The sequence below is a fragment of the Melanostigma gelatinosum genome (assembly GCF_949748355.1).
Source record: "Melanostigma gelatinosum genome assembly, chromosome: 5".
Taxonomy (NCBI): Eukaryota; Metazoa; Chordata; class Actinopteri; order Perciformes; family Zoarcidae; genus Melanostigma; species Melanostigma gelatinosum.
Genome location: NC_136638.1, coordinates 16882943 through 17023375, shown reverse-complemented (window position 1 = coordinate 17023375; position 140433 = coordinate 16882943). Strand labels below are relative to the sequence as shown.

The following is a 140433-nucleotide window of genomic DNA, read 5'->3' as shown; positions in this document are numbered from 1 at the left end:
AACAGCCACAGAATGAAGACGTATCAAATGGTTTCTCTGTGTGTTTGTGTTCTTCAGAGTCCTGCAAAAGCAAAGAGCAGCTCATCATCGGTGAAACACCCACGGGACTCCCTGAGCACAAAGCAGTACCCAATCAGGAGTATGCTCACAGACGCACATGTCAGGGTGAGCGTTGACCTTTTTTTCTTTTTTTACAAGATCCAAGGCCCCATTTAGGTATACGTGTCTTCCAAACATCTGTTCTTCAATGAAAGAGGCACCGTGTTTTTGTGATCCTTTAACTTTTAACAGCGTCATCTTCAGACCAAATATCTGTAAAATGAATGATGTTCCATGCTGAACATGGTGAACAGTATACCTGCTTCACGTCAGCATGTTAGAATTGTCATTGTGACATGTTAGCATGATGACGTTAGCCTTTAGCTCAAAGCACCACCGAGTTCAGCCTTGCAGAGCTGCAAACATTGCTGTAGACTTTTGGTGTTTTTTTGTATTTGTCTGTGTATTTTAGTAAGGTTGTATGTTTTACAGGACAGTTTGCCCTTTCTTGAGGAGCCACTTCGGATTAAACGTCGTCCCGCGGAAGGCCGACCGAACTACAGTCGAGACGAGCCCAATAAAGAAGTACAACTTCTCAGTTTATCTAACGCTGAGAGTTCAACGCCACCAATCCAGCCGCAGCCTGTGGAGCCCCGGGGCTCAGACGAACAACGAGAGAAACATCAAGAGAGACACGAAGAAGAAGCAGAGGGAGCTACGAAGAGGGGAGCCGAGTCAGAGGAGGTGACAAGTGACGAATCCACTGCGGTCAAGAGGATTTGCTTTGCACTATCCAGGGTAAGAGATTGTTTAATATTAGAAGACCGAGGAAAGAAAACAATGTGGAGTGAACTCAGACGAGCTGAGGAGATGGAGGTAACCGAGGTGGACGGAGACCCTGAAGGGGACCGCTGCCAGAGCAGCAGAGCGTTGACTCTGTCACATTTTGTGACTTCTGTTTCACCCTCTTCACTCTCGGCAAAAGACTTCCATCTGCGGTCGACAGGGAGCTGGGAAGAGGACAAAGACGAGGACGTTGGTGTGATCTGCGGCTCCAGTCCCGCCCCCGAGCCGGTGATCCCCAGCTGGACTGAGTCTTCAGAAGATGAAGAGGAGGACAAAGACGAGGACGTTGATGTGATCGGCGGCTCCAGTCCCGCCCCCGAGCCGGTGATCATCAGCTGGACTGAGTCTTCAGAAGATGAAGAGGAGGACGAACACGAGGACATTGATGTTGTCGGACAAAAGACAGACTACGCTTTATCTGCGGTCTTCGCTACGGTGAGTAAAGGTGAGCTTGTGAACTTACATCAGCACCTGTGACATTTTCTACTCGTCGTCTTCAGTTCATGTTCTTTCTTCAGGAAACGTTCACTCAGCTGTGAGTTGAAGACAATGTGATATCAGCGTCGTGTTTTTATTGTATTCAAACACTGATTCCACCAAAGTTCAGGAAGAGAAGAGGTGCGAGCAACATGTTAGCTGTTTGTTTCGATTGATAAGACGTGCATCATAATGCAGAAAGAAGCTTTCATCAGCAACAAGCGAACATCACTGTGGTTATATGCAGCGTTTGAGTTTCAGCTCCTCAGTTCACAGACGGTCATTGGAAAACTGTCCGAGGTGACGGGTCACGGGGATCGTTCATTTCTTTGTACTTTAAAGATATTTAGCCGTTGATTTTATGTAAAAAGTTGTCACTGCTTGTTGTTGAGCAGATATTTTCAGCAAAGTTTGTTTTAACTGTCAAGTGTTGAAAACAACACGAACCGAACAGTTTAGAAAGAAGAAAAAGAAAAATCATCTTCATGCGACGTTAGTTGTAACAATGACTGTTTTAGTTGTAAATATGATTAATAACGTCGTCCTCTGTTCAGCCACAGTTTGTAAATGTTTTACTCTCAGGTTATGTTCGTTAATGTTCCTCGCAGCACTTTTGAGTCCAGGATTTCCTCAATAAACAAATCCTCTACTTCCTGCAGCAGCTCTGTTCTTTAAAATACCCACACACTGTTTAAGACAAACGATCCAAAAACACTGGGATCACACAGTCAGCGTCACAACGAAAATGCACATCGTCGGCGTATTTGTCAGTTTCACGAAACGGTCCGAGGCGTTGTGTTTGACTGGTTGACTGGTTGCTGGAGGCTTTCAGGAGATCATTGTAGTTGATAAATGTTGTGTCAGAGTGGAGAAGATACTTTCTTCATGTTCCATGTTCGGCCTGTTTTTACTGAAGTTGTACTTCATTCAGCTTTCAGCCACCGTGTCAGTGAACATACTGTATGTCTTTGATACCCCCTATTAGTCCTACCTTCCTTTACAATATGTCGCCTGCCTAATTTAGCACATTAAATCAGTTTTAAATACAGATAATAAAGTGGCTACATGTTCAGGCTTTAACACATTAGGACCACTTAACCCCTAAGTTGAAATGCGGCTGTAAGAAGTTTGTTTGACTGGGATTCATTATTGGACAAAATGTCAAAAACATCAATAGAAACTTATCAAACTTCACCTGCAGAAATGTCTTTAAACATTTTGATACTTTTTCCCCACTGTTAAAACTTTCCCAATTAAACCCATCGCAAGCACAACCGCTGCTCTCTGTGAAGAGACGGGCGCTTTTGAAGCCCACTTTATTCGTCATAATAAAACCAGAGAGCATGAAGTGAAAATGAGTTTATTAGTTTTCAACCTGTGGATCAACCTCCTACACAACATCCTCACACATCTGAGCTGCACCACAGCGGGTCTCCTGGGCGCCATGTTGGAGCTTCATCTCCCCTCTTGTTTGGTTCCAGCTCGCTGAGGAATCGCTCAGCTCAGGTGAGGAGTACAGCGCAGGTGTGTGTTTGTGTGCGAGTGTGCGGAAACCAAATAAAAAGACACCGTGTGTGTGAGTGTCGGGTTATGTCGGCGTGTGTGTGAGTGGAGCGTGCGTTTCCCTGTGCTTTAACAGTGCGATATTGTCTCTTATCGCAATCTGGCAGCGGCTGTGAATCAGTAGTGGTGTTGGGGCGGCTGTTGCGGCTCAAGTCGAGAGGAAGGACAGGATTGAAGAGAGGAAGAAGGAATTAGAGTAAGGGGTTATGGGTGAAGGGGGGTTCGAGGGGAGCGGCTGTCTCGGTCTCGGCCTGTGTCCCTCTCAGTGCTGGATGCGCCTGATGGACTGGATCTGGGGGGTCTGACAGTGGGACCCCCAGTTCCTCCAGTGCTGGTAGTCTCCGCTGTGTCTCTCACACTCCATGATGTACTGCTGGCCCCTGTAGCCGGGGTGCTGGTAGCACACGAAGCTGCGGGGTAAGGAAACGAAGGTCAGTGGGACTATTTCTTAAGCGTGAACCGGATTTGAAATTGAGATTCAAGCCTAAATCACCTGGAAAAGTGCCGGAGCATTTTCAGAAGATGCATCTTATTATCAGAGCTGTTCACGCATTTACAGTAACTTACGCGCCGCACTGCACGTGCATGGAGCCGACTTCAGGCATCATCCAGCCCATGGCCTGCAGAGAGGGGTAGTCGTCGCAGATCTCCGCACTGCGGCCCATGAAGTTCTCCTTCTCAAAGATGACCATGCGACTGCTCTGGTGGGACTGCAGGGAGGGGAAAGAAAGCAACAGTTCGATTTTGGACACTTGTCGATTTGCCTCCTGAACACAGAGAGACGGGATGTACTCACGGCGCAGTAGATGGGGCGCAGAGACATGAGGCGCTCCACGTGGTAGGAGAGGGAGCCGCTGTAAGCGTCCCAGTGGGGGTACTCGCCTCTCTCCAGGATGAACTGCTGGCCCTGGAAGTCATGGTGCTCAAAGCCCACCCAGCTTTTCAGAGAGACAGAGAGTACGTCACTTTACTGCATATCCGTCTGAGGACGTTTCTTTAACACTTATCAAAGGTCTTTGATATTTTGAAGACCGTAAATCGACAATCGGAAGAAATTCTTTTGTCTCCAAAATGGGTTTTGGAAAATGATCAAATCTCATTTTTCACCAGACTTAAGAGCAACAGTACAAAGACATGCAGAGTCAACAATTGACTTGTCTCAGTGCCTAAAGCTTCCCACATGAATCCTCGTTATCTCCTCTTCTTGTTTGGGATAAATGTATCAAGAGGAAACAACGGGGGTAATTGTTCTCCTTGATTCACCTCATCGCTGTAGATCATTAGCAGTCAGAGACTCATTTTTCTCTTGTTTTCACCAGAGGAAAGGTTTAAGACACTTACGCTCCGCTCTCCACCCTGATGGAGCGGATGTTGTCCAGTCCACAATCCTGAATGTTGCAACACTCAGAGGTGAACTCCAGGCACTTGCCCTGGAAATGCTCCTGCTCGAACACGGTCACCTGAGGGAGGAGCAGGGGAAGGAATTCAGTTTATCCTCCTTTACATTTCAGTGTTGAGCAGAATTTGTGCTCAAATGAGTGTGTTTACCTTGAAGAAAGGAGCCATGCCCATTCCTGAGTTGACCAGCGGCTGCATCATTGGGGATCTTGTAGTTCTGTACATCTTTACTCCTGATGTTCAAATGAGGACAAAGAAAAGTAAAGTCACCCAAAGGGCCCAACAGAAGGCAAGAAGATATGGGGGGAGCTGTTGGAGAAACCTAATTTAGAGCATAAACAATGTAAATAGATGTTGGCATGTTTTTCTTGGTGTAAAAACATGGTGGTGTTCAATTTCCACCACAAATCCCTTTGAAACGTTCAGGCAATGCAGCTACAACTCATCTCGTAACTAAAACATTTGGATGCCAAAAACAGTCATCTACTTTTTCAAAGAATTAAAAAAAATCAGAAGTATGAAATTCTGATGACAATAAAGATGTTGTGCGGGTGTTTCAGAAAGTGCTTTTGGTTTTCAGTGAGAAGCACCTGGTGTGCACCTGTCTGTCTGACCCTGAGCTGTGTTGAGAGCAGAGATGAGTCCTTACCTAGATTGGTACTTTATTGGAAGAGCTCGAAAAGTGGTACACGCCTACGGCCTGCCTCGCGTAAAGCTTTGACGGAACCTGGCGCTTCAGTTTTATACCGGCGGTCGAGGGGCGCGCGTTCCCGGTGCGCGTCCATGGCTCTGACTCGACCTATGCACACCGCCCATCATGATGGCACAGCGGCAGCGAGGCGCGCACCCGGATTGGCTGCGTTGCCGTTGGATGCTGTTGTCCCGCTTCGGGGGCCAGCTCAGCAGATCCCATCGTGCTGCTGGTGCTGCCAAACAAAGGCGCTCCGGTATGTTCGGACCCCGGTCAGCAGTCCAGCGCGTGCCCAGGCACAAAGGGCCGGGATCGGGGTGGAGAATGTGGGGATTAACGGCGGAGCAGAGGGGCACCGCTGGGGTGGGACACAGGAGAAGATAATTGGGTGGATCTGAATAGGTGTATTGAAAGGTTAGAGAACTATGAGTGTAATTTTAGTAATGTTCACACAACTACATCTCATTCTAGCCAAAGGACCCTTCAAGGGTGCAGGTACACTTGCATGCACACAGATGTGTTTTAGCTAAATCAATGGTTTCCAAAGGAACTCAGATTATATGTGTGTGCACGGAATGCAACAGTTGTGATGAAGGTTCCCCTATAGTCATCCTCATTTATCAATCAAACATCACCTCAGATTGTTTGGCTGCAAGCGTCCTATAAAACTCTTATTCCTCTTGGGTCTTCCAGATGAAACGTTTCCTTTCATTTCATTCTGATTTATGTATCTCACATGAATGTTACTCACTGACTTTATATGGAAACATGTAGCCTGGAATAATTCTATTGAATTAATTAGTTGCAAGTTGCAACCTTATGAATCGATCAATCAAATAACGCATGTCACTGTATGGAATCAAGCCTGTCAAAATCGACTGGTTTATGCTTTGAATAAGTGGATTGGTACGTTGAAAGGAGAATAAAGAAACTGAAATAAAAATCTAAACTATTCTGATTCAGGGTACATCATTTACCTGTAAGAGTTGATGGCAGAAACATCAACTTGTGTTTCATTAGGTCAGTTAGTAACTGGTCCTCAGTCTCCATGCTTCTGTCAGTCCTCTGCCTCCGCCCTTCCTCCCTGTCCGTCCCTCTCTGATGATGTGGGGTTTCTTTTGTCTGGTGTCTCTGACCTCAGCAGGTTTGTTTCTCTCCCCATAATCCCTCTCCTATGAGCGCCAGCGTATAAAATGGAAGGGCGCCCTTCGAGCCGCACACACTCAGAGTGAGGCTTGTCCTAGGCATCATACACACAGACAGGTAAGGTACACTCACACACACTGTATACCTACAGGTGTGTGTGGAGAAATAGGCATTAGACTAAAATATACAGGTTGTTCTGTGTCTGTCAGATTTTTTGCATTTCTACTCTTTCCTCTATCTTGACACTGTTACAGAGTGAAAACAGGATCGATTTGTTTCATCAACGTGTCCTTTCTCACTGTTTTTTTGTGTTTGTTTTACCTCCCTTTCCACACAGCAATCATGTCCAGTGGAGATAAATCCAAGACTTCTTCCCAGACCGACGGGAAGGCTGCTCAGGGCAAGAAGTCTGAGATAGGAATGATGGCCTACAAGGTGGGTGTCTCTCATATGAGATATTGAGATGTATTCAGTTTATCATATCACAGACCTTCACTGTGGTTGTACTGACTCATCTGTGTGCATCTGTCCCCTCCAGATGTACGTGTTCGACCAGGAGAACTTCCAGGGTCGCATGATCGAGATCAGCAACGAGTGCATGAATGTGTGCGAGATGGGCATGGACCGCGTGCGCTCCCTGCGTGTTGAGTGTGGACCGTAAGTCTCAAAATAAATACATGTATCTCTGAATTCAAAACACTCATCTTTGCATGGGCACTTCATAATACTGTCTCATCTGCAGCTTCGTGGGCTTCGAGCAGATGAACTTCTGCGGCGAGATGTACATCCTGGAGAAGGGAGAGTATCCTCGCTGGGACTCCTGGAGCAACTGCCAGAAGAACGACTACCTGCTGTCCTTCAGGCCCGTCAAAATGGTAAGAAGAGAAAAAGAAAAGACGTACTCTCAAGTTTCCCTTCCTCTTTTGCTTTTTGACTGCCTGCTGAACTGGTGTTTCTCCCTGGTTTTCTCTCCTCCAGGACCCCGAGAAGCACAAGATCTGCCTGTATGAGGTTGGAGAGTTCAAGGGCCGCAAGATGGAGATCATGGATGACGACGTTCCCAGCCTGTTCTCCTACGGCTTCACCGACAGAGTCGGCAGCATCATTGTCAGCTGTGGAACGTGAGTGTGCAGTGGTTGCAGGTGTCACTGATGGAGCTGAAAGACATCAAAAATCGACAAAAAGCAAATCCTGTACTGACATGTTTCCTTGATTTTTTTTCTCCAGCTGGGTGGGATACCAGTTCCCTGGATACCGTGGAAGCCAGTACCTGCTGGAGAAGGGCGAGTTCAGGCACTTCAACGAGTTCGGCGCCCGCCATCCTCAGTTCCAGTCCGTGAGGCGTATCCGTGACATGCAGTGGCACCAACAGGGCTGCTACACCATGGCCAGCAAGTGAGGCTTAGGGAAGGAGAGAAAGAGAAAGAGCGGGAGCGAGGGAGAGGGGCGGAGGAAGAGGGAAAGGGGGAGAGATGTCTGAGGCCTTACCTTAGTACCTTAAACGGTCTATGATCTAACACAGTGAGGGGAAGGGTGAGGATCTAGATCTGTCCCTGATTGGAGACATCCCCTCAGTGGAAACACCAGCTGGACCACCCTCCATTCCTCTCTGTCTCATATTTTCTCTTTCTCCCCTATGGGCTGAGCTTTGCTTTCCCCCCCTTTTCTCCCTTTTTTTAGTCCCTCACTTCAGTCCTCTCCACGGTCCTCTGAGACACCAAAGAGGGAACACGGCACCTCTTGCTGTTTTACACACTTGATTCTCGGCTCAGGGTATGATGCATCATGGGAAACTGAGTCCCTAGAGCCCCCCCCCCCCCCCCGTCTTCTTGCCCCTGTGCATTGCACACCCTCTCTGCTGTACAGAATCCTGGCCAAGTTTTCAATAAAAAGGAAAATCTTGATTTCAAAGATGATGTTGTTGTTTCTTATTGCTGAAAAGTCCCCTGACTGAAAATGTGTTTGAACAAAATATTAACAAATCTGATCACTTCTCTTCAGATACTTAAACTTTTCAGGACATATTGTACAACAGTATGTTACAATAGTATGTTCATGCTGACTGGTGTTTGGAAAGCTTTGCTTTGTCAGCTACAAAAGACAACACAAAAATAACACAATATTTGTAAGAAGAATAAAAAGTGCAGTGTTTAGAAAAAGAGTGAAAGTTATCTAACAGGTTTCAGACGGGTGCTGCTGACATATTGCTGTGGAGCCTGCTGTGTAACAGGCTTTGTAAAATAACAACAGGACATATCTCCATTTCTGCTGATACTCAGCCTCATTTCTACTTTCACATTAAAAAAAGAGACGCTCCTTAATCAAGTGGCATAGTACAGTAAAATAGCAGTTTAGCATAATCAATAGTTAATACATGTAATATGATAAATAATTGCGTCATTTTGGGATTTAAACTCAGCAATATTGTAGGCCTACCTTAATTGGCTCAGGTAAAAAGAATCGACCTTCATTTACTGCCCCACCTGACAAGCAGCCAAAATACCCGATTCAAACACTCCCACGTGCTGACGAGCAGGCGCATGGCATGCTGGGTGTAGTTAACCAGATGCTTAAAATGGTGACTTTTGCATCGCAAGCTTTAGCTTCAGTAAGCTGCGTAAGACCTTTTTGTTGTGTATCCCTGCAGAGCCTTGTTCATCTTAAAAATGTTTGAGGAGCGCAGTAGGACAGAGAGGCGGAACGGACTATTTATATTATGCACTAAGAATAAAAGAGCCGATGAATTGAACCTGGAGCAGATGGAGGAGTGGAGTGACGTTCTGACAGGTGAGCTCAAGAACTTATTCTGATTCTGCTGCATACCTTTTGATCCTCCTTTTTAACCGTCCGACAGTGTTCCAGCAGAGCAATGACAAGCATCTCCTTTATACCAATGCTACATATTATTTATGAATTGCACAAAGGAGAAGTTACTCAATATAAACATTCCAATGACGTACAACTGAAATTATATCACCTTCAGTTTTGTATATTGGTAAAATATGACATTTCTTGGTGCTTTCTGACTTTAATTTTACCTCCGCACAAACGGTGCACGTTCAGCTACGACGCCTCTCTTTTGCACGATTCAACAAACAATTTCACAGTCCATGTAATAGACGTAATCATTTGTCCATCCATCCAATTGTTGTACATTTCTTTTAATAAAATAAAAGAAGATTTTTTACAGTTCTACAAACAAGATTTTACACTCAAAGTTCAAAGAATGATATATAAAAATACATCTAAAAACACAAAGTCATAAATGTTATGGTTTACTGCTGTTGAAGATATTTGATACAAAAATACAATTTTAGACGTGTGCTCTTATGAGCAGGTGAAAGGTGTTCACTGCAATGTGCTTGTTCTCTAATCCAGAAGATGCATAATGTCTGTCTGTCCATCGCAATCCGACATGCCGGTCAGCGGGACATCATTCGCACAAACTCTGAAAAGACAAAACAATGGAGTGAGATGATGAAGAATGATGAGGATGAATGTAGTTGCCTACATTCACATTCAGTTCCCAATATGCAAATATCATTTATTTTACCCTCAAAGTCCACCAGACCGTCTCCGTTGAGGTCGACATCTCGGAGGATCTCGTTGAGCTCTTGGTTGGTCACTTGTTCTCCCATCAGCTTCTTCATGGCTTCACGGAGCTCAGTGAGACTGATCTGACCGTCACCGTTAGAGTCAAACTGGACACAGTGAGAGAGACACAAAGAATCACATCGAAATTTAATCACATTTCCTTTGAATAGTATCAAACCCAAAACACTCACAAAGTCATTTCTGTCCCAACTGTTGTACTATAATTATTTTTGAGCAATTAGTGATGTTATTAGTTACACCTGTTTGATGAGTCAAAATGTCTGCAGTGACAAATAACGGCTTTAATTAACAATGTATCTCCTGACCTCTTTGAATGCATCCCGTAGTTCTTTGACTCCAATCATGTCAGCTGTCTCTGCCAGCATCTTAGGTCCCATCAGCTCCACAAAGTCCTCAAAGTCAACTTTACCTCCACCTGAAACAAACGGGTTCCATGAAAAATGGCCCTACTTTCTAATCGAATCAACTCTCATTAAAATACAACAGTGAAAAGCATAACAAACTATTGTGAATCAACTGCTAAGCCCCGGCTACTCTGTCAGGCTGTCAGTTACCCTGGAGCCCACACTGTCACTAACTGCACTCCCTGGATTCATATTTTAGGACTTTTGGAAAAACAGAAGGGTCTTTTAAAATGCATTTCAAAGATGTATCCAAGGTGTCAAATCACCTGGCAATCGAGAGACAATGAAATTAAGGAACAAAATTGTTCCTGTAAAGCCGTCCAGGTCTTTATTAACCGTTACCGCTTGTATAGCATAGAAGTGCTAACGCTAGTGAATGGTGTGCTAACTTATTCCGCAAATTTTTCACTCCACAGGTTTTTATGTTGAATAGTTACATTTTAAAATTGTATATCTCCTTCCAACCTTTCCGATTGTCCGAAGAGGTGCTTTGTTGATGGATTTCTGTGCCATAACAAACATCATATTCAAGCATGTTTAGTGAGGGGGAACTGGGAACGTCTAGCTGAGATTCCTGTCCATGAGATCTTCAACTCCCACCTACGGTAGAATTTTTTGGGACATGGAATCCGAGTGGGCCATGTCTATTCTGTTCTGTTTCACTCCACTCTACTCTGTTCTCCCAGATGTTTCAGGCTGCTGTTCCACTCACAGATCTGCTGGCTCAGTTCGATGAGCTCCATCTCTGTCGGCATGTATCCCATGGTCCTCATACACTCCCCCAGGTCGTTGTGACTGATGTAGCCTTTTTTGTTCCTGTCAAACTCCACAAATGCCTCGCGGAGCTCTGATTTACAGAAACAAACATGTTGTTATTCGTCAGTCAGCTGTCACATGAACACGCTGTAGAGCAGAAACACACAGAGGAAATCACCTCACCGTCAAGCTCCTCTGGTCTCAGCTCTCTGTCCTGTTGAAAGAAAGCAGAGACGCACGTTAGCGTCTCCCTTCATGCTGCTCATGATGGGAATATTTAGAGAGCTGGTTTGGCACAGTAGAGATACAAACACAGTCAGATTTTAAGCAACGCCATTGTAGAAACACTCAGACAACAACTGAACTGTGAGGAAGGACACACAAACAGAAGATGAGAGAAATGATTATTGGAGTTTGGTTTTATGCGGTCAGGATGGTATGAAATGTAATAAACTGTCCACTGCGTCCAATCTGAGCCCATGGATGTGTGTATTATAGTCAGGCTTTTACACTAAAACATAATTTGCAAATGAAGGGAAGTGATTCAGTATTATGTGCTTTAGTTATTCAGTAAGCTGTATTAAATAGACAAAGCTAGTGCATCTCCAAATGAAAAGCAGAGTCTAAATATATGGATTAAATTGTACACTGCATTAATATATATATATATATATATATATATATATATATATATATATATATATATATATATATATGACAATTCATATAGCATCAATCACAAGGGGTGACCACATTATTTATAGGAGGTTGCCAGGCAATAAACATCTGGAGATTATGAGATTTGGGAGGTTTAGTTGGTACTTTGGTCAGTTAATTGTTCAGACATAAGGCATAAGTACACATACAGTATATCCATATACTGTCTTGTACATTGCACTCTAGGTTACATGCAAGCCCGGCTGTACAAAAAGCAAACAATGGAAATTGTGGTTCAGTGTAGAGGATGTTATAGGCTAAGAGCTTTAGAGAGAAAACAATAAGGCACAAATCCTCTGGCATCATATTTTATTTCTTTGGTTGCCCTCAAGCCTCACGCAACAAAGCCATCCTCCTTGGGAAACACTGACAAAGAGTTTCATATTGGTACAAACAGAAAAGATTTGAAAAACCCTGTCATGCTCAAGGTGTTGCTTTCCGACTTTAAAAGCTACGGCTTTTCTTACAAAAACAAATCGCACAAAAAATGTATTAAAACCGACTTCCAATTTCAGCAAATTTACGCCTGGGGAAAAATGTTTGACCAATGAAATCCTTTTTTTCCAAGTGATGTCATACGTCCAGGAATAGCTCCAGGTAACCTGCTGCCAAAATGAGGAAATGTCATATCGATTTGGTTTCTCAACACCCAATAGTGTACGAGAAACACGATGACGACGACCTCAACAACCACATCGGCTAAAGGACAATATATTATATATTGAGATGGTAATGTAGCTCATGTTATCTGTTGGTCACGGAACGGGGATAGTCACAACAGCTAACGTTAGCATTAGCATCAAATTTGGGGTCAGTTTAGTTTATGTATTGTGTAGTTAGCCCAGAAATTCTCTGGGGGCCTTAACTGTGGGTCCATAGTTGACGCCCCATTTCTCTCAACAGGTACTCGGGTACTTGCCAACGTTTGCTGTAATCAGTTGGTTTGTGCTGATTTAATTCAACATGTATTCATTTAGGAAACTGCACCGTGCCCATGCCCCATTTCAAGAGAAATGGTAAAGGTATAGATGGAAACTAGATGTTGACACAGAGCCCCTCGACAAGAGAGGACAAGAGCCACTTTATGATCCTTCTCATTTCAGTTTACGCTTCATTATTTACAAATTACAACAAGCTATTTGCAGACCATGGAGCATTCAGGGGCCTTTTCTGGAGCAGTCGCCCCCTTTGCCTGGTCGCAAATTCAGCCCGGACCTCACCATCATTCTGTGCCTCATCACATTTTAGAGGAAGCTCTTAAGTCGGTCAATATATTTCCATGGAATGAACGATTGACCCCTCTGAGTGCATGCGGTGCAGACACAGCTGGTGTGGTGGAGAGCAGGGGTGTTCAGCCACGATGAAGGGGTGAAAATGAATCGACACGAGTGGAAACAGTTGCACCGGGGGTTGTGTGAGGACCACAGTGTGCACACATTTTGTGTTCTGCTACATACGAGTTTCTTGGTAAAGCCCTGTTTAAGGAAGATGCAGGCCGGGCCCACGATGTTGTCGATCAGGATGTCGTCCTGATCCTCGTCTTCCTCGTGGCCCACTGCCCTCAGCCTACCCCTGAGGGGCCCATCCATTACCCCCTTTAGAGGCAGACCAGGCTGTTATTGCACCACTCAGTCATACACTGTCTGCATGAACGACTTCTTCACACATAAAACAAAATCATACATTTCAAGGAACAAGGATAAGACCCACTGTTTTCTAGTCACGCTTAGTTAGCCTGGATTACATAAACTTCTTATTATTTCAGGGCAATCCACTCTCATCAGTTATTATCTTTTCTGTGAAAAACCGTCTTGATCTCGACATTCTCTTGATGTATCAATGCTGCTGACACTTACTGAGCTAACTGTTGGGTCTAATTACTCACATCTTGTGTCAGCACATAACTCTGCTTCAGTGTGTACGTAATACAAATTATGAACAGTGTAGTGAGTATTCATGTTACTACCATCAAGGGAAACATTTTGTATTGGGCAGTTTCAAACAACCAGTGCTGCAATCCTCCTTTTAAAAAGTGCTTTACAATTATTAAAACTATTATCCACGGATTAAATGATTAAAGCAAGTTGTGAAGAAAGTTTCAGAAGCTAGTACAAGAATTAACTTCTTCGCTCAAAGTTGCTGAGATGTTTTATAATCAATCACATAACTTTCATAAATTTACACAGATACAAAAAAAGCATCAATTATCAAGTGCAGGAGACAAAGTGCTCTTACCTTTTTCATTTTGTCTTTCGGTTTGGTGCAGTTGCCCATTCACTCTCTCTCTCTCTCTCTCTCTCTCTCTCTCTCTCTCTCTCTCTCTCCCCTTTATGATCCTATTTGACTGTTTTCTCTTCTCTTTCTCTGCTCTCGCCTCTTTGGACTTCTCAGTGCTCCAGCTCCGGTTGAACCTCTGACTTTGGTGGAAACTTGTGTTCCAGGCTGGTTGTCACATCAGGCACCACAGACATAAAAACAAAAGAGATAATAAACAGCTCTAATCCATGCATGAGCGATGCTGAAGGACTCCACCCATCTTTATATGATCCAAAGTCAAAACGATGTCAACAAACAAAACAACCAAACCGAGCTCCCTCCTGGAAGCAGCTCACTCATGTGTCTCTTCGCAGCAGCATCGCTGTCTCTGTCTCTGCACACTGACCACTGCTTTTAATACCCCTCTCGCTCTATTTCCTTTTCCAGTTCTCCTACAGTAGATGCATTCATCTACAGCACGAGGAGTTTTAGAGGGAGAGTTGAGATGAAGTCAACAGAGGGAGATTAATCCATTTGAGATTAAAGAGTAAAATGGGGTGATGAAAAGAAAAAAAGAGATAGGGAGACGGCGACGAGATGGAGTACATTTAGATATATATAGAGTATATTTGGGTGTTAGTAAAATCTGAACCGAAACTGAATCTTCTTAATTTATTGAAATAAAGTACTTGCTGCAGCTTTAGCCTTCTAGTGAAAATATCAAAACCAGGATTTCCTGTTTATTTGCTGCAACCAAAATGATCAGATTTTTGTCTTTTTCTGTCCTAAACATGAGACTGGACATGAAATCTAAAACTCTCGGGGATTGATTTTCTTTGAATTATTTTAATTGGAGGCTCAACCTTCCAATCAGAGATTCAAATTCAAAAAACACAAGGTGTCAAAAAAACAAATAGCTCCATAATTCCTGAAAATATACGTTCCCCTCTGAGCTGTGACTCTCAAGTGTTTCCCATGAAGAATTAGAAAAGTTTCTCAGCTCGTAACATGCTAAACTTTTAAACGAATGAAAAACGACACGTGAGCTGTGACAGCTTATGAGAGCCACAGTATCTGTTTTACCGTGCGGGGAGTCACGACTCAAAGTCTGCGGTGCTTTGAGCTCTCTGAAAATGATGACAGCATTAAAATCACAAGTTGAGCTTATGAGTGCAATGCTAAGTGGTCAGCTGAGCTCGTATAAGCACCTGGCAACAAATCTCTCCAAAAGGAGATTTGGCATGCTGCTTACATCCATATGGAGAGCACAGCTTTGTGAGTGTGTGTGTGTGTGTGTGTGTGTGTGTGTGTGTGTGTGTGTGTGTGTGTGTGTGTGTGTGTGTGTGTGTGTGTGTGTGCGCGTGCGTGCGTTTCACCCATTAGATATCAATTTCTGGCTTTGAATATTCTTTCTCCAAAATTGTAACTCAATCTTGAACTAAATAGTTGTACAAATGTGCACAGTATCTTTTTTATGCTTTCTTCATGCTGAATGACTTATTTCCAATTTATGAACACCTCTCTGGAAAACACTTGATTTAAAGTGGTGATTTGTGTGATTCTTTGTGGAGAAGTTTAGTCTAATTTCATGACTCTTGTGTTTTCGTTAACAATCAATTATACAATAAACGCATCTATTTGTATTTGCATTGCACACAGGTGTTTTTCACTTATCTTGGCTTATTGGAGTTTGTTAAAACCTAAACGATGTCAATGAAGCACAGTCACTCAGTCCTGAGAAGAGCTCGAATCAGACGGGCGTAGCTTGTAGTTTGATTGACATGCTGTTGCAGCACCAGCAGACACAGCTAGAGGCCTCTTTAGGGCGGTGAGTTCTAACGGCTGCGTTTTATCTGACAGCTGCTGCAGTGAAGACTTGAGACTGTAATACAAGCTCTATTTATAGCAGAATCTCTTGGCGGATTGAGCCATCACTGGATGATGCGCAGCTTAAGAGTAATGCCCACTGTAAATGAAAACTTTACCCAGAAAAGGTTCTAAAGTAGAAACCGTTTGGTCTTAAAATCTCTAATTGTGGCATAACTGCAGATATGATCTGATCCACGTAATAATATGATCCTCATGTAAAAGATAAATGACATTTGCTCCCATCCTGCTACAATATGTTTTGCTGCCAGTGACACTGACGAAGATGTTTTTTCTTCTGACGATGAAGCAGCTCTACAAAGGCTTGCATAACTGTCTTTTAGATTTAGATTTCATGGACATATTTTACAAAGGAAAACAAAGGAAGCAGGAATAGAGTGGATAGTGGACTGATGCAAACAAACCCTGATCATGTTAAACTCCTCCAGAAAAGTCTGATTTTGAAACTGTGCATAAAAACGTCACATGTGCACTGGTGAACAGCAGCTGCATGAGCATGCATGTTTATTTATTGTGTGTGAAACCGAAATCCTGTGTTATGTAATGGAGGTCACCACATCTCAAATGTGACATCTGAAGTGTAAAGTAACACATGAGCCAGTACGTGAAAACCTACACTCCTGTTTATTGAAGTCCAATTAGTGTTTTCACCTGAGGCTCTTTGTTTGGGAGACGTTTCAAGTTGCCGTCTTTGTGCAACAATTAACTCATTTACATAAAATTCCTTTTTTTAAATCAGGATATACTTCCTGCATATTGCACGTGTGAATCTCATTACCACACATTACCGACACCTCAAAGTCCACAATCTTTTAACTTTTAGTCAGTAAATTTAAGCCTAACTACAGTAAAATACATCAATCATATCATCACAGAATACACCACCGATTAACCCCGCAACATTTCTGTCAGTATCAATACAATTAGCTAAATTCAAACTCTAAACAACAAAATACAACTTCAGCAACCAAATTAATTTGGACTTTCAGTGAGTTCCTGGAGTTCATGTTGGCGGCGCGAGCAGTCGCAGCGGCCCCTCGCGGTCCCGGAAAAACAGTGTTTTCGTCCTTTTCGTCTTTTTCGTCTAGTTTGTCTAGTCTGCCGCTGTGTTCGTCATGCCCGACGGACTTATATCGCAAAACACAACAATACAGCCGTGAGTTTCTTCTTGGAAAAAGTACAACTTTCTTCAACTTGGAAGCCAAACTCTCCGTGGATCTTAGCAGCCTGGGACTTCTCTGCTCCCCCCATTGTGTCAACCCCCACCCGGTAAGGAGACATCGCAAGCGGTGCGAGAGGAAGCAAAAGCGGGGAAAGCGTGGAGGTATCCGGGCTAGGCTAACGGCTAGCCCACACAAGCCGGCAATTCCAACATTACTCATGGCAAATGTCCGTTCACTGGACAACAAGATGGACAATATACGGCTACTCAGAACCAAGCGTGAGGTGAGGGACTGCTGTGTTTACGTGTTCACGGAAACATGGCTCCACCACAACATCCCGGACTCCGCTATTCAACTGGACAAGCTAACATGCTACCGAGCAGACAGAGACATAGTTAGCGTGGGAAAGTCCCGCGGCGGCGGTGTGTGTGTTTACATCAGTGATGCTTGGTGTCGAGACGCTATTGTTGTTAACCAACACTGTTCCCCGCTGGTGGAGTTTATGGTTTTAAAGTGCCGTCCTTTTTACCTGCCGAGGGAGTTTTCAGCCATTCTACTGGTGGCTGTTTATATACCTCCGAGCCCCAACAACAAGGACAGAGAGGAGGCACTCAGTGAACTTTACAGAGCCATCAGTGAGCAACAGACAGCACACCCAGACGGCATTCTCATCGTTGCTGGAGACTTCAACCATGCTAACCTAAAAACTGTTCTGCCTAAAATATACCAGCATGTTGATTTTCCAACCAGGGAAAACAACAAATTAGACCTAGTCTACACATCGATCAAGGGAGCGTACAAGGCGTCCCCCCTCCCCCACATTGGCCTCTCCGACCACCTCACTGTCTTGCTGAAACCGGCCTACAGAGCAAGGGTAAAGGTTACCAAACCGGTTTCAAAACAGGTACGGGTGTGGCCAGAGGACAGTACTGCTGCACTTCAGGACTGCTTTGGTACTACAGACTGGGACATGTTCAAGCAGGCAGCCACCTACAACCATCACATTAACATTCAAGAATACACAGAGACAGTCACAGGTTACATCACCAAGTGCATTGATGATGTAACTACCACCAGAGCCATCACCATCCGAGCCAACCAGAAGCCATGGCTGACAGGGGAGGTCCGCACACTGCTCAAGGCTCGCGACACCGCCTTCAGAGCTGGAGACCCAGCTGGGCTGGGAGCAGCCAGGGCTGACCTGTGCCGTGGCATCAGGAAAGCTAAACGACTGTACACCAGGAAAATCACAGGACATTTCAAAGACAGCAGGGACTCACGGAGCCTGTGGCAGGGCATTAGGACCATAACGGACTACAAACTACCGCCACAGACCTGTGACAGTCACACCTCCCTGCTTAACAACCTCAATGGCTTCTTTGCACGCTTCGAAGCACAGAACAACACACCTGCGCAGAAAACCACCCCCCCCACCGACGACCAGGCTCTGTGCCTGTCCCCAGCCAGTGTGAGGAGCACACTGCTGAGGATTAATACCCGCAAGGCTGCGGGACCTGACAACATTCCTGGTCGTGTGCTGAGGGACTGCGCAGAGGAGCTCACGGATGTCCTCACCGACATCTTTAACACCTCCCTGAGCCAGGCTGTTGTTCCCACGTGCTTCAAGGAAACCACCATCATTCCTGTGCCGAAGAAGTCATCTCCAGCCTGCTTCAACGACTACCGCCCCGTCGCATTGACTTCTACCATCATGAAGTGTTTCGAAAGGCTGGTCATGAAGCAGATCAAATCCACCCTTCCTCCCTCCCTGGACCCGTTTCAGTTTGCTTACCGAACTAAACGGTCCACAGAGGATGCAATCTCCTCCGCTCTACACCCAGCCCTCACACACCTGGACACTAAGAACTCCTACGTCAGAATGCTGTTCATAGATTTCAGCTCAGCATTCAATACAATCATCCCCCAGCAGCTTGTGTGTAAACTTACAGACCTGGGCCTCAGCCCCTCTCTCTGCAACTGGTTGTTGGACTTCCTCACAGAGAGACCACAAGCTGTTCGGGTCAACAACAACACTTCGAACACACTAACACTGAGTACGGGGGCCCCCCAAGGTTGTGTGCTCAGCCCCCTTCTCTTCACCCTGCTGACCCATGACTGTAAACCCAACTACAGCTCCAACCACATCGTGAAGTTCGCTGACGACACTACCGTGGTAGGTCTCATCAGCCACAACGATGAGACTAACTACAGGAAGGAAGTGAACCAGCTGGTCCGTTGGTGCCAAAATAACAATCTCTTCCTCAATGTGGGGAAAACAAAGGAGATTGTTGTTGACTTCAGGAGAACCCACTCCCAACCCCCCCTCCCTCTGACCATCAATGGTGCTGCTGTGGAACAGGTGAGCAGCACCAAATTCCTGGGTGTGACAATCACAGATGACCTCACCTGGAACAGCAACACCACTGCACTGGCAAAGAAGGCCCAGCAACGCCTGTACTTCATCAGGAAGCTCAAGCGAGCAGGAGCCCCCCCCCCCCATCATGCTCTCATTCTACCGAGGCGCCACTGAGAGCATCCTCAGCAGCTGCATCACGCTGTGGTTCGGAAGCTGCACCGCCTCCAACCGCAAGAGCCTGCAGCGCATTGTGAACTCTGCCCAGAGGATCATCGGAGTCTCACTCCCTACACTACAGGACATTTACAACACCCGCCTCACCCGCAAAGCACTCGGCATTGCGGGTGACCCCACCCACCCCTCCAACAGCCTCTTCAGCCTCCTGCCTTCAGGGAGAAGGTTCCGCAGTCTCCGTTCGAGCTCTACCCGGCTGAGGAACAGCTTCTTCCACCAGGCGGTCAGGATGCTGAACTCTCTCCCTCCCTCTCTCCTCTCGCTCCCCCTCTCTCCCCCCCTGCCATCTCTCCCCTGACCTCTCTACCCTCCCCCTCACCCACCTTTCCCCACTGCCTCAAATGGAACATACCAGGACATCTACTCCCCCTCACACCCCTTCCCTCATCCAGCACCAGTCACTTTTTCTATTTATTTATTTTAATTTTTTATTCTCTGCTGCTACGAACAAATACCCCCCTCACACACCCTTCCCTCATCCAGCACCAGTCACTTTTTATTCTCTGCTGCTACTTGTTAATCCTTTATCTAGGCCCTTATGTTCTTAACTTTATTCTATTTTATTCTATTATATGTTATATGTTCATGTCTATATTACACTGTGGGACTGCGAGAAACGGCATTTCGAATTTTCTGTATGCATAACACATGTGGAAACTTTGACAATAAAGTGAACTTTGAACTTGAACTTTCAACTTCCTTCATGATTGAATAAAACCGACACCAGCGGCAGCATTAATAACTCAAGACACAACCAATACCATCAGACGGATTAATTACCAGGCAAATCATGCCACTGAGATGCTGTTGACCCTGTGTGTGTGTGTGTGTGTGTGTGTGTGTGTGTGTGTGTGTGTGTGTGTGTGTGTGTGTGTGTGTGTGTGTGTGTGTGTGTGTGCGTGTGTGCGCGTGTGCGCGCGTGTGTTTGCACACACATTTATGCTCCTGGGTTTTGATTACTTTTCCATTGCTTATCTCCAATATCAGCTGTGGATGTTTGTCACAGCTGTGGGTTGATCGTAGCACCACACACAGTAACACTAACCATGCATTGTGTACGTGTGCTGTGTGTGTGTGTCTGTGTGCGACGGCCAGAGCGAGTCATGTGTCCTTTCTTTTGGATTTCTTTTTCTCTCCTGCCTTTGTCACGAGCTTGTGTGAGTGTGTGTGAGCAGGTAGACATATCGTGTACTGATCTGGTGTCAGATGTGCATCAGCTGGTGTCTAGTAACGAGAGCTGTAATCAGAGGACGACTAGAAGAGAACGAATAGACGGAGGAAGGAAGGAGGAGAAGTATTCCGATATTTTACTGAAGTAAAAGTAGAAACCAGGGACCCGGATGTGCCCGACAGAGAAACCAAGAAAAGATAAATCTTCTCTCCGGACTTTGCCAACATGCTCCTCTCTCCCACTCACGAAGCCGGTCTCTCTAATTTTGGCTCACTTGCATCACCGCTGACATCACAGATGCTTAATGGCATGTAGAGGTAGCGTGCCGTGTCATGTGTCATTGCTTACCATGTGAGTGATGGGATGTGATGCGATACGTGTTCATCAGAACTATGGCCGTATCTGTTACGGATTATATTTCGCTATGTGTTTCCCTAAGTGAAGGAGTTTAAATCCTCTCCAGCACGCTATCGCCATCCTTAGCTCTAGCCCTCGTGCTTTGCTGCTCCCGCCATTTCCAGGAGGCTTTAAATTTGAATTGGAGGTTTGAAGTTTTAACCAAGCTGGCGGCGAGACATTCAATCAGCAGAACTCGATGCAGCGCGTGAAACATACACAGGTATGAAGTAGTGAGTCACACCCTCACACTGCAGCTCCTACCTGTCCAAACACAGAGTCCACGATGGGCAGCAGGTCGACAGACTCCCCCTTCTCCTCTTTCTCCCTCTCTCCCCTCTGTGGTCTCTCCATCATCTCATCCAGCTCCTCCTCCGGCGACTCGCTGTCCTCAGCTGCCGCCGCCATCATCCGGGGGAACTGATTGGATTTCCGGTAGCGAGGAGGCTGAGGTGTCGCAGTTTGAGCGTCTCCATCACCTCCTCCCTGCCCGTTGCTTCGCATCTTCTGCTTTTCCAGCTTCCTCTTGATGGCGGCCTGCACCTGCAGGGTGGCAGAGGGTTGAGGAACTGAGTTCAGAACATGAAATCTGCGTTCAAGCTTTCACACACCATGGTTGCATCAAGACGGATGCTCACACCTTAGTTTTTGACGCATTTAGTGGTTTACAAAGATGCAAGATATGGTAAAGTGGAGACAAACTGTGTTTGCCCTCTTGTCTGATGTTGTGGAGCACTTTAACATCTGCTCTAAAGCACTATACATTCACGTAATCCACTTTATTTACCTTTTAACATGCAAATAATAACACCACACAGTGTTATTATCATCATGTTTCACCACATATACAAGTGTTGTTTTAACGTTTGCATAGTATTTATCTAATATTGAATAGGGTATGAGAGATAACACATCCGTTACATCAATTACACTATATATGATGATACAGATGATATTTTATTTTTACATACAATTGCAGATAAAAAAAAAGCATTAGAAGATGTTTGTAAAGAGAGCTTGACAGAAAATATTACTCACACAAATAACACACATACACACTGTACACACAGATATATATATATATATATACACATGTATGTATCCAGACGCATGTATTCACGCACCTGTTTTGCGCTCTTCTCCGATGGCGCACTCATCGCTGGACTGCCTCCTCCAGCGGACGGCTCTCGAATGAGCATGAACATCTCGGTGTCACTGGCTCACGTTCACTCTCCCTCACTCTGCCTTCGCTCGTCCTCCCCCTCCCTCACCCTGTCTCTTGCCTCTTCCCTGCTCTCCTCTTATAGTATATATATAGTATAGCTTTTTGTTTATTTTTATTCTTATTGGATAAAATTCGTCACAAAGTCAGCTCTAAAAGATTGAAAAATTCAGCAAAAGCCTCCGCTCTGTTGATGAGGTATTTTCTTTGTTCCGTGTAAAAAAAATAAAATGGAGAGAATGAGTGAAGGGATTCAAGGAAAAAGAATAACTCAAATGTTCATCGAGTTCCTCCTCTCTGTCCGAGTATTGACGCCGCGCTCCTGTCCATATATCTATCTCGGTGCGTTCAGGTGAGGAGGTTTTTATCTTCAGCTGTTGTCTTTGCGCATGATTGAGTTACTGCACCTCTGACCCCGCTCGCTATCTCTTGGTCCTTTTTAAGTGACACTCTATACCTCCTGTACTTTACCTCTCTCACATTATCCTGTAACACATCGACCTCTCTCTCTCTCTCTCTCCTCCTCCTCCCATCACAGGTAAACGCTCCTCTTGGGTGCTTTTGTCACAGCTACCCATCCTGTCATCAGTGTTTTTATAAATATTCATACATCCTTCACAAAATCCAGCTCTCAATACAAATCTTGTGTATTTTTCTGTCATGAATTTCTTTCACTCATATCTGTCTCTTTTTGTTTTCCTCCTCCCATCCTCGTCTCTTTTCCTCCGACAGTAATCCTCGTTGCTGTACATGCTTTCTCCTCTTCCCCGTCTCTCTCAATCTATTCGCCCTCAATCCCCTCTCATATTTGGAGCCTTTGTAGCACAAATTGGATTATTTTGGAGGTGCTAAGGTCAGCTATTCATTAAGTGACAGTGACAGAGAGAGAGAGAGAGAGAGAGAGAGAGAGGGAGGGAGAGAGAGAGAGAGGGAGGGAGGGATACAAGCTTCGTGATAATGATTTTGTTTAGTCTACAACACATCGCCTCGATGTAGTCCTGCATGTATAATCTCATCCAGCAAGCATGGCTGAGCACACACCCCCATGCGCACACACAGGTGAACTCTATTTTTAGACATGAATGTGCACACAAGCATGAAAGCACATAATTCTGGTGTTCAGCTCTCTCAAACAGCCGTCTAGCTTCGTAGCTTTTGTCCAAAGCAGCTGATTCCACTAAAAGCTTATTCTTTTGTATAAATAAAACCCATCAATGTGTTTTCCCTCCTTCAAATAAAAAAAACAGGGACGTTGGCAGGTGTTAAAGTGTCTCACTTTGCCCTTAACATCTCCTGTTATCCCGCAATAAACATCTCAGACTGAAACAAACCCTGATAGTGTATGTTCTGCAGACTGAGGGATATATAACTTGAATTCTCTCCAGTTTCTAATGAGGTTTCCATTTATCACTTTAACCCCGTCATTCAGTCTCTCCGTCTTCCTTCAGCCCCTCTCGCCGTCCCTCTCCTCATTGTTTATTGATGGAGGGAGGGAACAAATTCTTGAGCGGGAGTGCAGAAAACAGATCCATAACAGAGAAAGCTACTTGACATGACGCTGAGGGTTAAAAATAGGGGTTGTATTTTGGGACCAGATCAGTCATGTGAGGGATGAGAGGTGAAGGATGGATGAACAAGATGAAAAGAGAGGTGAGGGATGGAATAAAACACTGAATTTTCAAGGAGAACGTGTAAAAAAAGAGAAACTTTTCATCTCAGACTTCTCTTTCACTGAAACCGATCAAAGACGGGGATGAATGACAGAGGGAGCGGCAGAAGAGCAGTAATGTAGAAGCGACTGCTTGTGTTACTTGTTGATCGGCCTGCAATAATATCTAATTCCAGATGAGGACAGGTGAAGTCTTCAGACCAGCAGTCTATGGTTAATATATAGGCAGCTGACGCACAGAGATTAAGCTGACATGGATAACAGATACGTTTGATTTGGGTCAGACCAATTGTCATTATTTATTTGTTGGTAATAGTCGTCACAGATTACTGATCAATTGGCACGAACTCATTAACCTTGCTTAACTGGACATTGAAGAAAAAGACACTTTGTGCGTATCGGTGACCGGTAAACACAACACTCGAACACGGGTGACAGGTAATGAAATGATTATCTCGAGGATATCTATGGCCGTAACATGCAATCAGGTTTTTGTGTTGAGACCGCGTCAAACAGGATGCTTCAACTCTTTATGCCTGTAGTGCGTTGTGTCAAAAGGTATCCGAGACCTCACCAGCACTTTGCCGCTGTTCTTGTTCTTTGATTGATAAGTGTTCACTGGACCATCGGCCAACCTGGCTGTTGGTGCCTCGTTCCAGATGTTTTGGAGATTCAGCATCCTCTCTTGTTTCTCTCTCTCTGGTTTTCTCATCTATTCTTTCAGAAATGTCTGATGTCAAAGTTAAGAAATGGTATGGTCCACTTTAGGGGTGTCTGATACTTATATTAAAAGATTCTTTCAGGCATAAATATGGGAAATATATTGTAATATTTAATTGCGATTAAAAATAAATAAATGTGTTGACACCCCGACCAGGTTTTTTAACCTATTTTGGGGGATATATATATATATCTATATATATATATCTATATATATAGATATATATATCTATATATATATATATATATATATATAGATATATATATATATATATATATATATATATATATATATATATATATATAGTTTGTAATATTGGGCTATATCAATACAGATGTTGAGATGACCTCTTCCCTCAAAGCTTTGAGTGGGCTGCACTTGAGGAGACTGACTTCTAAGGTTCATTAAAAGCAGTGGCGGCTGGTCAATAGAGGGCCATGGGGCATGGCCCCACCATGAGCCACACAAAAAAGGAAAAAAATAAAATAAAATTATAATAATCACAAATTATACAAATTGTCAATATTTGTGTTTTTGAACTATGGAATGTACCCAGTAATGTGTGTAAAATATGATATCTGCGCAAAATATATGCTTTTCCTGCTCGTCCTCTCCGCCTGTGTGCTCTCTGCTCGTGCTCTCTGTCTGTGTGCACGACACTCTGAGAACGTGCAGCTTGGGGGGCCTGATCGTTTTGGCCCAAAAGAGGCGGGTCTATGAAGCAGTTTAGCCAATTGCTGATTCAAGATATAAATGAGTGACATACAATTTAGCCAATCAGCGCCCTCAAATAGATTCAGCTGTGGGCCAGAACGATCAGGCCCCCCTCGCTGCGCGTTCTCGTCAGGAGAAGTCTCTACAGGCGCCAGCGCCAGCACTCCTCCTCCAAGACCCGTTTGAGAGGAGAACTTTGCCGGAGATTCTGCAGCCAAAGAGCTAATATCAGATCAGCCTGACCTCACAATCAGACAGCAGACTCGCGGGAAAGGGAAGCAGTACATGCGAAGCTTCTGTACCAGCTGTACACCAGACAGGTTTGGCTAGCTGGATGACGTCATGCTAATCATTTATTTAGCTTTTTAAAACAACGGGGACGGATCCAGCACGGACAGTTATGGGAGTGAGGGATGAGGAGGTAAGGAAACATGAGAACACCAGGGTAGGGAGTGAGGGATGAGGAGGTAAGGAAAGATGAGAACACCAGGACACACATGAGAACTCTGTCAAGCTACATGTTAAGCAAAGTGAACATCCTTTCTTCTACATAGCTGTCCTCAGTCTCATCTGCTTAACTTGGTCATGGAGGCATCAACATGTAATAGAGATGTTAAATTAACAGTGAAAACTCATCATAACTTAATTTAACATCAGTATTCATAATTACACTTCATGTTTACTTCTCCTGATCTTTACCTCCTATAACAAGGTCCATAGGGGCATCTCAATAAATGAACATGTTATATTATATAAGTGTTATTTACTGATTGTTTTCGTGTTGGAATACATGTTAAATATTCAACTGCCAAGTAATAATGCGTGTTTGATACTTACATTTTTTTTGCATTAAATCATACTGGTTTGCTGAAATTGATAGGATGGCCCTACCGAGAACATGTTCCACCAGCGGCCACTGATTAAAAGTATCATTATAAAGACGCTGTGGAGCAGTTTGTTTGAGGCGCCCTCTGGTGGAATTAAATGGACAACAAAACAACCTCAGTAGGAAATTTAATCATATTATTAAAATCAAATGCCAAATGTCTGGACAGTGTTTTCTCTCGTCAAAACGTTCAAAGACAATGTATTTTAAAATAACATTTTGGCAGAGTTGTATTGTGGTGGGACATTTAGAGGTAAGTGTCCCTCGTAACATAAAGGCAAATAGAAGTCATTATTACTTCTGTTAACTCTACTGTACACATCATTTCCTAGGAAACATGTCATACGAATTACAAGATTGGCTACATAACAGCTATAAAATAGTAAAAAGCATGACATTTTTTTAGACATTATTTTAAAACACACAGTAAGATATTGCAACAAAATTAGTCAATAAAATGTAAAAATATTTTTTTGCAGAGATCAACATTCAGTGTTCGTCACCAAAATGCATTGTGTTTCCCCTTTAGCTCGAACAAATGTGTTGAATGCATTATCTTCATCAAAAAACATTTGCAACGCAGATAGTTTTTTTTAATCCTGCATTGGTTATGTTTCCGAGCTAGCAGTCACATGATCTTTAAGAGCTACTAGAGAATACTCACACAATGGTACATTTAAGTCTTTGGCTACATCAACAAGCAATATGCCGTAACTCGATTCTGATCAATTCACAACCAATACAAAGTCTTATAGCATGAGGCTATTCTCTGTTTGTCGTATTGTCAACAAGACCAAAACCAATAATGTAAATCTGTCTCTCAATACCTTTTTGGCTCTCAGGCACAAGCCGCAGCTACAACTCATGAATGAGTCCATCCAAGTTCAATAGCGGCTCAATCTTCTTCTGCAGTTATATTCTGAATCTGTCCTCTGATAAAGAGGACATCTATCCCCAGTGTGGCGTCACTATGGTGAGTGGCTCCCGGTTTTGTCCGTTGATTATCGGCCAGGGATTAAAGTACGGGTAAACAGGCTCTTTGAAATTTGCATTATAGAAGGTGAAGAGGTGGCTCATGTTTCCTGCGTCGTAAAACCCAACGTCACCACGACTATAGTCCAGATAGACCCCCACCCTGCTGGGGGGTTTGGAGGGATATATCAAGCTCTCCTCCGAGTCGGTGCATGCCTCATACTCGCTTGTGCCGTCAGTGTTGTCCCTCAGCACTAGGGTCCAGAACCCATCGTCCGGGCAGAGGCTGATCTCATCCTTCCTGTTGACGGAGGCTGTGGCCACGCCCAGACCCCATGCTGTCTTGGACTCCACTTCCACCTCCCAGTAGTGTCTCCCAGAGGAGAAGGCCTCAGAGCCCAGGACGATGTTGTAGAGAGTAAAGCGCTCTGGGTTGTTGGGCAGGTTGGGCTGGATTTTTCCCACGTGGACGCTGGTGCGACACGGGGACACAGACAGGCACGGGTAGGCTGTGTCTGGGTCCAGGGTCACCGCTTTGACAGCTAAGAAAAAAAAAAGAGTTAGAGATGGACCAATGCAACGACGACAACAAACGCGTGTCAACAGAGAACGACCCAAGAAAGACTCTTTGGCTGTGACCTTCAACAAGATACTGAATACCTTCCTGCTCAATCGGTGTAAGACGAGCTAGATAAGAGCATCGGCGACATGGATACGAATGAAATATAAATGATACTGCATCAAGATGTAACTCTATAGATCCAATAAATCCTTTACTGCAGTCCAGTGTTACGCAATCAATGTACGACATGCCGTTGGCACATGGCCCAAAATAAGGTTGCATTGACAGACTGAACCCAGAAAGCAGATGTCATGCTTGAAAACTTCTCTCGACAGAGCAGGTTGATGCAAGAAAATGAAAAGCACAAAAATGTCTTTTGTTACAGCAAACTATTTTATTCTTTTGGAGCACTCAATCGAATTTACATGTCAAAGTCAATGTACTAGTCATGGGGAGGAAGACTACTCAGCCTTTGGAAATAGTTGTAGAAAGTTTTCTGTGGCTCTGAAGGAGCTTTAAAGTCTGAAAAGGACTCAAGTGTCTCCCAAGTGGGATCTATACTTGAGCTTGGAGACTGCAAATGTTTGACAGACACATTGTTGCAGTAGGATCCAGGTTTTTTGGAGTTTGACGAGTATAAGTCAGCCTCTGCTGCATTAATAATGCACGATAATAATGGTTTGCGTTTAAACCCTATGGGAGGAATATAACAGGTGATTAAACAGTTATCGCATCCTATCAAGTAAAAATGATGACAGCCATTATCACCGTCAACAAACACTCACACACCTTCTCTCTCACTTGCTCATGCCAATATGAGTTCAGTAAAGCAAACACAAACATAAAAAGGTACAGCAGTATATTCGTGTCAGATTGTTATTAAACAGTGTACACATACACTTTTAAAGATTTATGAGGCAAATCTTATGTAAGACTGCTTCGGGAATCATACCCAACCCTGCCCAAAAACAGACAAGTGTCTGCTTAATATATATATATATATATATATATATATATATATACATATATATATATATATATATATATATATATATATACATATATATATATATATATATATATATATATATATATATGTATATATATATATATATATATACATATATATATATATATACATATATATATATATATGTATATATATATATATATATATATATACATATATACATATATATATATATATACATATATACATATATATATATATATATATATATGTATATATATATATATATATATATATATATATGTATATATATATATATATATATATATATATATATATATATATATATATATATTAAGCAGACACTTGTCTGTTTTTGGGCAGGGTTGGGTATGACACACACATACCTGGCTGAAAGATTGAGCTCATTTTCCTCCAGGTCCTGTACTGCAGAGGTCCCAGAAACTCTCCTGACTGCAGATCCTCACCCACCTCTGGGGGGCGCTCAAACAAGCTCTCAGCCCTGACGGAGAGAAAGAGAGAGATCAAATAAATTGAAGCAAAAGGTTTCTCCATGCCACATCTGTGCTGCTCACACGGGAGGTGTGGCCCGGGCCTTATAAAATGTCAACATCTTGTTGGAAAAAACATTATAGCATTCTTCTTTTGTTTTACTTTGAAACGGTGACTATTTAAGACTTGAGCAGCACATCGTGGCCTTTAAGTCATGTCTTTATGTCATATCTGCATTCAGGCCACCTCTTTAAGAAGCAATGTAAATGAGACACTGACGATTCCTTTGTCCTTTAAGTCTGAAGTCGTCTTGGACTTTCTGCTTCCAGTAGACATGACAATGTGCGGCAAAGATGAAGCGCTATACCACAATCACGCCCCCACATCCTGTTTCAGCAACACGTCCTTACAAAACAGTGAATCATTTACTTTTGACTTTAGACCTTTGATTTAGGTCACATAGAGCTATAGGGGGAGCAGACCGAGAAAAGGATGAGTTGAAGGATTCTGATGATGCTCACCCTCCGATGAAATCTTTGATTCCCTGAAATAGAGCAGATCAAAACAAGCCAATGTTTACGAAATACATGCAGATAATATCTCTGACACTGCACTTGAAACAATTTTCTTAATGCAACTGATATGGCTCTTTTTTCCCAGCATATCTGGGTATTATCATCTCTTATACCTTGAGTTGCTCTGGGTTTTCTTCTTCTGTCAGTTTGAGGCGAAGCTGGTCAGCCGTGCTTTCCATTTGGCTGATTTGCTCCGTGGTCTCAGTGAGCGCCTCCTCCAGCTGGTTGAGCTTCTCCTCCTTCTGCTTCTGCAGTTTCTCCTTTATGCGCTCTTCCTCCTCCAGTAGGAACTCCCTCAGACGGCCAAACTCTGCAGTGACCATCTCCTCCAGATCTCCTGCTCGATCCTGAAACACAGGGAGGACTCCCATCAGCAACAACATGGGAACGATTTTGTGATATTTCAACTCCAGGCCAAAGTAATCTCACTTAAACATGCAAATTAAACGATGCACTACATGCATCCACGACTCTTATTTCATCCAACACTTGACTGAATCACCGGTGGATAAAAACTGCTGCTTTGTTGCACTTTTGGAAGCCAGATGAAAGGAGAAAGTTAAATATGTAGGAAGAGGCCTTGTTGTTGACTGTGAGGGCCTGACACCAAACCTGCAGGTACTTTTTGGGATTTATATTCGGTTAGTTTTTTTTGAAAACACATTTCGACAGGTTCATTTGCACTTTGTATATATTGGATATAGCTCGTGGCAGAATGTGAATAAGTACATGCACTCCAGTATTTTACAGAAGCATTTCAATTTCATGAGACTTTCACCAGCCTACATTTCATATGATAACATTGTACTTTTTACTGCACGACGTTTATCTAAACTAAAAGCACTGATTACAGTAAGTTTTACATAGAAAACAATGTTGTGATTGTTGCCTCGAAAGTAAAAAAACAAAACAGCATCAAAGTAAAAAAGTACACAATATTACAACATTATGAACATACTAAATATGATGGATTGTTACATGTTAAAATACCAAAAACATGATATGAATGACTTTAAATGATCTCCACCTCAACTAACTACAAGAGTAAAATGCTACTTACACATGAATGCATTAACATTAATAACATGATAATATAAAGCCTAATATACAATCCACTGCACTTTTATATTACTTTTGATATTTTTTGTTTAACACTCATGTACTTTTACTTTGAAGAGCACTCAACTGATTTAGCATCCTGTAACATTGTCGGACAAAAAGATCCTCAAAAAAGAGGTTAAAAATTGAAGCAGCATAACCAGAGATATCGTCCTTTTTTATTCAACACATTCCACGCTTGCATTACCCACAATGCAACTTGACCACCAACGGTTCGATAAGAGATGCAGGTGTGTTGTGCTAGTGGCTAATGTAGCCTCGAGTGGCTAGTCTCAGGCTGAGGTGAGGGGCGGACTGCAGAGGTCTGGTAAGCTCACTTTGTTTCACTTTGAAACTTGAGGACATTTATCAGACTAAACTGAGCTCCTTCTGGAGCCACAAAAAGCTTGTTTCACATATGCTGCAGTAATCCCCAAGACCTGTGGAGTTCCCCTTTAAGTAACAGAATGAATGTGAGGCTTTTACTTGCAACAGGGTTTGTTTGACTCTGTTGTATTGGTGCTTTAATTTAAGTAAAGGATAAAAATACTTAATCAAATCCTAAGACGGGTCAATAGACAGGCAGCCAGGAAAAATAATAAGCCCTTACACACACACACACACACACACACAGATTGCCAAACTTCCTCTCACACTTGTTAACCCACATCCTGTCACACCGACAGAGAAGCAAAGAAGTGAAAATCTATGAATGTGCACATAAACTGGGCCAGACAGACACACACAGGAAAATATACATACTGAGACGTCCAGACAGACAGAGAGGATAAAGAAAGACCGCTTAAAGTAGCCTGAAGCACAGATAAGTGTAGTTATCTGCTGCAGCAGAAACGCTCCAGCAACGCAAACATGCTACACTCACATATCTGTGTAACACACACAGGAACGCACAAAGAGACCTCTATTTGAGGAGAGTGCTGCTCCCAGCCAAAACTCAACCAGCTGTTATCTTTCTGCGAGGGCGTGTGGCATAGTTATTGTACACTCTGTTTGTATGCGTGTGTGTGTGTGAGTCTGTGAAAAAAAGAGATTGCGAGAAAGACAAACAGGACTTGACGTGCATGGATGTTGATTAATCGCGTGTTCCATTTCAGGAAGGATCTCTGCATTTGCAAAACATGAGAACCATCACGTTGAAACAAACAGCGCTGACTAACAACCTGTTGCGTCACCGCCAGTCACAACTGGGACGAGTCACCCGTCCGCCACGTCTGTCAGACGGGTAAAGGTGAAGGAATGCAGGTGAATGTTGCTTAGCGACCAGAAATTCTGGTTCTATTCTCAGACACACACACAAACACACACGTACACACTTCGCTAGGATTATGTCCAGTATATATTTCCGGTCTTTCACAATCTTTTCACATTGGCTTCACCAAAGAATGACTGACATCTCGATACCTTGATGAGGAGGATCTTTTCGTTGGTCTGCCTTTGGAAGAGCGTGGCCTCCTCGGCCTGTAGCTCAACCCTCTCGAGAGCGACAGACAGCTTATCCTGCAGCAGAAACAGACAATCACATGCTGAACATCGCTGAGAGGTGGTGCCGCTTAACCAGATTCAAGTTCATCAGCCTCTGCTCTGAACAACAACAACAACAATAACATCATCTTTGATGGGAGTCATATGATGCCCACCCTTTCCTCAACTGACTGCTCTCACCCACTAATTCACACAAAACTGGGAACTTCAGTGTCAGTGAAACACGAGAGGCCTCTCAGAGCGACTCTTCAAACAAGCTGATGCTGGTCAGCAGCAGCGGTGTTGAAGTGTAGGGGAGTTATAGGAATTCACACTATTCTGCTGAATTCCTGTAAGGACACAATGTACCAAAAGGCTCCCGAGGGAGAGCGGGTAGTCTTAAGAATGACTGACATTTCACAGCATCTGCTCTGTGGCGTGTTTATTCATTAAACTCAATCTTAATAAACTAGATTTCATTTGACATTTATGAATGTTTGTCGAACTTGAGGATACATTTCTTCTGGAGAACAAGGAGAGCGTGGCACTCCCTAAAACTTCAGACTTAAAGTTACGGTGATAAATAATGACATTGATTACTGGATAGCCATCACCAATTATCTAAGAGTTTGGTCCGTGTAAACTCTATCAGATGAGATGTTGCCATACCTTGGGCCTAAGAAGACGGAGCCCTATCTAAACTCAGCCAATGAGAAAGTACCTTGTAGTTTTCAAAGGCCTCGATAATGGGGATGACATTGTGGGTCTTGTGGTCCCTCGACATGCCGCACACCAGACAGATGGGCAGCTGGTCGTCCTCACAGTACAGCTTCAACTTCTCCTCATGCTCCTCGCACATATCCATATCCATACCCAGGCGCGGCCAGTGCCCGGTGGACGAGGCCACGCTGTTCATGCTGGACCCGGGCTCCCGTTCCTCCGGCTCCTCCAGCGCGCCTTCGCAGAACCAGCCGGTCGTCCCCGCGGCTGTGTCCATGGCCCGGGCTCTGCGCACGCTGTCCACGACGTTGCACAGAAGCGAGTTGGGTCGCAGCTTACGGCCGCTCGACTTTCTACACTTGGGGCAACTCGACAACTCGTCCGCCTTGGCTTCCCAGCACTGGATGATGCACAGCTGGCAGAAGTGGTGCCCGCACTCGAGGATCACCGGATCACGGAAGAGCTCCAAACACACCGGGCAGGTGAGCTCCGACTGTAGTTCCTCAATCGCGTTGGCGTCCGTCATCCTCGGCGCACATAGTCCTTAAAGAAAGAAAGAAAAACACGTCTGATGGCAACACAGTGAAAGAAAAGAGCGCTCTTCTTCCGTTCACACTGAGGGAGGGAGGGAGGGAGGGAGGGGTCTGAAGCTGACAGCACAGCAAATGTTTTCACGGAAGAGACGGAAGGCGTGCAGCAACAGGCTCGATGAGGCCGACGGAGCTGCTGCGTAACCGGGAACTCAAATGTTACCTAATTCAGTTAATGTTGTGATCTCATTTTTCATTATTGAGGAAATATAGTCACTGCTTTCTCATGAATCACCCCTTACAAAGACAACGTGTCTTACTAATGCCGTAGAGAACAATCGAAGGCATTAATACCAAGTTAGGCTCAAAGTAATGAATAAAGGGAAATAAATATCAAGATGATAATGTTAAGGAATCATCAATCAGTGCGTCAAGAGTTCTCCCTTTCTATGAAGCCAACAGCGAAAGTTAGTAAATCATCTCTAATTCTAAATGTTAAAACGCATTGGGTTAATATCGTTTTCTTGCAATAATTCAGTTTTGCAGTTGTACATTTTAAGAAGTTGTTGATGAATAAAGTTTGGTCCAAATGCTCATCTGGCGCTGAGGTCAGAGGTCAAACATCCTTGTTTGTATTCAGTGTTTCTCAACAGTGTTGCAGATTGCAACCGACTAAATACTCTGCAACCCTCCCTGTCCACTCATGTCGCAGGAGTCCGGCCTTCAGGTACGGATGGTTAGCTTTAGGACTGTAGGAGCTACTCTTATTTATACTCTGTTCTTCTACATGTCTTAACATTTGCCTTTAAACAACTATATCGAATTTTAAAAACAAATAAATTCAGAACATGAATATAATTCATATTTCAAATATATCTGAACAATGTGTACAGAGCAGCAACCGTTTTGTTTACAACAACAAAGTCACTATATCAAATAATTAATATCTCACTGGAAACAAATGCAAAATGTGATTAAAATAAATAACCTTTCCTGCCTGCTGGCTGCTTTTTCTCAGCTAGCAGAGAAGTTTACGAGAACAAACTAAGATAAACACGTAAAACCTCAGACAGACAGGACAGGCGCAACACAGCGGACTCCGAGGAAGAAGAATCTACTCCTAAGTAAGGAATCTACTCCTAAGTAGAATCCTAAGGAATCTCCTAAGGAATCTCCTCCTAAGTAGATATAAATGCCTTTTTCTAAGCTCACAAAAACACTCCTGTTCTTAGTTTCCGATGATTATACACTGATTAAAACATAGTTATGAATCATTTATTTAATCTCCCTATAAACGTTACACTTAAATGTAGGCTAACACTATTCCCTTATATTTTTGCAAACGTTTTGTCTGTCTGCATATAGGCTCACACACTCACTTTGTATTCAAGTTGCTATTTGCTACTTGTGTACACTTGCTGTGTTTGTTACAATAACTCTCATGTAGCATTAGAGGAGCACAACGGTTCGCTGTAATGAAGGCTCATTAATTGTGCTTCAGAGTGAAGCTGCAGAGTACAATCTTACTTCAACAGGTAAGTTGCCAGGTGTTTAGTTTAGGTTCCCAAACACACCCTACAGCCTCTGAGTCAGACACACAAAACAAAGAAGAAGAAGGGAAACTAGCTGACAGAGTAAAAACCAGGAAGGGAACGAGCGAAGCTATTCACATTTTTGTCTTCGCTGCTTTTGGGTGAGCAGGGGAGTGTCTTTTATCTTCATTTTTTTTCTACATAAGTCTATTTTTTTATAGTCTTCTCTTGAAAGATTATATAAAAAAAACAGGTGCATTTAAAAGACGTCTCTCATGCGCACCAGGACTCATTAAGGTGTGTTTTTACATGCAGAGGATCAATGCTGTCTCTGTATGAGGGCTTCATTTGTCATGGTGTATTTATCCTCATCACTAACAGGTAGCTGATGTCTGTTTATAACAGACAGACAAACATCTAAGGCTACAACATGAAATGTAGGATTCAACCCCCCCCCCCAAATATTTCATCACTGTTACTAAGTAGCAGCTCTACTCTGTGTGGAAACAGAAACTGTGGTAGTTCCAGGTCGTCCACAGGTTACGGATCGTCACCAGTGACCGTAAACACGGCATTATTACTCACAGTCCAACCAGCTTCACTGAGCTGACCACGAACATCTTCTGTGTCCTGGACAGTCAGGCTGCTTCCAAGTGTCATGTCTCTGAGTGCTCACTAGATGGCCATAACAAGCAGTAGCGCCCACAACTCAAAGATAAAATTAAAGATGCATACAGTCTGTACTCCTTTCATCCTTGATCATATCCTGTCATTTCTCCTCAGGCAACATATGTATAACTAAATGTTACAACTGTTATGCTAAGAATTTCTAAATGTGTCCAGAAAATCGCTCGTATTGATACTCAAAGACTTGGTATCAGTGATATCAGTACTTTAGGTCTCGATCCACCCACCCCTGTGAACATCATGGTCTCAAATCTACCTCTTGGCCTTCATTTGTAGTGTGCATCACTCTGGTTTCCTCCATATTTACATCCTCTCTACCTTCTAACGATTGCTGAATACTGTTAATAATATCATTTTGATGACAAATTGGACCAGATGGACAGAAACTGAGGATTTCCCCACTTAACTTAACAGTTGAGTAACAATGGAAGTACTGTATGAAGCGTGTGTATATCTTCCGGAAAACATTTGTGGTTCCCACAATGAGAGAAAAAACGACACAGAAACTGGAGAGACAGAAAATGAAACTTGCTGACTTGCCCAGAGGATTGTGCTTGTGTCATGATATCAAATAATAAGAAACAACTTTTAAGGACAATGCCACATGAATGCAAGAATCAAAATGACTTTTTGCACCTCACAAACATCTCTTTTTAGACGGTGTGAGAAAGCTGGGGACGGCAGCTTGGCTGAAAAATGCTGAAATATTCAGCAATAAAAACCTGGTCCTGGAGGGAACACAGACAGCATCAACCAGAAACTGCACCAGTGCGTCAGCTTTTTACAATTTTATTTCTAGCATTTGATGTGGAAGATGTCTATTTAAGAAGCTTATGTATTCTCGTCAAGAACATACAAGGTCAGTCTTGATGCTCAGTTAACATTTTGGAGTTCCCCCTCAATCTACTTGAAACAAAATGATTAACACCTCAGCTGACTAATGAAAAAAAAGAATATGCAGTGCAATTGCTTCCCAGAAGGCCGCCTGACTGCTTGTTGGCAGGGGAAGTTTGGTAGGGGTATGGGGGTGGGTTACTCTCACCCAAAGGACTGCTGCTTTCAGTATATATATAAGAGGAACCCTCAAACGCCGATACTCCAGACGCTGAAAGGACACAAAGGAGATATCGGTTTTATTAAACTCTGGAGCTTTGTCTGGCAGGAAGTCCGTCAACAGAGTGTGTGTCCGCGAGCATCTCTTCCCAGACCTGCTGCTCTGCTGTGAAGGATGTCACAAAAGAAGATGCTGCAATGCTCCACGGGAGCTCTGCTTCTTCTCCTACCCTGGTTCGGTGGCCTGGTCCTTGGAGAGATCAGCAACGACTTCTCCCAGTGCCTTGATTTCTTCTACAATAAAACTCCACCAAAGGGCATCAGTGCAGCAGGGTACCAGCCAATATGCCAGCGCCACAAAAACCAGTACCGCTTCGCCAGCCTGTATCACCGGCAGCGTCGTTCACCACTCTACTCCGCGTACGTACTCGGTCCTGCAGATGGCAAGCGGCCCAAATCTACTTGGATGTTTGAACCTCAGGTGAGTAAAACAGTGTTCAAGAGCAGACACTTTGTTTATGACTAACTGTAATCTGTTACTTTGTTCAGTGTTTACACATGCTTTGATTATACACCCAGTTTAGTACATTTATATGCATTAAATAATGTGTATTATTATTTTGTCCACTCCATTTAAATCAATGAGGGTGGACAAAATAACAGAAACTGCATCAAAAACTACATCTTTAAAAGTTGAATCAAAACCTCTCTAAAATCTTTATTATTACAGCCTTCATGGTAGAATTTGTTGAAGGACTGTTGTGTTGTGCTGCATTACTTTAAGATGGCTGTACTTAATAAAGTGGAAACAGAGTTTTCACTTTGATTCAATAGATTAGCAGGAAAAATAGTACAAAAAATACAAAAAAATATCGGCATTCCGCTGTAGATCTATTTAGAATTCATGTTTATGTTTTAAGGCTACTATATGACGGAGAACACTCATAGTTTCTCTTTAATTTAAGTATTGTGGTCAATGTGTGATTGGTGCAATTAAGTTTGAACCTTCAAGCAATAACTGCGAAATACAAAAATGCTTCCACACACACACACCATCTTTTCTTTGGAGAAGTAAGAAAGGAAAGTGGGAATCGCAAGTTCTGTTTTCATTTTTCTTTTTCAAACTACATGAGTGCATCAGTCACACACACAACTATTACATATAACTATTATTATCCTAAAAAAGTGATATATCCTTCTCTCTTTTGCTGTCATTCAGTTGGCGTTTTCCTGTGCCAGCTCAGAGATGCAACCCTTCCATACCCCCGTGGACCAGAATGTGATTGAGAGCCAGGCGGTGTTTGAGGACTACAGGAACTCCAACTTCACCAAGGGCCATCTCAATCCCAGCATGCACCAGAAGACAAAACAAGACCGGGAGGCCACCTTCACGCTGACAAACGTTGTCCCTCAGCGAGCGGGCTCCAACTCTGGAAAGTGGAATGGTCTGGAGAATGAGGTTTTAAGAAAATTCAAGGCCTTCTGCAACGGGTCGATGCATGTGATCACCGGAGCCATGCCTTATGAGTCTGAAGCGCGCTCGATCAACAACAGGGTGTCTGTTCCTGAGTACATGTGGTCCGCCTACTGCTGCCCATCCTACAGATCCGACCTTCCTGAGTCTGTCGAGCCCTTTTTCCCCACATATGCTGCAGTGGGAAGGAATGACCGCAACAGTGGAGAGGAGATCGTGCCGGTTAATGTCAAGGCGAGAGCCTCGGTGAGGGGCTACGATGTGAGGAGCATGTCTTTAGAGACTCTGGAGGGCATCTTGAAACAGAGGCTGGCCATGACCATCACTCTGTTTCACGGACAGTGTCAGGAGCAATGATTAAACGCTTGAGTTCCTTGCTTAAGTCAAACATTCACTGTTATTGGTGTGCACTGCAGTATTCACCACATCTTGTCATCTTTAATTACTGAATGAGCGTTTGATTAATCAGGACATGAAATGAATGTTTCCAATGAGTCAGATTTTAAACACATATATTGTCATCCTGTAACAACTAACCAAATGATTTTACTAATGAAACAAGAAACAAATGGGTGAAGAGCCTTCTGATTAATATTGATTTTCTTTTGAATACTTGTTCTGTGTACTTGGTTCATACAAATAAAATGGTTGCACATTTCACATTTTGTACTCTGCGTATGCCAACAGGATGTATGAAGTACAAATTACTGTCTGACATGCTCGATCAGTAATTACCTTTTTGGAAAAACTGTGTTGAATGTGATTTTGCCAGATCATTTTTTTTTTTAGATTAGTTGTCACCTTAGAACTCCAGGGACATACTTCCCTGTATGTGTGGATAAACCATTTATCCCACTATCTGTGCTAGATGCACAGTTTGCCTGCGTTGGAAGACTACATGGCTCCAGGCTGGCTGTGTGGTAGTTTAAATAAATGTATTCAGGGCTATGTTACATTTATGCACAAAACTGAAAGAAATAAGGTCTTGAAACTCAATTCTCACACAGGAACCTTTTTCTGGACTGGCGGGGCGTCATGCAGGACCAAGTCTAAGTCCCTTATTATGTCAGCTGATTGTTTTAGTGGTGCATCTTCCACAAACTAATTTAAATCATTTACATTTTGGAGCTTTGGGGCGACTGGAATTCTGGTGCTCACTTTGCATGATTAGTAATCCAGCTTTGCTTCATGGGGTCGATATAAAAATGCAGTATAGTTCATAAATGTTTACTCTTACACGATGTATAATAAATATAATGGCACCATTGTAGCCAAAACTATTGAAAAACAATGAATAAACTACCACAACTGAGCATGAAAACAAATCGTTTGGACATCGAAACTGAAAAGAAGGATAAGAATACTTTTGTTGACCGGGTTTTCAGCCCTTTTCCCTTTCCATAGCCCAGTACGGTAAACCTGGCTCTGTCCAGTGATAAAGTCTAAAGCGAATTAATTAGCATGTTAGCCTATATTTAGCTTGACCAATCTGTACAAAGACTCCACAAAGTCAGTGTGCCAGGCCAGAAAATGGAGCTTAATAACACACAGAGGCTAAAGTGGTATTGTGTTTTCTGTATCGCTTCTTTATTGTGTTTAGAATCCCAAAATCCCAAATCCAGTCTCTTCGGCTGTGAGGAAAAGCAGGCAGTGTGTCAGGACGATCCCAGCATGCACCAGGAGACAATTGAAGACAGTGAGGCCAACTTTACAAAGACAAACATTGTCCCTCAGTGGAAAGGCTCAAATGGAGGCACCTGGGTGTGGATGTGTGAAAAAAATCAGTCTGTTTAAAGAGCGCTGTGAGTAATAAAGGGTGACGCGCTCCAGTTAACTTACCTGCACACAGTTCATCTTTCATAGCCAGGGTTCTTATGGGTCACTAAGTACAGTCCTAGTGTCAGACTCAGCCTTAAACCGACTCCTTCACGATTTAATTATTAAATAAACGTTAAATGTTGTCTTGTCTCATGCTGGTTGGAAATGATTATGATCTTGCATGTTCACTAACTCCATGATTTTCCAATAAAACACTGCAATGGATGAAAGGCCTTCTGATAAATTGAAATATTTATTTCTTATTGATATGGCCAAAACACAAACATACAAAATACCAAGCTGTCAATTATATTGTCTGGCAAATAACAAGGGCACCGGTTGCAACATGAGTGACTTATTGATAAAAAAGACAAAGATGTACAACTCGATCATAATAAATAAGTACAAGCTTTGTACACACAAATGAGACCACCTCAACATAAAATGGCTGAAGAATTAAATATAGAGAAACACCAGGTACAACTGACTTCCTGTCAACTTTGGACATTTGCCTTCTTTATTTACTCTCCAAAAAACGTCCACAGTACGTCTTTATTTTAAAAGTTGTTTTGACTGTCAGAGCGTGTACGAAAGGCAACTCCAGATCGCTGAGAATATAATTAGCATCCACCATCGGTTGGCGTTAATCACCTGAATTCTACCACATTCAATTATAAAACCCGCTTTTTCTTTCCAGTTCTGTCGGACATTTGAAGGAGGGTCTCTTAAAAACACTGGTGGTTTTTCAGTTGCTCCACATCACTGAAGCCGCTTCCACAGTTGGAGCACTGGAGTGCCGCCTTCTCGCTGCTGTGTATGAGTTGGTGTCTCTTTAGGTACTCCACGCGACTGAACCGCTTCCCGCACGCCTCACACCCGTACGGACGCTCCCCGGTGTGAATCCGCTGGTGTCGTTCCAAATTGCCCAGACGACTGAAGGTGCGTCCACACTGAGGGCACCGGTGCGGCCTCTCGCCCGTGTGCACCAGCTGATGGCGCTCCAGCGAGCGCGAGTGCGTGAAGCGCTTGCCGCAGATCTCGCAGCAGTGCGGCCTCTCGGCGGCACACGCGCACTCGTGGTTCTTCAGGGCCCAGGCGTGGCTGAACGTGTTGCCACAGTGGGCGCACGGGTAAAGAATGTCCTCTCCACTGTCCTGTAAATCAGAGGCTCCCAGTGGACAAGGGTGCTCCTCCAGCTCGGCCTGTGAGGTGAAGCCTCCGCCGCACTGTGGGCAGAAGTGGAGCAAGTCTGCGCCGCCCTCCTCTTCCCCTCCGCTCTCCCCGACACTCCCTGGAGCACACAGGTGGGGCAGGTGCGCCGACTCTCCCTGCTCCGACACATCGTCTCCGGTCACCACCTCGGCCGAGTCGTCCTCTTGTAGCTCTCGTGACCTCGGCTCCTCTCCGGCCCTCGCGGCGTCTTTCGCCCGTCCTTGCCCTATCTGCTCCTCTCTCTGCAGGGTGGGTGGCTCCAGCTCTTCGTCCTGCTCCATTCCATCGAGACCGATGTACTTGGGGGCCAGGCTGCTCTCGCTGCCTTGCTCTACCTCCGAGTCGGGGCTGACCGGCTCGGAGGCCGTCAGGGCGGCCTGTTCGCGGCCTCTCTCGGCCTTCAGTGCAGACTCCAGACCCCTCAGCTCATCCACGGTCATGCCCCCCTCCGACGGCTCTGCTGAGTCCGACTCCCAGTCCTCATCCTCTCCCTCTCCTGAGTGAAGGCTCGAGGGACGATCCGACAGGTCTCCTGAGTAGAGACAAAGGGGGGAGGGGGAGGAGAGAGAGCTGGCGTGAGCAATCATTTCCACCATCTTTCAAACTATTCGCCCTCTGAACATTTCACTAACTTCCCCTCCCTCAATCAGTGTGTACTGGGCTCCTTACCTTTGCTTTGGGCTCTGGAGCAAGTGTGGAGGTTCGGGCTGGGCGGGTCCATCTTCAAAGCCTCCTTGATTAGCTGGAGAGAGGCGGGTTGATAACACTCAGTTTGTGGAAACTGCATTGAGAAGCACAGAGAGTTCAGTTACCAGGTAGTAGAAGACACGCAGTTACATTTGTAAGTGCTTTTTCCAAAATGGCTCCTAAACTTTCATGCAACACTCATCATAGCTAAACCTTCTGACAAGTCATATGTTTACAATGCTATACGATTGGTTTTATTTATGTACGGGCATCAAAAACACCTTGTAATGACTTCACAGGGAGGCTAATAACACATTCTGCATGCTTTTGAATATTCAAGTACAGGAGACAAGTGACGAGTGGATCTGTGCCCTGCCACTTGGTCACGTGGTGGAATAGCAAACAGCTTTTCACCTCTACAGTAGTATTTCTACCTAAAAGCTTGCCGCACTTGAGATGTGGAGAGCCCTCCTCAACGGGCTCCTCTGGAGGCTAAATATCAAATCAATAGCCTTCATCCACATCTCTGCAGTGATTGAAAGACTGAAAAACACAACTCTCTCTCTGTGTGTGTTAGCTTTCTATTTCATAATATAAGAAGCAGCTGAGCAGTGCAGAGATGCTGTGCCACTTTCTCCTCCTCCTCCTCCTCCTGTGAGTAAGCCTGTCTCCCTCACCTCCTCTTTGATGTTGGCAGTCTCCTCCCCCTCACCGCTGAGGCTGCCCTCCCCTTCCTCGTCCTCCATCATCCCTCCCTCGTCCTCTTCATCCCCGGGGAACTGGATGAGGTACATCTCCCTGGCCTCCTTTCCCCCTCTTCCTTTTCCTCTTCCTCCTGCCACCATCCCCACAGCTCCTGCCCTTCCTCCTCCTCCACCTCCTCCTTCCTCCCACACACCTCCAGGCCAGCCTTTGCCATAGACTGCTGCTGGGCCCTTCTTTGACTTGCCTCCTGTGGAGAAGAGAGGAAGATGAGCGAATGGTGGGAGGTAGGTGAGCGAGTAAGGAGAACGTGAGGAGGAGGGCAGGAGAGAGGGAGGGCACGGGGGAGACAGGAAGGAGAGAGAATGAAATATGAGGGAGTGAGAGAGAAGTGGGAGGTGATGATTGGAAGGCCAGGAGAGAGTTGGAGGAGAGAAGAGGGCGGAGAAGTGGGAGATGAGAAGGAGGAGGGGGTTGGAGAAGCAGAGGGGAACAGGAGCGGAGAAGAGCTTGGGGGGAAGGGAGAGAGGAATAGGAGCAAGGGGAGGAGGAGTGAGCATGATGAATGAGTGGGGAGAGAGGGGGCGTAGCAGGACAGACAAGAGAGCGGGAAGGAGAGAAAAACACATGAAAGGGAGGAGGAGAGCAAGAGACAGAGACGAGAGGGAGAAGTGGAGTTGGCGGGGGCAACGGGGGAGAGGAGGAGGAAGAGGAAAGGGAGGACGTGTTGAAGGAAAAAGAGCAGGGGTGAGGAGGAAAATAGGAGAGAGAGACAGAGCAGAGAGAGAGGAGAAGTGGAGTGGAGAGGGAGTATGTAATTATGGTGGTGGTGGAGAGGAACGGGAGTGTATGCGTGTGCAACGTGATGAAGGAGAGAACAGAGCAGGAGGAGGTGGGGGCAGGGAGAGAGGAAGGAGGCGAAGGTGGGGAGGAGAGAGGAGCGGTAAGGGGAGAGAGACGGAGAGAAGTGAAGGAGGTGGGGGGAGGGAGGAGCAACGCAGGAAGGGAGGGAGGGAGAGAGTGAGCAAAAGCACAGAGGAGTGGGAGGGACAGAATGCAGCGGAGAGAGAGAGGAGAGGGGGAGGTGAAGGACAGAGGGAGGCACATGAAGAGGAGGCGGAGGAGGAAGGGAGGGAGAGAGGAGGGAGGGAGAGATCAGCTCTTGCCAGATGGTTTCCAACAAAACAAGTGCGTCTTCACATAAGCCCTGACTGCATAGCAAGAACCCTGTTTCTCACATCACACAATCCTACTGAAATGTGTCAGCTCTTTCAGAAAGGTAATGTAAAGCAGAAAACTATCCTCAAGCTATACTTACGGGCCCCCTCAACTTTTCGTTTCTGCCGCCCTCCAGCTCCTTCTTCCGCCGCCGTCTGTCCGGCGTTGCGGCGGGTGGCCGCCCAGCCCATCCCGTACTTGCGCTCGGTCCTCAGCTTGGTCTCGGTGAGCCTCAGCCGCTGCTTGAGCGCGTCGTTCTCCTTCCTGTTGAGCGACAGCTCCACCAGGTAGTCGTTCACCATGTCCTGGAAGAGCTTGGTGATCTCGCAGACCGAGGCTCGGATCAGACTGTCCATGACGGCCGTCAGATGCGTCTCAAACGTGGACACCGATTCCTCCATCATCGTGGCTCCCCCCACGGGATCGGAACCTGGTGACGGGTTCAATAACATGTCGTGAGTTTGCCCACTAACTTTCCCACTGTCGATTCTAATACATGACGTAAGTTATAGCCAATCGCATCCTTATCGCCAATGTCAGTTAATGTTACAAATATTAACTTAGTTAGCAGCTACACACTCTACATACCATCGTCAGTTAAGTGTGACAGTTAATCACACACAGTAGCATTACGGTGAACGTTATAACACCTCTGTTATCATTTAATTAAAGACTGTACTGCCACTTTATTCAAGCAGTTGAATACCAAATACACGACCTGTGCCCGGTTAGCTTGTTGGTAAACTTGCACAGCGTTAATGTAAGTCGACACACAGTAATGCTCGATAAGGAGAGGAGCAGCTCCGCATGGAAAGTGATCGTGCTAGCAGCTAATTTAGCTTCGTATACGAACCGTTCCTTGGATGAAATCCGGAGGAGTTAACCTAGACGTGAAACGGCGACAGGCTGTGTGATATCACGGATCGCGGATAATCTTGGTCGACGTTCACAAGCACGGAGACACGGTGACAAAGGAAGGCGCCATCTAACTTCTGCCCACTCTCCCTCTCTCTCTCTCACCGCCTCTGCTCCTTCTCGTCTCCTTCAGCACTGCTCAATGATGCTTGAGAACACTGCGCGTGCGCATTACCGTAATTATCCTACACTCTAGAAGTACCGCACCCCAAAAAAAAAAAATGTTTACATTATTTTGTACTTAATGTGTGATGTCAACAGTGGTGGTGATCTCTATTTTTTTAAAGTAAATAATAATCCTAGAAAAATACTTCCTCTTGGTTGACGTTTTGTTTAGCGTGTCAACATACTTGTCATCCAGGACGCATGGGGGCGCTGTGGTCAGGTCACGAGACGTTTTTACGCTCTACACGCGAGGAAGAGGCGTGTTTTCTTCCGTCTGTAGGAGGCAGAGAGCAGATCCGCAGCATCCGCAGTAAATTAAGTAAAGGAAGACTGAAACAGGAGTAATCATGCCGATGTTCGTGGTGAACACAAACGTGGCCAAAAGTGAGGTATCCGCGGCTCTGCTGTCCGAGGCGACCGAGGAGCTGGCCAAAGCTTTGGGCAAACCTGCACGGGTAACTGGCACGCTGATTCCTGCAGGATCTAGATTCTGTGTTCAGTGAACACTGTTCACTGTTCACTTTGAAACTAAAGGGGCATCTGCCTTCATTCTGTCCTCTATGGGTCAGATCGATAGATTAACTTCTCTGCTGAGGGCTTAAACGACCAACACCTGCAACCTGATTTCCATTTAACTGCAGCTAAAAGTAGAAATTGTACGTTACGTGAGTAAAGGTGTGTTCACACCTTAAGGCTAGCTTCTTATGCAACTACCGGAGTTGTACCGATGATCTCTATGTCAGTTTATCACATTGTTAGGCCCAGGTTTATAGATATCCAACATTAGACGAAATGGACTGCGTATAAAGAACACATTTAAAATATAGGTTTCAATTGTAGTCAGGCGTAGCTACCACTGACTGTATTGTTTCGGTGGATTTGGGGATTTTAGCAAGCAGTTCTGTAACATGGCGGTTTTGAGGGCTGATTCCATTTGTAGGGAAGTTATAATGTAGGTTAAACAGTCAAATTAAAATAATTTGAAATTTCACCATATATTTTTGGAATCTTCAGGTCGGGGTTGCAGTGGGCGGGATTTTGGGATTTGAATTCATGACTTAACTCTTTCCAAAATGCTGAGCTCAGTTTCGTGTCTCTGTCACCAGTACATTGCTGTGCGTATCAACCCTGACCAAATGATGATGTTTGGAGGAACGGGAGACCCCTGCGCAGTCTGCTCCCTCCACAGTATTGGCAAGATCAGCGGCTCGCACAACAAGCAATACTCTAAGCTGCTGTGTGGACTGCTCAACAAACACCTGGGCGTCTCTCCTGACAGGTATAGCAAACACACACAGCAACCAGTATGTACTGCACATCATGTGATAAATAAAGTACAACATGGTGACGGAAGCACACCGACTCAAATACCCCTGTGCCTCGCATAACTTTCTTTTTGTGTCTATTTCAGGATTTACATTACATTCGTTGACGTGGATGCAGCCAATGTGGCCTGGAACAACTCTACCTTTGGCTGAGCTGGAGGTTAACCCACTGAAATAGAAGATAATTACAGTACTTTACTGTATATATGAGCACAGTTAAAACAGACAGGGAAGTCAAGATGCAAAGACACCTGGTAATTGCAAGGTCAATATGCCGTATATGGCAATCTTATAAGCACTTAGTTGGGCCTGTTAGCTTTGCAATGATCCTTTTTTTCCATTAAAATGCAATAAAGAAAACTCTGCAGAAAATAAATTTGTCTCTGTTGTCCTTGATTGTGTGTCTGAGAAAGACAAACTACAAGGAAAGTATTTTTTATTAGATTCAACTCTGGAAAACACCCAAAAGTATTTTATTATTAGCACAGTTTCTTTCACAGTTTGTATCATTATTTTGTTGTCAATTTGATGTCATTTCATGACGAAATCACACAAAAAAAACCCCGTATCTTCCACATGGTTGGCGTTTCGTTTGCGTGTCAACAGAAGGGTCTTCCAGGATGGATGGAGGCGCTGTGGTCCGTTTTTCACATGTTGGCACGCTCTACAAGGGAGGAAGAAAAGTATTTTCTTCCGTCTGTAGGCAGCAGAGAACTGGGAGAGACGACACTTTTACGGAGCAATCATGCCGATGTTCGTGGTGAACACCAACGTGGCCAAAGGCGAGGTACCGACGGCTCTGCTGTCTGAGGTGACCGAGGAGCTGGCCAAAGCTATGGGCAAACCTGCAGAGGTAACGTTGGGCCAGGGCCGCGCTGATCCCTGCAGGATCTATGTGTTCACTAAGAAACTAAAGGGGCATCTGCCTTCACTATGTCCAATATAAATCAGCTCGATAGGTTAACCTTTTCTGATGACGGATATAAGACCAACTCCTGAAGTCTGATGTCCATTTAACTGCAGCTAAAAGTAGAGATGATACATTGCATGAGTCTATGTCTGAAGCTAGCTTATTATGCAAACTTCGTCGTGACTGTTATTTGTAGAGATAGCATGAATAGATGATTGATCAGCAGCGTCAGTAACAATATAAACCCTCGGATTAAATGCATGTCTTCTATCATGGCATACAAACTGCTGCTGATTACGTTTATTAAAAATACGACTCAATGCAAAATCATTTTAGAAAGTTAAACGTGTATTTTTTTTGCCACCAAAACTTAGTTTGTATCATTGATAGGCACATGTTTCCTGACATATACAACATAAAAGGGAATAGACTGCCCATAAAGTAAATATTTCAAATATAGGTTTGAAGTCAGGCGTAGCTGCCACTGCCTGTTTCTGGTAATTGGGAGATTTTAGCAAGCAGTTCTCTAACATGGTGAGTTTTGAAGGTGTTGAAGAAATCATTCAAGTCCAGTTCAGAAGTTGCTGTGGTGTTGTGAGTTTATTATAGCATGCCGGCAAACTGGTGACCTCACCGACACAGAGCAGATCTGAGCCGGTAGGTTGACTCCGAACAAATGACGATATGACATTTAAGACAGGGAGCGAGAGCGGTGTTCAGACTGTATGTAAATACTAGGAAACAGAGGTTATGGCAGATTATGACAAAGGAAGAGGGGCATTCACATGCAGACCTGCAGGAAGGACACACAGTGGCACAGTAGGGGGGCTGAAGTAACACCCAGGTGTCATTCGGTTAGTATGTCTGGACTGGCCACAATGTGTATTCTTCATCAAAGGCTAATTCTAAAAGTTGTATGTTTGATGAATGTTAAATTTGGCTCTTTTTAGGCAAGACATGTCAAGATAATTTCAGCATCTCTCCACCAGAATCATATTAATCAGCATTTAGACCATTTTGTAGGGAAATACTATTGTAGAGTTAAAGTAAATACATCTTCAGGTTGGGTTTGCAGTGGGACTTCACTATTTCAGAAGTCCTGACCTCCGTTTTCTGGCTTGCATATTCCAGAAAGTTGCTGTGCATGTCATCCCTGACCAAATGATGATGTTTGGAGGAAAGGGAGACCCCTGCGCAGTCTGCTCCCTCCACAGTATTGGCAAGATAGACGGTGATTACAACAAGCAATACTCTAAGCTGCTGTGTGGACTGCTCAACAAACACCTGGGCGTCTCTCCTGACAGGTATAGCAAACACACACAGCAACCAGTATGTACTGCACATCATGTGATAAATAAAGTACAACATGGTGATGGAAACACATCGACTCAAATACCCCTGTGCCTCACATAACTTGCTCTTCATTAATGTTCATTAACCTATTTCTCTTTGTGTCTGTTTCAGGATTTACATTAACTTCTTTGATGTGGATGCAGTCAATGTGGCCCGGAACAGCACTACCATTGGCTGAGAAGGAGGTTAACCCACTGAAAAAGAAGATAATTCCAGTATTTTCCTGTTTGTATGAGCATAGTTAAAACTGACCGTGAAGTGAAGATGCAAAGATTCCTGGTAATTGCAAGGCCAGTGTGCCGTATGGCAATTTTATAAGCACTTAGCTGGACCACTTAGTCTAGCACTGATAGTTTTTTCCAGAAATTGCAATAAATAAAACTATGCAGACCATAAATGAATCTCTGTTGTCTGTGATTGTCTGTCTGCCAAAGACGCACTAAAATATATATATTTTTTTATTAAATTCAACTCCAGAAAAACACCCAGTGAAAAATAATAGACCTTTTTCAATGCCTACAAGCACGATACCAGGCTTCACCATTGCCACCTCTCTGAGCCTCTGAACTATTTAAAATAAGATAAAGGAATGAAATAGAGAAACCTACCTACAGAAAAGCCTACTTTTGGCCCAAAGGAGTGAAAAAGAGCTGTCAATTATGCCGCTTACTTGAAACTATCTGACCCAACTGATGACCTATCGACCTTTGCTTGTCCACATTGAACCAAGTGTGTGCCGATGTTGTGAAACTATTGTTTGCCTGGTGTTCGTGTGGGAATGTTAATTTTAATACTCAAATTTATTTGCATAACTGATTTCTTGCTATTGGAGGGGAAGCCAGAATTGTGTTCTTTTCATTGACATTGCACAATTACAGTAAAAACATCAAACACATATGCATTAGCATGCCTATGATAAGGGGGACATTTCACCATGTCTTTTTTGTGTTATATTTGTATTCTCATATTGTACAGGTTACTTTTACACAGTGGGGTTTATCAGTCAAAACAAAAGCCATAACTTTTTTAATCTTATTGCTTCAATCAAACAACAGAGCGGATGAATCATGTTATTGTGTGACATAAAGTAGTTCTAGCAGCAGAGCACGCAATATGATCAGCAAGCTGTTGGACGCATTAGTCATGCAAACCTTTTGTAATCCTGTCTGAACAACACAGATTGCATAGTACCATGTCATTGTAGTTTTGTGTCCACCTTGTCACCATGAACATGTGATTTAAAAAGTCACAAACAGAGCAATGTATTCTTAATTGAAAAATATATACAAGTATTGTTATCAGTTATTTCAATGGAACAGTTTCCTTAAACTTGACAGTAATCTATTACAACTTGTTTGTATCACTTAAATGACCGTCATTTTAATAACAACAATCTTCTTTGACTCGTCTCGTGTACAACAAGTATAACGTTACGCCAACCGGTGCAGCAGCCGTGACGTAGTACTGACGTAACCTTTCCCTCCCTCTTGGGGATGTCGGGTGAAAATGGCGTATGGACAGTTTTAACGTTTGCTACACGTTGACTAACGAACGGCACACAGACGCGGCGGACTAACGCGTTGCGGTGCCAGATGTGGACGGACTCGTTGAACTGTTCGTGTAGTTTCTGTGGTTCGGACGAAGTTAATCGTCGTAGAAGGACGGCAGCTCTCCTCGTGCCGAGCGGTCAGTATACATGTCGCATAGATGGTCAGTGTCCCGCCATGTAGACTCCATACAACGTATATTCTCAGCTTGCAACCCACGTTTGCAGTTTTTGTCATCGCAATGTCTCCTGGTGTTAAATATGGTCATCGCGTGTGCGTAACGTTAGCAGGAAGCGCTGTCGTCGAAAGCGAAATATATTAAACGTTTGTTATTAAATGCACGTCAACCGTGATGTGATTCAGAAAGACGAGTATAGGTTATTCATCTAGGTTTCGTTATTTAGCTGTGAAGCCAGCATTACCGGGGTTTTGTTCATTGTGACGTTGTTCTGTACACATTTAATGGCTGGCACGTCTTGGCGCTAAATCCCGATGCTCATGCCTAATGCCACTTTGGGATTGTTGACGTCCAAACAGTCTTACCGTCTGTGTTGTTGCTGGTGAATGACCCACTTTGTCCTCAAGTCAAAACATCAGAGGTCCATCGTCATATGCTTGAAACGATGTGAAGGCTATGAGGCAGTTAGGTGGGTTGATGGGAAAGGAGAGCATCCCTCTTCCTGGGTTAGGGTTAGGGTTAGGCACACAAAACACCTAAACTGATCTCTAACCTCTTTCTTTAGGGTCACGTGGTGGTGGGAAGGGACCAGTACTCCTTGGTCTAAAACATCTGTAAGCTCCTCCCACCCATCTTCAAAGATGTCTGACTTTCTGACCAGAGCGTTCCGGGCCCAGCTGACCACGAGCATGGACTCGGTCCTGAGGAGAGCCGTGTTTGAAGTAATGATGCTCTTCGAGAACAGTCTCCGTGACCATCAAATGGAGCTGGGGCAGAAAGGAGAGGAGGTCGCCCAACTTAAAATAAAGTTGCAGAGAGCCGAGGTCAAGCTGACCGAGATTGAGCGCGGCGGCGGCAGAGGAACGGAGACCAGGAAACGAGAGCCTGAAGACGTCCCGAGCGGCCCCGAACTAACTTCTGACGTTCCTGAGATTGATTTTGAAGGTATAGCGTTCAAATGAGGTGAATCACTTTGACACAATATGCTGCGTGGAAGACATCTCAAGAGAACATATATGTAGGAGCTACATTATACAGAGAAATACGGTAACTGTCCGGTAGCACAGAGAAAGCCTTTTTAACTGCACGCATGTCTAAACATTCAGTCAAATGAATCCCAACATTCCATGTCTTACAGCGTGACCATGTTTGTGTGTCTGTGCAGTACCTGATGACTGGTGTGCTCCCCTGGGCTGCGAGACCGTGACCAAGCAAGAAGAAGTCTTTTGTCCCAGTGTGAGACTGCGCCGGCTGTCCATTGCTCTCTGGCCCATTCCGATCATCAAGCAAGAGGTGTGTAGCCCAGCGGGAAACCTGGAACACTGCCATTCAGTTAGGCAACACACCCCATCTGTGACACTCAAATGTTTTTATTTTATTCTTAGGGAGCTGTATTTAACATTCAGAGCGTTAGCAGCAAACAATGATTTGCTATGTAAAGATATAGAAGAGTCATGTCTACCTGAGCTTCTCCTCAGCTGCGCTGAGTTATAAAGAGCTACAATATCCACTTCACATTTCGGCAACATGGTTGAAAGTCTCAGAACATCCAAAGTTCATGTCATTTCTCATTGCAGATGCAGCTCTGCATGGAGCTTTTTTTCTTCATACTTTGCATCACTGAAGATAACCAACTTTGGGTTGTTTGTTTCAGGTTGTTAACTGTGACATTGGCACCCACCAGCAAACAAAGGTTCTCAGGAGATCCAGGAGAGGTGATCTTATTCTTTCATTCTTTATTTTGTGCTGCAAATTCTATTTATTATTGTCAAGAATGAGTTCTGTCATTGCGTTGTACATTCATTCATTTACGCATATTCAAAGAAAGCAGTTTTATTTTTTTCCAAGGCTCCCATTGTAAATAAGAATAGTGTCTTTGGCAACTTCTCAGGTAAAATCCAAAGCTGAATGTACTGTAATCCAGAATGTAAAGGGTCGGTTCAAACAGACAGTTTGGTTCTTAAATTCATGTCGCATCTGCTTTTTACTGGGTCACAGTTTAATTGTTTTTCATTCACAGGTGCTTCATTAAACGCGAGGGACACACACGAGGAACAAATGACTCGACGACCACCGGTGAGAAGCGACATGACGAAATTGCTCCAAGACATCAAACGGGAATATACTGACGGTGCAGGTCCTAGAAGAAGAAAGCGACGCGTAACGGCAAAAGAGCAAGACAGTACGATGAAGAGCAGAAGAGGGGGGAAAAAGATCGCAGCAGCTGAGTCTCAAGAAAATGAAACGGTGAAAAGTCACAGTGAAAAAAGCTACTCGTGCAAGTTCTGTAAGAAGGAATTTGATACAATGTTTGGCCGAAGTGTGCATGTACGATCACACAAGAAGTGCAAAGGTTGCAAAAAGGAGTTCCCCTTTCCAAGTGCTCTTCGGTATCATAAACCATTTTGCAGTAAACTCAAGAAATTGTTGGAGAAAAAAGCTCAGTCCACAAACCCTCTGAAACCTGAGTCCTGTGATGAAGAAACCCCGACGGCCTCGAGCAAAAAACAGGTGATTGATGAGAAGGAAAGCAGACCTTCCTCTAAGGACCACAGCGCGTCGGCTCTCCAGAAAGATGAGTCTCCCAAAAAGCACTGCTGTGTGCATTGCAACAAGATGTTTCGTAGCAGTGGGAGGCTGAAAGAGCACGTGCGTGTTCACACTGGAGAGAGGCCATACGTTTGCAGCGAGTGCCCAAAGAAATTCCGCGTCAACCAGTCCCTCAAAAATCACATGTTGAGAATGCACAAAGACCAAATGAATATCAGTGAGACAAATGAAAACCAGGCCTGGACCCAGACTTTCGAGGAGCCCGACGGTACCGGTGAGGATGTGATGCCACCGAGGAAAGCCGCAAGTCGAGCGATCAACCATCAAAAAAGAAGGAGAGCTCGCAATCCAGACACAGAGGAGACTTCAGAATGGCAAACCATGGGGACCCGCTGCCCCGATGGTTTCATCTGCGAGCTGTGCCAGAAGCTCTCGAAAAACAAATACCTGTTGATCGAACACTTTCGCACGCACACGGGTGAGAAGCCCCTCAAATGTGACCGGTGTCCTGCCACGTTTCGTTCTCGTGGGCAGCTAAGCATGCACAGGAAGAGGTGCCCCAGTCCCCTCGCGGTGACCCAGTGTGCCAAGTGTGAGAGGAAATTCTCCTCGCAAACAAAGTACATTAAGCACGTGTCGAACTGTCACAGAGATCGGCCTAATTTCTGCAAGATTTGCGGAAAGGGCTTCTTCACAAAAGGACGCCTCAGGAACCACATGGTCCGTTGCCATAAGTAAGCCAGTATACAGTTAGGATCACTTGTCTGTGGACATTGAAACACTGGATGTTGTCATTTATGCTCTTACTGGTTGATGAAGGTTTTTTTTTTTATATATATATATATATATATATATAATAAGCTGTTGAAACCACATCAGTATTCCCTATCTCTGTAAAACTAGTATTAAAAAAATAAATCTGGTGTCGTCCAAGTTTAACATGATTTATTGTGTCACTTCAATCTAAAGTAAGAGCACCGATATTAAAACATCAGTGTCTCTGTCCATCGATACTGTAGAGGGGTCCAGTCCATCACCAAGTACCTTTGTTTTATTTTTTTAAGATTTAGCCCAATATTTTGTAACATTCTGGATATTTTATCTAAACACGTGAAAATAGGAGATCTGATTAAGAAACCATTTATGGAAAAAAAAAAGTGTTTCTGGGTACCGTAATTCAGTGAATACCCGACTGAACGAGGTCATTGAATGCAACACTGCCTTAAAGTAGACCTGCTCTTTGACGACAGTGTTGTAGCTGAAAGAACGGCCTCGGTAGACGCTGTTGTAATCTGTTGTCTCACATTACACGGTATATCCTTCAATCCATCAAACTTATTTTTTTGTATAAACTGAAAGTAAATGTTTTGTCATCTGTACATATTTTTCTACCGTTTGCCTTAATTACGGATAGTGCTGTTTGGTGTCAAGTCTACAGGTTTTTACAGAATTCAAAACAATCTTTTAGATCACCCGTGTGTTGTGTGCTTGGTTGTGGAGTCAAACTGTTCGGACTCATCTTTGCAATTTTGACTATTTTCTGGTCATTTGTCATCCTGTAGAATCTCTTCTGTTACTTTTTCAAATACCTGAAAACATTAAATTGTTGAGGACTTCTTTCATTCAAAATTGTTTTGTTTCATCTGATGCTTGAGTCCTTAAATATGCCAGAACAAAAGTGCCCATGTTTTACGGTTTCAACTGTTCCAAAGGTTGTTTTATTTTGTATTGGTTGTTTTCATGAATCCACATGGGATGATCTTACAACCCTACCACTCTTTATTTTCTTTAAAAGTACAATAGTGTTGCTAGACTTAAACATAGTTGACATTTTCCCCAAATAAAATCCCAATTTTGTACTTTGTCTTGCATGATTTTTGAGGAATACGAATGAGGTCCATCTTTTCAACACCACACATTTATTCTGACTCCACTGATGTCTGCAGTACCCGAACCCCTCAGCTATCTTATCGCGAGACTTGCAAACAATCGTCACATCAACAGACATCAACCTGCTAGCTGGACGACGGGTCGCCACATCTTTTGAACGTGACTACAGCGCTTTCATGAATCAAATGTCAGCCAGTGACTGTATTTGACCACCGGCCCGCCAAGAGGCTTAGTCGACCTGCGTGTTGGCTCGTCTCCATTGCATGTAGCTTACACGGTTAGCTTCAGTGCTAGGCCTAGCTATGGCCTAGCTCCTTAACATGGCAACAACTCATGGCAGCACGCAGATGTAAGGGTCAGCCAGTCGTCGTCGACTTTAAAACATCCTCGCTGACGCACAAGACGATGGAGACCGCGAGGAGCGCTTTCCACGCGCAGCTGGCCACCGTCATGGACTCGCTGCTGGCCGCCGCCGTGTGCGAGATCGCCAAGATCTTCGAGAGCAGCCTGTGTGAGCAGCAGGCGGAGCTAGCGCAGAAAACGGAGCAGATCTCCAGCCTCAGAGGCAAGCTGGAGAAAGTGGAGAGGAGGCAGAAGGCAAAGGGTGCAGGAGGAGGAGGAGGGAGCGAGGAAGGGGAGATGTCACCCGGAGACAGAGAGGGAAGCTTGAGGCAGCAGACCGTGGCAGGAGCAGGTAGTACAGCTCACCTGTTAATTCACTCACTCAGGTCAGAAGAGTACTAAGATGGACATATAGTACAGTGATGTAGTCCAGGTCAATTCTATGTTATCTGTACCTGCTTATCAACGTTTTTTGTCATTACTAGGCTGCTGAACTCGCACCAGAGGCTTCACCGATACACTGACCTACTTTTTTGTGTCTTGCACAGGACTGCATGTGGGAAAGGATACGTCTCCTCATTCAACCCCAGTAGAAGGACTCAGGCAGAGCCTCAGTGGGCTGAAAGAAGAGGTCACAGGCCAGAATGGTCCTTCAGTAAAACACGAGGTCAGACCCTGTCCAGTAACCACTGAAGTAATAAAGCCTTTATTATTCCAGTACAAAGTGACATTGAGCCATGCTTCGGGGTATGCTTTCGTACGTCTTGCAGACCTGTTTTATTTATTCTCCACAGCGTGCTGGATCTCGACCTTCCTTTGGGTCCGTCGCAGTCCAAGTCCCAGACGGAAGCCTCGCTGCCGGGGACCAGAGGCAGACAGAGACCATGTCTGGCACACAAGCCAAGGCCAAATGTAAGAACCCATAATATTCTGCTCCCACTATTGACTATTCAGCCGTTTCAATGCTAGAGCAAGATGGCCTTGGCACTCTTTTGAGTGCAACGGTATTCATTGTTTCCCACAGGATGTTGGGTGGACCTCAGACCCTCTAGTGGGGTGAAGAACGTTGTGCTCTTGTTGACAATCTAGGCTAGTCAAGTACTGCACTTAAGTATATGTTTGAGATACTTGTATTTAACTTTTTGTATTTCCACTTTATATAACTTAATACTTCTAGTTCACTACATCTCAGAGGGTAACCAGTACATTTATTTGACCATACTAGTTGCTAATTACTAGTTAGGCTACTTTGCAGATTCCGATTCGTAATACAAAATATAAGTCAACTAATAAACAATGATGTGTTGTTGAAATGAGTTTTACTATAGATGGCGAGATGAAGGTGCCTCAGTTGTCCTTTTCACACTGATTTCTCTGCAGTGTCTCACTGGGATCAGGACGGTGCAGACCACAGATCTCTCCAGGATCAAGCCTCCACCCCTTTCCTCTCAATCTCCCAGAGCGGACGTTGCTCCCCTAGGCCCGACCCAAGCCTAGCTCAACCAGGGGAGTGGTTACCGGGGTTAACCGCCACACGAGGTGGGGCGTCCGGTCTGGAGAACCTGCAGACGGACGGCACCAGCTGCTCCGGTCCAGCTAGCAGCAGCAGCGGCGCAGACACGCCCTGCTTCCGACCGGGTTTTGTCTCCGACGAGGCCGGCAACAAAGATGACGACAGCTCCTTCCCTTTCCTGGACCAGGAGCCTGAAAACCACAACTCCAACCAGAACTCTGTGCAGGGCCAGGGCGGGGGGCAGAGGGGGGCCCGGCAGGTTCAGCCCCAAGCCCCCTCTGGAGAATCCCAGTGGAGACCCAGAGACGACAGGGGTGGGAGAGGCCCCATCAATCACACACGGCGGCTCACTACCTTTGGCAGCAGAGACCCTCTCCGACCGCAGGCCAATTCACAGTCGCTCCCGCTGCGACACACCAACGCTCTGAGCCACGCTGCGGCTCCCGGCGGAGGGAGCGGACGGCCTTACACCTGCCCATACTGCACCAAGTGTTTCACCTACCCCTCCCACCAGCGCAGACACCTTCTACGCCACACAGGAGTCAGACTGCATCCCTGTCAGTTTTGTGACAAGAGCTTCCTCACTCCCTCTGAGCTCACCGTGCACACTCGCACACACACAGGGGAGCGGCCTTTCGGCTGCGCTCAGTGTGGGAAACGTTTCGCCCGCAGCGGGAACCTGAGAGCCCACCAACGGGACGTTCACATGGGGAAGAGGCCCTTTGCCTGCGCAGAGTGCGGGAAGAGATTCGCCCACAGGGGAAACCTGAGGGTGCACAATCACAGAGTCCATCAAGGAGATCCCTACTACATGGATGAACAGCCGGAGCCTGACATCGGCCCCAATCCCATTTGAAAAGTCCTAAAAAAAAAAAAGAATGGCTTTGCACTTTAATTTTATTTGCAAAATAAAGTTTAGGAAACTTATTTCACTTAACACTTAAAACAGTTTGAACGTATTTAAGGTTTTTGTTTTGTTTATTTGTTTTTCATACGGGGAAACCATCAGACTTCATAATATGTAATTAATAGATAGTCAAAGCTACATTTTACTGAAGTGTCAGAATTATGGGTTACACTTGAGGGGAAAGCTTTGTATTTAATTTACTGTAAATGAATGATATGATATTATCATCCATGAATGAGAAATATTATCTGCTGTTGTAGAGAAAATAACTTTTCTCTCGGGTGATGTTATCCTCCATTAATGTTCTTCCCTGTCTGTCACTGAACATACCTGAGCACCTTTTCACTGCTTGAACTGAAAGAACTACAAAATGATGTTTTTCTCAAAGCTAATAAAGAAACTAGTATTATATGTGGACGTGGCATGCGGAGGTAGGATAGCACAGGTGTACTGCCCATCTCCTCAAACTTTTATTTTGACGGTGTTGTAAAATGGAAACGTGTTATTGCAACTTGTACATAACCGTGTTGTTGAAGAGGAACTGTGCTTTTATTTTCCATTCTGCTTTTGCAAGGTAAAATTAAATATCATACGACAGAAGATTAGTTTTTCTCAGTCGGAGTCATTGATGCTTTGTTCAGTGCGATCTAACATTGGTGCACCGTTCTCTGCCAGACACCAGGGGGCAGTGTCAACATGCAAAAGACTGATTTGGATTTGGACATCATTGCAAATATATTTGTGATACAAGTGTGGCAGTCAGCATGTTTATCCATGTGCCCTATATTTGCAGATCTTTTTCCCTGATGCATGCACTGCCACGCCACATCTGTCATGGTGATGGTCTACAAGCACGTGCTTATAAAGCAAAATCTAAATGTGAGTGTTTGAGTCCTTTTGGTTACTGGGTTAACTTGTGCAAAATCTGATTTCTCTCCCTGCAGTTTGGCCTATATGTAAGTGTGTGTGTGTAAAAACATGAGCAGTTTTGTGCCTTTATAGTAATCACCCTTGACATTACCAAGACATTTTGACCCGAGTCCCTTGTTACAGGATAGCTTCACTATATCATGCCCTTATGTCCCTGTAATTGTTCCTCCTCCACGTCAGCCCTGAAAACAATCCATCCTCGTGATTTAATTAAAATGATGGGCTACAAAATCCACATTCAGCTAATATGTTATGCCCACTTGATTAATTGTCTCAGGACGCTGAAGCCTCGTAGAGCTTCAACTGCACGCTGGTTTTGTGCCCGATCTCTTACACAAAGGCCTACATGAAGAAGCCTTGAGGATGTGGGATGTGTTGGAGGTTGATGAGACATTTGTCCCCGTCTCTCACTCTCCCTTTTCACACGCACACTCGGCTGCTGAGAGAGGCTTGGCTGAGCTGTGGCCATGTATTCCCCAGGCTGCTGAGCCCTTGGTTTGCTCATTGAAAGATTGCCTTCAGTGACCCCCCCCCCTCCCCCAAAGGTCACCTGTGTTTGTCTCTCCCTCTGGGTCTTTATACGCACGAAGTTGTAAAACTGTTTTGAAGGAACGCACAACCAAAGGCCAACCCTTGGTTGTTCTGGGAATGGGTACATGAGTTTTATGTTTATGGATTTATGGGTCAGATCAGAGCAAAGTGTGTATGTGAGTGTTATTAATGTGGAATCCCCACCAAGCAAAGCTGCATGCTCTTACAGACCATTAAGTGAATGTAAGCACTGTATTTATGTCCAGATGAAAGCGCCGGGTCAGATAGAAACCCAAATCTATAACATAGGTGTGTGTGTGTGTGTATTCATAGGCAGAGGTCACATAGGCTTTGCAGTGTTTTCTGTTTGTATGTGTGGTTATGCGTAATCTCATTTCTGCTCTAAGCGGCTTTTCCCCGGGGGGGGGGGGGGGCAACAAATGAACAGCTGACCAATGCTGGAAGGACTGCACACTATGGCTGCTTTACATTTATGTGATACAAGGGACGTTGTATGGAGATATTTTATAAATTCACCCATTCAAAACAATGTTTCTGGTGATTTACTCACATTTTCCCTGCATGTACTGGGCAAAACTTGATGAAATAATTTGACCCCAGTAAATCCACTGTGATTTATTGGGGTATATATTCAACCTTTCTGTTTGTTGCCACAGTTGGCATGTAATGATGTCTATATCCCCAGATAACCATGTCCTGGTCAGTGTTTATCACTAGGCCACAGTGTTTTCCAGCAGGGATCAGGCTATAATCTGCTCTTTACCTTTTATGTCACCATGTTTCAGTTTATTTCTCCAGCCCCTGAGGCTGCTGCTTTAATTTGCCAGAAGTAAAAAACAAAAACACACACACTTATAAACCTCCTTCCATCGTCTTGCCCTCGGCCCAACGAGTGATTCCATCACCATCCCGTAATCCTCCAGGAGCTAAATTGCCCCCCTGACAACCCAGTTACTGCACCCCTCCCCCCAAACATGTCATACAGACGTATTAAAGAGAGGAAGTATTTCCCCAACTCAGCAGGAGATGCGTGTGTATGTGAAGAATCAGTCAAATCAGTTTATTTCTACATGCGTAAACCTCTCTGTCTTTATCTTTTCCATTTCCCATCATGCTTAAGTGTGTTTTCATGCATGTTATGGTTGTATTTATGTACACTTACCTGCTACTTTCTGTGTGTGTGTGTCGGGGCTATAAGGGGTTTTGCATCGCCCAGAGGCTGCTCATAATCTACCCAGTCCCACCGCTCCCCAGGGGCTGTGGTTTCATACGGGTTGCCATTACTGGAGTGAAACCCCCCTTTAGGGGATTACAGTGCTGTCTCCCTCTCAGGGCTCCGCGTTGATCCATCGTCTGCTGATTTTATTTAAGCACTCGCTTAATGCGCTAATAGTGTTAGACTGCGGAGACGCTGCTGAGCTTTTAACTTTCATCTTCCAAAAGCTCTTTGTCTGTTGGAAATGCTGATTTCATGGCTGCCGGCTTAAATCCACTGGTCGTCAGTCACAATCACAAAATATGAAGTGAGGTTCTGGGTGTAGTTATGATATGATAGCAAGGGATTTTTGTCAAAGACGCTGATGAGATTGTTTCACTATTATGAATGTATGTGCAGTGTGTTATGCACGGGACAACTTCCTACTCGGACAGTGGACTTCATGTGTGTCGAATCTCCCACAGACAGAAGGGTCGGCTGTTTCTCTTCACATTGTGGGGGTCACAGAGCATGATGGAGGGGTGGGAGTACATTGTCTTTCTCCTTCAGAGTTCCTGGGTTTTCCAAGTGTGTGTGTGTGTGTGTGTCTGCACGGATGAGAGTGTCTTCTCCACAGGCCGCTCTTGGGTTGCTAAGCAACCCTGTGTCTGCACATTGGAGTGTGTGTGTGTGGGGGGGGGGGGGGGGGGGAGGAAGCACCAGGTCAACAGAGACAGACACTCACAAGCATTCATCGTCGGTGCTCCTGATGAATGATGATGATCACTATCATGTTGACCGGCTGTAGGCCTTAATTGTGTTGGGGTCTACATCCCCACCCACACACACACACACACACACACACACACTGTAACAGAGTCTACTTGTTATCCGCTAACAGAGAGTTGGGGGAATTTGTAAGTGTCCAATGTTAGATTTATCCAATTGATATAAAATAATCACAATATACTCCCTTATTACTTATCAGCTGTGATGAAGGGAGCCGTATTTGCCAAAAAGATATTTACAACTAATTATACAGATGAGCTGTATATCTGTATTTTTCATGTTGCTTATATTATTTTGTATAATTTTCTTTCTTACTTTCTTTTTGTATTCTCTCTTCACATTTTCATTTGAAAATCAAGACTGCAGCAACCGGACAGCACTTCCTTTCCTCTACTAGCAGTGTTGTGTCTTGTGTCTAATAATGTGTACAAACCTGGTTTAAATGGACCAAATGACGACTGACACCTGTGTCTCCACCATCTGCAGGAGATGATGTGAGGGCACAGTACACCTCAGATTCACCCAAGGGCAACGGGTCCAAGCCTTCACGGCTGAAGGGCAGACAGAAATGAGTCCTCACAGACCCAGGGTCAGGCTCGGCAGGTTAACAAGGACAAGCTGAAGTGGATTTACTGTCCACCTGAAAAAACCTGCCACATGCGAGGGTGATGATGGTCATTCCTGTATGAAAGTTATATGTTGATGAGGATTCTACAGTGTGAGGGAGTCTGGTGTGCTTGTGAACTTTTATTTCTACCTCCTGTGCCTCTTCTCATTAAAGATCTAATCTTTTCTACCATACAAATTGGATTTTAGCCCTCCATTGGAATATGGATGGATTTAAAAAGTTGTGCAATCACTTGACCGCTGTTGATCACTTAATCTACTCAATACATTTTCTCTGTTGATGGGCAAACTCTTCGGGGAGCATTTTTATCTGACATAAATTGAAAAAAAAACAACAGCAATGGGCCATTTTTTTAATGCTGTGACGTAACAGGTGACCTGCCAGCAACCAAACGCACCGAGATGTCGTTACCTGGTTTTTCAAAATAAAGCAGACATTTCCTCGTGGGTTGGTGCAGGGCAAGCCAGAGGTGAATGGTCAGTGAATTATTGAACGTAACGTATCCGTAATTCGGCCAGAGGTGCTGTGGCTGAACGTTTAACGTTAGCCAAGTTACCACTGTTTGTGTCAAGACTGTTTTGGAGCGAGTCTGTCTGCCCCAAAATCGACCAAACCTATGAGTTATTCTACTGACGTGAGTTTATGCACCACAGACCGCTGTACAGCTCTTTGTGGGGGGAATGTGTCCAACAGGTCACACCTCTGGACAGTTTAAATGCTAAATTAACATTAATTACTGACGTCACCGCAGGCGGATCGGGATACTATTAATGATTATATATTGTGTATTTATGTCTACTTTTTCATACTATGTTACGATACTTTATGTATATTTTTATTTCATATTTAAGTGATATTTAGTGAGTATTGTTATTGATGAATCTATGTTGTTTGTTCAATGTCTTCAAACTGCTTGCATTGTCTTAACAATAGCACAAAATGCGAATACATTGACTTCAATATGAAGTGATGGAACAGAAAAACGCAAATCATCATATTTTAGAAGGTACAGCTAATGTCTGGTATTTGCCCTTGCTTCATTGTTTTTGACAATCGACGAACCTCTTCACCATTACAAATTTCCATTTTTAATTGAGTGAACAACAAATTAAACTGGGAAATTGCAAAATAATCAACTCCATGCAGCACTAGCAGGCCTTGATGATTGTATGCAATATCTACATTTGTCTTTACAGCTTTAGCCAATCTCATACCAATATGGAAGCACGTCAAAGAACACTGAAAACAATAAAACATGAGCATTGTCTCTCACCTCTCCCTCTCTGCTTTGGGTTTGGCAAATGGGTCAAATCTCACACTAATGAGACCTTCAGAAAGAGCTAAACACCAAACCTTATGGGTTTATAGATTTAACCAGAGGGGGGTGTTGGTGGCATATGGTTGGGGTGAATAGGTAGAGACTTGCCGGTAGAACAGTAGCTATATGTGGGAAACAGCAGGTGGGCTTATGGGGAGCTTTGTGGTGGATGTTAAGCTGGCAGGGGGCAGTTAGAAGGGCAGAGATGGCAGTGGAGCATTGCCCATCATTGGTTAGTGGGTGGGGGAGGGCGACACTGGCAGTCTTGGACTCAGTCTGATAAACAGCTCTTCTTGTTCCCTACTGTGGGGGGGTTTAAAGCCTGGTGGCAGACAGCCAGCACCAGTGATGGCACCAACTGTCACTGGCAGCCACTCACTCTGCCGCCACGCTGACTGAAGCCTGCGTGTGTTGGTGTGTGAATTTAAGTATTGCTCTTACAGTAGTTATTTCTGGTCCCTTCTTGTGATAGGCAATATGGCTTATCCTGCTCTTAATAAGAATATGTTTCTAATGTTGTATATACTCCTTATGTTGCACTGTATATTGCAATATGCCAACTGATGTGCAAATTAGGAGTGGGTGAATCATACCGTAAGTCTTTATTCTGCTGGTAATAAGCCTTATTTTAGTAGCCTACCTACGAACAAGAACAGAATTGATTGATTGACAGAAAATGTATTCGCAATTTTTTTTAAAAAGTACATTTTACAGATTTGAACTTCTGAAATATGAACGCTTGCTAGTTGTCTTAGTCTTCTAAGTTAATATCCTTATTAACTATTATCCCTTCAACTTGGGCACTGTAAAATTGTGACCGACATCTTTCAGACTGAGTGATAAATCAATAAATCAACAGGATTGATAATGAAAACATGAGTTACAGTCCTATCAATAACATTGATACAAAACAAACGGATCTGTTTTCACGTTGTTTAGTGCCAAGTCATTTGTTGGTGACATATTATAAGTTACCCATTTATGATGCGTTTTCCTCATGAATCATGACACATGGCTCTTCCCTTGTACGCAATACATTTGCTGCTTTTCATAGTAAAAAGCATCAGTATGTCAATATTGGAGATTCTCGCACTGGTACTAACTTTTTCCGGTATTGCCCACCCCTAATTCAAAGCGATAACATGTGCACAGCTGTTATATTCCATTTGACCAAACTTTCACTCTCTTTACACTAAAAACACCAAATGAAATGCATTGAATCTTTTTTTAGCTTTTAATTATAGTTTGTTCGGAATCACTAAAGGAATGGTTTGGCATTTTAATGAAGAGATACACCTTTCCATTCTTATCGAGAGTTAGGTGAGAAGATTACAACTTTCATGTTGGTCTGTAGTAAGATGGAGCCAGACGACTGTTAACTTATCTTAGAATGGAAACAGCGGGAAACAGCTAGCCTAGCCATGTTTTATGCTAATCTAAGCTAACAGACTGTTGGCAGTATTGTCGTATTTTAATGGACAGAAATGAGAATGGTGCTGATCCTCTAACTCTCAACAAGAAAGCGAAAAGGCCTATTTTCCAAATTTCCACAAAATTTGAACAAAAACTCCACAAAACCACAAAACCACAACTCGATGAGATCATATCATGAAATGATGCTCTTAAGTTGATGTGACTGATTTCTAACTCCATACACACTTGCATGAAAGATATTCTGCTGTGATTTGAAATGTGTGTGTGTGTGTTTGTGTGTGTGTGTGTGTGTTTGTGTCAGTGGTGTGCTAATTGAATTATGTCTCCAGGTGAATCCTCTAGTAACTGTACCACGGTTCATATTCAGCACTCAGTCAAGTGAAACGGTGCTAATTTCCTCCTCTCTCCGGCACTCTCTCCTTAAGACACTGGCAGTTCCGCTCTGTTACCCACTCCATCCCTCCATCCTTTTTAAATCAAATTTCTTAACAACACAAAAACCACTTCAGAGAACACAACAACACAATCCCTGAACAACTAAAGACAGAAAAAAATAAAAATAAAATAAGATGTACTCATCTTTCCCTGTTTCTTTATCATGGTTAATCACCTGCAGTCAGTGGTCAGGCAGATCTCAGCTCTGTGGTGATTGGCTGCGCCGGGGAGAGGGCGGGGCCTGCTCTGATGCGTCACACACGTACCAGCGCAGCAGGACAGATCCTCTCTCTCTCTCTCTCCCCCTTTCTCGACCTCTCGGTCTGCCTTTCATACATACGCCAGAGCGGAAACTGCAGCAGAACGCAGGGCCGGCAGGATTTTCCTCCTCATACTGGAACAGCTGAGAAACCAGAGAGACAGTCAGCCGCTGAGGAGGAGAGGGATGTTATACATGGAGGATCCACTGAGGAGTACCTGACCCACAAGCTGCCGATTGTGTAGGTGAGTGGGTGTTTGCCCCGCTGTATGTGTGTGTGTATATGTGTGTCCATGAGTGTGAGTTCACTGCAGAAGCAGCAGCACTGCAGATACACCGACCAGGGGCTCTGCTCATCCCTCTCTCCCCTCCCCCCACTATCCTCCTTCTCCTCCTCCTCCATCTCCTCTCCTCTCCTGAAACATTAACAAGTAGGGACTTTGCCCATTTCGGAGAGCACAGGACTGTGTATTCGGTGTGTGTTTGCAAGAGTAGCATTGGTCTGGCCACACCTGGGCTCAGCAGCTGCAGAGTGGACACAGGGTGCGCTGGATTTTTTCTTGCCTCACAAGTGATGTGTGCTCTTGCGAGACACAACTCAAGCTCACCCCTGGTGGATTTTGAACTGTTTTCAAATAATCCTCCTCCTGCAGGTTTGCATCTGGCTCCCAGAAACAGCTGTGTGGACTCCTTCACGCACCCATCCCTCCTTCGGGACCGGCCCACTCCCTCCTCACTTAAGGATAGGATGGCCGGCTCTGCGCCCTTGTGCTGAGGAGGTGTCTGCGGGCAACAGTATGGGCGCTGTGCTGTCCGGCATCCCCACCACCCCCTCCACCACCGATCTGCCACCACCACACTGCCCCACCGAGACGGGCACTTCCCCCGGCCCCGCTGATGGGCGAAGACACTGACGCCACCCCGACGCTCAACCACCGCGGCTTCCTCCCCGACCACAACTATGTGACTGAAGGTAAGAGCGTGATAGAGGAAGCTGTATGTGTTACAAAGTGTTTGTTTAAGTGTGCCACCATGTGAGTGTGTTTCTATGTATTGGACTTCTGGAACGTGTGTGTGTGTGTGACAAAGTGTGTGAATGCAAAAACAAGCTCAGGACGGCTTTCTAATCCTCTGTAAGCTCTGTGTTGATCAGACAGAGTTGTAGACAGAGCAACAAGAACTAGGCAGCAAAACACTTTCATGCAAGCGTTCCTCTCCTTCTTCCCTTCTGTGTTTTTGTTTATTCATGCTTTTGTAACCTTCTTACCTTGTGTAACAGCTATTTTGTCAAACTGCAGGGAATACTTGATCTGGCCTGTGTCAGAATGTGTGTATGTCTCTGTTTGTGTGGGAGAATCATTGCACTGCTTGTCATCTTTCACATCACGAGAGAGAGTCACACACATGCATGGTGTCAAATTTAATATATAGAGTATCACCTCTCAGGGAATGTTTCAAAAGTCCAGCAGAACACGAGCTGTGCAGATGAATGTGTTGTTTTGGTATGTTTCATGAAGCAGATGGATTAAAACCTTGGATAACAACCCTTCCGCTAATCTCAATTACACCACTAATCTCACCTGCACTCGAGCTTCGCCTTCCTGCCTGTCTGTCTGTCCCCAATCTGTTTCTTACACTCGGCTCATGTTCGCCACGCCTCTTAGACCACAACAGCGGATTATCATTTGGGGGTCACTCGTAACACTGCAGAAAGGGAATTATGCTTCCTGTGTCTGTGCTGTAACACAATATCCTTCACACAGAAGCAGCTACTGTAGTCGGGGGAGACCTGCCGTGCTGCCTGTTGATTGTGTAAATGTGTGTGTGTGTGTGTGTGTGTGTGTGCATACAGCATATTATACTGCTGAGAAGACAGAAGAACATCTATGAACGCCTTTCTTTGTCTGTGCGCGTGCGCTTCTTTTCAGTATATGAGAGATATGTGTCTTTGTCCTTTTCAGAGAAGGGTTTGGATGAGTTAGTGGCAGAAAATCATTCTTAACATCCATCACCAACCATAAAGTGTTGCCACAGCAACAGTCCGCGATGATAAACATGCCACCTTTCATGCTTGGCCAATATGATTGACAGGTCGTCTCCACCCACCAATAATGGCAGTATTAATTATTCCACACATCTCAGGCAGACACAGAAATTATTCAGGGTGAATTGTTGATGAGCTCACAGCAAGGTGAACACACCACTGAACGCTGTTGGTCTGACAGGAATGTGCAACACATGGACAGTTTGAAAATAGATAGTTGTGCTGAAAAAATCAATCTCACAGCAATTCCCCCAATGACCAAAAAAAAGATAATTTTCCATCACAAATAAAGAAAATGAGTCATTACCTGCCTCCTCTTCTACATCCACTCCAACCCCCTCCACCTTTCCTCAATGTTCACCCCATCCCCCGTCCTCCCCATTTCCATCCCCCACTGCCTCCCCCCCCTCTCTCTCTCCCCCCCCCCCTCTCTCTCTCGCTCTCTCTTTCCCCATCGGTCCTCTATGCAACTCGCAGCATTGCCCCGTGCTGAAGTGGTGCGTCTGCCAAACAATTATCCAACAGTGCTCTGAAGGCTGCTCAAACACAATGTGCCGCTGTATGTGTGTGTGTGTGTGTGTGTGTGTGTGTGTGTGTGTGTGTGTGTGTGTGAAAGAAAAAGACAAAGTGAGGTGGTGCCTGTGATTTTACGCTTGGATGTACTTCGTTAGCTGCTGTGTGTCTCCATCTTTCTTTATTTTCTGTCCGTGTTGCATTCATATTCATGTCTGCGTCCTTGAGTGCATACTGTGTTTCTTTTCGTTTGCTCGGGTCTGCGTATGTATGTGAGTCTGACTGCGAGGGTTTTGTGTGTGTTTATATGTGTGTGTGCGCATACAAAACAGTGTGTCTGCAGATCTTCCCGTGGGGATTCCCCTGCCCTTTAACTCCGATACAAAGGAGGGATGCTTAACCTCCCTCTACCACAACCTCCCTTCCTGCTCCCCTCCATCTCTTTATCCCTTCCTCTCACTTATTTTGCCCTCCTCAATGTCTCCCTTTGCTACACCCTCACCTCCGACTGGAGCAGCATCGGGTTCAAGGATGGATGAGGAAATAATAACAAGAATTTGATGTTGCATCAAAATTCTGAAGTTTGACATTTTTTGACAGTTTGTCAATTAATTATTTATGACTGATCCCACATACAAAAGTATCAATGCTGTTCAGTAAAAACCTTTAAATGGCAGATTTGACCCTGTAAAAACAACATATATGTATAAATTAAATAAATTGTACCTGTAACTGTACACATTTTAGTTGTTGGCAGCGTCTCCGAACATTGATATTGACTTGCAAGTCTTCATTCATATAATTTCAAACTTTCCGATGGTTGCTCACGCAAACCTGACAGTTCATGAATTGCTTTGGGCTTTAGAAACCTGTGATGATGTCATTATGTTCAGCATTTCAGCTGACGGGTTCATCAATAATGAAAGTCATTATTAGTCATCATGCCCTTATGTAAGTAAGTGAGGTTTCACCAGCTCTCACGGCTCTTTTCGAATTGTCAGTCACCTCTGGGGAAATGTGAGCGCTGTCTACACTTCTTGTCACGTTGCCCTGCAAAACGTCATCAGAGAAAAGACGCCTATAAAGCACATTAGGACTCACAAGCTGTGTATCTCTGACCATCCTGCATGTTTTGCAATGCCTTCCTGCCAAACCCAACATCTGAATACATGTTCTATAGATTCAGACTGATCATAGATACACCATCAGTATTTTTTTTTTCTCTGGTGGGTACTCATGGCCAGATGTGGTGATGCAGTAACTCAGTCCCCTTGCCCCTATCCACCCTCCCCGGTCCTTCCCTCCTTACCCTCTGCTCCTCCCTGTTGCCCTCCTCCCCCCTTCCCTCCATCCTTGCTCCTCTTGCAGGGCTGCTCCTGGCTATAGCCTGAAGAGCTCCGCCCATCCTGTCCACCCCACTCCACCCTGGAGTCTTCCCCCAGGATGTTGAGCCCCATCCAGGTCCTGTGCTCCGACATCACTACCCTTTCTCTGGAGCCCGAGCCGTTTGCCTCTTACACTGAAGGTGTGTGCTCTATCCTCTTCTATCCCAAAGGTCACATCTGTGTCGCACAGGTGTGACACATGACCCCAGTGCGACTGTAAGTGGGGGGGTTGAGCGTGACGGAGAGTGTGTGTGTGTGCGTGTGTGTGTGTAGTTTGAGTCAGGTGTATTCTCACGTGAGTCTGAGAGTTTTAAATATCTTCACCATCGCTTTGTCTCTGTCTGTCTCCCTCATCCTGTCTCTATTTTTATCCCTTCCTCTTCCTCAGTCTGCCTGCTTCACTGTGGATTGTCTGTGTGAGTGTGTGATTTGATTTCTTTAAATAGTTTGACCAGACGACACCCCAGCTCCTTCAAAGCATCTATCTCACTTCTACCTCTATTTAAGAGGAAGACACACACACAGACACTCACATCTATGCACACGAACATGTACAGACACACTCTTCTGGACCTCTTGACACAAATGCACTATCCATGTACTGCGCAGACATAGATAGGCAAACACACATAGGGCTACAGCTCACAATGTTTTCATTATCAGTTCATCTACCGGTTGTTTGATCAATTTATGATTAATTATGTGGTCTATAAAGTGTCAGAAAATATGGGAAACTGCTTGTTTTGTCTTACAATCAGTCCAAAGGTATTTAGTCTGCTATCATAAAAGCCAAAAAAACCCCCAGAATTGATCAAATAATTGCGGTATCATTTTCTTTCTGACAACTAATCGTTTCTGCACTCAGAAAGATAAGCATGGCAGCATAACAAAAAGGGCTTCAGAGTTCTGAATATGGGATTACGTTTCAGTATTTATGAGGCGTCGACGCGTAATCTCAGTTTTCAGTGTCGTCTGGATTATATCGGGTGTAAACCAGCTGAACTCATCATCTTTTCTTATGTTGAAGGCTCACAAATCTGCGGGAAAAACAAATTGATTTTGGTCAAAAATGAATCACAGATTGCAGCTTTGAGCATTCATGCAGCTAGAAGATGTCTTTTGCAGCGAGGCGAAGCAGGATTACAGGTGTATTTCACACACGCTGAAGCCGGCTTGGTTTGTGATTCTAATTGTTTGGGTCTATAACCGTTCGGCTCACACCAGCTCTGCCCCATTGTGTCGATGTGTGTTTGGGGAAATGGCAGAATCCCTACTGTGCTGAGTTTAAATCAGTCCTCTCCACACACCTCCAACACAAACACATGCCCCAGTTTCTTTCTTTCAGATAACTCCAAAACTGCAGGACAGGGTTCAATTTAACGTCTCCCTCCGGCAGTCTCTCCCCCCTTGTCCTCCCTCCTCTCCCTCCAACCAATTTATTTCTCTGCTGGGTAATTGAGTACACACACTTGTGCACACGTACACAGGAAATGCTGGGTGCACACAAACATACACACATCTCCTGCTGAGCGGTGGCTGAGCAGTCCTCAGATATCTATAATTGGGACTGTGGGACGTCTGCGGCCCTCTCTGTCCCTGTAGTATCCTTAGCAAAAATAAATAAGGAAATCCACCTCCCTCCACCGACGCCACCACCCTCATCTATCCCTCTTCTCCTCTCTGCATTGTCTAATGTTGTAGCCACTAATCTTAACGTGTATACTACAGGATGTCTGAAAATAACAATTATTTTCATGATCAATTAATCCACCTATTATTTTATCGATTCATTTTTGCTTTATGAAATATCACAAAAGAGTCAAAAATGCGATTCACTATTTCCTGAATGTTCAAATTCCTTGTTTTGTCCAATAAATGATCCAAAAACCATGAAATATTCAGTTTACTGTCACTGAAGACAAAGAAAAGCAGCAAATCCACACAATGGAGAAGCTTAAATGTTTGCCATTTCTTAAATGTCTATTGTCAAAGTTATCAATATTGTGGCAGATACGTTTTCTGTAGATCAACCGAGATATTAATCGACTAATCACTCCTACTCTATCCGTCAGTCCCCACACCTTTAAAGATGTTCAATTTCCAGTGATATAAATCAGATCAGATGAAAACTGCAAATTGTCAAATTTGACAGCTGGAACCAGCAACAGTTTGGCATTTTTGCCTCATAAAAGAATTACCGAAATGTTTTTTCTATTGATCAACTAGTCAGCTTTCCCTAGAACATGCTTTGATCATTGAGGAGCCAATGTTCTAAACGCCTATCAGTGCATTCGTGTGTTTATTCTTTTTTATATTTGTATGCTCTGTTTTGTGTCATTGGGTTGATTCATGTGTGTGTGTGTGTGTGTTGTATTGTGTTGCTGTATACTGTATGTGTGGGCGCATGCACTTTCAGTCACAGTGTTCCCCAGCTTCTGCAGTGTGGCGACGAGTCAGACAGGCCTGCTGATGCTAATGGACTGTCTGTGTAGAGACAGACACTGCTAGCTTGCTGTACTGTAGCACACATCCACACGATATTGACTTACAGCTTGACAGCCTAACAGACTCAGTCACACACACACACACACACACACACTCACACACCTACACACACACACGCGCACTTACACAGAAACATACATATTACATCGCCTCTTGGAGGAGAGCCACAGCGCTCATGCTACTTCTTGTTTCTGCTGTGTTTGTTTGTGTTCTTAGAGGTTTATTTTTCTGTAGTACTCTTCCAATAAAGAGCATCAAAGAGACAGATGGGTGTGGAGTGTGTGTGTGTGCGTGTGTGTGTGTGTGTGTATGAGAGTGAAAGAGAGAAACACAGCGAGAGGGTTATGGTTGAGAACAGAGGATGAGAGACAAGAGCGTGTGCTCCATATTTGATTCAACTATATTGTGTGCCGCTCCTGTGGGTTTTGCTGAGCGTTGCTCTTTCTCTGTGCTGTGGGGAGACACAGTTATCTGTAAATGTGTTGGGTGTGCACACACACACACACACACACACAGTCTCAACCACAAACATTTGCTGTGCATCATTATGTGACCGTGTGCATTGAAAGCTGCCTGGTGTATGTGTATGTGTGTTTGTGTATTTCACTGCATGTGTAGGGGTCATCATGTGTGTATCTGCATTAATTATCTGCTTTTCCTCAATGTGGACCTTCCCCTTGGTATTCATTTAGCAATGCTTGTCAGTGGACAAAACTGCAGTGCCATAATCAGTTTACCGCGCTCCTTCTTCCTGCGAGGATTGGCTTGATGAATCTCACTTCCTCCTTCACCAGTGTGCCATATACGGCTAACCGTTACGAGTACTCATGCTACTGGTTGGCTCAGCCTGTTACCATGGCAACCCCATGCTCACCAAAAGCCCCCTTCACCGCCTCCACCTCCCTCTCCATCCTTTCCATCCATTCTTCCACCACCAGCAGCAGCAGCACCACCACCACCACGTAGATGTAACATACAGCCAGGCAGCAGAGTGCCGTGGGGGAGGAGAGGGAGGGGGGAGGGGGGGGAGGAGAGAGAGAGAGAGAGAGAGACAACCAGCAACAAAATTAGAGAGTGAAAAGAGGCAAAAAAAAGAGAAACTGGGGAACAAGAGATGAGAGATGACAAAAGAACGTGTGGGGGGAGAGGGATTGAGAGAAAGCCAGAAATAGAAGAAAGGAATTGAAACTGAAGAATAAAGAAGGTACTCAAGTGAGATCAAGGTGCAGTGCAATGACTCGTAGATCAATTATAATAACCAGCAATACATGAGGTGTGTGAGGCACAGAGTGAATCAGGTAGTGTGAGGAGCAGTCCCTGCCTCCCCTCATCATAAAATCTCTGTCTCTCTCTGTCTCTGTCTCTGTCTCTCTCTCTGTCTCTGTCTCTCTCTCTGTCTCTGTCTCTCTCTCTCTGTCTCTCTCTCGCTCTCTCTCTCTGTCTCTGTCTCTCTCTCTGTCGCTCTCTCTCTCTCTCTCTCTCTCTCTCTCTCTCTCGGCCACCACGAATTTGACGAGGCTGCAGCCTGGAATCATTTCTACTCTCAATAAATAAACTCTCCACGCTCTGTTTTTTATTGCAGTCAAGGACCATGTTCTTTTCATCAAAACAGAGCTCAGTGGACTCCTTTGTTGAAGTCTTAGTGGGATACAACATCTGACATTTCGTTATTTTAAAATCTAATCTCACATTTCTCATGATGGTATTTGATTATTCTGTGGTGCAGTAGCAGATTTAAGCTTTTGCTGTGTTAAAAGAAACTTGTGTGGCATTGCTTTGGAGGCCAATAACTCATAATGCACCTTGTTTACAGTATAAGCCTTTAGGTTCTGCAGCCCGTCAGAATATTTTGAAAACAACTGTAGGTTTTGTTTTTAAGTGGCATAGCTTTTTAGATTTTATGGTCACCAACGAGCAGTATTCAGTCAAAAAATGACATTGTCTGGTTTTTATGTTCCATCAGACACAAATATATGCATTAACACTTTAATCTTCTTTATGCTAGGTTAGCAACACAGTCAACTGCACAAGTTACATGGAAGCAATTGTACTTTCATTGTAGCAACCGCAAGACACATCAGGTGTGAAATGAAACAGATCCATACACAATGACATGCTGTAGTTTTGAGTGAGGTTACAGACTGGAACCATTTCTTGTGACTTTGCGGAGTCTCTGCTGGTTGTTGCTGCCCTCCGGGTGATGACAAGACTCCAGCAGGCCAAGAACTTTAACATCGTTTCAGGAGTAGTTAACTGATTTGGTCCGGCTGAAAGAATCTGCACCACTATTGTATCATGATGCAGTATGTTGGTGGGGGTCACGTGAGGACAACAACAACATTAGCTACATCTCCTCATACTATGCACCTATTTTTCATTGAACCTCAGCTTATAATTACTTTGAAAGAGGTTTATCCACCATTATGTTTTCTCCCTCCAGATCAGCTCTGTCTGCAAATAGATATTTATTGATAATACTTCTGTAATCTGCTGTACAAATGGAAAGAGAAAGGAGGATTAGAAGGCAGAAAGGCAGGGAGGAGATTACATGCAACATGAAACCAAATTCAAGCTTCAGATATCACACTGGCGTGCTCTTCATAGTGTTGTGTGAAAGCATGTGAAAGCATCAAGCCAGTAAATGCTGAGTGCTTAATAACGTGGATACTCCTCATATCAGTGTTGTCACTGAGTCGGGCTGTGTTGGTGTTCCGGGACACTGAGCTAGTGAGGGGGACATTGTTGCAACGATGCAAATGAATGGCCTGAACAATGATCTTTGAATATGATTTCGTCACACAAGATGAACTCCAGTGACACTGTAATCTTGTGTACTGGTGTCATCGTGTGAGTCATCGTGAATGTGTCGCCCTGGAACACATAACACCTGTGCGTAATGTGAATCAGCTATGTGTGTGTGTGTGTGTGTGTGTGTGTGTGTGTCTTTGGTTTTCTGTATGTTTTGATGGCCAAATATGTACTGTATAATCTGACTTCTCTGAACGTTTACACACAGTTGCAGAATATTTGTGTCATTAGTGATCACATGTTGTTTTAATCTCAACATTGATTTGCATATTTTAATCCACTTACATATGAATGCATTGATTGTTGCCAGATAAACAGATTACATAGACGAATGATGATGTGTGGTCAATTAGCTAATGGCTACTCCTTCTCCCTCTTTCCCTGCCGTTCTTTCCTCTCATGCCTCTCATCTTTCTTTCTCTTCCTCCATCTATGCCTCCTATGCCCGTCTCTCCCTCAGCTGATATCATCTCCACCGTTGAGTTCAACCACACCGGAGAGCTCCTGGCCACGGGGGACAAGGGAGGCCGAGTGGTCATCTTTCAGAGGGAACCTGAGGTAGACACACACACACACACACACACACACACACACACACACACACACACACACAGACACAGAGACACACACACACACACACACACACACACTCTCACAAATATACCATTTTTCATTCCAGCTGTGAGAACAGTGATGAACACGCACTGTTCCCCTCCAGCTACAGTCTAGATTGAATGATAAATAGTTGATACTGCTGATGTGTCACAGAGTGTATCGTTATAGCTGAGCAGGATTCGTGCCATGCTGTTTCTTTACGTCATCAAGGTGTTACATTGCACCACCGTGATTTTATATGTGAGGAGATGCAGATCTTTGCACGGACCTCCTTTTCTTTCCACAGAGCAAGATTGAGCCTTTCTCCCAGGGAGAGTACAACGTCTACAGCACCTTCCAGAGCCATGAGCCCGAGTTCGACTACCTTAAGAGTCTGGAGATCGAGGAGAAGATCAATAAGATCCGATGGCTGCCTCAGCAGAACGCCGCTCACTTCCTCCTCTCCACCAATGGTCAGAGACCTCACACACACAGGCATCTCATAGGGACCAGGAAGACTCAGAAGCAGTCATGTGCTTGGGTTGATAGTTTGTGGGAAAACCTTTCCTTCACGTAAAGGGAGAAGAGTTGCCGCTTGTGTTGCATCATATTTCTGGAGTGCATTAGGAGTTTGTCTGCCTTGGATAAGAGTTCCTATCATCAGCTTACATTCTGAGTTCATGGCTGTATTGGAAGATCTTCAGATTTTCCCTGAGCGCCCTGTTATTGATTTATTTAAGTCCTATATTATTTATGATTGAGGTTTTGAAAAATGTAAGACCTGTCTCAGCAGTCGGGTAATGCTGCTGGAAAGCTTGCTGTCATCTTTTCAATATAATACAGAGTCCAAGCCGTCTTTCAGAGCTGACAGTTTGGAGTGCGCTGGATTATCTTGTCTATCAATTCATTTATTTTGGGTTCAAGTGCCTGAAATGATGTGGGTCTTTATGCTTAAATCTTAAAACAGCTCTTTTTTGAGAATGTATCAATTTGAGATTTAGCCTGCCCTGATTTGTTTAATCACATCTAATCTAAGATCTCCAGATAGCGTCCTAACCTTAAAGCACATCAACAAAATCCTTTAATTCATGTGTTACTCTTTCAGATTGAATCTGTTGGTATCTGATTGCTGAACAGCCCTTTTTGATTCGCAGATAAGACCATTAAGTTGTGGAAGGTGAGTGAAAGAGACAAACGGCCGGAGGGGTACAACCTGAAGGATGAGGAGGGTCGCATTAAGGACGTCTCCACCGTCACCTCCCTACAGGTAACATCCATCTATCGAAGATCTGTCTCTTTTAGACACTAAAACATTCATACATGCTGATTGGTTGTGCAACATAACTGGGTCAGTGGGTACAGATGTGTTTGCATGTGCAGAAATGGGTCACTGGCACAGTGGTACATGACATGAGTGTATGAAGTAGTGAGGGCGGAGAAACACTCGTTTTCCAGCTGTACAGGAGAGAAGCGCGACATCTGTACGACTACTATGCTGTGAATTTCTGGTAATGTGTGCGCTGAGTGTGTATAGTATGAGTACATGTTTTTGTATGGTGACGGTGCCCTCACTGCGCTGGATGCAAATAAGGACACACATTTAAGCCGTGTATAAATATGTAAATCATGTTTTGACAAAGAAATTGTGTTTTAATGCAAATGCAAAGATATGAAAATGCCAAATGAGCTCATGACCTACGATGGACCTCTTGATATTGCTAAGCACGTTAGGGTTCCAGCAATAATGTATTATTGATGTCAGAGGAAGTCATTCATTAAATATTAATTCACGATCGAATGGAATTTTTTAAATAGAATCTAATCTGTCTGTATCTTCACCATCTGTCTTCTCCTAATCAGTGACATGGGGTGTGAAACGTCTCTCTCTCTCTTTCTGCCTTTTAAGGTGCCGGTGTTGATGCCAATGGACCTGATGGTGGAGGTGAGCCCGCGGCGAGTGTTTGCCAACGCCCACACCTACCACGTCAACTCCATCTCCGTCAACTCCGACTATGAGACCTACATGTCAGCCGATGATCTGAGGATCAACCTCTGGCATCTGGACATCACCGACCGCAGCTTCAGTATCTTTTTCTAGGTTGTAGAGTTCCTTCTTTGTGAGGAGGAGAGAAGACAAACATACATCATCACACATGCGCAAACTCTTATAAAAGCAGGAACAGATGTATTAAAGCACAAGGGCACAGATAATGAATGCATACACCAACACATAGACGCCTACACATGCTCAATAATCAATCCCTTCCCACACACACACACACACACACACACACACACACACACACACACACACACACACACACACAACAAACTCCCACATCGCAAATCCCACTGTTGTAAAAGAAATGCACAAAGACACACAGTGTTGGGGGAGGGGAATATTATTCTTGAGGAGTGTAAATGTAGCTGAATGAATAATTCAAAGGGTGCATAAATATTTCAGAGTTCTAATCCAGCGCAATAGGACACAGTACAGTCACAGCCATGACCCAGGCAGGATTTATGATGTTACAATTCATCTGAATACGGAATTACTTTTCTCCCAACAATCCCCCCCGAGATACATTTAAATTGGTTTGCTTTACTTCCTCTGTAAATTATTGACATTGTGATGGTTATTTATACATTTACATACACTTGTGTTTTTATTGAGTGTGTAGATTATGGACGTGTGTAGATTATGGACAATCTAATTATTTTCTCATTGAGACAGTTGTTGAATGGAATTGATGAATGAATGAATGAATGCATGAATGAATGGATATGTGCATACAGCATGGTTGACTTTAGCAGGTAAAAAGAGTTCAGGCTGCATGGCCTTGGGAAGTACACTGTCTTTGTTGTTTCCCTGAGCGACACTTCCTCTCAGACATCGTGGACATCAAACCGACCAACATGGAGGATCTGACAGAAGTGATCACAGCGGCTGAGTTTCACCCTCACCACTGTAACCTGTTTGTCTACAGCAGCAGCAAAGGCACCCTGCGCCTCTGTGACATGAGAGAAGCAGCGCTGTGCGACAAACACTCCAAACGTGAGTTAAGCTGCTGCGAGACCTACGCGTGATATTTACTGTATCTCCTGAAGCATCCTCATCAGGTAGAATTAACTGGTACTGATAGTTTTGCATGTTTTAGCCGCTGAACTGGTTTAGTCTGTGGTTTTAGATATGCTAGCGGCTCCAGGATAGCAATGTTGGTCAGTCGATTCGTCCACCGCTTTTGCAAAGACTGACATATTGAACGGATGTCCATGTAATTTGGTACAGACATTTGTGGTTTCCAGATGATGAATCCTAAATACTTTGATGATCCCCTGCTTTTTCGTCTTGTGCCACCATGAGGTTCACATTTTTGTTGTGAGTGAAATGTCTCACAACTGTTGGATGAATAAACATGACATTTGCTCCACTCATTCATGGCCGCTGCCGGACGAACTGTAATCACTCGGGGATCCCCTGACTTTTCATTTAGCTTATGAAAATCAACTGGCAGAGACTTTCTTAAGATCCCGAATCCATCATTGTGGATTGCATGATTAGTTTGCTTTATTTAGTGTATGGTTATGTAGTTAAGAGCGGGGACTTCTGTGGTCGTGATTTGACACTGAACACTGTGTATTCAATTCGGAATGTTAAACTGAAACTGATGTTATTGGAAATTAAATTCTCTAAAATCAAACGCTATTTCCCCATTTAATAATATTTCTTTCCAATGCGGTACTATTAATGTAGAATACGGTTCGTGTACCCAAAAATCAGCTGTTCTGTTCTCTCATTGATCTCTTGTGATGTGTGCTGATGTTTATACACAGAAGCATTCAGACGAAAGCACCGCAAACATACAGGAGTCACCTGTATGGCCTATCTGCCTCAGACTCATCTGTGAGGTTTCTTTGTCTGTGTGCATGAGATAAAGACACACAATACGATCATCATGTGACACACGTTGCTTCGGCCTGGCTTGACAGCACTCCCCCTCCTCTTCCTCTCTCCCCCTTATTCTCTCCTGCCCTCTCTCCAGTGTTCGAGGAGCCCGAGGACCCCAGCGCCCGCTCCTTCTTCTCTGAGATCATCTCCTCTGTGTCGGACGTTAAGTTCAGCCACAGCGGCCGCTACCTGCTCACCAGAGACTACCTGACTGCCAAAGTCTGGGACCTCAACATGGAGAGCAAGCCCCTGGAGACGTACCAGGTGTGTGACCGGGGACCACATGTGAAAATACGAAAACATGAGGATGAATATTTACTCTCAGGCTCAGCTGCTATGATGAGATTCTTTCTGGCAAATTGACTCCGGGCAAGTTGAACTGATCAGTAGTCGAGGAAGCACACACACATTTTCTTTTTGGATCCACTCAGCTGATAACATTCAGTCAGAGCCAATAGCCTTTGTAACCTGAGATTATTACTCATTCCAACACCACATGCAATTCATTTGTCCACTTCTGTTGTGTTGTTTATTTAATCCAAAGGCCAACACAAACATAATCTATTTAGATGTATAGATTGGTTAAAATACATTTGTCTTAATGTGGAACAGAAAGTTTTAATCACATTTTATATGATTAATAAATGAATCATACCTAAATTATGGCACATTTGGACTCTTCCCTTTTGGACCAGCCCTTTGACATTGACAATGTTATTTTTGTCTGTATTTGATTCAGTCAGGTACATTAGAGAAATCCCACATCAACTTAACTTAGGTCCCTTTGTTTGGAATACAAACTTTTTCTTGCATATAGTTTAGAAATTTGTCCCATAAAGGTTTATCCCACTGAGCAGGAAGGAGAATGTTCTCTCCAGTAGTGTTCACGACACCTTACTAAAACACTGTGCTCTATTCTTTTTCCTTAAATTGTATGTTGAGTCGTTTGTATTAAATGTTCACTTCTGTGTCGTGTTTGTGACTGAAACACGACACAGAAGGTGACTCACTGTCCCTTTGCTGAAAGAGGCCATTATCATCCTGGAAATATGAACAACTGGAGGCAGAAATAAATGATGGGAAGACTCACAGAATCACAGTGCTTCCTGATTATTCGATTTTTCCAAAACCTTTTAAGGATAATTGGATTGATTACGAGGCAGAGAATGCACTTCCTCTTCTCTTAATCACCAGAAACCTTCATGTTGGCCTAAGTTTTTAACTTATGTTTGATAGATTAACACGTGTGTGAGAACAGTCAATGATCAGTATGCCGTGTATGTGGGATAGAGATGAAGTGGGCTTGACAAGCTGTTGAATAGTATCCAGACAAAACGAAGTACTAAGCTGATAAAAAGAGCTTTTTTTTGCAGGCTATTGTCATATCCACACTCAATTTATCTCACATGTCACTTGTGGGTTTTTTTTTTGTGCCACACCAGCTTCTCTTCATGTATTCACGTACAGTAGAAGTACAACTCCTTTTTTCAGCGTGTGTTTAGTATTCCTGCCACGGGCGTGTGGGTGAACATGTGTGTGTGTGTGTGTGTGTGTGTGTGTGTGTGTGTGTGTGTGTGTGTGTGTGTGTGTGTGTGTGTCTGCCTGACATGTGAGGGCCTATGAGGCAGCCAGGAGTGGGAGGCCAAGACACACTGGAGCTATTTATAGTCCGAGCCTCCACTCATAAAGTGAAATGGGAAGAAGGGATACCTTACACAGGGCCCGACACCTAGATCTGCAATGCAGCACAGAGAGGGCGGAAGAGCGGGGAGGGAGGGAGAAGAGGGGTAAGGGTTTGGGAGGGAGTGTGATGAGAGGAGGAGAGAAGAATGAGGGGAGGATGAGAAAGAGGGATGGCAGAGGGTGAAAGGAGTAAACTGAGAGGAGAAAATAGATATTAGGGCTAAGCTGCTCTTATTTTGGTAAATTTACATTCTCATTCCTCCTGGAACTTGAAAAATATGCAGAAATCCATGAGAGATGAAGCACTGTGCTCTAAATCAGAGTTTGTGCAGACTGGGAAAAAAAACATATATATTTAACTTCTGACACTGTATCATTCCACCCTCAGCAGAAAGACCCACGGGAGAAAACAAAAATGTCACCTGGTGTACAACCATGAGCTGACCTCAGCATGACTACGTATTGATCGCGGGGCGACTATTGACTGCTGACTTTATGCAGAATGTGAAAATAGGGGGCTTAATGCAGAGCACGGCGACTGGAGGAAGGTGCAGATTTCAACCCCTTGCATCACAGTGCTGACACAGGCGGGTGCAATGAAAGCACAAGGGAAACGCGTTATTAGTCAGTGTGTGTGTGTGTGTGTGTGTGTGTGTGTGTGTTCACATGTGTGTCTCTATTATCATGCCCTTGGTGGGTTTGGATGTTAATGGGTTTACTGATATGGAAAAGGAGTTTAGATGAAAATGTACTCCTGGCCCTCATATTGCTCAGGGCTGCTGTTGTGTCTCATTAGAGTTGCCTTCGGGGAGGTTTGTGTTACAACTTGCCCACATTTAATGTGTTTTGTCTGTGCTGAGTTTCTCGCGTGTGTATGTGTGTGTGTGCAGCTTCTGCTCACTCTATTTATAGTTTCATAGCGAGCCAATACCTGGTAGTGAAGCAGCTGTTAACAGGACTCCTTTTGATCGTTTCTGTGTGTGTGTGTGTGTGTGTCTGTGTGTGTTTTCCTCCAGGTTCACGATTACCTCCGCAGCAAGTTGTGTTCCCTTTATGAAAACGACTGCATCTTTGACAAGTTTGAGTGTGCCTGGAACGGCTCGGACAGGTACCTGAAGTGTCCGGATGTGCTTTTGTGTTTTTATACTTATGACAACTAAATGTACCAAGAGGAGAACTTGTGCTCTTATATGTGTTTGGAATGGTTTATAAGTAGATTCAAATGATAAAAAAAGGCATTTTTTCTTTTTACCCATAAAGGTGCAGTTACTGTTTGATCTGCTGGTGTGTTGAGATATCCCTCTATGAATAATATTAAATTTAAATGACTTTGCCAATACTGTGAGTCAGTGGCTGAATGTAACTAAGTACATTTACTCAAATACCTTAAGCACAATTTTGAGGTACTATTTCTTTATTTGTATGCTACTTTATACTGCTACTCTACCACAATTCACCAGTTGTAATGCAGTGCATTTATTTAACAGCCATACTGGTAATTTTAACTTTACCTTATAAAATATGATGCATTATTACAGATTCAATTACTTCACAGTACACAAAGCAGTTGGGGGACATTCTGCATCAGTCGTACTTTTATTTGATATGCTTTTAGTTCTGTTTCCTGATAATACTTTTGTAATTTTACTTTAAATGTTGAATGCAATACTGGACATTGTTATAGTCCAGGATTGATACTTTTAATCAAGTAAAGGATCTGAATGCTTCCTCCACCATTGATGACCTAAATTCATCTTAAAGTATCTTAAAACCTATCCAAAAATTATAGAATAATATAACTATTATAATCTCCTTTTCCTGATATGCAATAACTCAGTGTTGTTTTTGTAGTTTGGAGGAAGTGACCCTTTACTTTTATGCATGCAGTGGAGGGGATAAGGTGAGTTTCGGATGTTAAAGACCGTAACTCATCCTTTCTCTCCTCCTCTTCCTCTCAGCGTGATCATGACTGGAGCCTACAACAACTTCTTCCGCATGTTCGACCGCAACACAAAACGCGACGTGACCCTGGAGGCGTCGCGGGAGAGCAGCAAACCCCGAGCTGTCCTGAAGCCGCGGAGGGTCTGTGCCGCCGGGGGAAAGCGCCGGAAGGACGACATCAGCGTGGACAGCCTGGACTTCACCAAGAAGATCCTCCACACAGCCTGGCACCCGACTGAGAACATCATCGCCATCGCCGCCACCAACAACCTGTACATCTTCCAGGACAAACTCAACTCTGAGATGCATTAATGACGGGATTACAGCGCTGGATGCAAACCAGTTTACACCTGAACACACAGCTATGCCAGAATGTACACAGTTACGGACATACACGCACAGGAATATGCCTAACACGCACACACACCATCAGAAAACACACACACACACATCTAGGTCTACTGTTCAACACACTCCCTCCCCTCCTCCCCAGCCTCCCAGAACTGAAAGGACCTAGAAAGGGAACATGCTGGATTATGGATTATGGATTGCAAAATTGTCCGAACTGTGGATTTCTTGATTGTTAACCTCTGGATTGTGCTTGATGGTGTGTTCATTGCTACAGCTCAGCTTCTGAGGGGAATACACCCCCTCAGGTTGGAGAGACGTTTACATATTTGTCTTTTTTGTTTGTTCTTCAGGCTCTTTCGCTTTCTCCACCTCCTCCTCGTCCTCTCCTTTCTGTATTTCTTCTATTCTTATCCCTTGCCCACTGTTTTGTGTAAAGAAACCCCTTCGTGGTTGTCAACCAGTGGCACTGATGAAAATTAGGGCATTTATGTAACTGGCTGTTTGTTTGATCCAAATCAGCCACCCCTCTTCTGTTTTTGTAACTTCTTGTCAAATGATGTTTCTGATGGTAATTACAATGACAATTTAAGATGGTACAGGTGATGTGCAAGGATGAATTCAGGACCCTCCCCTTAACCCAAGTGCACCCAGACGCCTCTGAGCTCAACATTTGCGCTCCTGCAGACAGAAGCAAAAGTTACACCATGGCCTAATATGAGGACACACACACACTCATATCTGCTCCACACTGTGTGTTTCAGTCATCAATGTCGTCTTTGGCCTTTCAACTTCTCTGATTGTGGATTCTGCTTCTGCTCTGGGGTGCGTCGTGTGCTACAACTCAAATCAAGCAAAAACAAAAAAAAGCAATTGAAAAATGAACTAAATAATTTCAACAATCAAGCAAAACAGATGCTGCATGTAAAACCAATTTAGCCTAGGTGTTTATAAATTGACTGACTGACTTGGCTGCCTTCCTAACCATTTAGACCAAGCTGTACAAAGGCTTCAGGGGCCCCGGGGCCCCATGCAGGATGAGTAACCATAGATGACTGAGCTCTCCGACCTTTATTTGTGTCTTGGGACATTGAAGCATGTTTACCAGTGTTCGGTTCATACACTTACATGTACATTTCGAATGAAGCCGTCCAAGAATCAGTTTCTACTCAACTGAAACTGAGAACCAAGAAGAATGGGGAATGTTTCCATTAATGTTGTTCTCTAAAAGAAAAAAATGACAAAAAAACAAAGGGCCTATATGGTGTCTGTATATATCAACTCTGTTTTTGACATGTATGAGTTTTTTTTACATCCTTAAACTGACTGCGTTTTCGATCACCTGTATCGATGATTGCCTCAAAATACACAGCAGAGCGATGGTACTTAAATCTACTCGGCCTTCCTCACCGATTACTTTGCTGATTTTATTTTTAGGGAACAGTTTATTCTATTATTTTTCGTTGTCAATTTGACTCCACCACATCCTGACCAAACTAATGTTGATTCACACATTTTTGTGTTATTGTTTGTTGATGACAAAATTGTCAAATGGACAGTTATAAATAATGTTAATATGTTTTTTTCTGAATAAAGATTTCAAAGAAATTGCATCCAATGAGCGCACATCTGTGATTTTTATTGCTATGTAATGATACAAGACTGATAGCAATTGCCAGTGTCATTATGGAAATGTGCACGCTTCAATTGAAATGGGCCTGTTACAGTCATACAGTCATGTGGTCTGATGCACCACCTGGTGCTTATTGCACACATTGCAGATTTGAGTTTCTACACACAAGACATTTCTCTCCTGCTCTACAGACAGTGAACCAGATACTCTAATATGTTGGACTTCCCCAATGTCTTTGAGCATCAGTTCTTTCCATGGTCAAAGTCAGTCTGTCTTGCACTTTACATGCCATACTGCTTTCTGAATACATCTTTATTCATGAATATGATCTTAATATGATAATATAACCCTTGTTGCTCCCAAATGAATCCCATTCACAGACTTCTTTTCCCCCCCGAGCAGACATTTTGTCTTGTTGTAGCAGGAAAAGCACAAGTGGAACTTATCACATTAAACCTGCACTTGATTTTGTGGCCATGTGGGGGCAGCAGAAACAAGCCGAACACAGCACCAACATATCATCACCTCGGACGTCGTGAATGACGAACTTGCATCGCAGAGTGCAAAGTATTGTTCTTTTGGAGTTGTGTTTCTGGCCATTTTATGAATGCAAGTCCAGTTTTAACTCTTTCAACTCTGTTTTTGGTTGTATGTAAAAAACATATAACGCAGTTAATGTTGAACAAAAACAGCAATAAGCAAATGTTTTCATTATGTTTATGGGTCACAGTAAAGAAAACAGTAGTAGTTACCTTCGGAGCACATCATCACTCAGGGACTGCAAATGTTCAATATTTTAAATCTCTGCACAGCAGAGACCAAGGAAGGAGGACAGAGCAACGTCAACGCTTTTTAAAGGTCAAGGATTAAAGCTGTGGTTTAGTGTATTTTCTTCGAAATTATCTTTCAACTGAGGCTGTGTTTTATAAGGCACTTCAAAATAATCTCCCACTACAATTACACACTGCACGTACAGCACACCGTCTAATGCAAAATGATTAAAGCTCGACAGCAAAGGAAACCCTTTCAAGTTATCATCAGCATGACAACCGGTTGTAAAGAAGAAACCTAATCTTCCACAACTCGTCGTCCACAGACAGCAACGACGGTTCAGTTCAACAAGGACACTGTAAAATGTAAATACTGATGATTTTGGGTACAAATATTTGATACGTACATAGAAATTGGTTCAGCACACCCAGTGTTTGTACAACAAAATCAAAGTTATTTCATTAATAGACTTAAATCAAATGACCATATCTGAGGTGGTTTTAATTGTGTTTTTCTATCGTTAGTGTTCGGCAGTAAATTACTTATTCTAAAAAACTATTTTTTCTTTGTCTGTGGTGTACTAGTACTTGCTGTGCTTATATTTTGAGTTCTGACACAGTTTGGCTCAAAAACTATTCGATTACAAACGACCAGATCTACAACCGGACTGATGCCACAAATTCCGAGTACGTGTTCACCCTCTTACAGTGTCGAGAACAGTAATTTACAGTCATTAATGTTCTTCAACTAGTAACAATGTTATCATACAACTTATTTCTCCCAGAGGTGTGTGTGCCAGGTCTCTACCCCTCCCCCTGAGGCAGTGTCTCTAAATCAGTCTCCGAGTGTTGCTGTAGCCGAGCGGTCAGCAAGGGGTTGAAGAAGAAGTCAAACCCAAACTGCAGGGCACTCTGAGCCGTGCGCCTCCAGTCGTGTTCAATCTTGTACTGCCTGCGGCTGGGCAAGCGGGCGTCGCCGCACGACATGCAGTGAATGGCTTTCAGTTCAAACACGGGCCATTTGGAGCCTAAGCGGCCCTCCAGTATGGTGCTGAACTCCACCAGGCTTCCTGTGTTTAAGTATAAAAGCATGGACTTGAACTCATTGCTGGCCCGCAGTACTATGTCCTTCGTCGCATCTTCGTCCTCTACGATCGTGCCGTTCCTGGTCTTCCTCTCCAGCGGCATGCCCATTGTCACTTCAAATTTGTATCGATCGAAGCGCTTGATGTGACAGTCGTGCTTGGCCAGCTTCTTGAGTTTACAGAGGGGATCTCCTGGAGGAGGAGCCGGGGCAGGCAGAGGCTGGGGCTCGGCTGTGACGTTTTTCACCTCCTCACACAAAGGATACGGCTCGCCGTACAGGCACCGCATCCAGTCCCCCACAAACACAGGCAGCAGGTTGATAACCGACTGTGGCCCATTCTCAATGTCGGTCACACGGACGTACCGGAAGTGTCCGGTCCACGTGACGCGATGTCCTTCTAGATGAGAGCAGAGAATCTGTGTCTGGGCCATGTTGGCCTCTTTCCAGGCCATCGGGCCGCAGAGGCTGCTGTACTCGGGCCACGTCAGGGTGGAGTTGTAAACCTTCATGCCTTCGGACCTGTAGACGTACATCCAGCAGAAGAGCACCACCGCGCTGAGCCACACCAGGATGAGCTTCACAACGCTGCTCCGTGACAAGGAGCGAAAAACCCCGATGGGGTTGAGGCTGAAGCGAGTCCAAAGCCTCAGGACTACTGGCACGAAGCAAATGATCAAGGTGACCACCATCTTGGTCACCTCCAGAGCGAGGAACCACTGCAGTAACTGGATGATGAGCATTGCAGCCAGGCCGAGTGAGAAGATGGGCAGGGCGAACAAGAAGAGGAAGTAGCCGACGGAGGTGCGGATGAGTCCTATTGTAGTGGCGTTATTAAGGAACACCAAGCTGAGCTCACACCAGGTGAAGCACACCATGTAGGGCACCAGGCACAGGTAGGTGCCTTTGAAGCCTTTGAGCTGGGCCATGCGGAAGAGCAGATAGAAAAGGTGTCCATACAGCATACATGGCACCCCCAGGTTCAACACCACGTTGTCCCCTAGAGGCACGGTGATGAACGTCATCCCAAAGACCCTGAGGAGCCAGGGGAGGGAGTACGGCAGGAGGTGGGTGAGGGAGCACACTCCGGAGAGGACCTCTGTAAGGAGGGCCCTACGAGCGAATAGCTGAGCAGAGGCATGAAGGCTGAGGAAGGCGGTGACGGTGAAGAAGAGAGCGACAGCAGCCAACTCCGAGCAGGGGATCCAGGATTTATCAGCAACAGGGAAAGAGAAAACCACAAAGATCACAGAGAGCAGGAAGTACCTGGAACACAAAGAGACAGGACGTATTCATTTAGAAGCATTTCTAGTTATTTGCTAAATAATTGTATTCGTCATCATCTTGATTTTAGTCATTTGACGGTTACATTCGAGTACATTACTTCACCTTTACATCTGTTCTACTTCATTGTGTGTTCTTACTATTTGTTTTATTCATAGTCAGGTTCAAGAAGTAACATGAAAACTTAGTTTGCTTCTTAGAAAACAATTTAAAAAATAAATCAGCCTAAACTGAAACTGCATGACTACATCTACAAGAAAATGCTAAACAGACATTTTGTAGTCAAACTAGTAGAACCTGAACAAAAACAAACTTAACATTTGCAAACAAACCAGAAAAAAGGAAAAGGAATAAATGTGGACTGAATATGTTGTCCACATGGAGTCATGTAAATAGAGATGTTCTTACAGATAAGGCTCTAAGTGCGTCCATCCAAAGTTGGTCTCAGCCTGCTCCAGATCAAGACCGGGTTCAAAGTGCGTCAGCAGGTCAGTCAGGGCCCGAAAGTTTTCCCAAGCTTTTGAATTCTGTCGAAAAATACGCTAATTTATTTCAGTTACACAGGTTCAATAAGAAAACAATACAACTGAGCTCAATACTACGTGCCTCGAAAAGGAGCAATCACCAACCTGAAACACCCGCAGTGTGCAGATGATCATGGAGAAGAACGAGAGGTAGAAAACCAGCAGAGGGATGAGAAAGATGAAGAACTCGATTGTGAGGTTGGAGATGATAAAGAAGAAGATGAGTGCGTTGACGTGGTGCGTGGGGATCAGGGCGCTGAGCCACTGCATGCCGGCCCGTGACGCCCAGTCGATGAGGTGCTCCTTGATCTCCAGCAAAGCGAACAGAGGGAACTTCAGCAACTGGAGGAACCACAAGGAAAAGGTGGGGTCAACAAGGTCCCAAAATCTGATTAGTACTCCTAGGAAAGACTCATTTAGAGAGATGCAATAAAAATCAATCAGACACCAGTTTGCCGATTGTCAATATCAAACGAAATACTGAACATTCACCAGTTGCAATGTGAGAATTTGATGCTTCTCTTTGTCCTTTATGTTCGTAAAGTAACACACAAACACATTTCTGAGTGGAGTGTGATTTAAAAAGAGGACAGCATGGAGTCTCATGGAGTGCAGTCACATCCTTCCAGAGTCTGGGAGCTTCCTACCTTTTGGTGTAAGGGCAATTTATCTGGATTCTTCACCACCACATCATCATCATCGTCGTCGTCGTCGTCGTCACCTCCTGCTGTAGCCATGACTGGTGAAGGGGCAACACCCTGAGCATACTTCTTAGTCATCTCAACAAAGTCGTCAAGACCCACTTGGCATCTGGCTACAAAGACATACAGACGACACACGTCTGTTAACTTACAAGCTAATTTTAATGTGAAAGTTTGTTTTTTCGAGTTGTTTCAAACCACACGTACCGTCACTGGAGACCATAGTCTCCAGGACTCTCCTCTGTTTCTTGGCAGAGCTGTTTAGTGGGCCTGGCGACATTGGTTTGCCTAAAAATCAAGGAGAAATAATACAAACAAAATGATTCTAAACATGCAACTCGTCTGTATTTCTTTGCCTCTTTAGAACAATCTGCAGCATGTTGAGTATCCTACTATTAAGTAACAAAAGAACTTTACACTGCCCGTGTGTTTAAAGACACTATTTCCCCTCCCGTACCTGGCTCTGTGTGGACGTGTTCGACGTTCTCCAGCATCTCAGAAACAGCCACCGACTTCTTCCTCTCCGGGTTCAGCTTCCAGTACATCAGCAGAGCTGCTTTCCTGACTCCTCTCTCAAAGCGCGTCTCTGTACACAACTTCTTCACCTCCTCAATGTTCTCCAGAGTGATGCCTGACAAACAACACAAAAGGTGTAACTGGACAACTGAGAGCATCAAACCAATGATGCTACTTTGCTAATAGTCAAAGGTCAAGGGTAGGAGTGGGACATTTTTGGTACCTTTCCTGGAGGCTAAGCACCGCTGCAGCTGTTTGACGGCATCCTTGCGTCCTTGTTTAGCAGCCTGGACGAGCCAAGTGACCGCTGTGCAGTTGTTCAGCTCTTCATCTCGTTCTTCTGCCAGCGCCAGGAAGTAACGTCCCATCTGGACACACAAGCACACAAAGACTTTCACATTTGCGAGGCAAGCATCACCGTGACTTTGTTGACTCATGACCTGTCCTTCCCATTAATATGTCGCTCTTAAAATAACATTCATCATTACTTGGCGGCTCTGGTCTGTGCCCACCATATGGTCATTAAAGTCAATAGTATTTGCAATATGTTCACTGACACTGACCTTGCTCTGTGCTCGAGCATCGCCTGACTTTGCTCTCTCCTCCAAATCCTCAAGACTGACCTCCTCCTCTGGCTCTTCTGAAGGAAACAAAACACAGTAGGTTTCATAGAAGGTACACAATACACAACAGATTCATAGTACAACTGTCAATTAAAATGCCTTATTGTGTAAGAAAAGTGAGTTTGTAAAGTGGATAACACACAGATAAAAACAAGAAACACCAGAGACACACACACACACACACACACGCACACACACACACACACACAGTGAAAAGCACAGTGAAAGCAGAGCATCCATGTTACTGAAACTGCTGACCAAGCTGTTTCCATTTTAAGTTCATGTCTACAAATGACACACATGATATGAATATGGAAATGCTTCAAGTTAAACTTAACCATTATATTTAAGTCCTCTTCAGGTGACTACGGTATAATCAGTTTTGTTTTACTCTTCTTTGGTTTTAAAATACTGTAGTTTACAAACGGTCCGGTTCTATATGCCAGTCAATGGGAGGAGAGATCCCAGAGCGTCAGCATGAGTCGGATCCTTCCAGGAACGTCCCTCTGAACCCTGTTGCTTTAATCATCATCTTCTGTTGCTGATGAGTTCTGCTAATTTCAAATCCCAGTGCCTCACTTGAACTGGAGCTCACGTGGAAAAATGAGTCTACTTCCTGTAAAGTAAGGTGTCACATTTGTTGTGTCATGGATATTAGGAAAAATATGGAGGGGGGGGGGACGCGAATGCAATGGGATCCGGTAACTTCCATCAGATGCCCGTCAATACTGCTGGCCCTAAAATACCAGCAGCTGCTAGCTTCTCTGATGAAACACAGCTGGTCACATGGTACAGGGCACGTATTTTTCAGGGGTCAGGACTGAGTACGAGTTCAAACTGGTAGAAATTGAATGACTGAGGTGTTGGATATCACACTTTCCAATAATACTCCATATTTACATGTCTAGTCAGGTTCCCCTCCTCAAGTCAGCAGAGTGCGACAGGCTGCTTTACATGTTGTGGTGAATGTCAATGATTGTCATGGAGACACTACAGTACACACAGCAAACTGGGAGTGTTGTCTGCACTGATTAGTGGAGAAGAGAAAAGTGAGACAGTAGAGTAACGATTTGTGATTATACGTGTAAAAGGTCAAAGCTCAGAGTTTGAGTCTCACCTGATTCAGGTGTGGGAGGAGGCTGCTGAGCCACAGCGGCCGCTCCAGCAACTGTGAATGCAGTCGAGGGAATCCCCGTGGAGGCGGCGTTAAGCTGAGATCTGCCCACCTGCGAGGGGCTCCTGATGGGCTGGCGTAGAGGAGAGGCAGGCGGTGTGGACAGGGAGGACGAACGGGAGGAAAGACACGGAGAGGTTCGAGGGGAGGCAGTGGAGGGAGAAGACGAGGGTGTGGTCTGAGGTGTTGGTAGGGTGAGTTTAGGCTGAAGGCGGTCTGAGGTTGGTGCGGTTGTTGTAGAAGATGAGTCGGCAGAGAAAGGGCCCGGCCTCAGGGTGGAAGGAGATGAGGGGCTGGGTTTCGGGATGGCTGGGTTGCCGGTCAGAGATGGTTCCATGGCTGAAAAACATACCAGACAACTAATCAGTCAACAATAAAAATCTAGGGTTTAAAGAGTGTGTAAGGAAGCACGTGTTCACGGCTAAATGGCTGACAGGAAGAAGGTACAAAAATACTCTAATTTGTGAATTTGATCAATGTTTTACTGCAATTTTGCAGCAAAAAAAGAATGAAGACGTAAACTAGACTTTAGAATATTTAATATAAGCTGCAATGATTTACTGTATAGACAATAATCTTACAGCTTCAGCTTTAATGCAACAGACACCTGTGGCTCTCCAATATGTGCCAACAACTGACAGCAGATGAGTCATCAGACTGGACTATCGACGTATCTGTCTCTACGTCACATGTAAATATCGAGCTGAGCCCAGTTCCTTTTAATTAACTGGAACTTTTTGTATCTGCTGTCTATTTTAGACATTATCAAGTGAGCTCTGAGCAGCTAACGTTCTATTGAGAAGGTGACATCCTTAAAGTGTCCTGACTGGAAACGTCCTGTTGTATTTTAATACTGGTCAGCAAGAAGGGGGCTCCAGTCAACCAGTGGAGAGGGCATGCAGAAATCCACATTTAGCTTACCGCAGCCAATGCAATGCAATGTATTTACAGCGCCACACTTTTTATGTACCCGACATATAACGTTAGCTGACAGTGAAAGATGTGCCAGATAACTGAAATAACAACCGTTCGTGTTTTTGTTGCTAATGCTAACTTCACTACTGTCCGCTCACCTTTACCGCGGTAAAGTAAATCCTCCAGGTGACAAGGACGCGAGTGATAACTCAGTTCCTTTGCTATTCTGTGTCCCAAATCATTCCTCCCTTTCGTTTTTATAAAGATCAGCCTGCCCCCGGTGAGTCCGCTGGCTCTCCGTGGTCAAACTAAAACAAATACACAATGTACAGCTTAGTCTGTCAGCTGATCCGCTGGGCGTCCACGCCCACTTTGAATTCTGCGTGTTGTGATTGGACAAAATTGACGACTAAATGCGATTTGATTGGTTGTAAAGGTAGGAAGTCGAAATAATGTCTTTCAGTCGAGAGCAATCAAACACCGAAATATATCAGGGATCCTTATTATAGTTGATTAAGCATATAACACCCGTTTGAATGGTTTACATTTTAAAATATGTTTCTATATTTCAGCTTTGCTTTTTTGTTTGTTATAAATCATTATTTGTTGTTATTTATTATTTCAGTTTGAAACAACGTAATACAGGTTTTCTACCAGGAGATGGCAGTACACGACATGCTATCATTAATTGAATTTACAAATGTGACGCGAGCTGTGATCGTGTATTCTTATTGTTATGATAAATAGAAAATATAACGGTATTTTAGTCAATGAGGTTTGCATTCAAAAAGACACCATGGCATTTTAAATGGGGAATAAATTGCAAGCACATTTATGAGCCATACATTATCTAAGGAATAAGGTGCTGAGACCTTCACCATCCATGTAATTTCGTTTTCTTTAGAATTCCCTATATTTACTATATAACTATATTTAATCACATAATCCAAACTCCATAGTAGAGTATGCTCTGCTGTACAGGCAAATGCCTTTTGAGTGATTTATTCATCAAAACAAGCTGTGATTAGCATGTTTTACTCTGTAACAACAAAATATTGATTGTGCCCAAACAAGAGTTTGTAACAATGCTTGGTAGTATATGGAATTTTGCTCACATACATGTGCAATGCAAACTGCTATAAGGAGAACCGGAAAAAAGACAAGAAAAGAAACATTCAAGTTTATAACCGGGTGACCAATAGGAAAAAGGAAGGAGAGCAGACAAATAAAGGATTTAAAGAGAGAATAATCAACAGGACTCGGGGGGAGTGAGATTAAAGTTCCAGTCTGGGAATGAGAGTAGTAGATACCACATTGTGGGAAAAGGGAAATGGCGGCAGTAATTTCTTAACTGCAGCTGCATTGAAGCAGTTATGTAAATGGCTCTTGATTAGTAGATTAACTAGTAGATTAATTACAGTAAAAGGGGGCTACATGACACAACAGAATAGAGACCATTCGTCTAAAATGCACTCACCCCCCTCTTCGTCTCCTATAGCGTCTAGGTAACAGGGCCCTGTATTTACAGTTCAGGCCTCACCCACGGCCTCCCCCAGCATGACCAATGACTCTCAGGAAGAGAGACCTGAGGAGGAGGAGAGGACGTGTAGTCAGTAACGATAGCAGAAGGGTTACGTGAGAACGGACACTGACTGCGGTGAGGATGAGTATTTCCATCACAACTGCAGCCCAGTAGCTATTCTGACCTTTGAAGTTTGTCTCTGCAGGGGAATGGGATGTGATAGATGTTAGCCAGCTGATACATTGGGTAAATTCCTTCTAATTACACACCATGCACTCTCTAATTATCAGCTTGTTTATGTTGTGATACTAATATAAGAACAGACAATGTGTTATCATACAATCAGCTACAGATTCCACTTTGGGGAGATTTTCAGACAAGGAGTTAATCTCTTGTCCTAGATCATGAACCATCTTTTATATCAGCCTGTGATTAAATCATTGGCACTTCTTGCACTTTTTAAGTGGGGTAAACTCTGCCAGCCCTCTATGAATTGATCTGAAGCTATTGTGAGGCCTGTGTGGAGAACTAGTATTATGATTCGGGGTGTGGCCAGTTTGGTGCATTTGGAGAGCAAAATACTGGACTGTTTAATGGAACATTTAACAACAGCATTTCCATTAAACGCCTCATATTTTACCCAGAAGGTCAGGAACAGAGAAACAACCCTGTTACTGTGTTTGAAGAGCTTTTTACAAATCAAAGAAAATTCACTTTGCACACAAGTTTGTCATCTTCTTATGTTCGTGCTATGAATTACATTTTTTGGGGTATACTATGGAACATCAGGCTCAGATTGTTTTGTGACTAACAGTGGTGACTCACTAATTACCTTCATGTGAAAGTTTTACGTCACCACAAGCACTCCAGACTGGGGGTTAGGGGGCTACATTGTGGAAAATAGGTCAGTTTGGTGCCTGGCTTCACACATGGATGCAAAAGTGTCTGATGTTTTCTATCTACGTGCTGAAGATAAATGCTGTATAAGACGGAAGGTTAGCCAGATAAAGTCCTCATATGATTCTCTCTGAATACCAATGGCCGTCTAATAAAGCTAATACGTTTAATCTGCCAGCAGTCATGAATATGTTAAGCCTATTATGGACAGCTCTCGTTGATATGCTAATGCTAATTGATATCCTAAGATGACAATGTTAACTTAATAAAAACAGTGACTCCTCATATTACTCATAGCTGGGCATAAGGGATGGAAATAGGCTGACTGACTAGAGGTTGTTTCTTTCTCCTCATGAAGAAATCTGTGATTAAAACGCTCGTACTTGACCATCCAGCTTAATCACTACACCTTCTGTTAGAAGCATGTACCTAAACCATCACTTTTACACTTTAATACCACCAAAGTGATACCCTGAATGAATCTAATAACACCTGGGGTTGTTCTATTATCTGCAGAAGAGTTTTATCGCATTGCTTAATCACAAGGTTACTGTGACGTAAAAGAGAATACATTTTCCTTTATCCGTTTTCTGTGAAATCTCCGGTTCAGAGGGAGAGGGAGAGGGAGAGGGAGAGAGAGGGGTACACAAACTGCAGCCCCACAAATTACCATGCTGCGGTAAACAGTAAAAATACCTCAGGCAAAACAATTAAAAGAAACAGTCATTACTGCTCTCTGACATACATTCACTCTTTGAGTCAATCCCTCACCAAAACAAAGCAGGATACACATCCCTCCCTCTCCCCGTCTCTCTCTGCCTGCAACCACAATGTTTTTTCACTTTATCTCTCCATCTGGATGTCTGTTTGCTGGCCTCAGCAGGAACCTGAATGGAGTGCAGCTTAATACTCCAAACTCACCCCCGTTAGTTTGTCTGTTTTACTACTCAAATAATGTTCCATACATATAAAGTGATTATAGATATAGAGTGATACATATAAAGCACATACAACCTGGAAAAATGCCCGCTGGTACAGCAATACTGGATGAGTGAATGCCCACTGCAGGAGAGGACATTATGTTTAGACAATTACAACTCATCACTGACTGTTTGCTCTTCTCCCTCCACTTCCTTTGACCTATGTTGCCCTGCAGCAATGGGCATATGCTGCAGCCACAGAGAGCCGTCATGGTGCGCTGTGAATGGCAGACAGACAGGCACAGTGTGGAGAGGCAGCGACAGGCGGCTGTGCGTAAGTAATGCATCCTGCAGAATCTGGGTCACACACACCGCTTTCATGTTGTCAGATTTTTTTTCCACTGGATTCTATAATTTGACGAGTCATATTGTCCTCAATAAATATACAGAATTAGGAGGCCTAGGGTACCTTTATGTGACGCTTTATAGTTTCAAGGCATTACTGTTATAGATTAAAATACAGTGAGTGTACAATAATGATTATGGTTGACCTTTAATACCTTTTAAAAAAACAAGTTATTTTTACAACGATCCCTAGCAAGAATAATAGTGGCCCTTATATTATGATATATAATGGCTATCATCATCTCATGTACAGCAGGTTACATCAGGTAAAAAACAAGGAGCCAAGATACAAGAGTGCTAATCACATTTTAAACAGGTATATACACAATAAGATAAAAATATTAAAGAATATGAATTCATGAAATGAAAGACGTTTAAATATTACCAATAAGTAAAAAAAACCTTGCAGATAGAAAGGAAAGATATACAAATAAGCTGTTATTGGCAACTTTAGCCGTATAAGGTAATACTTTGTTTCAGCGGGTATCTCAAGAATATAATGTTAAGTTTCTTTTTTTAACAGCAAAACATTGTATTGACAAATCCTTTTTTTTCCATCCTTTGTTCATTCTGTATCTTCACTATGCCTTTCAAATACTGTTTTCTTGTGTTGGTGTGTTTGTACCATGTATAGTAACATATATGGTCCGTATGCTCTGTACCACTGTGACGCCCTGACGGCGCACGTTTCTCCCGCACTGGCTGCGTGTCCACGCATTAACCGCGCGCAGTGTCATTCTTGAACACGCAGTCAGGTGTCGCGCTTCTATCACGCTGCCGGCGACGCCCGCCCGGCGGTTTTTTTTTTGTTCCCACCCCTCCCCATGTTCACGTCGACACACGGGGCAACGAAACTGTTTTATTTATTTATTTATTTTTCTACTCGTGTCTTTGAAATGTATAGGAACGGATGACGTCGCGCGTGCACGCAACTGTGTGTGTGTGTGTGTGTGGGCGTGGAGGGAAATGTCAACGTGCGGCGCGAGAGAGGAGAAGCCTGAAGCTTGAATCCAGTTTGCAGCTAGAGGATACATCAGTGGTGGAAATACAACTTCAGTCCACTGTTCACTGCTGGAAAATGTGTAATATCCGAGGAATAAAGTTGTAACCGGTCGCTGTTAGCAGTTAGCCGAGCCCGGCATCTTTTTACGAGCTGGAGGCGAGTTAATTCATCCAGCCTCTCTTCCTGGATGTAAAGCGAATTAACGTCAGGCAGCGACGCTTCAACATCGGGCCACTTGTGAACCACCAGACCTCCATTTCAGGTAAGTTTTGCTCGGTCTGTAATCGCAGATAACTTCACGTAGACTCTGACAGGGTGTTAGCTGCTGTGACATGTATCCGACATCCGCGTTGCATCTGCTAACGGAGACCCACCGACATCATGTCTGAGAGCTGCGGGTCTACCGACAGTAACGTTGACTGCCAAGCCTCATATAGCGACCCACATTTTTGTCTGCATCGTGAACCTGTGGGGCATCTCTACCAGCTAGCCCCCCCGGTGGATCACATTATAGTCTGTCGTCACACCGGGAGCAGCACGGTGGAAATGCTACACATGACAGTCGGTTCACACACACGGAAACATCAACACGTCACAGAGTTGCTGAGTCCACGGACATCCGACCTCGGACTCTGGAGGATGCTGCTGCAGCTGCAGCCCCCATGCATGTCTCCGTGGGGTGTGGTTGGCAAGCCGGACAAGGCGGGCTGTCAGCATTGTAGACTCTGTGTAGACTCTACCCTGCTAATCACCCATTTGACAGCTCATTAGAGAGCGGGCCACTTCTCCACCATGTCCCCTGATACCACACCAGTCCTCTGCCGTGCATGGACTCTACCTGTCTGTCATAACAGCTCTGCTCCAGAGGCTCGTAAATCCGCCCCAGTGGACAGACAACATGTGTTGCACACTCACTTCTGTTTGATCAGCCTGTTAAAACCCAGATGCATGCATACTGTGCTAATTATGTGTCTCTTTTTTTTAAGTAAGGGGTATAGCTCTCATGCAGGCACTGGAACACATCTATGCTTATTATTGTGACAGGACGATAGGCTAACTGTCTATTTATGATGGTTTCATATACTTCCTCATTCATAATCTTACCTTCCACACATGCTTTCCTGAGTGTGGTGCTGTGAGTAAGGGGCTGCTACCAGGTTAATCCCTGTCAGCTATGCCCACATCTTACTGCTTCATGTCTTAAAGACATATGAGGGTATTCGTTATGCAAAGAGTGATACAGAGGGGTAAATGTCTGTGCTGTGTATTAATGTTTGTGTAAACCAGGGATTAGTCACCAGCCAGTACTGATTAATGTGCTCGCTGTGCAGAGAGAGAGAGAGAGAGAGAGAGCGAGAGAGAGAGAGAGAGAGAGAGAGAGAGAGAGAGAGAGAGAGAGAGAGAGAGAGAGAGAGAGAGAGAGAGAGAGAGAGAGAGAGAGAGAGAGAGAGAGAGAGAGAGAGAGAGAGAGAGAGAGAGAGAGAGAGAGAGAGAGAGAGAGAGAGAGTACATTACTGACTGCACTATCATGTGTTCCTGAGGGGAGAGAGGCTATTACTGGTAACCTACACATAGATGCATGCAAACGCATACGTGCACATATATAGATGCACGGACCATAATGACACACCTCCAGCAATGAATGACATGTTAGTGTGCTATAGATCTAAACCCTGAGCAATGAGACGAACGATAGCATAACTGAGTCGGTGGCATGCATGTATGTATGAGAGAGAGAGAGAGACTTCTTCGTGTTGATATGTCTGGGTTGACTAGGGGTCAATAACTTGTAGTCATTCTGCTGGCATAGTCTAGTTTGTATCATATGCTCCACTAGTGCTGCACTTGGCTGCTCAGCCTCTCAGTGGGATCTTTACAGTGTCTTTGGAGTATCACTAGACTGCTGTGTGTGTGTGTGTGTGTGTCTGGAGTGTGATGAGATGACAATGAGAATGTATGTGTGTATATATATGTACGTATGAGACATTGTAAACAATGTGCCGTATAAACAGGAGTATATATATCTCGGTCTGTCCACACCCTCACTGTTGATTTTGTTACCCAGATTGAGAAGCAATGAGTCTTTGTTTCACCTCCCATTTGCAGCTCTTTTATCTATTTATTGTGCCTCTATGTCTCACTGAAGTCTAGTTAATGTTTGACGCTATGGGAGTGTGTGTGTGTGGTCTGTCTAGCTTCGAGGAGGTCCATCTGTGTGTAATAAACTTGTGTTCATTGCAAAGACGTCTGTGTACCCAACAGCTTTTACTTCATATGAAACAACTTGTATATACAATACTTCTATAAATACCCTATTAATAACCTCTGCTAAAGAACAAAGCCTTAAAGTGCATTATTACATGTTCATTTTACAACACAGACGTGTAATACAATCACTCATTTAATTCTACATTAAATGTGTTTACGAAAAATAATTGTAGTAATAATTGTAATTATTTTTTTGTAGCCAGTTAGGGACAAATATCTCCTACATCATGCCTTTTATGGAAGTTTAAATCTAATCCCAATATGCATGTTTATTCATCATGGTGACATCCTTCAGCCATCACTCATTTATTACAATTGCACATCTCTCTGCAATTTCTTCCTAAATCTAAATCTTCCCGTGTACTGCCGTAACCCTGTTACACCACAGTCGTGTCGTTTTACAGCGAGAACGGGTATTTCCTGAAACTACAGTGTATGTTTGTCACTCTTTGTTCAGCAGTTGTCAAGGGATCAAGATTCCAACGTCCTAGCCGGGTACCAGGATAAAAGCTTGATCATGCAGAGCTTCAACTAATATTCTTACGCTGCTGTATTGATGCTGATCGACGCTTTTTTTTGGAGTCTCATTCTCAAGCTGCAATTTGCTTGATTGTGAAACTCCTCCTCAGCTGCAGAGTTTCTTTATCACTTGTTTCTTGCACTCACCATCGACTGATGTAGCTCCATTGTTTGAGCTGATTGTCTCAGTGCTCCATTCACTGCATTTAGCTGCACTTTTGTTTCAGTTTTACTCTTTGCACAAAATCACTTGTGATTGAACTGATGAGGCATAATCATTTTCTGCAGTTATGCACATTGGATCACATCAGCTATATGTGGCTGATAGCAGGGTCGATGGTGACTCTTTGATCTGGGCCATCAGTCTTATCCGTTGAGAGGTTTTTGTGAAACATTTGCGTTTTATAGTGCGATATACGCCGGTTAACTGTTTATGCGTTGGCGTATATGAGGTAGTTTAAGGTACGTGAGCTGTGCTGGCTTTGGTGAACTAACATTAAAGGTGTTTGTATCTATAAAATGTCCCAGTTTCCCCTATAAACTCTCAGAGTTTGGTTCTGGCTGCCAGCTTTGGAACATGTGGCTCCAGAGCACTTTGTGGGAACTGTGTGTGGTTGATGGCATCTACGAATCTGGACTCGTATCAAGTGAAAAATGTTCTATAAGTTGTTGATAAAGAGTTGACGATGAAGAAAAACCAGTGGAACCATCCACTATGCCATCTTAGTGTGGGTACACTTGGTCTCTGATGGTGGCACAGGCATGCTTCAACATGCTTCAACATGCTGCAAGCAGTATCAGGGTGGAAAGTGGACGGACAACAATTCTTTGTCCTTGTAAATTACGTGTGCAAATTCCACTACACTTGTGAGTCAAGTCTATAGATGTCCTGTAAATAAAGACATGTTTGTTAGTGATGAGAATACGCGTAGAGAGCTTTTGTGTGCATAGACGTAAAGCTGTATCCATCTCTAGTTGTTCTGTGTGAGAGAGCGTGTGCTTGTGTCAGTGCTTTCTGTGTGTGAATGGTCTCTCTCTGTCTCTGTCTCTTTCTGTCTCTGTGAATGAGAGCGAGATCACTGATTGCCTCGGCTCAGTAACCATCACTATTCCAGTATTTGGGGGTGGAGGGATGTAAGAGGAGAGGGGGGGAGATGGTGGAAGGTTGGTTCCCCTCTCTGGTAGAGGTTTCACTTTGCTCTCTTTCCTCTACTATAGGCTTAATCCTCCTCCATCCTGTCGCTCACCCCCCCCACCCATCCATCCCCATGGGTTTCCAATGTCTGACTGAGTGTGCTCTGTAAGAATCCATGTGGAAGAAAGCTTCCTCGCCCTCAAGCATCACTGCATTTCTGTCTCTCAGTGAACCTCAGAGATTGAACCAGATAACAAAATCGTGTGTGTGTGTGTGTGTGTGTGTGTGTACATGTGTTTTTTCAGCCTCTATACGACGCCGTTGTTTGTACCTCTGTTTGTTTCAAATCCACCGTGACACTCCTCCTTCTTCCCGTCATCCTTTGAGCGGAGTGGAGTTTTTGAGAGCAAGAGTTGCCTTGGTAACTATTGCTGCCATCTGTGTCTGTTGTATGAATGTTTGGTAACGTGTGTGTGTGTGTGGTTAAAGATGGAGGCGCATTCGGTCTTAATGCTTTAGCTGCCTTATCGCTGCATTATTCATTTGATAGTCAGCAGAAAGAACTGGAAGGTTACTGGGTCACAATTCATTCCAGGGAGAGATTAAAGGAGTCTACGTTTACCTCAGGCAATGTGTGTCATTCATAACGAAATACGCCCAAAATACACCGGATTACACAACAGTAGTCAGTGGGGAAAAGGACGAGGAGTAGAGGGAAAACTAGTCTTCATAAATCCTTATGTATTTGCCTTGTTTCGTCAGTGATAACCTTATTGGTTGCAACTCTTTTCATAATCAAATAATTGTGAACATTCTCTCGTTGAACTGTAATTTGAGAGGCTCTAACGAGATAAATAATGCTCTCTGCAGTAAATCCTGTATGATTAGAAAAGGAAAGGTGGAGACAAATCTTGCAATTATATTGCACTGATGGATGAAGTGGAAGGATCAAATGAGAGTAATCGAGGCAACTGCGCTCCACATTCACCTGGTCCAAAGATTCAAGAGAAAATCAATCGCTTATCCATTTGAAACAGTAATTTATTTCTAAGTGGACTACAGTCACACGACGTCTCTTTATTCTGTATAATATGTGAGCAGGTACAGAACAGACTGCAGGGTCTCTAGAAAAGGAATCATCAAGGTTAATTATTTCATTTATTAGTCTACTGAAAGAGAGTGTTAGGGAGATGTGACAGGCCAGAGACCATCAGACACATTTTCATGCACTATGAGGCTCTTAAGAACAGTCCCGGGACTGGGATGAGGTGATAATAAATGGCCCACGCCACATGTGTATATTAGAGAGGAGAGTGACCGAGTTGTGGTGCGTCATGTGGCTTGTGTCCAGTGCATTGTGCAGAGTAGTTTGGTGTAACCCAGTTTTTAACACTGACTCTCTCTCTCTCTGTCTCTCACTCACTCACTCACTCACACACAGAAACTCTCAGCAACCTCCAGCAATGATGTAGAGCTGACAACGATATGATGATGCAGGGCCTCGCACGGAGGTGGAGCAGCGATTGACTCTCTCCTCCTATTTTTCGCCACACCTTGGATTCTATGTCCGTCCTGATTGGGCGGCCGTACTGCGATGTCCTCAACCACGCCCTCTGCGGCTCCGCCCCTTAAGAAGGGCAGGAAGCCGGACAAATCGGAGGCGATGACCGACTCGGTGCAGGCCACCAACGAGGAACTGAGGAGCAAAGTCCTGGACACCCAGATTGAGCTGCAGCAGGAGCGAGGCAAGGTGAGGAGGAGCGTACGCCACATGGCCAACCAGCATGATATTCATTCGGTGGCTGTTAGGCCTGACTATGTGCAGTCTAACACTGTACATAGTCTTGGAAAAGCTGTCTGGGCGTCATCTGATTGACACACAAGCCACCTCTCTGTGGCCTCTGTTCCCTTCTCTGCATCTGTCATGGTTGTACTTAGCAGTAACAGGACCTGGAGTCAGCTCTTACTGGGCCATGCTTTAAACGTGTGCACTGTGCATAAAAAAACATCTGCAAGAGGCCATGTGGGACAAGAAGTATACAGATGCATTGAATGGAATACATTTTCATGATAAGATAAGCAGACGAAGATGTTGGGACATGCATGCAAGCAAAATTCAATGGATGAACACACTGGCGGCCTGTGATTTGTATGATAATGACTGCTTGATTGAATTCCGATGCAACTTTAATGGCAAAACGTCCGACTCTCCCCAGGTATGTAAGCTCCGCGAGCGGCTCCAGGAGCAGCGGCAGGCTCGGGAGCTTGAGCAGCACAAACATGCTGTGGCACTCACTGACCTGCGCGCCAAACTCCACGAAGAAAAGCTACGCGAGATAGCGGCCGCCCGCGAGACCCTCGCTCGGCAGCATGAAGTGGAGCTGGCCCGGGCCATCAAGATCAAGGACGTCGAGGCGCAGAGGCTCCAGGGGCTCGTGAACGCTCTGAGAGACGGCGCAGCCGACAAGCTCAAAAACGCTCTGCTCGGAGAGGCTCGGGAGGAGGCCAGGAGAGCTTTTGATGGGGAGAGGATAAAGCTACAGCAGGAGGTAGGTTATAGCATGTATAGGGGACGGTAGTGCAGCATTAATTATGTTTTCAATAGAGGATTGTGGACTAATATGAACGTGGTAAGTATTAACTGTAATTCTGCTGTCAAACCGTATCTAGTATGCTCTGCTTCTAATAAACTAGAGCTCGGTCCACTTCTGTGGTTTGTTTGTTTGTTTTGTTCTCGCACAATTATAGAATCAGTTTTGCAGATTGGATATTTTCTGAGGGCATTGTATATAGAAGACATGTTTTTGTTGGCATGTGTATTTTGTGTGTGTGTGTTTGTTGATGTGGGACTGTGTCAACTTTTGTGAATCTGCTGCTGAAAAACAGGAAACCGGGTGGAAAAGCCTGTTGCCAAGCTATTGTTTTCAATGTAGCCTTTCCAGACAAACAGGACATCTATCATCACAACTGTCGAATGGGATAGGACGTGTGTTTATACATGTGTGTGTCACTCTCTTTGTTGTTGTTGTTTTTTTTTAGATCCAGGAGCAAAAGACAGCCAGGAAACAAGCTGAAGAGGCGCATGCAAATGCTCTGCAGGCCGATAAAGCCAAAGCAGCAGATCTCCGCACAGCCTACCAGCAGCACCAGGATGAGGTGCATCGCATCAAACGTGATTGTGAGAGAGACATCCGCCGCCTGGTGAGGCCTCATGCTGCTGGGACGACACACATTAGAGACACTGCATGCAGTATGTCTTATCTTTAACGGACAAGGCCACTAGCTAAGTCTTTCGATGAAGGATAATATATTCAAATATTGCCTTCAGACACAGTTGACAGTATACTTTAATAGCATATGACATTTATCAGAAATGATTTAGTCTATTTAACCTTTATTTACCTTCGTAGGTTGATTCACATATTTATATTTACAGTATCTTCTTGCCCGTGCAATATTTCTCAATCATTTTTAATATTCACGACCAAATAAGCAACAATCAATCGCACCCATGTGTGAGCTGGTCTCTCTCATCAGGGCTGTGTGGCTGTGCTTTTATTGCCAGTGGTCTGGCCAAATAAGCAAACCAGGCAAACGCCCACAAGTGTCATCCCATTTAAATGAACATGTAGTTAAAGTAGTAAGTTAGTTTGTCGTTAAAAAGTTCTGAAATGAAATTAAAATAACTGTTCTATCTTTGTCATAAAATTGTTGCTGTAATGCTCAATAAGTACGAAGCTCAACGAGAAAATTGGTCTTCGGGGCCTTTTGAAATTCAGTTCCACATATGATCACTTCTTTGGGCCTCCGCTGCAGAGTGTCCTGTTGTGTCCATCACAATCAGCTAACCTTCAGTAAATGACTCCATATCATATTATTCCTGGGATACGTTAGCTTGACAAACCCAGCAGCTGGTATTTATTCCTTGTCTGCCTCAACAACAATTTCACCAATAGTCCGCCATCATCCGTTTTCCTGCTTCTGAAGTTTATCTCACTGACCCTGTATGAAGGCTAGAGGCTAATTGCTGTGTTGTCTAGCTCAACATGTGGTTCTTATCTGCAAAAATAGAACTCTTTATACCTGCTGCAGTTACTCATTAACCCCATTACATACAGTGTGACTATGAACTACTGTTTGCAAAGGAATGTTTGAGCAAGGAGACTTAATAATATTTGGAATCAGAGTCGTGAAATAGTAAAGCATGGCTCATTGAGGGAGACCAGGCAGTGCAGGAAAAAACAGCGTTAAAGAACAAAGTACAGAGGGAAGTAGAGGGAACATTTGTCAGAAGAAGTTGTGTGAACACACAGCAAGAGCGAGCTTCATAAATGAATCACAGCTGGAGCACTATATTTTAAAGCTTAAAACACTGTCGCGCTCTTAATCTGTTCACGGCCAACGGAGCATGCTTGTTGTTAGACTAAAGGTGTAGCCAGTGTGGGACTTCAGGTTAAAAGTTGTATCATGCTAAACCTAATTGTTTGCACATCAATAGAACAGAAGAACAATGTACTTCATATAAACCAGACACAATTTTTGCTGACTTTCCGAAACATTTTCCATCGTATTTCCATCAACATGATCTCAGAAATATGTGCACTGTATAATACAACTTATTCCAGTGATATTAATATGGGCTGTCTGTCTGACTCACTCAGTCTTTCCACCCCCCCACCACCATGTCCCGATCCATCCCTCTGATAGATGGATGAGTTGAAGTCGAAGGACCGGGCGATGTGTGCCCTGGATAGGGACCTGGGGCTGCAGGCCGGCTACGCCCAGAAGCTTCAGCTTCAGAAGGACGCTCTGGACGAGCAGCTGGGTCACGTACGAGAGGCTGAGAGACACAACCACGGCAGCCCAAAGAGAGAGCTGGTGCCTGGGCTGGGGGACAACTCGGACCTGCTCAACAACCAGGTAGACGCATGCATCTGTACACGTGCATCTCATTCTCAAATGTGCACATGAGACCAAATTACAGGAATTAAAGTTATGTCACGGTATTAGACGAACATGAATTTTTGAAGGCTTTTTTGTGATTTTAGATATTATTTTCATCATAGAAAAAAAGTATAATTGTTTAGACCTTGATTTAACCTTTAATTGGGCTTTAAAACAGTCTTTATGGCAGGGCCCAATGTATATATACTGTGTATATTGTGTATACTGCACACACAGGTCCACAGTTTCACAGTGAAATGGCATCTCATCCTTCATCCCATCACCTCCTCTTTCCCATCCACCTCAATTACCTGCCTGCCTGCCTGCATGTACTCCCTTTTTTAGTTTTCATCCCCCTCCTCCTCTCCTCTCCCCCTTGCTCCACAGGAGATGGAGGAGCGGGACATGAGGAGGTTCCAGCTGAAGATTGCGGAGCTCCACTCGGTCATCAGGAAACTGGAGGACAGGAATGCGCTGCTGGCCGACGAGAGGAATGAACTAGTGAGAAACATAGAAGAACACGTATTCAGTGATTATAGGGATGCAAATAAACACACACGGACGTAAATACATGCAGTGATTATAGGACACACATCGTTACACTAAGAGTACAGAAATACACGCATAAATAAACATGCATGCCTGTGAAATGTGTGTTAAAACATATTTTCTAAGCCCCCCCAGCCTTCATCTTGCCTCTCCTGCTCAAACTGTAATTCCTTGTCACTAAAAGACTTAAGATGACGTTGTTTCCACTCCCCGTTTCCTTCCTCCGTCCAGTTGAAGCGGGTGCGAGAGGCCGAGAGCCAGATGAAGCCCATGTTTGAGAAGAACAAGCGTCTGTCCAAGAAGAATGACGACCTCATGCAAACGCTGCAACGCATGGAGGAGAAACTGAAGAACCTGAGCCGAGACAACGCCGAGATGGTGAGATGCATTCAGAATATCTTATACTACCACTACCCTCGGTTGGTTTCCTCTTCTCTCTGTCACCTAAAAGGCACTAGCTAGCTATTTGAGCATGAAACAATTCTCTCAACAATCATTACGTGACGCCTCTCTGTCTCTCTCTCTCTCTCCTTCAGAAGGAAAAAGCCGCCTCCTCTCGGCCCCCCCCACAGCAACAATCCATTCAGTCGCAGCTGAGGCGGCCAAGCTCCCTGACAGACTTGAGCCATGCCCACGAGGAACAGGAAGTGGAGTTCCTAAAGCTGCAGGTTTCGGAACAATGTGGGATCATTGACGAGCTCACGCAGGTCCGGATTTTGACTCAAACCACATGATATTTTGTGAAGAGATCGATCCAAATTCTAATTGGCTTTAATGTGTGTCAAGTGTTGCTGCTTTTAACATATAACCTGGAAGATTTTCTGGAAAAGAATCAAAGATTGTCGTATAATGGGAGAGGACTGGCCGATAGAGGCTGTCAGATTATCTGTGTTGGGAGTTAGTCTCCATAAGACATTTTGGCTCACCAGGGACTACCAGCACTACCCCATCATTTCTTCCTCTGTGCCTTTTGGATCCCTGTGGATTAAAGGAATAGGTTATATATTTTCAGAAGAGGCAGTTGTTTGGTGCAATTTATTATTGGTGTAAGAACATTTCTACACAACCTCTAATTAGCAGAGAACGTCTCATTTATTCATCCTCCAACACTATTTTCTGTACCTTCACCACAAGGGAATCGACCTCCATGCTTTATTCTTATGATAATATTGTTTACTGTCCACCGTTACCACTCCATCTCAATGATCAGTCCAGTTTGATTTTGATTTTCTTGTGTTCTTGTTTGATCTTGTTGTTGTTGTTTTGATGGAGCTGTGTGAAGCCGATGCAGCTCACCGCGTCCAGTCTAAAGCTCAGCCGTGAGGCTGATCGACTGTGTGTTTGCCTTCAGGAACGTGACCGATTGGTGATGAGCAAAAAGAACCGGAGGAAACCTCTCAAACTGTCTAAAGTAAGTGGTTTCAAATGGCCAGTGGTGCATAACTAAGCAACCACCTTATCTGAGGTTGACTGATCTTTAAGAGCTGTTTTTAGTTGATTGTGTGTGCGTCTCTCTGAGCCTGTTTGTGTTTACCGGTAATTGGGCTCAGGAGACGGTGATGACAGTATCCCTCACAGGTGGGAGCATCATGCTGAGCACACATTTAGCTCCTGCATGAACCAACCACCACAGCGAGAGGACAACTTTTTGTTTATTTTCGTTGTTGCTTTATTTTATTTGATGTATTTCGTGTTATTATACGACCGTGTTTAACTTCACTTATCTGTGCTTCCCTGTGTGTGAATAAAGAGAGAAAGGGGATTCTGGTAACTAATTGGGTGTATGCATGTTTGGGCTGAAACACCAGGGGACATTTTAGAGTATGATGTTGCTAGGAGGAGTTTGTTGACGCATGTCAGTTGTTTTCTCCCACCTCTCCCGCTAGAACCAGTTTGTCACCTTGGCGAGGTGGATACAGGTTTGGGAAGAGCGGCTTTTACTTTATTGGACTGCATACTTGAGCTTGGAGACAAAAAGGAGAAGCTGGAATTTAGTTTTTTCTGTCGGAGTACTTTGATTGTAACCAGAAGCTTTGTTGTCTGTTTTTTCACTCTGTGTGGGAAAGCAATTGTGCTTTCTGGACGTTACTAAAGGCCCCGGAGCTCTGTACATATCAGCTCGTACAGCCCGAGATACGACAGCCGTATTTTGGGGATATTCTTTATCGGTTTGTGTCGGTGTTTAGTAGCAACATGACGGAGTACATCCTGCTCATCCTCTACTTCTCGGCCTTTATTTGCCTCTGTGCCCTCGTCTGCCTGTACTTCTCTGGTTGCCAGGAGATGACTTATAAACATGATGGTAAGGACTCGGTGGGCTTTGAAAAATGTTGATAGAAACAAACTTGATCTGATCAGATTTACTTTGCCTTGTTTTCCCAAGTTATCGACAAAATGTTGGTGAATAAGCAAAAAAATGAAGCTATTTCTTTTTCTTAAACTGAGTGGTGGATTTATTAGCTTTATTGAATTCAAACAAAATGTATGGGTTTTATTTAACAATGTGCTGATTCTGTTTTCCCTTCCTTTTTGCAGAGGCATGTTGTGGAGACATATTTTGGATTTGACGAGGAGTCGATAGACTCTGAGACCTCCTCTCTGACCTCCTACAACACTGACCTCACTGACCGCACGCCTGCAACTCCAGAGGAGGATTTTGAAGAGGTACGAAAATCCTCCGTCGACATCGAAAGAATCAATTTAAACTATATTCTACAGTTCTAACAACTGAAAGATGTGCTGCATAAATATTGAGATGTAAGATTCAAGAGGTTTTATTTCTCACATATTGACACATGCAAGTAAGTTACTTAAAGTGAAATGTTGTACAAGTCGAAGAAATTATAAACAGCAAAGTAAACAAAACACCTGTAAAAAATGTACCAGAATGAGCTAAACATACAAATTCTTAAATGTATACAAAACATAGTTTAAAGTTAAAGGGAAAATAAATATGTGAAGTGGCTGTAAATGGCTGTATTGCAGGAATACATATACATAGGTGAATGTCCTTGGGTATATTTTCCATCAAGACTTTATTGTTCATTTTTCAAGGCTCTGATAGCCTGTGGGAAAAAACAGTGAGGCTCCTTTTATTCTCCTCGCTCTGCTCATGCTCCTCCTGTTGCGTAGGCTCTGCAGGGAGGGCAGCGCGGTGCCCGTAGTGTCCCAATCCTCAGAGGAGCAGTTGCCATAACAGACGGTGAAGCTCTCCGTCAGGATGCTCTTCACTGCAGTCAAGGAAACGTGTTTCTGTGAAACTTTGAATATCCTGAGCTGTCTGAGGTCGTCCATTTACAGTCCTCGATAATATGCACCCCACTTGAAGCTGGTCAAACTGGAGTCCTGTTGATTTCCAGTGGCATGTGCACGGTCCACAATCAGCTCTTTTTGGTTTTGCTGATGTCTGGAAAAAGGGGGGTTAGATAGCCCCCTCCTCCAGATATGCCGCCTCGTCTTCATTTGAGATCTGGCCCACCACGACTGTGTCATCATCAGCTAACTTTCTTGTGGTGTTGGACCTGTGTTTGGCCAAACAGTCTGATGTGTATCAGGAGTACAGCAGTGGGCTCGGCACTCAACCTCGGGGGGCTCCAGCGTGCTGAGTGTAGTACCTGAGGATAACTCATGGGCTTATATTTAGTTTCGGTAAAGGCTTGTGTGTTTGTTTGACCCTGTCTCTTTTTAATATGTCTTTAATATCTTTCATTTATATTTTCCTTGCATAAAGACCTTTTGCCGTGAAGAGTCAGAGCTTCGTTTCCGTCAGTTGACCAGAGAGTACCAGGCTCTCCAGCGGGCCTACGCTCTTCTCCAAGAGCAGACAGGGGGCTGTCTGGATGCTGAGAGGGAGGCCAGGGTTTGTACTGCCGCATTCATCACTCTGCACCGTTTAGCCATGATCCAACAACAAACGTCTTTCTTTCCTTTGCAAAAAAACGATACGTACTTTGGACATCAGGAAGTGAACATACTGTAACTTCCAAGTCTAGTAAATGATTAAAGTACATGTTTTTAGGAATGTAAAGTTGCATCTTCCCTGATTGCTGATCTCTCCCTCCACAGACGCGTGAGCAGATGCAGATTGAGCTCTGCAGCTGCCAGGCCAAGATGGTCGACCTGGAGAAGGCCCTGGCCGAGAGGGGGCAGGTAACAAAGACGGGGGATGGTGACGGGAGCTCACTGGCCCTGCTCTCGCTGGCCCTCCTGCATGTCTGTCTGGCTGCTTTGCTCCTAGTCGGTCTGCCGCAGAATCCTCTGATGTCACTTCCGCATGTTCTTCTGCACACCCTGTCCCTCCTTGTTGGTGCTGTTTCTTATTATGGGGCCTTTCAGTGATGATGAGCCTTGAGAGGAGGCTTAAACCACTCTGGTTCCTGTCAGCTATGAAGACATTGATACACTAGTAGAGATGTACCAATCGATCGGCTGCCGATTGTTACCGTCAATCAGCTGATCGGCCATGTGTCAGTGTGGAAGTTCTTCAACGTGACTGAAAAAGCTCACAAATTGGCACAACTGCAAGTCCAACATAAGCCGTGGAGCAACAGCAACCCAGCTAATGTTAACGGAGGTTGCATCTGGTTGCATTATGATGCGTTCCAGCACTTCAGTAAAAATGAGTATTAGGCGAAGGTAAATTCAAACGCGATCATGATGTATTTAAATGTAATTTTGTGAAATTTAGTCTTCGGTGAGAAACGTATAAATAATGTTGTTTGAAGGAGATGTTTTTACATCAATATATAAAAAATAGGAGAGGGAACTAGGCTGGTTTAACGTCCTAACACTAGCTCTAAACATCTTATAATACATTGTTAGAAATACTACTGCACAGATGTTTTCAGATACAAATACAATTATTTATATCCTGATCGTTTGGATTGTGTTTTTTTAATGTAAATAACTACTATAGATGACAAAGTAAAAAGACATTTCAAATTTTTTGACGGATTACAGTGACCTAAGGACGTTGAAATTATTCTTTAATAATACATTTAACGATCAATTATAATTCCTCCAAAGAAAATCGGAATCTGCAAAAATTGAAACCGGCAGGTCAGATTAAAAACAAAAAATGCAATACATATACACGAAATCTTAAACCAGTAATGTTTTACCTTTTCTGATGATGAAAATGCTGCTGCATGTTGGTGCCTTGCCTCATAGCAAGAGTTCCCTGGGTTCCATTCCCAGGCTGGACGGGCCTTCTGTGAGGAGTCTGCATGCTCTGCGTGGGTTCTGTCTGGGTTCTCCGGCTTCCTCCCACAGTCCACAGACATGCAGCTTAGCTTAATTAAAGACTTAATAGATGGATGTACAAAAGTCATCACAAAACATCTTTGTCTGAGAACTAAGCCAGACCTTTTCATGTATTTTGTCAATCTAAGAAGATTAAAATAACTTTATCATTTAGCACCTTAATTATTACCTACTGACTACCATGAGGAACATTGGACTGATTATGACTCATATCACTACGCTTAGTTTCTTCGTTTTTTGTGAAGTTCTTTCTTCGTCTCTGCATGTGTTGCCTGTTCCACTGTGGCTTGATCCATCTGTGAATTTGATTTGCTGCTCTGCTGTTTTTTCCCTCGGATTGCCTTCTGTTCCTCCTGTTACTGTCAACTCTTGATGACTGTGAATGCAGCTCCTTTACTTGTTGTCTAAAGAGAGCTCTTTATTTCTCTGGATCAATAAACCTTTGCCACTGCCACTCTGTTCCTGTCTGTTTGTGTCTCACTTGCACGTGTCATTTGGAAGTATATTTGATGGTGTTGTGGATGCTTCCCTTCCTTTCCTCTTGCTGACGGTGTAATTTGTTGCTGATGTTGTGTTTGGTTGTTATGGCAGGATTCAAAGTGGGTGGAGGAGAAGCAGTACTTGCTCAGGACCAACCAGGAACTTCGTGAGAAGGTAGATTGCATTAGTCCATACTCGTTTCTATTAATCGTACTAAAGTTGATCCCAAAAAGGTTTGAAACCCGTAATATGAGTTGGCCATAATTTGAAGAAAATAGTTAAATTCATTTTCAGAAGATTGAATGCTATTATGAGATAATTTGGGGTGATTCTTAGCTAGCTAAACTATGATATCTACAGGACAAGGATATCTAGTGTTCATAATGCTTTGTAAACCTTGTCAAACCATTATAACAAAGGTGTGTGTGTGTGTGTGTGTGTGTAGATGCGTGTGTTGCAGCAGGTGGAGTCGAAGCTGCAGGCCGAGGTTCAGGATGCCCGGGATCAGAATGAGCTGCTGGAGTTCAGGGTGCTTGAACTGGAAGTAAGAGACTGTACCATTGTCAAACTGTCACCTGGAGGCGACAACAACAATCTCGGTTCCAGACGCAAGACCTACATACAGTGACTCAGACAGACGGAGAGACAGACAGACGCACTCACACAGTCCTCCTCCTTTATGCATCTGTGTTTTGCATTGTTTTGCATGGCAGCTGTGTGCACACCCCCTCCACTGAACTGGAATATTTTTTTAATGAGAGTATGTTGTGTTAAGATGAATGTAATTTTTAATTGAATAAAAATGTATTTAAGTTCAATATTCAATCCCATCTATGTTCATTTTGTCTCTCATTTTTGCACGCGTGCCCTACGTTATGTTTACATTTTCCATACGATTGCAGCTAATATCCATGGATGGTTAAGGAATGATGGGCAGAAGTGTAATTTACAGATTTTAATATTTTGTTCTTCAGTATTAGGGTTAATATACAAGTTAGGTTACTGATCTAGAGGATGAAAGGCGTTGATATCGGTTGATATTGCGTCTGTTTGTGTGTCTGAATGTAGACGGAGAGGCATCTGTTTGAGGTCACATTCTCAGTTTTGAGTTTCAGCATGTGTTTTCAAACTCCCTCGTTTGTGGTTTGGTTTCCCGTTTAAATCTATGGGTTTCATTTTGGCAGATCCCGACCATGTTTTCAGTGTCACGTAAGTAAATCCCTCATTCACTCCCTTTTCACACTCGGTTACATGTCAGTCGCAGTGCGCCTCCATCAATGTTAAGATGAGCTATTACATTACAGTTGGACTTGTAGTCTGGCAGATGTCATGACGTTTATAGACGTGTGTGTGAGTATTCACATGGTATGTACTTTCTTTAGGAGAGGGAGCGGAGATCTCCTGCCCTCAATCTTCACATGTCGGCGTTCCCTGAGACCAGCAGCAGTGCCCTGCAGAGCTACTGTCACCAGGAGGGAGTCAAGGTGATAAAACACACAAACGCAAACTATTTTCCCTTTGAGGCGACACGCAGTCAACATGATGTCTGGTTTTGACCTGCAGGATGTAATCATTCCTGAGCTGATGAAGAAACTGGATATCCTGGGGGATAACGGGGTGAGTTCAAACACACTGTTGGATTGAAATAAGATCGATGTTTTTTTTAAATCTGTGGTGTTCTTGAATTTCAGACTCTTATAACTTCTGTTGTGTTTCCTGTAGAATCTCAGAAATGAGGAGCAGGTAGCGGTGATCCAAGCAGGGACCGTGATCTCACTGTGTGAAAAGGTGATGAAAGGCCTCTCTGACATGTTGGGTTTTTGCTGACACCCAGTGGACACACGTATTCATAATACTTAATTTATTCTGAAAACAGCCACTACATTAGAGTCAACTGTAAAGTTAAATATGGATGGTAATAATACAGCTACCTTAGCGTCTGAGAACGCATTAATCACTCGCCTTTCCTCCCTGTACAGTGGTTGAAGCAGATAGATTGCACAGAGACCGCCCTCACACAGAAGATGATCGACCTGGAGAATGAAAAGGTGAATCATCGATTTCTTTTTGTGCTGTTCTAATGTCAAAAAGCACCCAGATGTAAAATGTTCCTGATTCTACAGTATGTACTGTTCTCCTCCGTTCACCTGTGACACCATGTCCTGTGTTAAATATGATCACATCTTGTTGCAGGAGCTTTTCAGCAAGCAGAAGGGATTCCTGGAGGAAGAGCTGGACTACAGGAAGCAGGCCTTGGATCAGTCCTACATGGTACGGAGCCTGGAGCAGTATATCTGTCCCTTTATACAAAAGTTGACCAAAGCCTCTCAAATAGACCAAATGCACTCGTTAATATTGATTACAACATGAACCAAGGTTGTATACAAGCAATAAAGCTTCGCGATGAAGTGATTCAAGGATGCATATGGTGCAACATTGTCCTTCCAGCATGACATAAACATTTGGAACCCCATTTAACCTCATGAATGCAACGTCCTCCATAAAGGTAAAACTGTGTCGGGATACTGCATCTTTTCCCACTGAAGTCTAAATTGTGAGGCACTGAATTGATATTTGGCTTCTTGTTTATTGGTCTGATGCTCTTTTTATCTTCTGAGAAGGCCAGTTGTTGATTCACTTCCTCTAAAATTGTAGAAAATGTGAAGATGAAATACCTGCATGAATATCCTGTGTGACTTGCTTCAAGTAGACAACTGGTGAAGTTGAATAAATACTCTAGACAGAATGGGTGTAATAAGATTTCAAAGTTAGATTTTGTTAGCGTGAATGATCTTAAAACATTCTCCTCCTGACTTAAATAGGCTGCACCCAGAAAACAAAAGTGAACACTTCGGTCACTCGCTATATAACTCTACCCATCTGACTTGGTCAGTTTTATTTTGGTTTGTCTTTCTGGTTCCACTTTATATTGTGTTGGTGAAAGCTTGTTTTTTTTTTACATGGTAACTCTGCTGGAACTGTCGGGCAACTTGAATTCATTTGTAGGGGACAGAATAAAAACACGGTTTGTGTTGTTGATATAATGAAGTTGCCATGTGACGGTCGAGCCTAAATAACTTAATATAAAGTGGAACAATGTTCCTCATATCTGCCATGGTCACAGTGGTGTGTGTGTGTATGTGTGTGTGTGCGTTTGTGTGCATATGTGTATCCGTTTGTATGCGTGCCTCCATGTGTGTGCTTGTGCATGCCTGCGTGTGTTTCTGCATGCGCATGTGCACGTCCATGTGTATGTGTGTGTGTGTGTGTGTGTGTGTTTGTGTACCTGTGTGTGTGTGTGGCTGGCTGTGCAGAGGATCGAGGAGCTGGAGGCCACGCTGTATAGCGCTCTGCAGCAGGAGCAGCCGGCATGCCAGGCGGTGGCCGAGTCGCTGACAGACAGGCAGAGGGAGGAGCTGAGGCTAGCCGTGGAAAATCTGCGGCGTCAGATTCTCCGGCAGAGCCGGCAGTTTGACAGTCAGATCTTACAGGAGCGCATGGAGCTCCTACATCAGGCCCAGCAGGTAAGGCTTAAAACCAATGAAGTCAGATCACTGAGTCCTGCCCTCCCTCAATCTGACCCCTGGTACCTGTCTGAAACGTCTGACCCCACCAGACCTCTGCTGCTATGAGAAAGATGCAGTATCCCTGTGTGTACAACCTGTAACCCTATCTGGACGTTTATATGTAGAAGAGTGACAGGATGAGACAGAATGACTTTGTGTGTGAGTGTGTGTGTATATCATTGTGATCTGAATACCCCCCCCCCCCCCCCCCCCCCACACACACACACACACTCCGTCCGTATCCCTCCACTCTGCAGTCCTCACGTTAGTTTTACCCCCATGGCTCGTACAGTATATGTGATTCATCCAGTATGTCAACAACCACTGCACCTTCGATTTGATTTGAATCAGTTGTACTGTAACTTACTAACATGGTTTTCCTAATCGCTAACCATAGAACACTTAAAACACAATCAGCTACTCATGAAATATACTTACTAACTAAATACTGCTTCAGTTTATAGTTTGATCCAAGAGTCCTGTAAAATAGTTTCCTCTTTCCTCACAGTTGGGCTTTAAATGTCCTGGCTGACTCGATGTTCTAGTAATTAAGACTGAACCTGCTTGTTTTTATTACCTTAAGAATTGTAAAGCTGTGTTTGGTTGAAGCGATTAGCATCAGCTCCACCAAAGATACATTTGGAGCAGATGATATTTAATTAAAAAGCTGGTTTTAGTTTTACATTTCCAAGTCTGTCCTTGTGTGCTTACCAATTAATTTGTATCTTTTTATATATATATATATATATATATATATATACTATACTCCAGCTAGATGAAAGATTTAACACTAATATGTTATTCTGCAGTCAGTGAACAAGCTGCTCGGGCTTTAACTCTCACTGATGGAGTCACTGTTAACTGTTAAATCTGCTCTTCGGTTGCCATGGCAGCTCATTCTTACCCAATGCAGCTACCATGGAGACAGAAGGCATGATGGGAAGGAGGCAGAGTAATTTGGAGCGTATACGGGAATAGTTGGATTCCGGTCTTATTAATTGTCGAGCAACTGTTTCTTTTATTCGATTGTATGAGATCTGGCCAACACTAACCACGTCTGTGTTTGCCTTGCAGAGGATTAGAGAGCTGGAGGACAGGCTTGACTTGCAAAAGAGACAAGTAAAGGAAATAGAGGAAAAGGTACATATTCACATTGTTTGTTTCTATCTTGGAAGCTTTCTCTTGTGGCTGGTAGAGTCTGTGTGTGACGTGACAAGAGAAAGGTTATCAAGAGAGAATGTGAAGGAGTTTACATCTTCTGTACTGATGACGTGTGTTATTGTATTAACTTCTTGACTGTCTTTCTCTTTCCCCTTTTCACCTATTGATTAAATCCCTTTTTGTTCCTTTAGTTTTTGTTCCTCTTTTTGTTTTTCTCTTTAGCATTTATTCTTTGGCCTTAAAGAAAGTGACCGTGGACCCACATCAGGTAGCACCTTTATTCTCTGTGTCATGTCAGTGTTTATGACAGTTATAGCGTTGCTAGTAGCAATAATGATGAGGAAATAATCTGTGTCCTTTCTCTTAGGTGTTAAGGTGCTTTGGAAGCAGGCGAGGACGAAACTAAACCTAGTTGTTTTTTATGCATTTGTAGACAGCTCATGGAAACCCCATTGCCTTTTTGATAAATGTGCACTTTTGACCCATACCTGGAATGCAAACATATTTGAAACTGTAATAAGTAACCAGATATACATGAGATTAAAGTGAGATTTATTTATGAATAACATTTACGATCGTGGTTCTTGGACCTGGAACATAAAAACTCCTCTGTGAGAAGCAAACACGTGGATTTACTGAGAGAAAACTCTGAATCAGAGGATTGTTTTTAAAGAGACGAGAGCCACAGCCTCAGCTGACAGAAGGCCCAGCTGGACAATAGAAAAGCAGAGATGGAGGGAGGAGAAGAGAAGAGGGAAAGCACAGTGCTGAGTGAGGGGAGGCGGGGGACAAGCTGAGTGCCAACTGGAGATGGAGGATTCTGGAAAAGTCCAACGTCTGAGGCGTTTCTAAGGAAACAACAGCGCAACGAAGTTCTCCGAGCTGAAGCTGAACTTACTGGAAGCTCGTCGCTGCATTAAGAAGAGGAAACTACAATCAAAGGAGCGCAAAAAACAGGTTGTGTTTTCAGTTTACCTTTGAGAATTCACTCCTTTGTGCATTAATCACGACAGCAGCTGATTTAAACAGTTTTTAGAATACAAACTCTGCAAATGAATGATTTTCTCATGATACGAATGTGACTTTGTTATCCATTGACTTTTGTATTCCTGCCTGTATTTAGTTATGCATTGTTCAAACCTGCTCGCTGGCTTACTTATTCGGTATTACAGCAACCAACAACTGTTTCAGTGTACATCGGGGCATGTGAGTAAGAGTTTGAAACGGTCCTTTATGATTTTGGGGTTGGAGGATTTGTGAGATGTGTTAGGAGGTGCAGGAGGAGACGGGGTAACCTGAGCGATACCTCAAACTTGCTACCAAGCTGTTGACATGGTGAATAATAGATGACTGTATTTTGTACTTGTGTATCTCATTTTTTTTTGATTGTCCGTGTTTATCTTTGTCTTCGTCAGTGTGTTGATGACGGACGTGTAAATAATAAAAAAACTAAACGAGCATCACAGAGAAGATATGTAGCATTTCTCTGACACCATCACTCCCTGTCCCACAGGTAACACTCTCCTAGCGGGCACAGGCTAACCAATGGAGGATCAGATGACCTCATCAGACACGACGGCTACCGGAAGCAGTTCTGTTACCATGGCAACAGACTCCATGGGAAGTGACCTGGAGCAGAGCGCAGGTTCAACCCAACAGTGTGACGGCTACCTGAGGAACAGGTGAGAGGCTGGGGGGAGAGGGGATCCAGTGACACACACCTACCTGCTACTATATACTCACTTTTGGCCACGGCGATATCGCATATCACACACCACACACACACCTGACTGCACGGCACACTTGCATGCGAGCACGCTGCCGCTAACATCTACCCTGGAATTACTCGCTGTCGAAGATTTTATTTGCATGTTGTCATCTGTTCTCGCAGTGGGAGGTAAAACGGAATGAAATTTGTAGATATTGAGATCAAAATAAAAGAGGAAGGTGAGTGAACCTTCCAGCTTTATGTCAATGTGCAAATTAGTGTTCAGTAGTGAATACGATGTAACGTGAGCTCCTCTGTCTTGTGTTGTGGTGTTAGGATCGGAGAGTTAGTGAGGTCAGAGAGGAGCCTGGTGCTACAGCTCTATCAGCTCGCCTCTGCCTCTCACCGTCCCAGCATGCAACACTCCCAGAGACTGGACCAGAGACTACACAGGCTCAGGGAGGAGGTCAGGACCATGGTGAGTGCTCAGGATCTCTGAATGCTTCAATAGGCATGGCTGCACAAACTGTAAAACATGAAGACTGTCTTGTGAGGTTGACTTTAGTGACATAGGTTTATTTTTTCTCCTTCTCAAACCTTCTCTCTTCCCACCGACCCAGACCCAGGACAAGGAGCGAGGGGAGCAGGTTTGGAGGGACAGGCTGCAGCGCTGTCAGAGGCAGCTGAAGGCCAAAGAGGAGGAGATGAGTCGCCAGTCGCAGTACTTCGAGAACTTTAAAACCCAACTCCAGCACAAGGTCAGCCTGGCCCGGGACAGAGAGCAGAGCCTACAGAACAGGATCTACACTTTAGAAAAGCAGCTGCTGGACATGACCGTGAGTGCCGCCACTGGCATCGCAACGATCAGTGCAGTCAGAATTACTGCCGGGACTGTAACACGCTGGGAAGAACAAGACAGGCTGCCTCCCATGAGAGGAGAGGGTGAAGGAGAGGAGGAGAGAAAGGAGGAGAGGAGGAGGCAATGGCAGCCAAGTGTGGGGCATAAGAGAGAAGGAGGGCTAGAAGGTGAGAAAGAGATACAAGGAGAAAGAGTCAAAGAAACAAACTCGAATGAAGCCAGGCTGCAAGGCTTCATCCTGAGCCTGCAGGAGGATCTCAGGGTGCTGCTGGAGAGAGAGGAGGGTGGGATGACAGAGCGGAGGGGACTGATGGAGCAGCTCCAGGAGGCCCAGGAGAACAGCCACTTCCTGGGCTGCAAGGTGGAAGAGATGAAAGCAGAGGTGCAGCAGCTGAAGCTGTCTGAAACGTCCTTGATGGAGGAGGTTGAAGAGCTGAAAGAGGAGAACCACAAACTCCAGCAGATACTGAGGGATCCAGCGAACCAAACAGCCAGTCAGCCATTCACGGTGCCTGAGTCCACATGCCCGAGTCCTGGGTCCAACACGCTCTCTTATACCACTGCCATGGGACACTTCTCAGTGGGGAGCTCTGGAGAGGTGTGTAAGACATGATTATTATTTTTCTGACCTTTATTTAATCAGATAGTCTCATTGAGATCAAGACCTGAGTACAGCACAATAGACAAACAACTAAATGCAGACGTCTCTTAAAATGTCCAAAACTAAAAGTTTAAATTCACCCAACACGGTGAGACATCCATTTTAGTTGTAGTTCATTTCATTTACAAGGTGCAAAGTAGTGGAAGTCTTTACATTTACAGTAAACAACGATTGGTACAACTTTTATTCGTTGATAACAAAAAACGTTAAGACTGTTAACTGATCGATTTGTTATTTTGAATGTAGATTTTGCTGTTTAATGTGACTAATTTAACCAGTTTTTCACGTCCAATAAACATATCTGAAGGGCCCATTAATATTAGATCTGGTGTTAACATTGGCTCAATGTTGTAAATTCCTTTGTTATTTTTTGACACGGTATTACGGCATAAAGAATGAAAGCTCTCTTGCGAGGATTTAGGGTGTTATATAACCACCTCCCCCTTTGTAAATGCTCATACAGGTATATCTACATATAAATATATCACTATAGCCGGCTGAGACATGAATTTGTGTTTTGACATTTCAATTTTTGCATGAATGATTCTCAACTCATGTCCCGCAACTGTGATCTCTGTGTAGGTACATCTAATGTCGGGTGAGGGAACAAGCCAGCCTCATTCATCTGCAGTTCCACCAGTTCACCACCAGGAGGAAGCAGAGAGCCTGCAGAACAACACAGAGTATCGGCCCACATCCACCAGATCTGAATCAACTCCACCTAAAATCTTTTCCCACCTTGGCTCCAAAACCAACCCCAGCCTCCAGTCACTCTCCTTGACTACAGAGACACTAGAGGAGTTCAAACTGGGGACCTGGTGCTCCAGAGGGATCCTCAACCTGGAGAAAAGCCCCAGTGAGGAATCTGATGCCCTGAGGGAAGCCTACAGGAGCTTGGGTTTGGGGGAGGATCTCGAAGCACATCAAGAACAACGTGACAGCTTGAAGGTTGCCCTGGATCAGGCACAGGAGCAGCTGCAGATGATGGCTGAAGAGAATACTCAACTGAAATTACAACTCGGGAAAGAGGGACAAGAATCAGAGGCGGAGCGGGGAACTTCAAGAGAAAAGGTATGTCACAGGGGTTGCAATATTCCCTTTCCTTGTACACAGCTGAAATGATAAACTTTCAGTTTCACAGTTTTCCAGTATATCACAAATTCTACCTCTTTGTATACTCAGATTAGACCACTACCTGCCGGTAATGGAGCTGAAGATCCCGCCATTCTCACCATCGCCCAGGATGATCTTGTCCAGGCCCTGAATCAGGAGAACCGGGCCTTGGCGGACCGGATCCAGGAGCTTCTGGCTCACATTGAGCTCAGAGAAGAGGAGATCAAGAGGAAGCAAACACAGCTGACGGAGCATGTCTCCAAGCTAGAGGGCAACATCGTCCGGCTGGAGCAGGAGGACCAGGAACACGAGTGTTTGATTACAGAACTCACCAAGAAGACTGAGGATGATCTCAATACCATCATGGATCTGCAGCAAAGGTTAGTGGAGAGTGAGCAGCGGACGGAGAAATCGCAGGTTGCCAAGAAAGTGTGTGGATCTCAATTGCAAAGTGAATATACAGCTGCAATATCTGGAAGGAACGTAGAAGAATGTGTGGACAGTTTGGTGGAAAGTGTGCTAAACGGGGAAGAACCACAGTTGATGTCCAGTCATCAACCAGATTTGACTGCAGCTTCAGCACCTGGTTCTCAGCATGACAATCACTATGATCCTCTGCAGAGCAGCCTGCATGTTAGTTCACTGACTGATCAAGTAGGCCAGCTCACCAAGTCGGTCCAGAGCCTCAAAACAGAAAAAGGGGAACTGTCAGGCTGCATAAATGCTCTCAGAGAGCAGCAGAGAGAAGTGGCTCTGTCAGTCCAAACACAAACGGAAGACAAACAGCAGTTGACTTGGACAGTTTGGGGACTGAAGGAGGAGAAAGACGGCATCTCGATATCTCTGGCTGGTCTCAAACAAGAGAGAGAGCAGCTTACCAGGACAGTCTGTGGGCTGAGGGATGAGAGAGACCAGTTCATCAGGTCTGTGAGTGGCCTGAAAGAGGAGAAAGAGTCTTTATCGGGTCTCAAAAGAGAGAAAGACAAACTGTTAGAATCTCTCTCAAGTGGCAAAGAACAGAGAGATCAAATCATGCAGTCGCTACAGAGTTCACAGACAGAGAGTGCCCAGTTAAGCCAGGCGGTGCTCTGTTTGAAACAAGAAAGAGATGAGCTCACCAATTCCCTTAAGTGTCTGAAGGAGCAGAAAGACAAAGAACGATCATCTTACACTTCCCAAGAAGACTACGACAAGTTAATAAAATCAGGTCTGAGAGAAGATAAAGAAAGAATTGATCGTTCAATCAGTTGTTTGAAACAGGAAGAAGAACAGATAAAGCTATTACTTCAGGGCCTAAGAGAGGAAAGAAACGTCCTCCAAGCTGCTCTGCCCAGACAAACACAAACAGAGGGAAGCAATCAGAAGCAGCATCTGCTGAATCCAAAGTGTGCCGTTACGACAAAGGAGACGGGGAGCCTTGCTGGAACAGGAGCTACACAGAGATGTCTGGCTCATGACCACAGGGGAAGCTCCGTACAGGTATTACGAGTGGTGTGATTCATGCCTTTGTGCTTGATGCTAGTGTCTGTTGTGTCGAGGTAAATATCCTTCAGCATTGTTGCTCACAGTGTGCAGTTATGTTGGCTCACTGTGCACTTATGCAACATGTTTTTGATGGAAAGCAGGAGCAAAGTGATCTGATGAGAGCGATTGAAGCTTCGGGAGCAGAACTAAAGAGGTCACGGGACGAACTGGACAAGAGCCACGCAGACGTGAGTTTACACAACTTATCTGTTCTTCAGTAACGTTTGTGGACGTTTGTTGTGGTTGCAGATAATATTGCAGACGCAGCATCCTATTGCCTTGGAATTTGGTTTTTCATGGGAAGTTGAAATGCAGGTGTCACTTACTAACAGATCTATTTTAGTCTTTAGCTGTCACTTTCATATTTACAGGACAGCGGTGCATCGTTGGAGATCTCACCAACTTAACGTGTTCGTATTTGATGTTTGTGGTATTTTCAGACCAAGTGGCTTCGCAGTGAATTGTGTCGCTCAGAAGCCGCGAGGGAGGAGGCGGAGAGTAAGGCGGCCGAAGCAGATGAAAAGCTGGTGAGGTTGACAGATGAAGCTAATCAAATGGAAGAAACCAGAAAGGACAATGACAGCCTCATAACCCAGGTATTTAACCATACAGACAGCCAAAACACATTAAAAACATACTGTCAAAAAGAGTTGAGTTCCCAGGACCAGCCTTAAAATGAGGAATACATGGTAGGCCTGTAAATTAGGTTAAAGGGACACAAAGCGTACAATTAAGAGTTAAAAGATGAAATAGAATAATTGTTTTCAAGCAAGCAGGTATTAAATAACAAATATAAAGTGATTTTAACAAATGTCAACCTGATGATAATAATGATAGGTGTGTCTGAGTAAGGGTGCAGACTGTGTGAGTGTAAAAGTGCTGAAATAGAGGAAGTGAGCAGAGAAAGGCCTGAAAAGATGTGGCATTAACTGCCGCGGAGAGAGAAGGCACAAAGCTTAATAATGAGGAAGGAGGAAATCGAATAATTATTTAAAAAGCAAGCGTGTGCTGAATAAAGCGATTAACAACTGAAACTGATTATAACAACTGTAACTGATTATAACAACTGTAACTGATTATAACAAATTGTAACTGTGTTTAAGATAACCAGTCTGAGTTAGAAATGTGTGTGTGTGTGTAAGAAAAGTGAGAAGAATGCAGAGATGTTGGGATTGCAAGATCAGGCCTAACGGAAGGCAAGGTGATTTCCACACGTCCACAGCACAAGCGCACACACATTATGATGAGGAATGGATCAGGTGCCGAGTGAGAGAGGGAGGGGGGGTCAAGATAACCCAAAGGTGTTATAAAAGAAGTGACACGCTAAAAGACGCGAGGATAACGTCGTAAGAGTCATCTTAGTGCTCCACCTGAGAGGACCCTGGACTTCGCTCTACAGACGCAGCGGTGAACTTCATCTCTGCTCAAGAAAGAAGAAAGACGACAGAAGCAAGACCGAAAACCAACCGAGAAGGACGATCCCACCGAGAAGGAAGAATCCACAGTGAGAAGGACGAATCCAAGTGAGAAGGACGAATCCAAGTGAGAAGGACGAATCCAAGTGAGAAGGACGAATCCACAGTGAGAAGGACGAATCCACAGTGAGAAGGACGAATCCACAGTGAGAAGGACGAATCCACAGTGAGAAGGACGAATCCAAGTGAGAAGGACGAATCCAAGTGAGAAGGACGAATCCAAGTGAGAAGGACGAATCCACAGTGAGAAGGACAAATCCAAGTGAGAAGGACGAATCCACAGTGAGAAGGACGAATCCAAGTGAGAAGGACGAATCCAAGTGAGAAGGACGAATCCACAGTGAGAAGGACGAATCCAAGTGAGAAGGACGAATCCACAGTGAGAAGGACGAATCCACAGTGAGAAGGACGAATCCAAGTGAGAAGGAAGAAAGACGAGAAAAGACGAAAGCAGAAGACGGCCCTTCTATGAGCAAAGATTGAAAGACGAAGAACCACCTATCCTCCCTGCTCAACTTTAACAAGATCAAAGATCGCTGAACGTACGTCGTTTGCCGAGCAGGCAGGAGCGAGAAGGGTCTGGCCAGACCGTCACCCCTGACAACTCCAAAAAATAACTTTTCACCGCACCCAAAGCCAGCTCCAACCTCTAACCATGAGTATAACCAAAGAATTGAAAGTAAGAAATTATGTGTAGTATTATTATTTGATGTGAGCTGAAGCTTTGCCCTTGCTAAATATATTTTGCAATAAATATCTAACCTGCATTTAAAGTAAAATTCTCAATTGCATTAATTTAGCATTTTGAATCTGCCGCAGGTAAAGGAGCTGCAGAGCAAAGTGACAGGCCTGGTCAGGGAGAGGACCGATGCTCTGTCACTGAAGGCACAAATAGAAGAGCAATACAAAGTCCTCACAGCTCAGCTCAAAGCTAAGGTATAGTTTCAGTTCATGTACTCACATTCTACACTTTACGTTTTATTGAAGGTCCTCAGAACATCACTGTTCTTCAGATGTTTGACTTTTCATTATGTTTAGACTACTTTAAAAGTGAGCAGTAATAGAAATGAGAGTTCTTATGACAGGTGTGTGTGTGTGTGTGTGTAACCTCACAGACGGTGGCCCTAGAGGAGCTAAACTCTGAGTATATTGCTCTAAAACGAGGGCAGGGCAGCAAAGATGATCTGAGCTTTGTTCTCATCTCACTCAGGTCACGTTATAACGACATCAGAGCTAAGGTGGGTAACCAGTCAGCTGTGGCTTTGCGGTCTAAACACTTAGTTCTATGTTGTGATTTTTAAATTGTAGTTTCTTCTCTTTTTTAACTGCAGTATGACGCACTGAAAATGAGGAGCCAGAACGATCTGGAAACAGCTCCTCTAAAGGTGAGGAAAGACGGATGTAGCTTTTCATTCCTATTGTCATATTACACATTTTCTGTTGGACTGCTCTGAGCAGTTGAGTTTGACCGACAGGTGTTTTGTCCAATAACAGGCCAAGCTGTCTTGCCTGGTGGCGAAGTGTCAGGAGAGGAACAGCTTGTTGGTGCAGATGATGAAGGCGATGCACAGACGCGGCTGTGTGGACTCCACACTCACCCATCAGGTGGAGCAGCTGCTCCGTGACGCTGCTCTGCAAAACTACACCGCAGCATTCGCACCATGCAGCGACGTAAAGACCCAAGATTACACCACCGGGTTTACATCGGGATTTATTTCCAAATTCCAAGACTACACCAGTGGATTCACACCCGCTCAGACGTGCTCTACTGTACCCCCACTTGTAAAGCAGCCACAACAAAATGGATTCACAGCGGAATCCGGGGTAACATGTAGTGAAGTAAAAAGTGAAAAACACACACCTTTAGTCACCGCTGGAACAAATTGTCAAGACTGCCGGAGTGGAGTCACACCTGCACCAACAGAAACACAAAAGAAAAATGCCAACTCACCTGTGCCAACCTCAGCAGTGCAAGAGCATGCCAGCGTCCAAGCTACACCGTCACCTGTTGTTCCTGCACTGAAAGAGAGCTTCATCTCCAACAGCGCTCAGGTGAGATGATGCTCAAAAATACTTCTCTTTTTTTTTTCTCTTCAATTGACTTAAAGGTTGTTCGTGTAGCATTTTGATAGCAAAACAGTAAACCACCGCATTCATTTGGTAAAATCTGTCTCACACACAAGACAGGCACAGTTCCTGGCTTTTATAATATGTTGGTTTTATTTTTGCTACCATGCCTGAATTAATCTAAAATATGACAGAACAAAAAACAATTCATTTATAGTTTGTTCTTTTATGTTTTCACAAATCAAGACAATCACTTTCAACATATTTATTATTATCAGCAAAGCAAACCCTTTGATCAAAGGGTAAAAGATTCTGTTGTCAACTGGGTTTAAGGGAAATGCCGTCCTAATAAGAACGTTAGCGTGAAAAGATTGGTTCACGGTGTTTCTTCAAACAGTAGTCAGGTGCCCATATGTTATTGAAAGAGGTTTTTCTTGGTGTAATAATTCCCCTTGTTTCCCATCTACTTATGAGCACCAAGCTGCCACAGTCTCAGCCATCTGTACAAGTCACCTCAGTTCATTTGACATTCACATATCAGCGTTTGTAAAATAGTTTGTACTTTAAATTGTAAATTAATTTGGGGGAAAGACTACTATCTGCCTTTTCTCAATCCCACCACAGCCCTCGCCCTCTGCCAGTGGACCAGAGAAATGTGGATCTCATCACTCGGATACAAAAGGGAAGTCCTCCCCAGAACCGACCAGTTCAACGGGATCCTCACTGAGTCCGACTCCTCCCTCCTCCAGCACACCTTTCAGTCCAAGCAGGAGGCTGAGTAGTCCTGAGAAGATTATTAACCTGCATGAGCAACTACAGAAGACTCTAATGAGCAGCTATCAGGATGTATGCACAAAAGACTATATATTCACATTTGTATGCACAAAAACAAATTCCTTGTCTGTGAAAACATACAAGGTTTGATTTCAATGTCATGTGCATGTCTAATAAACGCTTTTCTCTTAATTTCAAGGCTCCAGTGAGCAGAGGAAGGTTACAGCAGCCCAGGAAAAGTCTCTCATTCTCAGCTTCTGCAGACCAGCGAGCAGCATCTCAGACGAAGCAGCAGAGCCTCAGCTCCAACGTACCACATACCGACTCTCTCCCGGTCACCGCTGCTTCGAGCCAAACTAAGCACACTGCAACAGTGACAGCCACCAATAAGTCAGCAACACTTTTTAATGCAGTCGCCTCTCGATCCGCTAACATTACATTGAGTCCCAACATGTTTGCTAACTTTAAAGCATACGCACCTAAAACTACATCGTCTGCTCGATCTAGCTCTTCTCACTTTCCTTCTGCCACATTGGCACCTTGCAAAGCCAAATCCATCTCAAGCTGTGGCACTAATACAACATCCCCAAAGCTGGCAGAGAAACGCAGTGCTATCCCGGCTCAATCTGATGCTAAACACACAGCTCCTACTCCTTTAACTCTGAGGACCACTACCGTTGACTCTGATGGCTTGACATGTTCCGACACTTCGCCAAAAACCACCGCGTCAGACACCACTGCCCCCGAGGCTCATCGTTTTCACTTGCCTCCTGAAACGGATGGTGCTGCATATCATGGCCCTGTATTTGCTGCATCCTGCACTCGACCTGCTCATCGCTCTCCTGAGAGATCCAACAAGTCTGACAGAAAATCCACTGAAGCTCTAGAAAAGGCCAAGACAGCAGGACCCACACCAGGTAATGCACCTATTTAATATTTGAGATTATTTATACAGAGGCAGAACACACACACGTCCTTGCTTCAAGTCCTGGTTGAACACATTCTTGTTTTTCTGATTTCTTCTTGACAATACAACTTTGTGTGAGTACGTGTTGTAGCTTCGGTGCATATTATTGCAGTTTGTGCTTATATTACTGTTTTGCTTGCATACTGCTGCAATGTGATTATACCCAGTCTAGACAAGGACCATTCTTTGTTTCTGTTTCTTGTAATGGGAATAATGTCTTATAAAATAAGATAAATAACACACTACATTATGATACACTTTTAATAAACTGCTTGGATTCATTAGTAAGTTCAGTATGCTGCGAGTCCTGTTGTTACTTTATTCTGGTAGAATTTCAAAGTAAAAGACACCTGCCAATTAACAAAGATAAATATATGAGAGTGCATTTAGGCTGTATTGTATCTCGTGTTCACAGCATTACAAGCATTGACTTGTACAAGAAAGACAGAGCACTGTGCTTGATTTTTAATTTTTTTTGTCCGATCACCTCCAGAAGCTCCAGCTGAGGTTCGATCTGTTGAGGTAATCAAAACAGTGGGCCAGAGCCGCCTCATGATTGGCTGGGAAAGGCCGCCACTTGACGAGCTGGGCTGCAGTAACGGCACATTTCTGTACGGATACCGGGTAGGCAGAAACTACACCGACTGACACGTGGACTTTATTATTTGTTTCTTCTTGTACTTATTATTCCTTCTACCTCTCAGGTGTTTGTAGATGGAGACTTCTACAAATCTGTCATGAGCTCAGCGTGCACCAAGGTATCGGGCTCTTTAAAAGCTGTTATCACTCCTAAAATGAAACTTAACAACAGCAATTCATATTCAAATTTTTGTTTCTACAGTGTATTCTGGAGAATGTCGATCTGAGTGTCCCAGTTCACATCAGTGTCCAAACGCTGGGATCTAATGGTGTCAGTTCAGACTTTGTCCACACCACGTACAGGACTTGGTCAGAATAGATCACCGCTGAGTCTCAGTGCAGCACACATACTGGTGGCTCTAGGATGACTGCAACTTCTCAGTGGAAACCTTCACTGCCAGAGGCCAAAGTTTGAATGGTAAATTGTGTGCGTGCTGATGTCCGTGTGTATTTTGTCATGTCTGTGTTTGTCTTGTGATTAAAACAACAACAACTGACTTTTAAGTGAAATCTGATCTAATTGATATTTTAAAGAGGGCTTGAAGATACTTTCTCATACCAACACTTTTCATTCTCCTCTGTGTTCTGTGTGACAATCTATTTTTTCCTTTGTCCTGTGTGTCCGCCCTTCAGTGCACAGCCATCTATAGCTGCAGCTCTCTGAGGTGCCGTCCTAACCTCCACCTCAGCAGACAGCGAGGGGGCGACACCGTCACGCTGCTTGGATACCCTCAGGCTCAGGTCAACCAATCAGAAGAATCTCACGCTTTCTCACTTCACCAGCCTACGAATACGCATGTTGACCTGTGGCCGGCCGCTAAAACCTCAAACCGATTAACTGAAGATGTCATATAAAATCAAACTCGTGCCTCGGGCCCTGAGAGGTAAACTGCATGTAAAAGCAGGTGCTTGATCGTTGTTGGAAGAACTTCCCGTTTCATAGTTGCCACCCGGTGGATCCACCTCTTCAATGGCTCGGATGTTGTGACTGCTGAGTGAAAAGCCAGAGTGGCTGCTCATCAAACAAATCCAGATCAACTGATTCTTCAATACAGACAATATGACGAGATCAATCACGTTGTCAAAGGCTGCCTGTGACACCAACTTTTATAACATTGTTCCACCAAGACAGAACATATTGGAGGGATGTCTGCTGAATATTTGAACACTGTGTTAAACACCGAGAGATGATCGGAGATCCATGCTGCTGCCTCTCTTGACTCTGTGACATGAACAGCTGGCTAAAGGGACACGTACTGTATCAAAAGCCTTTTTTTAAATGTGTGCGGTATAACATCTGACTTGATTTTTACATATGAAGCCAAAAAAGATTCACTCCAAAGACTTCTCTGTTTGCTTCTCCTCACAGGTCTACGCGGTTACTCCAAACACAGGAGTTGTTTAAGTTCTGACATTTGCACACAGTCATTGTTATATCTGATTCGATCTGATATCGGAAGATGAAACGAAGAAAAGAGATTATCACTGATATTTTTTGGAGAGACTATTATATAAATATGCTAATGTACCACAAACTGTACGTCCTTTAGTATGAGTGACACTTTGTTTTTCATACCCAATTGATGTCATGTTTGCACGCTCGTATTGTTTTATACAATGTTCACAACACACACAATGTTCTTCTGTTACTGTATGTACGGGTGTGCAGTAATCATGGTGCAGCAAAGGTATTTTTCTATCAGTAATATTGATTCCCCCGTTGATTCCTTTACGACTGTACAGAGAATAAATGTTTATACGATATTGACTGTCATTCCTGTGTGTGTGTGTGTGTGTGTGTGCATGCGTGCATGCGTTTGTGAACTGTGCTAAAATCCTTAAATAGCTTTAGTTTACAAATGCTTGTTTAAATCAATCCAGAGTTGAGATTTTGCACAATGCGTCCCTGTCCAGAAAACATGTCTCCAAATTTGGGGATTCAAAAATGTTTCTTTAAGAGCTAAAGAAAACATTAAAAACCCATTTCATTATGTGACAAATGTTTTGTCACAAAGCTGAAAATACTTTTCTGCTCTTGGAGATACATGGTTTTCATATGACAGTTACAATACATTTGTCTAATTAAACTGTATCGAATGAATTATAAAACTGACATTTGACTGTTTATTCAACCTAAACACTTCCCATCAATGACCACTAGATGGCAGGCATTCATGGGTGACTTTGTGGGAAGTACTTTGTGTGTGTGTGTAACTCAGTGTCTATCTGACAGGTGCTTTCACCAGAGATTTAGTGGGGTGGATGATGCTTACAAAGACGTGCTCAGGTAGCTTAAAACATCTTAGTGTCTGCGCTCTCATTCAATACAAACCGGGCACAGCCCCAAAAACTGAGAGAAGAAGCATCAGCAGCTTCAGAAAATGGAGCCTAATAATCACATGCTGCTCTCAGCAGCTTTGGGAACTCCTCTGAGAGCGTCATCGCTCGTGCTCAGCAGAAAGAGCACCAGGTGGAGGAGGGCGTGTGTTTGAGTGGAGGGATATACGTAGGTGTAGCACTTCGTACTGTGAGCAAACGCACAACATTCCTCGTCTTTTAACAGTTTCTTCTGCTCCGCTTTCTCTTTTCCTTTCTGTTACTCACCGTAAACTTTGCATGAGCATCGCACATGCACAACAGAAACGTCTCGCACTACAGATGAGTATTAAATGTCTTTTCCCTTTTGTACAGACTCCATGTCGTTGTTTGCAGTGGTGGAAAGTAGTTCCTCAAGTGAAGGACACATTTAAAAGATACTTGCACTTTACCATTCCACTTCATGTCACTATATACTTATATTCAGAATAAAGTATTGCACTTTATACACCACTATATTTATTTGACAGCTTGACTTTACATAAAAACTATATTAGGAAATATGATGCACTGTTATACACGAGTTAAAAAGATCTCTTCCTTCACCAATTACATGTTACAGAAATAATAATCCAATAATACAACACATAGACTTCACAGGGGGCATTTGTCTGTGTTATGAGTACTCCTAACGCTCATAAGTACATTTTGCTAATAATACTTCTCTCATCACTGAACATTGTAGATTAACCACATATTCAGTGAGCATCGATACAAGCTCTAGTGCATCTTCTCCAGAATTGTAATTATACTGTATATTGTACAATTCATTATTATCTAATTTGTGGTTTAGTATCTTTGTAACTGGGTCAAAGCAAGCAAAACATTTCTCTATACACTGAAGTTTGTGCCAGCATTATGAATAAGTACATAAATACAAAAACATGGGTCTGCAATACACGACATTGTATGAGAATAGGGTGCATTGGCTCCGTTGCATGTTGGATCTTTTTCACCTGTCATACGCCTGTTAGGTTGGACTGGAGGTCTACTGTAGCCCTGCACTGCACCAACTAAAGGAGCTGCAATAAGCACAACCGGCCCCTGAATCAGCCTAAGAGAAGCTCAGATGGACCCACAGGACTCTCATTACACCCGCCTTCATGATTAACACACACTCCAACATATATGATGCCTCAGGACAGTAGTGTGTGCGCTTCAGGTCTTGTTTACATGACTTAATGACATCTATGTTAATACATTTTCCATGATGTTAATGATGCCATAGCTCAGCTGTGACTCTTCCCATGGAGGCCAACATGGGAGTTGCAGTGGAGAGTGATGGGAGGAAAGCAGGAGCTGTAGTTAAAAGGAAGTGTGCATGCATGACTTGTCAGGGGGGGGACGTCAGTCACAGCTGGGCTCAAGCTTCCTGCGAGGATATTCTGTTGTGATGTTTAAAGACACTTCTGGAGCTCTCTCTCTCTGTGTGTGTGTGTGTGTGTGTGTGTGTGTGTGTGTGTGTCCTTTGCATATGTGGCTGAACGCGTATCAGCACTGCAGGGGATATCTTCTCCTTGCAGGAGTGTGTGTGTGTGAGAGATAGACAGTATCAGCAGGTTGTCTCAAAGGGAGGAGGCAATGGTGTGTTGAGGTTTTAATTTCCCCCAGAGGGGATGTTGTCACTCCATCGCTGCCACTGACACCCTGAGCATCCCGAGCCTAAGTGGAGTGGAGGTCTGTAGTGGACTTCTAGACCTCCAGGGCAACGTTTGCTGCTCACACCCAGGGACGAGCTCTAAAAGTGGGTTCCTCTCGCCGCTGTGTCTGGGCAGATGGGTCTTGATCCTGGAAGGTTTTGTTTTGGCGTGTTGAGTTGTCATACAGCAGTACTGTTGTAGTGTTTGTGTGTCATTACACGGGTTATGTGTGGTGTATGTACCGGTAAGTGCTGGAACTTACATGGGTATTGTCATATTATGCAAACACATTATGACACTAAAAATGTCATCACAGGAAAATGACCAACTGCTGAGCGCTGATGCTTTTTGTATGTGTCCAGATTTGGCATTTTGTATTCGTTCTTTCTCTTCACAGTGTTGAGATGCCTCCTTTGTTCTCACCATCTCTGAGTCTGTTGTTGGAGCCATATCAGTCCATCTCAGTGCCTGTTATATTTAGAGGCAAACCATTATCAGAGCTTACAGCTGGCCCGCCTGTGATTTCATTCTGACAGATCGACTGCGTTCAAAGCAATCTCCTCTCTCTCCTCGCTCATTTTTCTGCCACCCTCTCTCTCTCTTTGTCCTCTCTTTTCTCTTCTCTCCATCTCTTCTTCTTTACACTTTCTATATTACTTTCACCACTTTAAGCCAATCTCGGTTCTTTACACATCTTAAGCTCTCAATTTCAACTCAGTCTCTTTTCTACAATCCTCACATTCTCCTTTCATCTTTACCATTATCCCACTCAAGTAGTTTATATTACTGCCTTTTCTCTCTCTTTTCTTTGCCCCCTTTTTCAGTTCAATTTGAAGAGCTTAGTTGCAGCCCCTCTTGTTTCTTCTCTCCTCCACTCTAGTTCTCTTTCAATTTTCTCCACATCTCTGTCATCCACAGTGCCCATCAGGTGCGCTCCACCTCCTACCAGGTAGAGAAACCGAGAGCTTCATCACTTTGAGCAAATCCACGATTGAAACGAACATCAAACAGCGCAACTTCTAATTTGGGAAGAGACAAGCAATTAGTTGCTATTACATCCTTGAATCTGTGTGCAAAGGCAACCCTAATCCCATTAATCATGAACAATGGGGCCGTAATAGAGAAGCATGTTCATGCAAATTCCCCCGCACAGTAATTTCCTTCAGGCTTGATAGCCAAAACAGCGGTGGCGCCTCAGAAAACACTCCTCCCCCCTCTTTTCCTCCGCTCAACCGTTTGACTTGCTTTTATTTCCCCCCCACCTCTCCTCTTTTCCTTCTTCTTGTTTTCTTTATCCCACCTTCCTCTGCTTTCATGAAGTGTGGACCTTCAGAGTCTGTGGACAAGTATTGATGTCAGTCCCAGTTTTACGGCAACAGCCCTGAGATCGTATGGGACTTTCATATCCCCCAGCTCATTCCCTTTCTCCTCCATCAATTCTCTCCTCTTCTTCTGTTTGTTATGCTTTTTATTTGCATTTTTATTGTTTCATTGCTTGCCTCTCTCTACCCCCCGTTGTCTGTTTACATCTATTTCTTCATTTCTCCTCCTAACTTTCCTGTTATTGCATCCCCCCCCCCCCCCCCCCCATTGCATGCTCGCCCTGAGTCCAGTATATGTGATGTGGACTAAATATAGCCCAGAAGGACGTTATAGGATTATGTCTCTGATCGTCTTCCTGCTTCCTTCTCTGCTCCTTTGCTCCTCTTTCAGTTCCTTTCTTCGAGTCTCTTTTAGTCTCTCTATTTCTCTCTCACTTAGTTTCAGGTGATGATGATAGTGTGTAAAGCTGGGTCAGGATGGATTAGAGGCCTGTTGAAAGTCAACAGCATGTGATGCCTCACAAGATTGAGAAAACACAACTTGATCAATTAATTGGCAGTCCTGCTGTCTGGCTGGAGGTATGTTGATGAGATAAGATTTGGGTCAAAGGAATCAATAAAGAAGAGGATCTTTAGATACCAATATATATATATATTAACATTGGGTGTTGTATTGTTGTAGAAGTACTGCCGTGGCAGAGATTACATTTACTCGAGTACTGGATAATTCTGGGGTATCTGCTGTTCAGTGTCTCCATTTTGTCCAACCGTTGACTCTTACAGTGATCTTTACAGATTAATACTTTACATGCAAAATATGTGATGATCTTTAAAATGAGATCAATTGTTATTGCCTTGTAAACTGTCCTTAATCCACACGCATGGTATCCTTGTTTCAGCACAAACTCAGTTATGAGTCCATTAGATTCATAACATGACAAGTCAAAGTATAACACTGCCAGGATCCAAAATGCATGAAAAATACGGGCTCCTATTCAAACAAATCCTTGATCATACTCACACACAATATTATTATAGAACAGTTCTACACGATCACTGATTCACTAGTTCCTTATACAAACAAATACAATATAGAATTAATATAAAGTCTATTAATTGATTTATTATTAACTTTCTTTCTGCCTTTTTCATTTCAAGTGTATGCCTGTAAACCACTGAAACTATTAAGTTATGTTTCAGTTAAGGTTTCGAATACTTCACCTACATTTAATAACCTTGCTGTTATGAAAAATGTACATGATACAATACCAATGATGATTTTTAAAATGTTTATTTGTGCAGCAATCAGCTCGTATTTATATTTGAAGTGTCAAATGTTCTGTCCCTTGTTTATCATTTCCCTCAAACAGGTACATTAAAAAGATGAAAAACACAAATAGCAAACAAAGGCACATTGACTACCGCAACTATATCTACATTAACAAGTATATCCTATTTTTAATGACGGTGGTCCCATTTTGAAAATAAATCATTTTTGAATGTCATTTTTTTCAACCGATGAGGAGTATGTATGTGTTACTGTATAAGGGCTGTGGGAGGGGTTGAAGGAGGAGTGTGTGTGTGTGTGTGTTTGCCTCGAGAGAGAAAAAGAGCGAGCTCAGTGTGTTTGCTCTGCGTCGTGGGGAGCTGTCTATTGTCACTGGTGCTGAAGGTGGATTTCTGCTTCCCCACTTAAAAGGGACGATGCATTTGATGAGCAGGAGGGAAGAAAAGAAGAAGAAGAGGGAGAAAACCAAGAAAAGCTCATGATCCCAGAGGCTGCCTGCAGATTGGGAGGAAGTTTCTTGGAAACTTGGATTGTAAGAGCACCTCTAACAAGCTTTAGTTGTCTTACTTGGACACTGAGTTTATTTCTCTAACACACTTCCCCTCTCTCTTACTCACTACCTTTCTGTCAAGCAGTCACTAATTTGGACTCATTCAGGGGTGGGATGAGGAAGGTGGAGGAGGGGAAAGCAAGGGAAGAGCACCGGTTCTTTTTTTTTGTCTCCCTCCAGCTCAGCAGGACGCGATAAGAGGAGCTCTCTCTCTCCTCTGACTCTTTCACTCTGTTGGACTCATACACTCCACCAGAAGAAGTTGTATTGATTGCCACTTCGACTTGCTGCTTTAGACCTGGAAACCCCTGTCCTGTCCGCCGTGTCCCAGGTCGCTTCCAGGATGGCGGGTTGTGCCAAGCGTTGCAAACAGGGACTTGTCAAGTTTGCTTTGTCCCTGCACAAACTGGTCACTGGGACTCTCATCAAAGGTGGTAAGTGCTTGAATGTGTCTTTATTGCTTTGTGTTTGTGTGTGTAAGTTCTTGTACAGTTGCAAGCTCCGAAAGTAAACCCAAGTGTGTTGTGAACAGGTTTATTGCAGCAGGCAAGGCCGTACATTTGCATCAATGTCAGACAAGCACAATGAAAGTCTAATTCACCTCATCTTTCATCTTCAGCTCGTACAACTCTTTTCTTTCGCCTCCTCTGCAGCTGCTCTTGTCTGCAGTTGACCTCGTTCTGTTCAGTGTGTTCTCCAGGGAGGGGACCGAAGGAGACGGGGATGAAGGGAGGAAGCAGCTACAGCGAGGAGAGATAAAGTTGATAGAGGACAGACTGTGTGTGTGATGAATGTGAGGCATAAAACATGTCGGTGTGGCATCGGGGGAAAAGAAGCCGTACACACACGATGCTGAGAGGAAGGGAAGGGTTTTACTGTTGTGATTCATTAGTTGTTATTTGGCATCCATGGTTCGGGGCCTGTATGTAGGGGTCCTGTGTTTTTTTGTGTGTCCATGCATTAGAGTGTATTTTTTAATCATTCTAGTCCTTTTATTGTTCAAGGACTGCAAGGGAATACACACAAAGCTTCAGAAACTGTATGCAGCACAGCAGCAGCCTGGAGGCACACACACTTACAGTCACACACACTTACAATATACTGCTCTTTGAGCCAATTGACATTTTGTCCGGAGGGATGGGAAACATCATAGAAGTCAGTCACACACATAACATTCGACGCACAAAGACATACTCACTCACGCACATGTTTGAGGATGGTTCAAGCATTCCGTCACAGTGGGTCGAATTGCCCACAAGGTATCACACACACACACACACACACACACACACACACACACACACACACACACACACACACACACACACACACACACATACGTAATGAAGGAGCTGCTGCTGAGGTTTGGTTGCGTAAGAAATTACTACTTCGAAGAAAATTCATTGTCAAAACAGGAAGCAGTAGTAAGCATGAACAGAAAGTCTTTCTCTATCACACACTAAGAAATCTAATCTGCTGCATGCCTTTCTAATGATGCCCAATGATGTCTAATAGGGTTAGGGTTGGAATATTTAGTTGTTCTATACCGCAATGTTCCAGACCTTCCTGATGAAGGTCAGACAACACAAACGCTGCATCTTTAATGTGTGTATGGAAGTTAGGAGAATGTGCAGGAGCTTCTTAAAGGACTTTGATTCATCTGGCTTGACAATGTCCCCTTCATTGATTTAGTACTGCAGTGAGAGACAGATGTTAAAAACAAACAATGGTCAAAACAGAAACAGAAGAGGCCAAGACATGAGTTTCCTTACATCCTACACCTTCCATGATGCAACTTGTTTGCATCTTTCATTAGACCGTCTGACACTCCTACAGGCTGCGAGGTCCTTTTCTTGACGAGTAAAATGATCCGTGTGTGTTAAATTAGCAGAGTGCCCCTTTAACCCTTTCTCTTTCCTCTCACTTTTCTTTGAAATACTAATAGTACTACAAAAACGACTGCTGTTATACCACCATTAGGACACGGTCACACATGCAGATACAGGTGAATGGGGCGATATTTGAGTTAATAATGGGGTCAACCACTCACACTTCTTTGCTATTGGTTGAGGGTGAAACGTTTCCCGTGTGACAGTGTGCTCCTCGGCAAGAAGTGTTTCTTTGTATTTACCTCTGAGAGAGAACAGAAGTTGCTCCCTTTAGGTACTGGAAGCAAAAATACAAGGACTCAACCTCCATAAAGGCCAAGGTACAACACTTAAACTCCAAATATTAAATATGACCTTCAAAATTCATGTAGGATTAATTCGAGTAAGATATGTCAATGACTGTAAATTTCAAGATATAGATCCATTCACTCACGAGCACAGCCACCAATGTTTTTTCTTCAATTAGATGCCGACATTAAAGGTCAAATAGAGCCAGTACTTTCTATAGCTGAAGGGCCTGTCCGCCTTTTCTACACTTCACTGTGACCTTTAACAGTCTGCATTTCAGGAAACTTGTAAGAGCAACGTGAATATATTCACTGCTCCAGTAGCAACAGGAGCTCCATGAAAACTACAGACGTTTTGTTTATTCAGTGGACTGAACGACAATGCAAATACAGGAATGCTCACATTATTTAGATCTGTGTAGAATGACTATCAGAGCAGCATTGACCTCTGCTGGTAGCACTGAGAAAACACAGATTATTAGACAGAAAATCACATATGCTAACCTGATGGGTTAGCTCACAAAAAGTCAACGACTTGTGCTTGATTCTGATCTGACTTATCGTGTTTCCTCTTTGAAATTCATATCACATATGTGCAGTATACCAAAGTACCCACTGTTGATTAAAGTCCCTAAAACTCAGACACGTGTAGATTTTAAAGCAGCACAAATGACTCGTTATCCAAACGTTTAAAGAGAAAGTCAATATGATTTGAGAGGAGGTGAAGCAAGGGGCCAGGACTAATGTATAACGATGTATTTCAGTTAGAGAATGGAACCTCGAGGAACCTAAAATGTGTAGCACACTTCTTGGTTTACAAATGTTTGTACATAATTTACTGGACAATATAAGAAGGTAATGACGTGGCTTGGTAGGTATCGTGTAAAATGTTGTGTGTACTTTTTAACATCCAGTAGGTTGTGTATTGGCAAAAGTGTACAACAAACTGTAAATCTTAATGCCATGTTTTCTACTGTACTGATTGATTGATTTACTTTATTTCAGACTCAGGGTCCATAGAAACAAATACATAAAAAAAAGACAGACATAAACAATAAAAGTACAAAGGCCGAGCAATGCCTTACAAAGAGACAGCGGTACCAATGTCGCCACAGCTGGGACTGGTAGCGTGTGGTGCTAAACCTCATGTTGGTTCAAACAAGTATGATCCCATTTACAGAGTCATTCAGTCTACAGATGAATTTATACATGAGATTTCTTAAAACAGTTTGGAAAGTGTTGGCTCGCGCAGCCACAAACATTTCACGAGCACTAGTACTGTTGAGTAATTGTTATTTTTTGTTTCATCCCAAATTTCAATTTCAACAAGAAAAAAAGATCTTAATAGGGTTGTTCTATTTAGACCCTAAATTGTATTTTTGCTTCCTGATTCATCGTAGCAGATCCATTTATCCGTTGTGATTCCAGTCAATCTCATTGAGACACTAAAAAAATGAATGTGTGAGTGAATGAGTAAATGCTGACATGTGTACAGCGCTCTGAGTGACCTGAAGACTAGAAATGGTCCATATAAATGCAAGCTCATTGAACATTTACCCGAGGGCAGAGATCAGTAAACAAAACCATCTTTGGCTGAAAATCCAAAGCAAAACACAGAAAATCCAAATGAATCCCTTCTTTTCTTCAGCCTCCAGCTACCCGGTATTCGTCTAAATCCAACACACGGTCTGTATTGCATCCCATTGTGTGTATGTATGACCACCTCACGCAAAAGTTTCGTAAAGAATAACTTAAAAAATCTGCTTCAACTTTTCCACATCTGTCCCTGGAGGTTCTTTGGTAACCATAAACAAACCCCCTTCAGCAGGAAACAAACGAGAAAGTTAAAATGTGCAGACTCTCAGTCTTCAAAGTACTACATGCATTCTTAATCATCCTCATCCTTCCTGCCCGTTTACCGGCTCGACAAGATGAGCTCATTTCTGAAAGGGAAAAAGGCTTTTGTTCATTGACAACAACTTACAAAAGATGACTCCACTGTCCTACATTTTAACTTCAGTGATTATTATTTGAAAGGTCTTGAATGCCGTCGATGATATTTTATTTCTAATTGGAAATATTTTTTTAAACGTTGCATTTTTTGACCAAATCTCTGTCTTTTCTTCTTGACCAAGAGTTTCTCAGACTGCACAGCAGAGGGCGTCACATTCCTCCTCCTTATTCTTTCCCACGACTGAAGTCATTGAGAGCAGATCAGAACCAAAATGAAGTTGCGTCTTAACCAAACAAAGCATTAAATATTCAGCATCTCAAAGTGCCGGCTGACGAAGCAGCTCTTCCTCGAATGGTTAATGAATGATGACGGACACTGAAGGTGAAATTGCAAGCTGTGGGTTCACCAGCATCCTGGTTCATCCTGGTTCACTTATGTTCCTCATAAG

The 140433-nt window shown here is 43.9% G+C and overlaps 13 protein-coding genes across 16 annotated transcripts; 8 read left to right on the top strand and 5 right to left on the bottom strand.

Moving 5' to 3' along the window:
- Positions 1-1266: 1266 nt before the first annotated feature.
- LOC306777682 (beta-crystallin B1-like) lies at positions 1267-7559 on the top strand (the record flags this gene model as incomplete). The annotated part of the gene is made up of 6 exons (XM_079268892.1): positions 1267-1330; positions 6498-6595; positions 6699-6817; positions 6903-7035; positions 7139-7281; positions 7388-7559. Exons 2-6 carry the CDS (start codon positions 6503-6505, stop codon positions 7557-7559), a joined length of 660 nt encoding a protein of 219 aa, XP_079125018.1. The 5' UTR covers positions 1267-1330; positions 6498-6502.
- On the bottom strand, positions 3188-4548 carry LOC306777352 (beta-crystallin A1-like; the record flags this gene model as incomplete). The annotated part of the gene is made up of 5 exons (XM_079268433.1): positions 3188-3335; positions 3493-3635; positions 3722-3863; positions 4267-4385; positions 4474-4548. 5 exons carry the CDS (start codon positions 4546-4548, stop codon positions 3188-3190), a joined length of 627 nt encoding a protein of 208 aa, XP_079124559.1.
- A 2023-nt stretch (positions 7560-9582) lies between the features above and the next one.
- On the bottom strand, positions 9583-22320 carry cabp2b (calcium binding protein 2b; the record flags this gene model as incomplete). Of its 2 annotated transcripts, XM_079269311.1 has the most annotated exons (7): positions 9583-9608; positions 9714-9861; positions 10081-10190; positions 10892-11026; positions 11119-11149; positions 21380-21658; positions 22240-22320. In XM_079269311.1, 7 exons carry the CDS (start codon positions 22318-22320, stop codon positions 9583-9585), a joined length of 810 nt encoding a protein of 269 aa, XP_079125437.1. The 2 variants fall into 2 exon arrangements, with proteins under 2 accessions (XP_079125437.1, XP_079125438.1); XM_079269312.1 differs by lacking the exons at positions 21380-21658; positions 22240-22320 and adding an exon at positions 13888-13926.
- A 4122-nt stretch (positions 22321-26442) lies between these two features.
- On the bottom strand, positions 26443-33822 carry LOC306777406 (zinc-binding protein A33-like). The gene is made up of 6 exons (XM_079268496.1): positions 33221-33822; positions 32440-32535; positions 30033-30266; positions 29866-29888; positions 29239-29354; positions 26443-27841 (listed from the first exon to the last, which is right to left on the bottom strand). The coding sequence occupies exons 1-6, from the start codon at positions 33743-33745 to the stop codon at positions 27276-27278; spliced, it is 1560 nt and encodes a 519-aa protein (XP_079124622.1). The 5' UTR covers positions 33746-33822; the 3' UTR covers positions 26443-27275.
- A 6768-nt stretch (positions 33823-40590) lies between these two features.
- LOC306777136 (uncharacterized protein) lies at positions 40591-45164 on the bottom strand. Its single transcript, XM_079268122.1, has 5 exons — positions 44986-45164; positions 44233-44562; positions 42890-43164; positions 42195-42306; positions 40591-42057 (listed from the first exon to the last, which is right to left on the bottom strand). The coding sequence occupies exons 2-5, from the start codon at positions 44534-44536 to the stop codon at positions 41039-41041; spliced, it is 1710 nt and encodes a 569-aa protein (XP_079124248.1). The 5' UTR covers positions 44537-44562; positions 44986-45164; the 3' UTR covers positions 40591-41038.
- Positions 45165-45477: 313 nt separating this feature from the next.
- Positions 45478-46907, top strand: mif (macrophage migration inhibitory factor). The gene is made up of 3 exons (XM_079268576.1): positions 45478-45667; positions 46319-46491; positions 46624-46907. Exons 1-3 carry the CDS (start codon positions 45560-45562, stop codon positions 46688-46690), a joined length of 348 nt encoding a protein of 115 aa, XP_079124702.1. The 5' UTR covers positions 45478-45559; the 3' UTR covers positions 46691-46907.
- A 322-nt stretch (positions 46908-47229) lies between these two features.
- LOC306777453 (macrophage migration inhibitory factor-like) lies at positions 47230-49191 on the top strand. 2 transcript variants are annotated; one of them, XM_079268575.1, is made up of 3 exons: positions 47230-47390; positions 48579-48678; positions 48912-49191. In XM_079268575.1, the coding sequence occupies exons 1-3, from the start codon at positions 47283-47285 to the stop codon at positions 49043-49045; spliced, it is 342 nt and encodes a 113-aa protein (XP_079124701.1). In that variant the 5' UTR covers positions 47230-47282; the 3' UTR covers positions 49046-49191. The 2 variants fall into 2 exon arrangements, with proteins under 2 accessions (XP_079124701.1, XP_079124700.1); XM_079268574.1 differs by having other exon boundaries at positions 48579-48751.
- Positions 49192-50357: 1166 nt separating this feature from the next.
- LOC306777794 (uncharacterized protein) lies at positions 50358-54690 on the top strand. The gene is made up of 5 exons (XM_079269081.1): positions 50358-50486; positions 51091-51470; positions 51691-51818; positions 52180-52240; positions 52546-54690. Exons 2-5 carry the CDS (start codon positions 51167-51169, stop codon positions 53811-53813), a joined length of 1761 nt encoding a protein of 586 aa, XP_079125207.1. The 5' UTR covers positions 50358-50486; positions 51091-51166; the 3' UTR covers positions 53814-54690.
- Positions 54691-55087: 397 nt separating this feature from the next.
- LOC306777836 (uncharacterized protein) lies at positions 55088-59122 on the top strand. Its single transcript, XM_079269138.1, has 4 exons — positions 55088-55659; positions 55856-55974; positions 56102-56219; positions 56688-59122. The coding sequence occupies exons 1-4, from the start codon at positions 55299-55301 to the stop codon at positions 57674-57676; spliced, it is 1587 nt and encodes a 528-aa protein (XP_079125264.1). The 5' UTR covers positions 55088-55298; the 3' UTR covers positions 57677-59122.
- A 6971-nt stretch (positions 59123-66093) lies between these two features.
- LOC306777340 (serine/threonine-protein phosphatase 2A 55 kDa regulatory subunit B gamma isoform) lies at positions 66094-83692 on the top strand (the record flags this gene model as incomplete). Of its 2 annotated transcripts, none has more annotated exons than XM_079268412.1 (9): positions 66094-66240; positions 74983-75080; positions 75424-75589; positions 76271-76383; positions 77023-77200; positions 78007-78171; positions 79160-79329; positions 81765-81856; positions 82707-83692. In XM_079268412.1, the coding sequence occupies 9 exons, from the start codon at positions 66165-66167 to the stop codon at positions 82999-83001; spliced, it is 1353 nt and encodes a 450-aa protein (XP_079124538.1). In that variant the 3' UTR covers positions 83002-83692. The 2 variants fall into 2 exon arrangements, with proteins under 2 accessions (XP_079124538.1, XP_079124539.1); XM_079268413.1 differs by lacking the exon at positions 66094-66240 and adding an exon at positions 69268-69349.
- A 1583-nt stretch (positions 83693-85275) lies between these two features.
- wfs1b (Wolfram syndrome 1b (wolframin)) lies at positions 85276-92555 on the bottom strand. Its single transcript, XM_079268351.1, has 10 exons — positions 92420-92555; positions 91290-91685; positions 90113-90189; positions 89773-89917; positions 89491-89664; positions 89241-89321; positions 88980-89146; positions 88438-88674; positions 88217-88335; positions 85276-87790 (listed from the first exon to the last, which is right to left on the bottom strand). The coding sequence occupies exons 2-10, from the start codon at positions 91681-91683 to the stop codon at positions 86245-86247; spliced, it is 2940 nt and encodes a 979-aa protein (XP_079124477.1). The 5' UTR covers positions 91684-91685; positions 92420-92555; the 3' UTR covers positions 85276-86244.
- Positions 92556-96955: 4400 nt separating this feature from the next.
- On the top strand, positions 96956-117134 carry jakmip1 (janus kinase and microtubule interacting protein 1; the record flags this gene model as incomplete). Its single annotated transcript, XM_079268579.1, has 22 exons — positions 96956-97270; positions 102372-102680; positions 103147-103479; positions 103970-104131; positions 105638-105850; positions 106262-106375; positions 106655-106801; positions 106960-107130; positions 107775-107834; positions 108959-109087; positions 110154-110282; positions 110489-110572; positions 112277-112339; positions 112611-112709; positions 113548-113649; positions 113729-113782; positions 113888-113953; positions 114145-114213; positions 114359-114436; positions 115480-115689; positions 116806-116871; positions 117084-117134. Exons 2-22 carry the CDS (start codon positions 102525-102527, stop codon positions 117132-117134), a joined length of 2556 nt encoding a protein of 851 aa, XP_079124705.1. The 5' UTR covers positions 96956-97270; positions 102372-102524.
- Positions 117135-119046: 1912 nt separating this feature from the next.
- Positions 119047-130390, top strand: LOC306777883 (uncharacterized protein). The gene is made up of 16 exons (XM_079269190.1): positions 119047-119078; positions 119221-120057; positions 120703-121191; positions 121303-122625; positions 122697-122945; positions 123198-123353; positions 125052-125168; positions 125348-125470; positions 125564-125617; positions 125727-126284; positions 126924-127202; positions 127273-127990; positions 128534-128664; positions 128745-128798; positions 128882-129097; positions 129313-130390. The coding sequence occupies exons 1-15, from the start codon at positions 119076-119078 to the stop codon at positions 128996-128998; spliced, it is 5208 nt and encodes a 1735-aa protein (XP_079125316.1). The 5' UTR covers positions 119047-119075; the 3' UTR covers positions 128999-129097; positions 129313-130390.
- The last annotated feature ends 10043 nt before the right edge of the window (positions 130391-140433 follow it).

Bases quoted from the DNA above. Each gene is read 5' to 3' on its own strand.
- LOC306777406 (XM_079268496.1), bottom strand. From the start codon at position 33,745: ATGACGGACGCCAACGCGATTGAGGAACTACAGTCGGAGCTCACCTGC. The intron at 32,536-33,220 runs GTACTTTCTCAT...TTTCTGCTGCAG, and splicing joins AGGCCTTTGAAAACTACAAG to GATAAGCTGTCTGTCGCTCT. The intron at 30,267-32,439 runs GTATCGAGATGT...CCTGTGTTTCAG, and splicing joins AAAAGATCCTCCTCATCAAG to GATCGAGCAGGAGATCTGGA.
- LOC306777136 (XM_079268122.1), bottom strand. From the start codon at position 44,536: ATGATGGAGGAATCGGTGTCCACGTTTGAGACGCATCTGACGGCCGTC. The intron at 43,165-44,232 runs GTAAGTATAGCT...TCTTCTCCACAG, and splicing joins ACGAAAAGTTGAGGGGGCCC to GAGGCAAGTCAAAGAAGGGC. The intron at 42,058-42,194 runs GTAAGGAGCCCA...GTCTCTACTCAG, and splicing joins CTCCAGAGCCCAAAGCAAAG to GAGACCTGTCGGATCGTCCC.
- mif (XM_079268576.1), top strand. From the start codon at position 45,560: ATGCCGATGTTCGTGGTGAACACAAACGTGGCCAAAAGTGAGGTATCC. The intron at 45,668-46,318 runs GTAACTGGCACG...CTCTGTCACCAG, and splicing joins CTTTGGGCAAACCTGCACGG to TACATTGCTGTGCGTATCAA. The intron at 46,492-46,623 runs GTATAGCAAACA...TGTCTATTTCAG, and splicing joins CTGGGCGTCTCTCCTGACAG to GATTTACATTACATTCGTTG.
- LOC306777453 (XM_079268574.1), top strand. From the start codon at position 47,283: ATGCCGATGTTCGTGGTGAACACCAACGTGGCCAAAGGCGAGGTACCG. The intron at 47,391-48,578 runs GTAACGTTGGGC...TGCATATTCCAG, and splicing joins CTATGGGCAAACCTGCAGAG to AAAGTTGCTGTGCATGTCAT. The intron at 48,752-48,911 runs GTATAGCAAACA...TGTCTGTTTCAG, and splicing joins CTGGGCGTCTCTCCTGACAG to GATTTACATTAACTTCTTTG.
- LOC306777794 (XM_079269081.1), top strand. From the start codon at position 51,167: ATGTCTGACTTTCTGACCAGAGCGTTCCGGGCCCAGCTGACCACGAGC. The intron at 51,819-52,179 runs GTGTGTAGCCCA...TGTTTGTTTCAG, and splicing joins TTCCGATCATCAAGCAAGAG to GTTGTTAACTGTGACATTGG. The intron at 52,241-52,545 runs GTGATCTTATTC...TTTCATTCACAG, and splicing joins TCTCAGGAGATCCAGGAGAG to GTGCTTCATTAAACGCGAGG.
- LOC306777836 (XM_079269138.1), top strand. From the start codon at position 55,299: ATGGCAGCACGCAGATGTAAGGGTCAGCCAGTCGTCGTCGACTTTAAA. The intron at 55,660-55,855 runs GTAGTACAGCTC...TGTCTTGCACAG, and splicing joins GCAGACCGTGGCAGGAGCAG to GACTGCATGTGGGAAAGGAT. The intron at 55,975-56,101 runs GTCAGACCCTGT...TATTCTCCACAG, and splicing joins GTCCTTCAGTAAAACACGAG to CGTGCTGGATCTCGACCTTC.
- wfs1b (XM_079268351.1), bottom strand. From the start codon at position 91,683: ATGGAACCATCTCTGACCGGCAACCCAGCCATCCCGAAACCCAGCCCC. The intron at 89,147-89,240 runs GTACGTGTGGTT...ATGTCTTTGTAG, and splicing joins GACTATGGTCTCCAGTGACG to CCAGATGCCAAGTGGGTCTT. The intron at 88,675-88,979 runs GTAGGAAGCTCC...TGGTTCCTCCAG, and splicing joins AATTGCCCTTACACCAAAAG to TTGCTGAAGTTCCCTCTGTT.
- LOC306777883 (XM_079269190.1), top strand. The intron at 121,192-121,302 runs GTATGTCACAGG...TTGTATACTCAG, and splicing joins GGGGAACTTCAAGAGAAAAG to ATTAGACCACTACCTGCCGG. The intron at 127,991-128,533 runs GTAATGCACCTA...GATCACCTCCAG, and splicing joins GACAGCAGGACCCACACCAG to AAGCTCCAGCTGAGGTTCGA.